The following is a 139,103-nucleotide window of genomic DNA, read 5'->3' on the forward strand; positions in this document are numbered from 1 at the left end:
TGATCACTCCCAGATCAGTCAGCACATACTCAGCTCTACAGTCACTATCCAGTCAGTACTCCTCACGGCCATCCTGCTCATCAGTCTATCATGTCCCGTACATCACCAGACCTGATCGCATCCATCAACCACTCAAACCGTTCACATCAGTTCCGCATCCTTCCTAGGATCTGACCGTCCCACGCTCAGTATCCATGATCAGATTTATGCATCCGATCCTTCCAACAGATCACCAGAACAGACCGATAACGTAAGCCATCGCATCTAGAACACACTCGCGCTCCAATGTGCGTTCAGAACCACCCACAGACACACCAACCCACCGATCAGTTCATCAACCGCCTGTCTACCCATCAATCCCACTCGATCCAGTACACAGTATGCGTTAATGATCGATAAGACCGCAGACTGCACCAACTACCGTTGTCGTTCACTCCGCCTCGATCCCATGCAGTAATAACCGCCGATCAACCACCTATCAGTCTTGATCTGTCGAGAACTCGCATCAGAACCAGACATGAACCAGAACATCATTACGGCCACAATCTCCTAGGCGAATAGGACTTCCGGCCATCTCTCTTCAGGTTCCGATCTGATCTCTCCCTCTCGGCATTTCTCTCTTTTTCTCTCCCTTTCTCTGTGTTTTCTGTCCAGACCCGTGTAAAAACGAGATCCCCTTTTCTGTTCCGCGGGATTTTTCATTAAAAGGGAGTTTGGGCGGTTACTTCTCGGCCTTAACTGTCCATAACCGTCCCATAACTGCTTATGCACCCCAAACCCATCAGTAACCGCTCTCGGACAGTTTCTTATCAGTCCGTAACCGTCTTTGACGGTTTCCCAGTAACTCCCAGCAGTTCCAACTGCTCTTTAACTGCCTTAGCGGTTCTAGAACTCAATTGTTCATAAACCGTCCCAGTCAGTTAAGCTGTCCATTAACTACCTGGAACCGTCGTGTAACTGTTCTGTTAACTACTTTGTAACCGTTCCAGTAACTGATCCCACCATTCTCCTTAGCTAATCAGTTCATGATCAGCTCAGTATATGTTCTCGTCATAATGTATACCAGTCAGTCCACATATTGACTAACTGATCTCAGATGACAAGTCCAGCTGCCTCGTCTTAATCGTTCCAGCTTAGTCCGACAAGCTTGACTGCTATGTTCGGACAGATAATATCATCTTAACCTGACCAGTACTATCCAGATGGCATGTCCAACATGTCTATCCCATCTGATCAGTCCGACATTGGACTAATCCAGTCCAGACTGCGGGATGGGGATGCTACACGTAGCTCGGGACAAGCCCTAGTTCTAGTAATAACATAATTAATTTGTATTATTTTAGTAACTTCCATCTTTTATTTATATATACATTTGTTTTTTTTTGGACATTATATATTTGTTTTTGCAGTAACGTTGGTTATATATGGTTTAGTAAACCGGTTCGGGATCCTCTCACCGACCCGCCAAACACGTCAGAAACTAAGAAGGAAATGCTTTTACCCTCTCTTCTTCTGCTTCTTCCAAATCGTCTCTGTAGATTGGATCTGCTGAGTAGGGTGGTGCAATGTCTCGCTACGAGTCTCCTTCCTTTAACGACGGCGAGGTTAATCCTTTTGCGGTAAATTGGTGATTCTGTCTCCTCATCTATCTATAGGGATACTAAAAAGTTTTAGTCGTGTGGAATCGCAATGTTAGATCTACATTGTATCATCTTTGATTTCTTAGATACAAGTGTAAGTACACCATCTTTGATCGGAATCGTAATGTTAGTGATTACTCCAATTTCTGGGATCCAATTTTGGGGGTTTATTGCACAAGGAAGGAATCCGGAACATTACATAGTCAATCGATTGTGTTTTATTGATGCATACTTCTTTTCTACTGTGTTGGTTCGGATCTTCATATGGTTTTGCTTGCTGCTAATCCTATCATTAACAAAAAAAAAAAAAAATATATATCTTCTTGTTCAATGCGTTTTGTGTGAGGTAGAATTTGGTTAAGAATTGATCTTATAATGTGGAAGAGAATCTTCTTTACTCAGTTGCGTGCGTGATTCTCTTTTTTTCTTTTTCAGTTTTCCTTGTCTTGTAACCATATTCATACATCTCCCTTCGTTTTCCTATTAAGTTATATATCTTCTTCACCCTCTCTCTCTTTTCTTGTATTCGAATTTCAGAATCCTTCAACTGTTCCTGCTGCAACGTCACAGTATGACCGTGGTGGTGCCACAATTGATATCCCTCTAGACTCTGGGAAGGTATTATGTATTTTCTACTTCCAGATTATATATATGCTCACAATTATCCCTGAGACGAACTAAACTCGTAGGATCTGAAAGCTAAGGAGAAGGAACTCCAGGCCAAAGAAACTGAATTGAAGAGACGGGAGCAGGTAATCAACCAGTGATTGGATTTGGATTTATCTATTCTGTAAACCTTGCCCAGAATGGTTTCAAGTAACGGCTTTTTTAAATCTTCTTTTGTGTTACAGGAACTTAAGCGGAAAGAGGATGCTATAGCACAGGGTATCATCATTTGTCAGTTTTATCTATCTTTTCAGGAACCTGACATTTTGTTCCACGTGAAACGCTCATGTTGTCGTCTTCTTTTTGGTAGCCGGGATTGTGATAGAAGACAAAAACTGGCCACCTTTATTCCCTCTCATCCACCATGACATCTCTAATGAGATACCCATCCATCTGCAGAGAATCCAATATGTTGCATTCACATCGTTGCTGGGTATGTGTTCTCATCATCTGCCATTGCGAAAGAGGTGTTTTTTTTTCCTTGAATTCGTAGTAAAAATATATTTTCTACCTGTTGGCAGGTCTTGTGGTGTGCCTGTTATGGAACATTGTAGCAGTCACCACCGCGTGGATTAAGGGAGAAGGTTAGTCTTGGAAAAGTTGAAAAGTTCCCAAGCAGATTGAGCTTGTATGATGCTGACTCGTTTTTCTTTTGGGTGTAGGTCCAACGATATGGTTTCTAGCTATTATCTATTTCATATCGGGGGTTCCTGGAGCATATGTTATGTGGTATCGACCTCTATATCGTGCCATGAGGTAACATGGCGTATCCATGCCACTTAAGATTATTCTTTTAGGATGCTGTACTCTATCTGCTGCTGCTGTGTGTGTGTGTGTTCCTTCATTTACAAAGAGAAAAGAGAGAAAAAACAACAACCAGATAGCACGTTAGTAAAGAGTAAATGGTAATGGATAGCAACCTTTAAAAACTTGCATTGGTTGTGTGCAGGACTGATAGTGCTCTGAAATTTGGGTGGTTTTTCTTCACTTATCTGGTGAGTTTTTCATTCGATTTAGTGATATTTTCTTGGTTAGTTCTGACACATCCAAAGGAGGAAGGGGAAATGTTAGTAAAAAGACTTGAAATGAAAATGCAGTTTCACATAGGGTTTTGTGTATTCGCCGCGGTGGCTCCTCCAATCATCTTCAAGGGGAAATCGCTGACGTAAGTAGCTAATTAGTTTCTAAACACACAGGAAAGAAAGAGGTAACAGTAAGCTGAAGTGGAACTATGATTGGTTGTGTTATGCAGGGGAATATTGCCGGCGATTGACGTGTTGAGCGGGAATATATTGGTTGGGGTAAGTTGAAAGCATTAGATTGCCAATATCTTTAAAACTGATGTGGTTGACTACTTTTGAGTTTCGGTGGCAGATATTCTATTTCATTGGGTTTGGATTCTTCTGCCTGGAGTCACTCGTGAGCATCTGGGTTATTCAGGTTCCCTCCATCCCTCCCAAATCAATCAATTAATTATGTTTGGTTTTTTTCTTTTTGGATAAGTAAAATGCAAAAACAAAATAAGGAAGGAAGAAGTAACTAAAGTTGTTTGTATCGTGGGAACAGCAAGTGTACATGTACTTCAGGGGGAGCGGTAAAGCAGCAGAGATGAAGCAGGAGGCAACAAGACGAGCAATGATGGCAGCTCTCTGACCACACACCTTTGAGTCTTAACCCTGAAGATAACATACAAACAGATCCTTTCCTTTTTCAATCTTTTTTTTAACTTTATTTAACTAAGCGGGGTTTATTGGCTTTTGTATTTTAATGGATTTGAAAATCCGAACTAAAATGTAACCAAAACTTTTGATTTCTTTTTTAACCGTATTCTGATTACTTTATTTAAAGAACCCCAAAATTCTGATTTCATAAATACGCAATGTTTGGATATATCCTCCAATGGGTAGGTAACCGTACAACGATAAAGTTATCATATCATTTCGGTGCAAAATAATAAATGAGAAAATGAGAAAAGTCAATGGGTATAGCCGTATAGGTAATGAGGGACATGGGCTTTCTCTGTCTCTGGTGTTGTGTTAAACAGTCAGGCAGTTGAGATTAAGAGTGTGGTAAGCAGAGAAGGAGATGACGAATAGATGATAATGTTGCACAAGTGTTGATTATAAATTATTCAATGCAAGTTTTGAAATGTGGGAAATAAAAAAGAGTCAGCGAGACAAGTGTATTTGTATGTGACAGGAAGCGATGGAGTCCAAGTGGTTGAGTAGACTCGCAAAAATGCTCAATTTAGCCCTGGGCATTTTAATCTAGACCCGAAGACCCGAACCGGAACCGACCCAAGAATATCCGACCCGGAACCGAACCGAAAATTTACAAGTACTTTTTGGGTATAAATATTTTTTACCCGAAAGAACCGGAACCGAAAAAAAACCCGACTCGAATAGACCCAGACCCGAAAAGAACCGATCCGAATAGACCCGACCCGATAAGAACCGATTTGTACCCGACTTAAAAACATGTATATCTAAAACTATGATGTTTTTGTGTTCTATTTTATATATATTATTTTATGATTTAGTTGAAATATCTTTTGTTAACAACATTTGTTATTATTTTTTAACATTTATTAAGTAATATAAAGCCTTAAAATGTAATATTTAGAGTTTTTAAATGTTTTATTTTAATTATTAATAGTTTTATTTAAGTTGTTTTGTAAAATTTTAGATATATATGACAAATATTCAACTAAAGTTGATGGAATTGGGTATATCATGTCATTTTCAGATCCTAATATCCGAACCCGACCCGGACCTGGATCCGAAAAATTACGGATATTTTATGGATATTTTAATTATAGATCCGAACCGACCCGGATCCGAGAAGAACCGAACCGAAAATTTCTAAGTACCTATTCGGTCTAAATATTTAGGACCCGAAAAAACTCGGATCCGAAAGAAAGTGGTCCGAACCCGACCCGAAGACCCGAACGCCCATGCCTAGCTCTATTTAAGACACTTACCCTTCCCCTTCAACTTGAAGATAACACACAAACATTTATTCATCTAAATATCTGTGGAGAGAGAGAGAGGAAAAAGAGAAGAAGAATAGGATGGCCATCTTCTGTTTCCTTGTAGACCAGAGGAAGCAGGTCCGGGGGAGGAAGCCGGCCGCCGGTTTATGCTCAAGATGCGGAGGGGAGCAGTGGTGGCTGAGATGAAAACCTCTGCTAGATTCTGTGGGGTCCCGTTTTACCGCAAAGCTTGGAAGGCCATCGTCTGTCACTTCTGTGGCGCCGTGCTCAAGTCGTACCACTAATGAGCGATGATTTATGAACCAACCAAGTCCAACGTCTTCTTGACTTCCTCATCTTGTTTTCTGTTTTTTTTTTTTTTTAATTCAAATTTGTTTGTTTTAACGAATCAAGCTCCTCCTTCAAGTTTCTTGCGTCACCAAGAACCCTCCTAGCTTTAGCGTGAAGATTTCCCCCCGCCTTGTCTAAGCTCTGGTGGTCTCTACCGCTGGAGGGAAGACGCGGTCGCAAGAGGAGTTGTCGCATCCCCGTCCCGGGATCTTGACATAGGACCTAGACGTTTCGACAGAAACCAGACTGCATTTGTTCAGATCAAGAGAATTGATCGTGAACAAGGTAGGATGAGTGAAATGATCAGAATGGATCATGGGTCTATGTCAATAAATGGATCAAAGGACTTAGACGGATTGAATAGGATGAAGAGAACAAGTTGGGAGAGTTGTACAATAGCTGGACGATGTAGACAAGTAGCTCGATCAGCTGAACAAAGCTCGATCCAGTGCAGTCTAGCTCGGTCCAAGTTATGTCAGCTCAACTAGCTGAGCTACTAGCTCACTCAGCTGGGTCAGCTGGGAGTCAGCTCCACTCAGCTGGACTGAGTGTTCGGGTCTTAGGCAGTTGGGCCAGGTCCGGACTATGGTCGGGCCATATGGTCGACCCAAGGTGGCTACGGGCCGGTGGGCTCTTGTGGTCGGGCCATGGGCTTGGGATATCAGTTTGGGCTTGGGTTTGACATGCCTAGATGTTGTTGGACGTGCCTAGATGTATCTGGAAACCTCCAAGATCCAACAGGTGCAATCTGGACCGTTGATTGTAATCGATGGCCAAGATCTGTTCCGAAAGGATGCTTGGAAGGGATGTGTTCCTTCGCACATGCCCTTTGGTTTTCTATATAAAGGGAGGACGTCCAGGGATAAATTCATTCAGTCTTATTCAGTCTTATTCAGTCTTATTCAGTCTCATTCTGTCTGAGACAAAGGACACACGTCCTAAACAAAGGGATCCCCCAATGAGAACCGAGGATCCAAGCCGGAAGGGCAGAATCCGGGATCCAAGCCATAAGGCACGATCCGGTTCATGGTGAGTATGGCTTTAGCCATATGAGGCCGTGGCTTTTATAAGTCACTGAGGCCAAGAGGAAGACCTATTCCTGGAGGGATATAGGCGCAAAGGACCAAGGGTCCAAGGGCGGTTAGCCGAGAGATGAACTGACCGATCGGTAAGGGCTATAGCAGTTGTGAGTGGTTCTATCTCTGTTTCTTTATATTATTATGTCTATATGATATATATATATATATATGGAACGTGATAGTTAACCATGTTACCACGTCATAGACCCTAGTGTCATGGTTGGTTACGTTGATCGCTAACCATAGCCGAGAGGTTGGATCAAAAGGGTACTAGTCTCCAAAGGTTGCGTGTTGCCAAGGGTCATGAGTTACCAAAGGTTGTGAGATACCAAAGGATGCAAGTAACCAAAAAGGTACGAGATACCAAGGGTTACAAGTATCAAAGGGTACGAGGACCAAAGGGTACCAATGACCAAAGGGTGCATCGTGATCCTAAGGTTACAATGTATCGTGATCCAAGATTTGCGATCATGTCGTGATCCAAGAGGTACGAACGTGTCGAGATCCAAGAGGTACGAACGTGTCGTGATCCAAGAGGTACGAACGTGTTGTGATCCAAGAGGTACGAACGTATCATGATCCATGGGATGTGAACGGGTCGTGACCGAAAGGGTACGAACGGATCAGGACCGAAAAGGGTACGAGTGATTCGATGGTTAAATGGACACCACATGCATTATGTTGGGCATGGACCACATGATGGCAATGGGTTGTCAGTTAGGTCAATACATGAGTGTAGGGAAATAGCGAAGGCCTTAAGGGCTAGTGCAATCCGTACAACATGATTGATGTATGAACCATAATCCATAGTTAATGGATGGTTCTAGCCGCAAAGGCTAAGTGGGATATCTTACAATCAACTTCGGGTTGGTGAGTGGGATAGGCGCCATATGCCTTCTGTAGGGAGTAGACCCACATGATGGCAATGGAAGGCCGGTTATGTCAATACCTGCTAAGTAGACGATGGCTTATCAAGTCTAGTGGTCGGATCATGTTTCATGACGATGTTTCGATGGCCGAGCACTAGTATGGATAGTCACGTTGCTGGAGTAAGAGTATTGATGTGATGCTTCTAGATATCAACCTTGGTGTTGATAACTTCGAGATTGGCTAAGAGTCATGACGAAGTATATGGCTAGTACTATGTGTCGTAGACCATAAGTATTGAGCCTAAGTGTGATTGTTCAAAGAAGGCCGTGTAAGATCTGATCATGGTTGAGTATGGACGACCTGACCTCTGAATGATGGTTCAAGGTGTCGGTCTTAACCTGATTAATGAATGCATCGGTTGGTATGAACAAATCATATCTGTTGTCTGGGTTAAGTCCCAAGGCCGGTCAGGCCAGATGATGACTCATCAGTTCCAAGTCATGTGAGGATGGTTGGTTGATTGACTTAGGATCTAATGAGCTTTGTCAGTCCAGAAGATGGACTTGGTACTATTGCCTATAAGGCAAAAGGATTTCGGATTGTGCATGAGCCAAGAAAGGCCAAATGTATATCCTTATCCTTTCAAAGACTTCTCAAAGGTTACTTATGTCTGTGGGGATGGTTGGTTGAATGACTAAGTACCTAGGGGAGCTGTTTGGTGCAGGAGTGAAGATAAGGACCTTAAGTAAGATCATTGAGTGATCGTGGTCCAGCTGTCAAGCAAGAGCAATTCGAGTCAATGGAGGACCGATGAGCTAATAAGCTCCGTAGATGTGGCAAAGGTATGATCTAGCATTTACTTATGTAGATCTAGATAGAATGGTTTAGGTGAATGGAACCTCAGAATCGTATGACTTGGTTTGGTTTTGGGATTGACCTTTAAGCTAATTGGTAGTTGAGTAAAATGACCAAAGCTAAGGTGATTCGACCAGACAAGTGTTAGATTGGTTTTAGACCAATGGTTAATTAGAGAATAATCCGCTGCGTATCTGCTGAAAGGATCTAGGCTATAAAGGACTAGGAAAGTCTTTAGCTAAGATCTAAGTTAGCCCTCGCCTTTAGGCGATATTATAATTAAAGGGCGAAAATTAAGAGGTTCGGCCAGGAAGTGGACCGAGCGACGTAAGGCTTCGACCGCGGCCTAGTCGGCTGGATCGGGGTGTTATAAGTTGGTATCAGAGCATGCTTGATCCTGTGTAGGACAGCGCTCAAAGATGTTGAGTTCCAAACCGAAATTATTTCTGAAAACTATGATGACTATGAAACCTTAGTTGGGGTGAGCCAAGAGGGAACTGAGGTAAGAGGTATCATGCTTCTGAACGGAGTAGTTCCAAGATGAGCCACCTTAGCCAAGATGAACTCTCAAAGGGCAAGATCCTAAAAACAGAAAGGTTGGTTGATCTAGTTATTTAGAAGTAATAGACGGGTTGGAAGGGATGGAAGCAATGTAAGACTTTTTATGGGTGACCTGAAAAAGGGAAGTAACATGGACCAGAGAGTGTCTTAGGTTGAAATAAACGTGCAGCACTCTACTGAAGTTAAATGTTATCCCTTGATAGCCGTTCATAATAAGTAAAGCATATGCAATATTAAATCTGACTCAAAGGAGACACTACATGACCAGTATACGAGTGGACTTGTGATCAGATGGATCAGCTAGGACTCGGTATCGGTCAAGGTAGGTTTCCTTAGATCTAGTTGGATGGAATGAATTAATTCCAATCTGAATCCGTCCAAGAAAGAATGAGGAAACTCAAGATGTTCGTTTCAATCAATGAAAGAACATGATGTTAAGTATCTTAGTATGATGGGGATTGAGGTATATTTTTATTGCTCTTGTGAATGGTGTCAGCATTCGCAAAAGTAATACGCTTTGGAGAATGGTATGGGACGTTTTCCAAATGTGTGATTAAACCGAAATCCTACTCATCTAGGTACCCACTGGAAGTGGAACGGGTGGCTTTGTTGGAGTCTAACTTGGCTGAAGAAGCTAAGCTTAAGGCTAAGCCACAGTCTGGCCCATCGGGCAAGACAAAGGATAAAAAGAGAAAATGGGACCAGGTGGACGGAGGTGAGACCTCTGGTTGCCAACCTGCGTGTTCCAAATATGGACGGAACCATACCGGTGAGTGCTGGAAGGCCAAGGGGGCTTGTGTTCGTTGTGGCAGCATGGACCATGGGGTTCAGAACTGTCCTCGACCGAACCAGACTGGTAGACGCGGCCAGATGACCTGTTTCCATTGTGGCCAGCAAGGACATTTCCAATCGGATTGTCCCAAGCTGCAAGGAAGTCAGGGGAAGGGCCGTGGAGATTCAGGAGAGGCGTCCCAAGGCAAACCAACCACAACACCGAGGGTGTATGGACTGTCACGAGACGACGGAGCTTCCGGATCTTTTGATTCGATCTCTGGCAATCTCTAAATTTATCTTTTTACATTCAAGTTGTAATGCTTGGTCTGGAACCTAGAATGTCTAGGGGATTCTGATGGGGGTCTCTGATAGGAACCCTCATGATTGGTGGTGTAAAAACCCACGTACTTTCCGACACAGGGGCTACACATAGGTTTTGTGAGTCCGGGAACTGGTCGGAAAGGGTCTGTTCTGTCTGGACGCTGGAGATAATTTTGGGATAGTGAGGGCAGCCGGAGGGCAAGCCATGAACTCACTAGGTCTCGTGTCAAATATCCCAGTGTCAATTCAGGGAAAGGTATTCCCTGTGAATCTGTCTGTGTCCACCTAAAGAATCACGAAGTGATCCTAGGTATGGACTGGTTGGGAAAGTATCGGGCCACTCTCGATTGCCATAAAGGTCGTGGCAATTGGAGACTGGGCTTCATCCGATCCAGTACCAATGTCTGTGTCCGGCTCAAGAGAAAGTAGTGGTTTCAGCAGTTCGAGCGATTCGGATGCTGGAACAGGGTTGTCAGTCCTTTTTGGCTACAATTACAACTACAGAGCCGGGCAGTTCTGTCTGTCTGAAAGACCTTTCAGAGGATTCGTTGGTGTCGAAGTTCCCAGATGTGTTCCAGTCGCTACAGGGTGTCCCCCCTGATAGGTCAGATCCATTTATGATTGAACTAGAGCCAGGGACAGCTCCGCTGTCCTAGAGTCCGTTTCTGTCGGCTCCCGCCGAGATGGCAGAGCCGAAGTTGACCGTGTCCGAGAGAGGACCATGGTCGCAGTACAACCAAGTCGGAGTTTGACCTAAGGTTGAGAATGATCAAGTCCAGTAAAGGACAAGGATCAGGCCACGACCTATTCGGAGATGGACCTATGGTCGGGGTGAAACGGTCGAGTCCTTGAGTGGACCAGGACCGGAATACGATCACGTCCGTAAATGGACCAGGATCGAATTATGACAAAGTCCAGTGAAGGACAGAAGTCAAGTCTGAGGCGTTTTTAGTCTGAAGGGACTAAGATCGCAATGTGGCCAAGCCTGAAAAGGTTGTGGCTGACTAAGGGGATGATCCAATACATTGTGGCTGAGGTCATGAGCCTTATTGTCCATGAAGGACAAAAGAATCATAACAATCTGGTAGGACTCGTTATAGGACGAGCAGCCTAAAGATTGGAACGAGTTCTTGAGGACTTGACTGGTACATCAATGGTCAAAGAGATTCGATCATTGGAGAGTTCATTTGGTTCTTAAAGAATCAAGTTGTTATGTTCAAAACAAGACTAAGTTCAGTTGGGACATTTTGTCATGAGACAAGGTATAACCACCACTAGATTCGAGGACGAATCCATCTCAAGTGGGGGAGACTTGTCGCATCCCCGTCCCGGGATCTTGACATAGGACCTAGACGTTTCGACAGAAACCAGACTGCATTTGTTCAGATCAAGAGAATTGATCGTGAACAAGGTAGGATGAGTGAAATGATCAGAATGGATCATGGGTCTATGTCAATAAATGGATCAAAGGACTTAGACGGATTGAATAGGATGAAGAGAACAAGTTGGGAGAGTTGTACAATAGCTGGACGATGTAGACAAGTAGCTCGATCAGCTGAACAAAGCTCGATCCAGTGCAGTCTAGCTCGGTCCAAGTTATGTCAGCTCAACTAGCTGAGCTACTAGCTCACTCAGCTGGGTCAGCTGGGAGTCAGCTCCACTCAGCTGGACTGAGTGTTCGGGTCTTAGGCAGTTGGGCCAGGTCCGGACTATGGTCGGGCCATATGGTCGACCCAAGGTGGCTACGGGCCGGTGGGCTCTTGTGGTCGGGCCATGGGCTTGGGATATCAGTTTGGGCTTGGGTTTGACATGCCTAGATGTTGTTGGACGTGCCTAGATGTATCTGGAAACCTCCAAGATCCAACAGGTGCAATCTGGACCGTTGATTGTAATCGATGGCCAAGATCTGTTCCGAAAGGATGCTTGGAAGGGATGTGTTCCTTCGCACATGCCCTTTGGTTTTCTATATAAAGGGAGGACGTCCAGGGATAAATTCATTCAGTCTTATTCAGTCTTATTCAGTCTTATTCAGTCTCATTCTGTCTGAGACAAAGGACACACGTCCTAAACAAAGGGATCCCCCAATGAGAACCGAGGATCCAAGCCGGAAGGGCAGAATCCGGGATCCAAGCCATAAGGCACGATCCGGTTCATGGTGAGTATGGCTTTAGCCATATGAGGCCGTGGCTTTTATAAGTCACTGAGGCCAAGAGGAAGACCTATTCCTGGAGGGATATAGGCGCAAAGGACCAAGGGTCCAAGGGCGGTTAGCCGAGAGATGAACTGACCGATCGGTAAGGGCTATAGCAGTTGTGAGTGGTTCTATCTCTGTTTCTTTATATTATTATGTCTATATGATATATATATATATATATGGAACGTGATAGTTAACCATGTTACCACGTCATAGACCCTAGTGTCATGGTTGGTTACGTTGATCGCTAACCATAGCCGAGAGGTTGGATCAAAAGGGTACTAGTCTCCAAAGGTTGCGTGTTGCCAAGGGTCATGAGTTACCAAAGGTTGTGAGATACCAAAGGATGCAAGTAACCAAAAAGGTACGAGATACCAAGGGTTACAAGTATCAAAGGGTACGAGGACCAAAGGGTACCAATGACCAAAGGGTGCATCGTGATCCTAAGGTTACAATGTATCGTGATCCAAGATTTGCGATCATGTCGTGATCCAAGAGGTACGAACGTGTCGAGATCCAAGAGGTACGAACGTGTCGTGATCCAAGAGGTACGAACGTGTTGTGATCCAAGAGGTACGAACGTATCATGATCCATGGGATGTGAACGGGTCGTGACCGAAAGGGTACGAACGGATCAGGACCGAAAAGGGTACGAGTGATTCGATGGTTAAATGGACACCACATGCATTATGTTGGGCATGGACCACATGATGGCAATGGGTTGTCAGTTAGGTCAATACATGAGTGTAGGGAAATAGCGAAGGCCTTAAGGGCTAGTGCAATCCGTACAACATGATTGATGTATGAACCATAATCCATAGTTAATGGATGGTTCTAGCCGCAAAGGCTAAGTGGGATATCTTACAATCAACTTCGGGTTGGTGAGTGGGATAGGCGCCATATGCCTTCTGTAGGGAGTAGACCCACATGATGGCAATGGAAGGCCGGTTATGTCAATACCTGCTAAGTAGACGATGGCTTATCAAGTCTAGTGGTCGGATCATGTTTCATGACGATGTTTCGATGGCCGAGCACTAGTATGGATAGTCACGTTGCTGGAGTAAGAGTATTGATGTGATGCTTCTAGATATCAACCTTGGTGTTGATAACTTCGAGATTGGCTAAGAGTCATGACGAAGTATATGGCTAGTACTATGTGTCGTAGACCATAAGTATTGAGCCTAAGTGTGATTGTTCAAAGAAGGCCGTGTAAGATCTGATCATGGTTGAGTATGGACGACCTGACCTCTGAATGATGGTTCAAGGTGTCGGTCTTAACCTGATTAATGAATGCATCGGTTGGTATGAACAAATCATATCTGTTGTCTGGGTTAAGTCCCAAGGCCGGTCAGGCCAGATGATGACTCATCAGTTCCAAGTCATGTGAGGATGGTTGGTTGATTGACTTAGGATCTAATGAGCTTTGTCAGTCCAGAAGATGGACTTGGTACTATTGCCTATAAGGCAAAAGGATTTCGGATTGTGCATGAGCCAAGAAAGGCCAAATGTATATCCTTATCCTTTCAAAGACTTCTCAAAGGTTACTTATGTCTGTGGGGATGGTTGGTTGAATGACTAAGTACCTAGGGGAGCTGTTTGGTGCAGGAGTGAAGATAAGGACCTTAAGTAAGATCATTGAGTGATCGTGGTCCAGCTGTCAAGCAAGAGCAATTCGAGTCAATGGAGGACCAATGAGCTAATAAGCTCCGTAGATGTGGCAAAGGTATGATCTAGCATTTACTTATGTAGATCTAGATAGAATGGTTTAGGTGAATGGAACCTCAGAATCGTATGACTTGGTTTGGTTTTGGGATTGACCTTTAAGCTAATTGGTAGTTGAGTAAAATGACCAAAGCTAAGGTGATTCGACCAGACAAGTGTTAGATTGGTTTTAGACCAATGGTTAATTAGAGAATAATCCGCTGCGTATCTGCTGAAAGGATCTAGGCTATAAAGGACTAGGAAAGTCTTTAGCTAAGATCTAAGTTAGCCCTCGCCTTTAGGCGATATTATAATTAAAGGGCGAAAATTAAGAGGTTCGGCCAGGAAGTGGACCGAGCGACGTAAGGCTTCGACCGCGGCCTAGTCGGCTGGATCGGGGTGTTATAGGAGTGGGTGTGGTGGGCCTGTCGTATGGTCAGTTGTGATTCGGTTCCCAGGAGACAGAGGCTTGCACAGATCTGTCGACGCCGGTTTTATTTCCGAGGGGTGGAGGCTTCGACAGCTCCGCCGTCGTCGGTCAAGTTTCCGGGATATGAAGGTATGTTCTTCCTTACGTCGCCGGCTGTGGTGGTCCGTTACTTTGGACTTTGGTTCCTTTATGTGTGTGAGCTGTTTGGCTCGCGGTTAAGTGGGTATAATTGGATCTTGGATCTCAATCGGATGAGGAATCGTTGACATCGGTATACTCTCTCCGAGTAGAAGAAGGAAAAGCTTCGATGATAGCTGTGCTTCTAGTCGGGAGCTCTGCATGTTTTGAGTTCCGGCGAAGCTAAGGGCAAAAGTGTGGTGTTTCTCCGCCGCCTGTCCAAAGTGTTTGGTGGTGCAAAGTCGGAGATGATCTCACGTGGTTGATGAACTCTCCGGCGTGAAGACTTGGCTGCGGAGAACAACTACGGAGGTGTGGAGGCTCTGCAGGTTAGGAGCTCCGCCGAAAAATGGTGTCGGTGGCCGTCTCGATTCGGCGCGACTAGGGCGATCTGCCCGCGTTTGTGTATTGGGCCGGTTGGGCCGTGCTTTCCCTTTTGGCTTCGGCCTGTTCGTTGTAATTGTCCGGTTTGTATTATGGGCTTTTGTTTCAGTACGCTTGCACTTGGGCTTCGGCCATGGGTTTGGCCCGTTTCCTTTTTAATAAAATTATCTACGGAAAAAAAAAACGAATCAAGCTACTTGCAATTGTATGTAGCTTGTTTGCCTAGTACTCTAGAGACCCTTATTGTTGTTATTCAGCTCTTTTCTGACTAATATTCTATTAAAGATTTCGAGATGGATGACATAAGCATTATGGTCTTGCTTGTCCTAAACTGAATACTGAAGCAAAAGAGTTTGGTAAGAAAAGTTAATAGAAGAATAAGAAAGCCACATGAAATGAAGGAATGAAGCAATGAATATAGGGATCAAAACTGACCACCGTCCAATTGCTTTACAGCTTTCACCCATTGAATGCTCTCTCTTTCTCTCTCTCTCAAAATCTCATGTTTGTAAGAGCATGTCCGTTGGCGTTCATAAGAATTTTTAATTAAATTTTGGGTGGGATCATGAATAGTATTGAACCTGTATAATTTTTGCTCTTGCATTACTGAACCTGAAAAAGGGTTCATAGGAATAAAAAAAAAATTAAAATATTTTTTAAAAGTTTTTATTTAATATAATGAGAATTCATAAAAATACAAAGATTATTCATCATGATTACCATATTTTTCCCATACATTTCAACTAAATCAGCTTTCAAACGATCATGTATCTGTGGATCCCGAATTTGATTGCGAATGTCAAGCATAGGGACATTCACACTTTTTCTCCTTTTAACCTTGGAACTTCGGCTTGACTCTCCTGCTTCGAAGTCAGATGTATCATACTGAGTGTATCCGTCGCGTTCGTTCTCTACTATCATATTGTGGAGTATGACACAAGTTTTCATAATCTTTCCTATTTTTTCCTTATCCCATAGTAGAGCTGGGTTTTTAACTACTGCAAACCTCGCTTGCAATATTCCAAAAGCACGTTCGACATCTTTTCTGACGGATTCTTGACGTCGAGCAAATAGCTCTGCTTTAGGACGTTGAGGAAGTGGGATGGATTGGATAAATGTTGACAAATTCGGATAAATTCCATCTGTAAGGTAGTACGCCATACGATATTTGTGGTTGTTGACCTTGAAATTAACTCGGGGAGCTCGACCTTGTAAAATGTTATCAAAAACTGGTGACCGATCAAGAACATTTATATCGTTGAGGGTACCTGGTAATCCAAAAAATGAGTGTCATATCCAAAGATCATGTGATGCCACAGCCTCTAAGACAATTGTCTGCTTTCATGTACCACGGGTGTACTGGCCTCTCCAAGCGGTTGGGCAGTTTTTCCACTCCCAATGCATACAGTCGATGCTGCCTATCATCCCCGGAAACCCGCGTGCCTCTCCATTGTCGAGTAATCGTCGAAGATCATCCGCTGTAGGTCTTCTTAGATACTCATCTCCAAACAATTGTATTATCCCATTAGTGAAATTTTCCAAACATAAAAGTGCAGTACTTTCACCTAGTTGGAGATATTCGTCATATGTATCTCCCGATTGACCATATGCCAGGATTCGGATAGCTGTTGTACACTTCTGAAGTGCAGATAGCCCGTACCTTCCGTGAGCATTTTTTCTTTGGTCAAAATATGGAACTTCATTATTGAGGCGATCGACAATGCGAAGGAATAAAGGCTTGTTCATTTGAAAACGCCGCCTAAACATGTCTGGTGGGTATGTAGGATGTTCCTTGAAATAGTCGTTCCATAGTTGATTGTGGCCTTGTTCCCGATCTCTTTCGATATAAGCTCGTCTCTTCGGTTTGTTGGCTTGAACATCAACTAGGGAGTCGATGATATTATCAAATTCTTGGTCGAACATTTCTTCAACAGCTTCATCTACGCCATCTGACGATGAGGATGACATTTTTTTTTTTTGGAAATTTTGTTAAGTGTTTTAAAAAAAAAAGTGATAGAAGAAGAAGATTTAGCTAAGTGTTTAAAAAAAATTAAGGGAGAGATAGACCAAGGAGGGATTGTGTTGTGGTTGTTGATTTGGCATGGGCTTGATGGGTGTTGTGGTTGTTGATTTGGCGTGGGCTTGATGGAGTGTTTTGTGGTATATGGAACTTGAGATACAAGTTTTTAGAAGAGAGGGGAAGAACTTAAAGAACATAGAGGAACAAGTTTATAGAAGGGGGAGTGTTTTGATGTCGTGGCCTTGATGGAGTGGCCTTGATGGATTGTTTTTTTTTTGCAGGTTGAGATACAAATTTAAAGAAGAGAGGAACAACTTAAACAAAGATGAGAGACAATTGATAAATGAGACATACGACATACATTTTATAGTCCTTCCTCTTACAATACCTGTGAACTGTAGAAACAAACAAAATACTACACTTTTACACCCGTGACATAAACATACATAAGCAAACGTACTTGAAAACGTGTTGTCACTACTACAACCCGTGACAACTACACCATCCTCCTACTAGAACCCGTGACCGGCCACGAAATGAAAATACATAAACTGATAACCTGTGACAGCTACTACCCGTGACAGCTAGAACCCATCAACTACAGAATAGAACGTGCTGCGCCAGTAGAGAAGTAGAACCCGTGACCTGCAGAAGTACAACCCTTGACCTGCAAAATAACACAGAAGAAGCAAGACAAGTTGTTAATCAACTAGATACAGTGATGAAGTAATCAAGTAAGCAAGTAATCAAGTAACCAATTTATGAACTACACAACCTAAACAACTACGCGAGTAATCACCTAAACAACTATCACTGACCAGATCAAAGCATCTCAGAAATGAGTTTGTCCTTCAGAGACACCTCACTATCAGTTAGAGTATCTTTTTTGGATAGGAGACGTTCTAGTAATTTCTGTTTGGATATGTTCTGTTTCAAGTCTAGAATGCTCTCCAGTCGATCAAATGCTGCTTCATTCCCATGCTTCTTGCGTTTGGCTGCTTTGCAAGCCTTAACACCAGGAGGCCTAACCTCTTCCGAGTCAGGCACCGTCTCCACAGGTTCCTTCCTTTTCTCCTTTGCACCATCTTTTGACACAGAGTTTGATCTCCATTTTTGATCAAACCGCAGCTCCCTCCACGCATGTTCAAGTGTGAACTTGACCTGGTAGTCGTTTAAGAAGATGTCATGGGCAGACTTCATGACATCGTTCTCATTTTGGCCACTAGATTGCTCCTTCAAAGCGGCCTCATAGCTTCCCACAAACTTACACACCTGCTCATTCACCATTCCCCACCTTTGCTTACACTGACTCCACTCTCTAGGAGCAAAGCCAGTGAGCTGAGGGCTTGAATTAAAATATTCTTCTATTCTTTTCTAAAACAACCCTAACTTCTGCTGGTTACTAACTATGGGATCCTTGCTGGTGTTCAACCAAGCACTGATGAGCACAATGTCTTCTTGTGTTGTCCACTTTCTCCTTTCCACCGGTTTAGGAACATCAGAAGACCCTACTTCTATGGTTTGACTGCTCTGGGAAGATAATAGGTTCATAAACCCGGGAGAATTAAGGGAAAACGGATCCATTTTGGTTTCGGGTGGTGTTTTAAACTTTCTTTGTGTTTTGAGAAGTTGGTTTGAGTTTAGGGTCGAAAGGATTTGCTATGTTTTTAAACTACTATTTTGCTTTGAGTTTCGGGTGGTGTTTCTAACTACCAAACATTGATTATACTTAATTAGACAACAAGTTGTTCACACATTGCATTTATTACACATCAAATCAGTTTTTAAAAACTCGAACAAGAAGTAGACAGAGAGCATTCATCAGAGCATTAATCACAGCAACCAACTAACATAGATTTAATGAAACCTAGTTCAGTTCCTACTCTAGAGAGCATCACATCACATTCAGAGCATTTCAAATAATACAACACGGAACCTAGCATTATGAAGATCTAGTTTAGTTCCTAGTCTACCTAGTTAAGTTCAGTTCTACTTCAGCAAGCAACCTAGACGGGAACATTTTTTTAAACTAAATACTACTTCTACTTCAGTTCAGTTTAGTTTGAGTGTTTACCTTTTGGATTTCATTCGAAGAGACCTTCTCAAGATCAGCCACCTGCACAGTGAAGTTATAAACGTCACTAGTGAGGTTATCAAGCAGCAAAGTGAGCCTTTTAACCTGTGCATGCACATGGAAACAAAGAAACGTTGTTAGTGACTTAAAAAAAACCTAACTTTACAATTATTAACTTGCTATTCGATACTCTCAAAAAAACTTCACTAACCTCAACACTCTCAATCTGTTTATTGAGATTGGGCACCCACTTGATCACCTGCTCAGCCTCCTCCACACGCTTACGCAGGCGTTCCATCTCCTCCTGGACACCTATCACCCAAGGCTGACGATAATGAAACCCATCAGCCTTGTTGATAACATAAACACAACAAACTTGCACAACTAAAATAAAATTAATACTAATTTGCCAAGTGAGAGTAATGCATGGAAGAAGCGGTTTGTATCTCTTACCTCGTAGTTTATGCAGGTGAAGAAGCGCTTCCCAGGAAGAGTGTCGTACTCCTCCTTCACCCGAACCTCGTCAATGATTCTCCCACCATAGGGACATCTTCTGGGAATCCCGTATTGTGAATCGGACACGTTTCCCAACATGTTGAAGTACTCCTGTTGCCTCTTTCTATCTCTTCTCTCTTCTGTGGGATCCATCTGAACCAGAGAAGCAAACTGATTACAACATAATCACGAAAAATATGATGAAACAAACACTAAATCAAACCCACATGACGTTTTAAAACCACTAATCGAAAACCCTCAAAATTGATTTTGAACCCTAACTCGAAAACCCCAATTCGATTTCTAATCACCGAGAAACCAACCATAAATCGATAAATCGAACCCACATGACGTTTTAAAACCACTAATCGAAAACCCCCAAAATCGATTTTGAACCCTAACTCGAAAACCCCAATTCGATTTCCAATCACCGAGAAACCAACCATAAATCGATAAATTGAACCCCGCATGAGGTTTACTGTAACACCCCGATCCGGCCGACTAGGCCGCGGTCGAAGCCTTACGTCGCTCGGTCCACTTCCTGACCGGACCTCTTAATTTTCGCCCTTTAATTATAATATCGCCTAAAGGCGAGGGCTAACTTAGACCTTAGCTAAAGACTTTCCTAGTCCTTTATAGCCTAGATCCTTTCAACAGATACGCAGCGGATTATTCTCTAATTAACCATTGGTCTAAAACCAATCTAACACTTGTCTGGTCGAAAAACCTTAGCCTTGGTCAGTTTACACAACTACCGATTAGCTTAAAGGTCAATCCTAAACCCAAACCAAGTCATACGATTCTAAGGTTCCATTCCCCTAAACCATTCTATCTAGATCTATGCAGGTATTGCAAGATCTTACCTTTGCCACATCTACGGAGCTTATTAGCTCATCGGTCCTCCATTGACTCGAATTGCTCTTGCTTGACAGCTGGACCACGATCACTCAATGATCTTACTTAAGGTCCTTATCTTCACTCCTGCACCAAACAGCTCCCCTAGGTACTTAGTCATTCAACCAACCATCCCCACAGACATAAGTAACCTTTGAGAAGTCTTTGAAAGGATAAGGATATGCATCTGGCCTTTCTCAGCTCATGCACACTCCGAAACCCTTTTGCCTTATAGGCAATAGTACCTAGTCCATCTTCTGGACTGACAAAGCTCATTAGATCCTAAGTCAATCAACCAACCATCCTCACATGACTTGGAACTGATGAGTCATCATCTGGCCTGACCGGCCTTGGGACTTAACCCAGACAACAAATATGATTGGTTCATACCAACCGATGCATTCATTAATCAGGTTAGTACCGACACCTTGGACCATCATCCAGAGGTCAGGTCGTCCATACTCAACCATGATCAGATCTTACACGGTCTTCCTTGAACAATCATGCTTAGACTCAATACTTATGGTCTACGACACATAGTACTAGCCATATACTTCGTCATGACTCTTAGCCAATCTCGAAGTTATCAACACCAAGGTTGATATCTAGAAGCATCACATCAATACTCTTACTCCAGCAACGTGACTATCCATACTAGTGCTCGGCCAACGAAACATCGTCATGAAACATGATCCAGCCACTAGACTTGATAACCATCGTCTACTTAGCAGGTATTGACATAACCGGCCTTCCATTGCCATCATGTGGGTATACGCCCTACATAAGGCATATGGCGCCTATCCTACTCACCAACCCGAAGTTGATTGTAAGATATCCCACTTAGCCTTTGCGGCTAGAACCATCCATTAACTATGGATTATGGTTCATACATCAATCATGTTGTACGGATTGCACTAGCCCTTAAGGCCTTCGCTATTTCCCTACACTCATGTATTGACCTAACTGACAACCCATTGCCATCATGTGGTCCATGCCCAACATAATGCATGTGGTGTCCATTTAACCATCGAATCACTCGTACCCTTTTCGGTCCCGTTCCGTTCGTACCCTTTCGGTCCCGACCCGTTCGTACCCTTTCGGTCACGACCCGTTCACATCCGATGGATCATGATACGTTCGTACCTCTTGGATCATGACACGTTCGTACCTCTTGGATCACGACACGTTCGTACCTCTTGGATCACGACATGATCGCAGATCTTGGATCACGATACATTGCATCCTTGGGATAACGATGCACCCTTTGGTCATTGGTACCTTTTGGTCCTCGTACCTTTTGATACTTGCAACCCTTGGTATCTCATACCTTTTGGTTACTTGCATCCTTTGGTATCTCACAACCTTTGGTAACTCATGACCCTTGGCAACACGCAACCTTTGGCGACTAGTACCCTTTTGATCCAACCTCTCGGCTATGGTTAGCGATCAACGTAACCAACCATGACACTAGGGTCTATGACGTGGTAACATGGTTAACTATCACGTTCCATATATATATATATCATATAGACATAATAATATAAAGAAACAGAGATAGAACCACTCACAACTGCTATAGCCCTTACCGATCGGTCAGTTCATCTCTCGGCTAACCGCCCTTGGACCCTTGGTCCTTTGCGCCTATATCCCTCCAGGAATAGGTCTTCCTCTTGGCCTCAGTGACTTATAAAAGCCACGGCCTCATATGGCTAAAGCCATACTCACCATGAACCGGATCGTGCCCTTACGGCTTGGATCCCGGATCCTGCCCTTCCGGCTTGGATCCTCGGTTCTCATTGGGGGATCCCTTTGTTTAGGACGTGTGTCCTTTGTCTCAGACAGAATGAGACTGAATGAGAATGAATGAATTTATCCCTGGACGTCCTCCCTTTATATAGAAAACCAAAGGGCATGTGCGAAGGAACACATCCCTTCCAAGCATCCTTTCGGAACAGATCTTGGCCATCGATTACAATCAACGGTCCAGATTGCACCTGTTGGATCTTGGAGGTTTCCAGATACATCTAGGCACGTCCAACAACATCTAGGCATGTCAAACCCAAGCCCAAACTGATATCCCAAGCCCATGGCCCGACCACAAGAGCCCACCGGCCCGTAGCCACCTTGGGTCGACCATATGGCCCGACCATAGTCCGGACCTGGCCCAACTGCCTAAGACCCGAACACTCAGTCCAGCTGAGTGGAGCTGACTCCCAGCTGACCCAGCTGAGTGAGCTAGTAGCTCAGCTAGTTGAGCTGACATAACTTGGACCGAGCTAGACTACACTGGATCGAGCTTTGTTCAGCTGATCGAGCTACTTGTCTACATCGTCCAGCTATTGTACAACTCTCCCAACTTGTTCTCTTCATCCTATTCAATCCGTCTAAGTCCTTTGATCCATTTATTGACATAGACCCATGATCCATTCTGATCATTTCACTCATCCTACCTTGTTCACGATCAATTCTCTTGATCTGAACAAATGCAGTCTGGTTTCTGTCGAAACGTCTAGGTCCTATGTCAAGATCCCGGGACGGGGATGCGACAAGTCTCCCCCACTTGAGATGGATTCGTCCTCGAATCTAGTGGTGGTTATACCTTGTCTCATGACAAAATGTCCCAACTGAACTTAGTCTTGTTTTGAACATAACAACTTGATTCTTTAAGAACCAAATGAACTCTCCAATGATCGAATCTCTTTGACCATTGATGTACCAGTCAAGTCCTCAAGAACTCGTTCCAATCTTTAGGCTGCTCGTCCTACAACGAGTCCTACCAGATTGTTATGATTCTTTTGTCTTTCATGGACAATAAGGCTCATGACCTCAGCCACAACGTATTGGATCATCCCCTTAGTCAGCCACAACCTTTTCAGGCTTGGCCACATTGCGATCTTAGTCCCTTCAGACTAAAAACGCCTCAGACTTGACTTCTGTCCTTCACTGGACTTTGTCATAATTCGATCCTGGTCCATTTACGGACGTGATCGTATTCCGGTCCTGGTCCACTCAAGGACTCGACCGTTTCACCCCGACCATAGGTCCATCTCCGAATAGGTCGTGGCCTGATCCTTGTCCTTTACTGGACTTGATCATTCTCAACCTTAGGTCAAACTCCGACTTGGTTGTACTGCGACCATGGTCCTCTCTCGGACACGGTCAACTTCGGCTCTGCCATCTCGGCGGGAGCCGACAGAAACGGACTCTAGGACAGCGGAGCTGTCCCTGGCTCTAGTTCAATCATAAATGGATCTGACCTATCAGGGGGGACACCCTGTAGCGACTGGAACACATCTGGGAACTTCGACACCAACGAATCCTCTGAAAGGTCTTTCAGACAGACAGAACTGCCCGGCTCTGTAGTTGTAATTGTAGCCAAAAAGGACTGACAACCCTGTTCCAGCATCCGAATCGCTCGAACTGCTGAAACCACTACTTTCTCTTGAGCCGGACACAGACATTGGTACTGGATCGGATGAAGCCCAGTCTCCAATTGCCACGACCTTTATGGCAATCGAGAGTGGCCCGATACTTTCCCAACCAGTCCATACCTAGGATCACTTCGTGATTCTTTAGGTGGACACAGACAGATTCACAGGGAATACCTTTCCCTGAATTGACACTGGGATATTTGAAACGAGACCTAGTGAGTTCATGGCTTGCCCTCCTGCTGCCCTCACTATCCCAAAATTATCTCCAGCGTCCAGACAGAACAGACCCTTTCCGACCAGTTCCCGGACTCACAAAACCTATGTGTAGCCCCTGTGTCGGAAAGTACGTGGGTTTTTAAACCACCAATCATGAGGGTTCCTATCAGAGACCCCCATCAGAATCCCCTAGACATTCTAGGTTCCAGACCAAGCATTACAACTTGAATGTAAAAAGATAAATTTAGAGATTGCCAGAGATCGAATCAAAAGATCCGGAAGCTCCGTCGTCTCGTGACAGTCCATACACCCAAGGTGTTGTGGTTGGTTTGCCTTGGGACGCCTCTCCTGAATCTCCACGGCCCTTCCCCTGACTTCCTTGCAGCTTGGGACAATCCGATTGGAAATGTCCTTGCTGGCCACAATGGAAACAGGTCATCTGGCCGCGTCTACCAGTCTGGTTCGGTCGAGGACAGTTCTGAACCCCATGGTCCATGCTGCCACAACGAACACAAGCCCCCTTGGCCTTCCAGCACTCACCGGTATGGTTCCGTCCATATTTGGAACACGCAGGTTGGCAACCAGAGGTCTCACCTCCGTCCACCTGGTCCCATTTTCTCTTTTTATCCTTTGTCTTGCCCGATGGGCCAGACTGTGGCTTAGCCTTAAGCTTAGCTTCTTCAGCCAAGTTAGACTCCAACAAAGCCACCCGTTCCACTTCCAGTGGGTACCTAGATGAGTAGGATTTCGGTTTAATCACACATTTGGAAAACGTCCCATACCATTCTCCAAAGCGTATTACTTTTGCGAATGCTGACACCATTCACAAGAGCAATAAAAATATACCTGAATCCCCATCATACTAAGATACTTAACATCATGTTCTTTCATTGATTGAAACGAACATCTTGAGTTTCCTCATTCTTTCATTGGACGGATTCAGATTGGAATTAATTCATTCCATCCAACTAGATCTAAGGAAACCTACCTTGACCGATACCGAGTCCTAGCTGATCCATCTGATCACAAGTCTACTCGTATACTGGTCATGTAGTGTCTCCTTTGAGTCAGATTTAATATTGCATATGCTTTACTTATTATGAACGGCTATCAAGGGATAACATTTAACTTCAGTAGAGTGCTGCACGTTTATTTCAACCTAAGACACTCTCTGGTCCATGTTACTTCCCTTTTTCAGGTCACCCATAAAAAGTCTTACATTGCTTCCATCCCTTCCAACCCGTCTATTACTTCTAAATAACTAGATCAACCAACCTTTCTGTTTTTAGGATCTTGCCCTTTGAGAGTTCATCTTGGCTAAGGTGGCTCATCTTGGAACTACTCCGTTCAGAAGCATGATACCTCTTACCTCAGTTCCCTCTTGGCTCACCCCAACTAAGGTTTCATAGTCATCATAGTTTTCAGAAATAATTTCGGTTTGGAACTCAACATCTTTGAGCGCTGTCCTACACAGGATCAAGCATGCTCTGATACCAACTTGTAACACCCCGATCCGGCCGACTAGGCCGCGGTCGAAGCCTTACGTCGCTCGGTCCACTTCCTGACCGAACCTCTTAATTTTCGCCCTTTAATTATAATATCGCCTAAAGGCGAGGGCTAACTTAGACCTTAGCTAAAGACTTTCCTAGTCCTTTATAGCCTAGATCCTTTCAACAGATACGCAGCGGATTATTCTCTAATTAACCATTGGTCTAAAACCAATCTAACACTTGTCTGGTCGAAAAACCTTAGCCTTGGTCAGTTTACACAACTACCGATTAGCTTAAAGGTCAATCCTAAACCCAAACCAAGTCATACGATTCTAAGGTTCCATTCCCCTAAACCATTCTATCTAGATCTATGCAGGTATTGCAAGATCTTACCTTTGCCACATCTACGGAGCTTATTAGCTCATCGGTCCTCCATTGACTCGAATTGCTCTTGCTTGACAGCTGGACCACGATCACTCAATGATCTTACTTAAGGTCCTTATCTTCACTCCTGCACCAAACAGCTCCCCTAGGTACTTAGTCATTCAACCAACCATCCCCACAGACATAAGTAACCTTTGAGAAGTCTTTGAAAGGATAAGGATATGCATCTGGCCTTTCTCAGCTCATGCACACTCCGAAACCCTTTTGCCTTATAGGCAATAGTACCTAGTCCATCTTCTGGACTGACAAAGCTCATTAGATCCTAAGTCAATCAACCAACCATCCTCACATGACTTGGAACTGATGAGTCATCATCTGGCCTGACCGGCCTTGGGACTTAACCCAGACAACAAATATGATTGGTTCATACCAACCGATGCATTCATTAATCAGGTTAGTACCGACACCTTGGACCATCATCCAGAGGTCAGGTCGTCCATACTCAACCATGATCAGATCTTACACGGTCTTCCTTGAACAATCATGCTTAGACTCAATACTTATGGTCTACGACACATAGTACTAGCCATATACTTCGTCATGACTCTTAGCCAATCTCGAAGTTATCAACACCAAGGTTGATATCTAGAAGCATCACATCAATACTCTTACTCCAGCAACGTGACTATCCATACTAGTGCTCGGCCAACGAAACATCGTCATGAAACATGATCCATCCACTAGACTTGATAACCATCGTCTACTTAGCAGGTATTGACATAACCGGCCTTCCATTGCCATCATGTGGGTATACGCCCTACATAAGGCATATGGTGTCCATTTAACCATCGAATCACTCGTACCCTTTTCGGTCCCGTTCCGTTCGTACCCTTTCGGTCCCGACCCGTTCGTACCCTTTCGGTCACGACCCGTTCACATCCGATGGATCATGATACGTTCGTACCTCTTGGATCATGACACGTTCGTACCTCTTGGATCACGACACGTTCGTACCTCTTGGATCACGACATGATCGCAGATCTTGGATCACGATACATTGCATCCTTGGGATAACGATGCACCCTTTGGTCATTGGTACCTTTTGGTCCTCGTACCTTTTGATACTTGCAACCCTTGGTATCTCGTACCTTTTGGTTACTTGCATCCTTTGGTATCTCACAACCTTTGGTAACTCATGACCCTTGGCAACACGCAACCTTTGGCGACTAGTACCCTTTTGATCCAACCTCTCGGCTATGGTTAGCGATCAACGTAACCAACCATGACACTAGGGTCTATGACGTGGTAACATGGTTAACTATCACGTTCCATATATATATATATATCATATAGACATAATAATATAAAGAAACAGAGATAGAACCACTCACAACTGCTATAGCCCTTACCGATCGGTCAGTTCATCTCTCGGCTAACCGCCCTTGGACCCTTGGTCCTTTGCGCCTATATCCCTCCAGGAATAGGTCTTCCTCTTGGCCTCAGTGACTTATAAAAGCCACGGCCTCATATGGCTAAAGCCATACTCACCATGAACCGGATCGTGCCCTTACGGCTTGGATCCCGGATCCTGCCCTTCCGGCTTGGATCCTCGGTTCTCATTGGGGGATCCCTTTGTTTAGGACGTGTGTCCTTTGTCTCAGACAGAATGAGACTGAATGAGAATGAATGAATTTATCCCTGGACGTCCTCCCTTTATATAGAAAACCAAAGGGCATGTGCGAAGGAACACATCCCTTCCAAGCATCCTTTCGGAACAGATCTTGGCCATCGATTACAATCAACGGTCCAGATTGCACCTGTTGGATCTTGGAGGTTTCCAGATACATCTAGGCACGTCCAACAACATCTAGGCATGTCAAACCCAAGCCCAAACTGATATCCCAAGCCCATGGCCCGACCACAAGAGCCCACCGGCCCGTAGCCACCTTGGGTCGACCATATGGCCCGACCATAGTCCGGACCTGGCCCAACTGCCTAAGACCCGAACACTCAGTCCAGCTGAGTGGAGCTGACTCCCAGCTGACCCAGCTGAGTGAGCTAGTAGCTCAGCTAGTTGAGCTGACATAACTTGGACCGAGCTAGACTACACTGGATCGAGCTTTGTTCAGCTGATCGAGCTACTTGTCTACATCGTCCAGCTATTGTACAACTCTCCCAACTTGTTCTCTTCATCCTATTCAATCCGTCTAAGTCCTTTGATCCATTTATTGACATAGACCCATGATCCATTCTGATCATTTCACTCATCCTACCTTGTTCACGATCAATTCTCTTGATCTGAACAAATGCAGTCTGGTTTCTGTCGAAACGTCTAGGTCCTATGTCAAGATCCCGGGACGGGGATGCGACATTTACAACCATAAATCCGAACCCCCGTATCGATTTTGAACCCTAACTCGAAACCACAAAATCTATTTCGAATTCCCGAGATCTATTTCAACCCCAAAAAGCTTCTATCTAACCGTGAATCCACTCGATACTCACCTGAGCTCGTGGATGAGACACTCCGTCGTCGATTCGAAGGAGAAAATTGGAGAAAGATCGGCGTCGCACGAGAAATCGCCTCTCGGACCGAAACCCTAGTTTTTTTCATAAATGAGAGAAAATGATTTCTCTCCGCTTTCCTCCTCGTGAACTCAATAACGCGTCTCCAATGGATGGCTGACACCTGGCGTGAACCCGTTTCATACGGGGTCACTCGTAAGATGCGGGTCGCGGAATTAAACCCATTTTCTTTTTCTTTTTTGCTTCCGGGCCTATGAACCCGAACCCATGAACCCCTTTACAACTTTCAATGGGGCTGCTCTAAGAGAACACATCTGAGGAGGGGGCCCAGTCATGTTGGGCCGCTAATTTACAAGCCCAAAAGGCACCTCCTTATTCATATCATCTTCCCTTCTTCTTCTCTACCCAAACTAAATTTGAAACCTCCTCTCCCATTCTGCTGCTGCGATCTATCAGCCTCTCGAGAGAGATACAGGTATCATCAATGTGTGAGTTTTGTGTTTGTCTCTCTTTCGCTCCTCCTTTGATTTACGGTATTCTTTTTTTTTTTTGCCAAAGCAACCGGAGATCATATAGGATGATGAATTCGGATGTGAAGGAAGACCTCTTCGATTGTATATTACGACTAGAGGATACACACATACAACAAGGCTTCGACGAGGGTTACGAAGCGGGTCTAGTATCGGGTCGGGAAGACGCTCGTCATCTGGGTTCGAGACAGGCGAGCTGCTCGGTTTCTACAAAGGGTGCTCTTCCATCTGGAACTCTCCTGATCTCCTTGTTCACTTGTCTCCTCAGCTCCACAAGCATCTCCATGACTTCCAAGCCTTGCTCGATAAGTTCCCGCTCTTGGATCCCTAGGACGAAACCAAGGATGATCTTAGGGTTAAATTCAACATCACTGGGAATATCCAAGAAACAATTGGTGTACAAGGGATACCCAAACCCTTCTTCCAATCTCGACTTCTAAGTAACAACACACACCACACGAGTGTATTTGTATTTGTATCCTCCTCCTCCTCCTCCTCTTTTTCTTTAGCCACAAAAGAGTATTAGATTTTTATTGGTTTGTCCTTTTTTTTTTTTTTTTGAATATATGTTAAATTTATTCAAAAGAAACTACTTTAGTACAACAAGTGTAAACTGTTTTTTGAGAAAACTAAGACTTAATTTTAAATCGAATCTCTTATCTTGTGGCAAACCACATTGTTAAAGCTCCCGAGAACTTTGAATCTCCCATTTGTCTCAGTGAAAGGCATTTGTTTTTGACTTGCCTCTCAATCATTTTCACCAAGGGACCTGGGAAGATGTTTTTGCTTCCATTTCTCCTGTTGTTTCTTTCCCGCCATAAGGACGAGAGAGTCACTTGCAGCGTGTATCGAAGGAGGAACCTCTCCAGCAGTCCTCCATTGTTATCCTTGATTAATACCATGAGTTCTGACCACGTAGTTGTAAAGGATCCCCTAAGCAAACCTCTTGCCAGTTTGGTCCATACTTCTGCCGAATAGATACACTCGAAAAAGAGATGATCTCTTGATTCAATCACATTCTGACAAAGAACACACTGTGAGTTTGCTCCTACATTCCAATTCATCATTCTATCTCCAGTTGCCAGTCTGTTTTGTATTGCTAACCAATGTAGAAAGCCATATTTCGGAGTGTGATGTTTGAACCAGACTCCTCTCCACCATTGAACCTGTTGATCCTCTCTTCGAATGAGTTCCCATGTCCTTTTTGTTTTGAAAACAGCTTTATACTGTCCTTCACTCTGTTTCCAAAGTGCGGTATCAGTAGTTGTAGAGAACTGCAGGCTTTGAGTCTCGCAGAGCTTTTCCACTTCATTAAAAACATCAACCCTGTGCCGACGTTTCCTACGGTTTCTCAACGCCCCCGCAACCGTTGATTGTAATGATATTCCCATAACCATACAACCATGCGCTCCAAACAAGTCCAATAATCTGCCCATGCTAGACCAAGAGTCAAACCAGAATGAAGTATTTTTTCCATCACCTACTTTCATCCTGTGGAATTCCTTTGCTTTATCACGAAGCTTCACCAGTTTGCGCCACATCCAAGAGCCTTTAGTAGTTGTATCTTTAATAGACCAAAACGATTGGTTTTTGAACATATTCTCCTTAGTCCACTTAGCCCACAGAGACGCTTGAGAAGAGACTGTCCTCCAGATAATCTTCAGACAACATACCTGATTAACTTCTTTCAGAGAACGGAGACCTAAACCCCCTTCACACTTTCGTCGACGCACACTCTCCCAAGCAACCTTAGCTTTCCTTGTGTTCATTGCAGGCCCCGACCATAGAAAAGCTGCACATACACTATTAATCTCCTTAATGCACGCTCCTGGCAGAACAAAACCAGCCATCCAGAAGTTCACTATGCTGAGAAGAACCGATCCAATTAGCTGTAACCTACCCGCCATTGATAGGAACCTGTTTGTCCAATGAGTTATACGGTTTCTTATCTTATTGATGAGAATACCATAATCCTCCTTCCCCATCCTCCGAGTTAACAAAGGTAGTCCTAGGTAGCGTACCGGCAACGTTCCAGAATTAAAGTTAAAGCGATGCTCCAGCTGATCAGTTTCTATAGCCGACAACCCTGCATAGTATATTGTAGTTTTCTCCCTACTTATTTTCAGTCCCGAGATCCTGCCAAAATAGTCAAGCACATCCACAATACTCTCAATGGATCTGACTCTACCATCTGTGAAAACCATTATATCATCAGCGAAACTAAGGTGAGTTATCCCCAGGTTCTTGCATTTGGGATGATACCCCATGTTGTTTTCATTTGCCGATTTATCTAGCAGCTTCGAGAGGACATTCATGCAGATTACAAAAAGATAAGGCGACAGAGCACAACCTTGTCTCAGGCCTCGGGTGCTGTGGAAATATCCGGCAAGCTCACCATTAACTTGGACAGAGAATGATGCCGTTGATATGCATAGAGATATCCAGTGTATGAACATCGGCGGGAAATCCATAGCTTCCAAGGTTCTGAAAAGAAACTTCCATTGAACCGAGTCAAAAGCTTTTGAGATATCAATCTTTAGTGCACATCTGGAGGAAATAGTATCCTTGTGATAGTCTTTCACCAGCTCCGTAGCAAGCAACAGATTCTCAATAAGAAGTCTTCCTTTCACAAAGGCGGACTGATTTAAAGCGATGAAATCGGGTAGGGTTGTCTTTAGCCTATTAGCCAGAATTTTGGAGATGACTTTGTAGATGACATTGCAGCAAGATATAGGTCTATAGTCCTTCATCTCCCTAGCCACTGATGTTTTCGGTATCAAGGCCAGAATCGTTGTATTTACTCCTTTTGGTAAGAACCCTTTCGCAAAAAAAGATTGGACCGAGATAATGAAATCTGGCCCTATAATAGGCCATGCTGATTTGAAGAACTCAACCGTGAAACCATCTGGCCCTGGTGACTTATCACTTGGCATACTGAACAATACTTTTGTGATCTCCTCCGCTGTTACCACCCGTGTAAGGTTCTGGTGATCAGTCACTGAACATCTGTATGGCAAAAGATCACTAAGCTCCGTCGCATCTATCTCCTCTAGGTCTGGCGGGACTTTCTGAAGAAAACCTTTGAAGAAACCCTCTGCTTCTTCCTTTATTTCTTCAGGTAGCTTTACGATTCTACCATCTCTGCATTTTATTTCCCTGATCGAGTTGTTGGTGTCTCTAGTAGTTGCTGCCCGATGAAATACTTTATTATTTTTGTCCCCCACCTTCAACCAGTGCAGCTTGGATTTTTGCTTAAGAAAACCCTCCTCCAAACTAGCAACGTGCTCCCAACGTTTGTAAGCACTATTTTCCCTGTCCAAGTTTCCCTGTGTTGGGTTTCTGATAATTTCCTCCTGACACAAACATAGCTTCTCATAGGCTTCATTTGCTTTCACCGAGAGATTTCCCATTTGTTCCTTTGCCAGTACTCTGATTTTTGGTTTGAGAGCTTTCAACTTCTTTGAGAAGCGATACAGAGAAGATGTTGACAAGAAAATAGGCTCTGTATGTTGCCAGTGATCCTCCACGAGCGGCTTAAAACCCTCCAGTTCTGCAATTGCGTTAACAAACTTGAAAGGTCTTTTAGGTCGAGTCAGGGCCGACCGTAGCTGGATTCGACACCGCAAGTGATCCGAACAACCTCCTCCTTCAAATACACTATACGACTGAGGAAATGAGCTAAGCCAGTGATCGTTTGTAAGAACACGATCAAGTTTCTTCGAGATAAGACCTTCTTCTCTTTTATTTGTCCACGTGAACTGAGGTCCATGTGCAGCTAGGTCCAGCAATTTGCAACGTTGAACTGCATCCTGGAACTCGTACATTCCTTGAGAGACCGTGCTTCTGACGCCATACAAAGAATGTTCTTCAGCTTCCAGAATTTCATTGAAATCCCCTGTTATTATCCAAGCCTTCTGACGGATAATCGGTGAATCTTGGTGAGCTTTGAGATCACTCCATAATTCTCTCCTCTCCAACTCTGTGTTAAGCGCATAAACGGATGTGTAGAAAAATTCTTCTGTATCTTCCTCCAAAGCAACTGAGACTGTGATCATTTGTGCTGTCTTGTATATCGGTGTAATTCGAACTTCCGGTCTCCACAGTAGCCATATTCGGCCTAGTGGATTAAATTCGTAATTTGACATCAAATTCCAGTCCTTAAATACTGTATCTGATATCCTCTGACTTCTTCCTTCTTTTACTCGTGTTTCTAATAACGCACCAAACTGAAACCCTTGATCCTGTACCCACTTCTTCACTACTGAATGTTTGATTGATTTGTTGAAACCTCTAACATTCCAGAAGAAACTCGACATATTATTTCTTCTTTTGGGAACGTTTTTTGCCTACTGCACTAGGAAGTCCTTCCTTTGTGCTTAAGGCAGCCATTTTCTTTGATGACCGGATTTGGGTTTTTGATAGCCGAGGAACAGATGGTCGAAGTGGACACTCAACTCTTTCAGACTTCCCCGCTTTCCCTATATTCTGATTGAGAAGTTCATCAGTTCCAGTTTCATCCCCTGAAACCTCTCCTGAGATCTCTTCCGATACTTCTTCTAAAGTATTTGTCAAGGCTTCTAACATTTCACCATCGTCCTTTTCGTTACCCTCTTTATCCTTCTTTTCCTCTGTTATTTCACCCTCTTCCTTTTCGTTTTCCTCTTTTTCCTTCTTTTCCCCTGTTTCATCTTGTCCCTCCCGCACATCATTTTTTCCCTCCTCTTGCAGCACTGCAAAGCGAGATGGTGAGATCACATTTGTGTGTTGTACTCCCAGCTTAACTCCTAGCCGACCATGTTTGGATGGAGATACATCCTTCCAGACCCCTTCAGTATTTTCCTCCACTACACGTGTTTGCACGGGTGCACTTGTTTCTGCAGCCGGTGATTCGCTTATGACCTCTGCTTCCATATCACGATCTGTTTTGCCTTTTGTCACATTCCTTGTTGTAAACTCTTCAGTCTCTTCTTTCTCCGTATTCTCCTTGGTACTTGCCTGAGAGTTTTCCATGTTAGCACTCTGAACCGGCACAACACTTTCCTTCGCAGAGGTATTTTGCCTCGTCAATATTTTGACCTTCGATTTGCAAGCTCTATGTGTATGTCCCCATTTGGAACAGATAGTACATTTATCAGGGAGCCAGGGGTAGATAAACTCCACCTCTGCATCAACTCCTAGCTTTGATTTGAACCGATGTGATTTAGGCAACTCCTTCGTCATATCAGCTTCCACAAACACTTTTGCTTCTTCAAAGCTTGTGCATAGTATAGTATCCGGGTGCAGTCTCTTCGGCTTGCCAACCGCACTAGCTATGAAGCCTAGTCCCTTCCATGAGAACATCCTGTGAGGAACATTTTTCATTGTAATCCACATTGGTATTACTTTGATCTCTTCTTCCTCATCTACTTCTACTACCGGAGACCACTTTGATAAGACCATTGGGATGTTAGCAATGTTCCACATACCTCTGCGTAGAACTCTCTTCCTCGTAGCCAAATCTTTAATCCGGAACTTGACTGTAACTTCATTAACTGGAAACACATCGATCTTGATAGATTGATTTCCCAGTGGCCAAATCTTATTCACGATAACGTGAATCTTAGCAACGTGTGGGGCAGGAGCTAGGAACCGCCCTTCCAGTAGATCATCCCAGAGAGGGATCGTATCTTGTATTACTGCATCTGGGACTTTTACAACTTCCTTTCCCTCCACCATCTCCATGTCGAAAGCGTGCTCAGAGAGAGATGGACCATTTGTCACCGCTTTAACATAAGACGAATGTTTTCCCTGAACGTTGGACGGATCTAACACAGGCATAACCGACGATTCCGACTCCTCCGAAGCCATGACGGCCGTTTGTAACCCTGCGGCGCTGAAGACTCTCACCAAAACCGTAATCGCCAAGAGAATCGCCCTTTTGCTGACGTGGAATCGCACTCTCGGCCTCTATTAACGATCACTTTTTATTGGTTTGTCCTTTTTTCCTGGACATGTGTGAATGAAATGCTGGCCACATATTCAAGTGTGGTGGATAATATCACAGCATCTTGGCTTCGGTGCAGACAATGGCTCTGGTGCACGGGGCAGGGGTCATAGAGGTCGCCTGTAACTTGCTGAATCCAAGCCATGTCGGAGGAGATGATGTTCAAGGACTGATCGAGAGGCTTGGCAGAGAGGAAGGTCTGCTTGTGGGAAAAGGGTATTATACTGACTATACAGCCGACCAGATCACTCAACGATACAAGGACTTGCTCATCAAAAATTCATATCATACATAAGTTGTTTGTGTTCAAAATAAGAAGTTTTAAAGTTGTTTTTGTTTTTTTGTGTTAAAAGATTAATGTCACTGGGTTTCTAATACATGGCCTTTTTAAGTAGCTTGACAAACTTGACCATAAAGTCAAAAAACAATATGATGTTGTCATTCCCACGTCCATCATATACGTATCTCTTTTTTTTTGTGCGGTTAAGTGTGTTTTATGTATTGTTATTATCATGACTCTAAACTGAAATGAGCGGAGATTAAATTAATTGAAAGGATAGAATATGAGATTAGTTCATATGGTAAGATGCAAAAATATCAATAAATCCCATCATTGGTGTTTTGTCTCAAAATGATGATTGTAAGAGGGATGCCCTGCCCTTTGCCTTATAGTTCTTAAAGCTGATCTCTTGCGATTTATACCTTTTGTGTGTTTCCACACTTGCTCAAGTGTATAGCAAATTGGCAATGCATGCAAGTCATCGAACAACTGGGTTAATAGATATCTAAAGTTACATGTGGCCTTGGGACGATGTAGTAGTAGTAGTAGTTGAGATCTCTGTCATTCAAATCCGTACTATAAGTTGTGGTGTATATCATCTTTTTTTTTGAGCAAACCAAATGAGATTACTTAAACATAAAACGGTTCTACAAGGCTCCATCCGAGTCAATGGGAAAGAGGGCTGCTTTAGCAAGCAAGTCAGCCTCCACATTTTTTAAACGCGGGACAAATATAAATGAGATAGAGGAAAAAGAGCGAGCCAACACATTGATGTCATGGAGAACGCCTTTCAACACCACATCCTGTCCTTGATTCTTCAAGAGCGAAACGAGGTTTTTAGAGTCGGAGTAGACACGAATGCTACTGACATGTGAAGAGATTGCAGCGGTGATTGCCGCTTTGACCGCCAAAGCTTCGGCCACAAGAGCCGAAGGAACATAACGCCAGTACGAGGAGGATCTTTCTGTAACAGCATTGTCGGCATCACGAAGGAGCCAGCCAATCCCGCAGTTCCATGTCGATGGGTTCCAAGCTGCATCTGAATAAGATGACCAAGTGTAAGAGTTAGCAACTGGTAACTGAGAAAGATGGACCACACACTGTGGTATAGAAGGCATTTTATCACACGATTGAGCAGCCTTCCACGCTCGAGCATCTTGGAGGGCTTTAAGCACAGTGTCTTGTTCAGAAAAGACCCTATTTTCAAACATCAGCTTGTTCCTATTTGTCCAAAGAATCCAAAGAATCCATGGATATAGTGGGGTTGTTCCTAGACCCGATGGGGGGAGAGAGAGCATTCTCCTACATTGCTGCAAGAGAGAAGATATCGAGTTTGTATTATCCACTGACGGTTTGAACATACACGGGACTAGGTCCCAGACTTTAGCCGCAAACGGGCATTTTAGCAGGACGTGAAGCTCCGTCTCCACTGCTCCACATCTCTTGCAGGCGACCTCCGACGATAAACCTCGAGCTTGTAAAACAGAGCCAACAGGGAGTGCTCTGTTATTAGCCTTCCACATGAAATGTTTGATTTTTGGGGAAGTATCCACCTGCCAAATGCACTTCTTCCACTTGAAAGTCCTGTCTTCCTGTGTTCCGTTGCAGAGTTTAGCCACCGCATAACCTGATTTTGTAGTATATTCTCCCGACGCATTGGGGAGCCAAACCAATTCATCGGGCGCTTGCAGTGCACTTGGGATCAGTCTGCGGATGAAGTTCTCATAATGTGGTAAGGTTTCCCTGATAGCCTCAACGTCCCACTCGTTGGTTCCTGGTGTTATGAGACTACTGACGCACCAGGCTTGGTTGGTAACAGTAGGGGGGCCAACTGGAGCCATCGGTTCACTGGTAGATAACCAAGGTTCCGCCCATATGTTAACGTCCTTGCCTGATCCAATAGCCCATCCTATGCCTTTCCTCAGCAGGTCCCGCCCTACAAGAATCCCTCTCCAGCCATGGGAGGCGCTCGAGGGAACTTGGGCCTCAAGGAAAGACTCATGAACACAATACTTCCCTGTGAGAGTCTTTGCCAGTAGAGAGGTTGGGTTCTTCATGATCCTCCACGAGAGTTTTGCTAACATTGCATCATTGAATTGTTCGATCTCTCTAAACCCCAGTCCTCCTGCGCTTTTAGGTTTTGTGAGCTTTTGCCACGATACCCAACACATCTTCCTAACCTCCGGGGAGATATCCCACCAGAACCTCGTTAACACTGATTGGATCTGCTTGCACAGCGACAAAGGCAATTTGAAGCAAGACATGGAGTAAATGGGCATCGCTGCTAGCACAGATTTGAGAAGAATCAGTTTTCCAGCTCCCGTGAGAAACCTAGTTGTCCAGCTATGTGAGCGTTGGCGAATACGATCGACCAGTGACGCAAAGACGTCTCGTTTCTTCCGGCCGAAGTGTTCCGGTAAACCGAGATATTTTCCAAGTCCTCCTTCATTTAGGATCTGTAGCTGATCTCTGATCCTCCTCTTAGCTTCCCCTGGCGTCTTGGCTGAGAATGTTATTGCTGATTTCTCCAAATTAATGAACTGACCGGAGGCTTCTTCATACTTCTTTAAGATAGCGATTAAGGCAGCACAACTTCTGTGATCCGTCCTGGTGAAGAACATGGTATCGTCGGCGAAAAGTAGGTGGTTGATTGCTGGATTACTGCGCGCTACTTTCACCCCGACCACCTCCCCTTTCTGCTGCGCTTTCCTACACAGGCCCGAAAGCACTTCTGTGCACAGGATGAAAAGATATGGGGAGAGGGGGTCTCCTTGCCGGATTCCTCTAGTAGGCATCACTTTCCCTTGTGCAGCACCATTTACTAGATAAGAGTACGAGACGGAGGTGACGGACGTCATTATCCAGGATATCCATAGTTCATGAAAACCAAACCGAGACAAGACGTTACGTAAGAACCCCCATTCTATACGGTCATAAGCCTTGCTCATGTCGGTCTTTATAGCCATGCTGCATCGGACCTTAGCCTCAGAGTGTTGAAGGTAGTGCAAAATCTCATGCGTAATCAGAACATTATCTGAAATCGCTCGCCCTTTAACAAAGGCCGACTGGTGATCGGAGATAAGGGCTGGGAGGAACGGCTGCAGGCGCCGGGTAAGGAGCTTCGCTATAATCTTGTAATGTGTGTTACACAGAGCAATCGGGCGATAATCTGCTACCTTCCTTGGTCCTGTGACTTTCGGAATCAGACGTACATGTGTTTCGTTTTGTCTTGGATCCAAGGTGTTTGAGATGAAGAAGGCTTGGATATCCTTAGCTACATCCTCCCCTAGAATATCCCAAAAATTCTGATAGAAGCTAGCCGAGAAGCCATCGGGGCCCGGTGCTTTGTCCGGATTAATAGAGAAAAGTGCCTCCCTTATCTCGAAAGGGCTCAGGATAGCTATCAATGTCGTGTTCATCTCTGCAGTAACTAAGGGAGTGATCCCTTCATGAACCACCTGATATGAATCTGACATTTGAGCTGAGAATATCCGAGAGTAATAGTCTGTGATGCACTGCACAATCTCCTGCTCCTTGAACCTCGCTTTACCTTCAACATCCTCTAGGACCGAGAACCTATTGACAGCTCGTCTGCCATGAGTCGCCGCATGAAAGTAAGATGTGTTCCGGTCGCCGCATTGTAGCCAGAGAATCCTGCTCCTCTGTCTCCAAAAAAGCTCTTCCTCCTTGTATGCTGATTCGAGCGTTGTAGTGAGTTCTCCAATAAGCATGGCGTCCGGTACCGGGTTAGAGAGAGCTTCTTCCAGTCTTTGCTGAGCCGATTGTATCGCTCTGTTGCTGTTAAGGTTTTGCTCCCGCGTCCACTTAATGATGCTGTGTCTGATGTTTCCAATTCTCGTCAAGACAGAGTCAAGCGGTTCCTTCTTCCATTGGGCCTCCACCAGTTGTCTCACCTTTGGTTTGTCCTTCAGTCGTCGATCAAAGTGAAACAAGCCCTTCTTCCTTCGAGTCGAGACGTCGAAGTGGACTACTATTGGACGGTGGTCAGAGCCTTCAAAGCGTAAATACTCACAGCGACCTGCCGGGAACCGTTCAAACCAGGAGCAGTTTGCCATGGCCCGATCAAGTCGTGACTGAATGAAGTAATTGTATCTTGTACCCCGCCAAGATAAATGATTACCAGAATGTTGAAAATCCCTTAAACCCATTTGGGATACAAAGCTTCTAAAGGATAGGAAGGATCCTTCCCAACGGATTGGACCGCCCACCTTCTCCGAGTTATCGAGGAGATCATTAAAATCTCCGGTGAGGAGCCAAGCTTCTTCTCTCTCAGCTCCTAGCTCTGTCAACTTACTCCAGAAGGCAGGGCGGTCTGACGGGTTTGGAGCCCCATAAATGAAGGAAACGAAGCTAGAGGTTCTGTGTGCCTCAATCTTTGTATCAATAATATTTGGGGAGGAGAAGAAAATTTCAACCTGAAGATCATCTATCCAAGATAAGGATATGCCTCCCGCTAAGCCAACAGGGGGGACAGTAAAGTGGTTGGTAAGCGCTGAATTCTTGAAGTGCTTGAAGAGAGCCTCGTCTTGATTCTTAGTTTCCATAAGAAAAATGACTGCTGGGGAAATTTTCTTTCGAAATTCCCTTATTCGCTGGCCTGTCAAGGGGCTCCCGATGCCTTGACAGTTCCAGCTCACACACGCTAAGGAAGAGACCCCTGAGGAGGACAAAAATCCTTCTCCTTGCGTACTCGCGGTGGAATGATCGTCGTCATCGTCGCTGGTGTGGTCTTTTGCTTCTTCTTTGTTTGAGTTCTTACTCCCGCCGTTATAGCATCCATCATCAGTTTCCTGCGGGGAGAGGGATGAGCCTTTGTAGTGCGTCTTCTTTTCACCGGAAAACCTTGTGGAGAGTTGCGTGCTGGCCTCTTCTTGTCTTTGGTTTGTGTAGCAACTTTCTTTCCTGCTGCCTTCGAAGACAAAGTCTGTTGGAGTTGTAAATCAAAAGTGTTATCCTCCTCATTCTCCTCATCCTCTCTAAGAGGACCTAGCCTTAAGGAGACATGAATGCGATCTTCACTTAGTGTTCTGATAGGGGATCGTTCACAAATGCCAAGCCTGCCTGTCTCAAAGATCGTTGAACTCGACGGGCGAGTAATGGCTGTAATGGTCCTTGTACTCGATGAGGGGCTTATAGGTAGTTTATTCTTATCCTGATGGGGGACAGCCTCCCCCTCTGTCCTCTCACTGCCACTTGTTCTTCGAGTGTTCACAGATAGTCTTTCCTTCGTAGAGATCCTCTCCTCAGTTGATAGGTTTCCTGATCGTGGGTCTGAGAGACGTGAATCTAGGTTCCTTCTCCTCTGTTCCAGAGTTGGGGCAGCCACTGGTGAGCGGTGTGATGAAGAGATGGCCTCTCTAGCAGGTGAGACCTGTGATTGTCGGGGTGGTGCAGGCCCTGTAGATTCCTTGACCTTGTAGTCTTGAGTCCTACGTGAAGTGGAGATTCGCTCATGTGAATCATGTTGCGACTGAGTCTCTCTAGAGGTAGAGTATCTGTATGCAAGATGACGATCATCATAACGTCTCCTGTTTTCCTCAAAGTTGAGGCTCTTCCCCATCTCACTACGAGGGGAATACTCCCTTGAGGAAATTTCGATTTCACGGTTTGCGTTCCTTGAGTTTGTCCATCGAGCTTCTTTTCGAGCGGGTAGGTTTGGGAAGCGCGAGTATCGCCTTTCTTCCTGACGCCTTCTTCCTTCTTCAATTCTCTCTAGAGTATTCTGTTGCGTAATGCCCAAGGTTCTTTTGTCTTCTGTGTGTCCTCTAGAAAGGGGGCATCTGTGTTTCTCACTGTCTTCATCTGTTAAGGACTTACAGAAGAAACAGTGTTTTCCCAGCTTCTCATACTCCACTTCCACCTCAACAACTTCACGGGAAGGGAGCTGAAGGTCTAGCTTCATAATAAGTGGTTTCAGCGCATTGATCTGTACTTTGAACCGAGCTTTATCCACTTCTCGATCTTCAATGGGGCCAAGAATAGCTCCAATAGCTTCAATGGTTTCATCTTTCCAATAATGGAGAGGAATACCATGAACTCTGACCCAAAAGGAAATCAGAGCAGGGAAGGACTCAGATACAATCGGTTCCCATCTTCTCAGTATGAACATCCAGTTTTTGAAGTGAAATGGGGCTTTAGCGAGGATTTTCTGAAGGTCTTGCTCCGATTCAAAACAAAACTGGACCAGAGAAGGTCCCAAATCCCTCCTTGTTATTCTGCCCACCACATGCCACTGTTATAGGAAGAAATCTACCAGGGCTCTTGTCTTCTGGATAGAAGGATTAGTAACCCTACCAATAAGCGTGAGTTTGTTTCGCTCTATGAGATCTGAGACGTTGGTTTCCGGAATTCTAACTAGAGGTTTCCGAAGAGGAGGGCTTTCCTCTTTCCTTTTTCCTTTCTCATCCCGTGAGTATCGACGAGACATTTTCCTCAACCTGAGTAGCAAACTAGCAAGTTCTTGGAGCAGAGACTACAACCAGTAGTAGAATGGGTGTGGAGGTGAACCAGCCGTTGAAAGGGACTACAATCTGTAGTAAGCTGAAGCAAGAACAAGGAGAGGGTTTTTAGAGCTCTCCTGTAACCCTCCAGTACAAGCTTCAGTGAGAAAGGTTTTGTAGCTTCGCAAAGGACTCCATTGAACTCAGCTTCACTAACCGCGGACTCCACCGGTAAGAATGGCCGGAGAAGGTGGTCCCTCCGACAAGGTCAGGGGAAGAACTCGGTGTGTAAAGACCAAGGGAGTTTATTAACCGTCAGATAATACCAGAAAAGGTAACCATTTTGAATCTTGCAGGACAAAAGTGGGTGGATCCAAGCCGAAAGGGAAGGTCAACTTCCGGGGTTAACTTTGTGCCCAGCGGTTAAACACAACTATTGGTAGTTGTGCCTGAGAGAGTTTTTTTTGTTTTTTTATGTTAGGATATTCTTTGCGGTGTATATCATCATTTTATGATTTTTGATAAGGAAAATACATTTTTATATAGGGAAGTTTACTAAAGTGACACAAATTTATTGGGTTATTACTAGAATAACTCATATTTTTAAAAAATTATTAGAATATTTTTCTGGTCGAAATTACCCTTCTCCATAGTTATATCAAAAAAACAGAATTACAAAAGTGCCATTAATAATTGATCGCTGGCAGATTTATTTTCAAAAAAATAAATCTGCCGGATATTAAGTCTGCTAATTAAATCAGTTTAGAAAATAAAATCTGTCAAGAGAGTGATGTCAGATTTTCTTTAAAATGGCAGATTTGTTTATACGACAGAGTTGTTTGTTCGATTTAAGTTGAAAACAGATTTTTAAGGATAAGTCTACCAAACGAGGTAGCAGATTTTTTATAAATGATAGATTCTTTTGTTAGACTTAATTTTTATGACAGATTTGCGTATCCGATTTAAATGGGATAATAGATTTATTATAAATTGTAGAGTTTTGTGTTAGACTTAAATTTCTATGTCAGATTTTTTTATTTATGAATGGGCAGATTTTTATAAGGAAATCCGGGTTTGAATAAACCAAACTTAATTTAATTTTGAATTAAATTTGGTTTTCTTTAGTGTCAAATCCGGTTTATTTCTAGTGTAACTAAAATCAGAATTATGTTTAAATTTTTGAAATTGACGTTAACTTCTTACATGCACAAGTCAATAGAAAAAAATATTGCATGCACCATTTATATAAAATCATCTTGTTACGTTACACAGAGAATGATTTACATGTATAACTTTTATAAAAAAAATACATCTTGTTACGAAGGAATGATTTTGCTTGTTGAGGTACGGAGGAAATGATTTGTTTGGGTCGGTCAAACAATACTAATGGTCAAAAGGCCAAACCGTGTTAACGTTGAAACCTAATTGTACCTATAACGTTTTGTTCTCATTCTTCAACTTGTTTACAGGTTAAAGCTGCAAATAATAGCATTGTTCATGAACAACTCAATCAAACGGTTGAGAAATTTGTTCTTTATCAATTTGTCTCATGTTTACAATTTGTCGAGAATTTAATAACCGACGAAGTATTTAATAACCGACGAAGTATTTAATAACCGACTTCCACTTTCCACCCAATACCTTAACGGTATTTCCACTTCTAAATAAACACTATACAGACACTAAAGAGTACAAACATGTAGATGTCTATTTACAGAGAACAAGAAGCAAAGTTAAAGAGTATTGGGTTGAACTCAGAGAGGCCTAAGATTGTTCTTAGGAGAACTTATCCCTGGAGTGTCTGCAATGGAAAATCTCCATAAGGCATTGACATGTTGAGGTAATGCGTGATCCATCCCGACTCAAGTACCAACCAATACTTTCTCCACACCATCCAGAACCTCTAATCCTCCTGTTTTCACACGTATTATTGCACAACAGATATTCTTGAGAAAGAGCAAACTCAGAAACACAAGCAACTGATTTGGTGTATTTGTTCGTCTAACCAGGAGAATACAGAGGATGATGAGACCACTCTGTTGAAAATCCAAGCACTTGCCCGACCAGAAAGAGGCACATATGAATGCAGAGTAAGTGAATATCCGCATAGTGTACAGAGCTTGATGCAAGGTATAATTGTATAAATTGATAAAGATAAGACTAGCCTCTCCTGGTCAATTTAGAAGAACGGGTTTGTAGGTAAACTGGCCACAACGCTCATGAATGGTCTCCATCCCTGCAAAACTGTCACACCCTATGAAGCCAACCAAAGATCTATATAATCATTTTCTAATGCAAACATCGAACAAGCAAAGCAGACACGAAACAAGTAGTAACTTCAAGTTCAAGATCTAGGAGACACATATTGAACTATACCACACTTGTTACCGACCAATTCAAATATGTAGTTTTACTCATTCAAAGCACGATACTTTCATTAACACAACACAATCCCTAAAAATCGATTGAGGGTTAAAGTTCTGAAAATCGATTGAGGGTTAAAGAAAGACACGGGATTTTACCTTGAAATCACTCTTGGTTGAAAACGAGCAATTGTTTTGTCTCTTCGATTTAAAGGCGGAGACAGAGGTGAAATCGGATTCAGGGTTCCTCTTGTCTTACAGAGACGACGGCGATTCAGGTGGAGGTGACGAAATGGAAGGAGGCTCTGGCAGAGAAGAAGTTGTCGGAGGCGGAAGTGAAAGAGAGGTGTCCGATTTGGTGTTGTCGCAAACGAAGAAGACGACTTTCTCCAGTCTCGATCAAAAGGTTTTGTTTTTCTTTATAAAAAAAATAAACATTTTCCTACTAATAATTTCCTATGGCAATCTCGTGAAAAATGAAAGAGAGACTGATTTTTTGGCATTTTCGGTTGCTCTGTGCTTTAGTCTAATAATTACAAAAGTTTATGAGTTAGTCTAGTAATTACGTGTATGATTTGAGTCATTCTAGGTAATTTCTCTTTTATATATAACCTCTTTAAATATGTAGGTTGAGTCGTAGATAAAAATGGAGGGTCAAAGGTCTATAGAAGAAAAAACGTGGATGAGGTGGAGTTTGGTGCGGCTCGTAACCAACTAACATGAATTCTTTAGTTGCCTTTGCAATAATAACTCACGTTACACAAGATGGAGCCTGTAAGGCCAACTCATGATGTAGCATAACATGCCTATACATACATAATAACATTTGACAAAGACAAATTAAAGTTGGGCCAGCTGTAAAATTCAACAGTTACAACAACTTTCATTGACATTGGAAATCATCAAACGTGGATGTCAATGTTAAGCCAGGCTAAACTTAGTAGGTTCCAAATACGGAAGAGGTCTAAAAGCATTGCACGAGATACTTAGTCCAGAAACTCTGTTTCTTAATTTTGGAAACATTACCAAATTCCTAATTCAAAATAAATGAGATTCCCTAATAAGTCTCTATGTATATATGCCAACTTGGTCCTCGTATTCAGAGCATTTAAATACACATATGTATATCATATAAAGATGGGAACGATGGAGAATAGGAACCATATATATACCTAACTGAAAGAAAGAAAAAAAAGGAAGAAAGCATGCATTTTACATAAGAGAGCTCAGAAGTCAGAAAGAAATGAGGTAGTTACTTACCCTTTTGCGTGCAAAGAGGTAATTACTTGCTATTTATATTTATCTGGGTGAAACTGCAATTAAAAAAGCGTGTAATTTATAATATAATCTGTGAGTTTAGAAAAGAGCATCCTCTGTTCTGCAGTCAGACAAATTACCTGACAATCAATAAGATTACAGAGTACAACACATTATGTACGTTACTTATGTGTATATATGTTACTTAAATCCAAAATTTGAAAGAAGATAAAATATACATAGTAATTAATTAATGAAAAAAAGGATCCACAATTTTTATGCCCCACGGCTCTCTTGTTTTACTTTGGCCACCTAATTCGCATCCGCCAACACTATCCCATCATCTGCGTCTGTCTGTATTAGAGAGTTTCTTTCTTTCAAAGCCCTCTAAAACCTAATTCAAAGGACCTTCAAAGTCTCTCTCTCTCTCCCTCTTTTTTTGTTTTACTCCAAAAGGCAAAAGCTGTATTGCATGTAACCTTTTGGAGATATTTGGATATGAAATTTCAGATCTATGCGAAAGTTCCTTTAGGCCTTTTTTTTTCAAATCTCTTCTGTTCATATGTCGAATTACCTTTTTGTCCCTAGAGAGTTATGGCTCCTATATAAATATGTACTATCATCATTCTCTTAAAACTCTCACAATACGATACTTTTAGTAGGAGATCGTAGATCGGGGATGGAGAGAGAATGCGGGTCGAAGAAGACCTTGTTCAGCGAAGAGGAGCTGCAAGAGATTAGTGGGGTCATTGTGGGAGATGATTACGTGGAGGTGATGTGTGGCTGCACGAGCCACCGTTACGGAGACGCCATTGCTAGGCTTAGGGTTTTCTCAGATGGAGACCTCCAAATCACTTGCCAATGCACTCCCGCTTGCCATGAAGGTCTCTTCTTCTTTTGATGTTTTTAGCTTAATGCACGTTACATGTGAACATTGCTTTCTTGATGATGCATATGTTTCATATATGCGCCAGGAATAATCTGCCCTAATATTTTCTTTTATACCGTATCTCCCCGCTTCAGTTCAACTTTTTTTTTGCGAAAAGTGATCATCTTGACAGATTTGATTTTATGATCATCGTAGACAAGTTATCGCCTGCTGCCTTTGAGAAGCATTCTGAGAGAGAAACCTCTAGAAACTGGAGGAACAACGTGTGGGTGTTCATTGAGGGAGACAAAGTTCCGCTTTCAAAGACAGTGCTGCTCAGATACTACAACCAAACATTGAAGAATAACTCCAACGGATCCAAAGTGACTCATCGGGATGAGTTTGTTGGATGCAGCAAATGTGGGAAGGAGAGGAGGTTCAGGTTGAGGAGCAGAGGGGAATGCCGGAAGCACCATGATGCCTTGGCTGAGCCCAATTGGAAGTGCTGCGATTACCCATACCACAAGTGGGACTTTGTTGTTTATAAGTACTTCATATGAAGTATCATAGAAAATGATTTAACTGAAATGGTGGTTGTGCAGGATTACTTGTGACGAGGAGGAAGAGAGAGTGAGCAGGAAAGTTTACAAAGGTTGCACTCGTTCCCCGTCTTGCAAAGGCTGCACTTGCTGTGTTTGCTTCGGCTGCAACCTCTGTCGTTTCGCAGATTGTAACTGCCAGACTTGCCTGGACTTCATCACCAACACCAAACCCATTTGACTTCATTTCTCTAACTTTTACTTAAAAATTATTCAGCAAAGACCTTTTTGTAATTCTTGAATGATGGCTGCTGGATGCGCCTTTTAATTATATAGCTTTGTTTTTGTGGTAACTGGAGAAACCGAGTAGGATTCCAAAAACAAACAGAAAGAGTTGTGCTTTGAAATGAAAGCAAAAAGTACATGCCTCTTAAAACCAATTTCAGAGATGGAAAACACACAAAACTAACAAGAGACAAGCAGTGAACGTTAAAGAGTATGCAAAGTCCTCTCAAAATCTCTATCTAATTACGAACTAGCAGAGCCAAGACCGAGAGAAAGGTCAGTCAAGCATGGTGGAAAGAGATGTAGTAACTAATGCTGAACAAGGAACTGATTTGTAATCTCTACTTGGAGGGACTGATTTGAACAAAAGAAACTGGCATCGAGACCATACAATTAGAATGATCCAAAGCATATCACAATGCTAAAATCTTGATATGTTTCAATTATGAAACGCAAAACAGCTACGAATCATCATCAATTGGAGACATGATTAGGAAGGATCTCAAAAGTGTTTGATGCATCATAGCAGCATGTATATATATATATATTATTTTAAAAGAAAGCAAACAAAGACTGTCAAAGAAGTAATTTTGCTGGCTTTGTTTGATACAAGACCAGCACGAGAAGGAGAGCTCTCTTTGTCTTTTCCCAGTGATAAATTCATTGCGCAGGCTTCTGCAAAAGATGAGTCAAAATTTTGTAAGGGAGTAGAGGAAGAGAGAGCCACTTTGTTTTGTTTGTTTTGTAAAGGAGGAAGAGAAAGCAATTACCTCGTCGTCACCTTTACCGCCGGTGAAGAGTTTGTATCCACTGTAGAAGAGCAATCCCCAGCCAGAGAGCGAAATAAGCACGAACTGCAGATTTGGTTTTCGTCAGAGAAGAAAGGAATCTATAAAAGTAAAAAAACACACACAAGAGGAGATATGAAAGGTACATGCTCCTCTTTCCAGTTTCCTGGATTCGTGGGCTGTTTCCAGAAGTCAACCTTGGTAGATCCATGGTGATCTGCAAACATTCTCATTCAATCAAATGGACTTGGCAAACATTTCTCCACCCTCTGATCTGATAGGTGGAGGAATATGACAAAGAAATTACGAACCCCAAACATTAGATCTAAGCTAATATTGGAAGAAGAGAAAGAAGAAAGTACCAGCGGCGCCGGCGAGACCGCGACGCTGACAAACAGAGGCGGGCACACGTGCAGATGGAATCTGAGCTAGGCTCATTGCTCGGCGAGCGAAGGACGCCATCGATTTCTGATTTAGGCTTCGAGAGAGAAGCTTCGCGAGTTTCAGGAGAGATTAGATGATTCTACAAGAGAAAAGAGGCCAGTTTGCACGACATGGATTACTTCACTCCACAAGCCCCATCTAATAACAGGACCTACTCCCAGCAAACTGGCCTAATTTATTCGGCTTGGCGAGTAGAGTCTTCAGCTCGGCTCTAGACTGCTTTTAGCCGTTGGCAAAGCCGACCAAAAACACCCGGTTTGGAAGAACTCTACCCAGACCCGTATACTCGGCTTCTCTGAACTAAGGCCCGGAGAGGATCGAAATTAGGGTATCAAAGAGAGAAAACCTATAAAGGAAAAGAAAGGAACAGAAAGAAAAGGATTGACACTTTACACACACATACACTGAACGGCTAGATCTAGGGTTTTTAGTTTCAATTCACTCCTAATCGCTATGTATCTCTCCCGATTTGCTCCTCGAGCTCCCGCTTGTTTCCTTAATCTCCTGTCACCCTTGTAACCCATTTAATCAGTCTAATAAAACGTCTTTGGTCATCCCATTTCGAATTCTTTCAATCTAGTCGACTGAATCCCGTACAAACAATTGGCGTCCACCGTGGGGCTGACTAAAGTAACGTTCTAGATCTACATGGCTCAAGACGACGCCACCTTCGGCGCTCCAGGCGGAGAACCAACACCTACGCCTGAAGCCGCGCCGCCAGATTTCATGAGCTCCGTCATGGCTCGACTCGCTCGACATGACGAAGTTCAAAAGACAACCAACGACCAGCTAGCTGCTTTGGTCGCAGCACTCACCGATCCAAACGGCCAAACGAGCCGTCCCCAGATGATACGCCGTCGTCTATTCAACACAAACCCAACGGCGACGGGTGGCGACCACATCTCAGACGACTCGGAACCTAATGAAACCCTTCTCACCGATGCTCCCCCGATAGGACCAGATCTCGCAACCATAAGAGATATCGCCGAGCTCAAACTCAGCTTTCAGCAAATGAGCTCGAAGATCCATCAGGCTACTAGTGCGGCTCCACAAATCGAGAGCATACTCGCTGCAACCTCGCGAACCCCTTTTACTAGCGCACTGACCAGTGTGCAACTCGGGAAGATAGAGAAGCTGCGCCTCCCTGAGTACAAGCCCGGAGGAGATCCGGTGGAACACATGACGGCTTTCAATATCGCGATGGCACGTGCTCGACTCTCCGATGAAGAAAGAGACGCAGGCTACTGTCAACTGTTTGTCGAGACTCTCCACGAGCAGGCCCTGACCTGGTTCTCCCAACTAGAGGAGAACTCAATCGGAAGCTTTCGTGACTTATTAGCGGCTTTCCTCAAGACATACATTATGTTCACAAAGCGCAGTGCCACTGCATCTAGCATGTAGTCTCAAGGATTGAAATCCCAGACGGCATCGCCAAAGATCAGAGCCTCCGCGACTTAGTCTCAAGGATTGAAATCCCAGACGACATCGCCATCGATGCCCTGCGGAACACGTTGTGGGTCCGCTCTAAGTTCCAAGAAGACTTATACCAAAATCCAACCACGTCGCTCCAAGATGCTATCACTCGTTCTGACAACTTTATCCGAATGGAAGAAGATACAAACGCAATCCTCAGCAAGATGAACGCACCGAAAGCACCAGTGACGAAAAATGCCAACACGAGACAAGAACCGCGCCAGCACGCTCCTAGCGACAAAAACAGCCGAAAAGACGGTTACATGTATATCGTCAACGAGAATAACGTGTCGGTCTCAACCATGGTAGTCCGCGGAGAAGGGTGGAACAAATGGGTCAGAGAGCTCGACTCGTCTGGTGAGCTAACTGATACTGTCTGCGCGACTCAACCTGCTGTAGCAGCATGTCTGACGGCAGGCCCTTCCAGAACCGTCGATCTCACCAAACATTACAAATATCACGACGTCAAAGGACATGATACGACAGAGTGCAAGTCACTCTATGCGCACTATCTCTCGTCTCTCGCCAGCGGCGACTTCAAATTCGAGCCCCTGAAAGCTAAGCCCAAAAACGGCAAAAGCTGGAGCAAGAATAAAGAAAGAAGGGCCCAGCGCAAAGCTACCGGCAAAGGCCGACAAAACGAAACGCAGCAGCAAGATGAAGATAAAACTCTGAAGGATGACGGTGAGGAAGACTCCTCAGCCGACGAAGAACAGCCAGCTAACCGCAGGTGCATAGAGGTTATACTCTCTCAGCAAACCTTGTCATCAGACGACGAGAACGACGATACACCTATACTCGGAGATCTGAGAGATGTTCTCAAACGAAAGCTCGAGTTCGAAGACGACAATAGCTCTGAATACAGTGATCTCCGACTAACGCTGAATGCACGAAAGTCTCACCGTATCTCGATCGGTGATCCTGAACCCAAAAAACATCTGAAACGCCCCAACGGTGATCTTCGAGACAAACTCAACGCCGGAGCGTGCGATCTTCGCATACTTCTCAACCGCTCGAAGCCCACTGATCTCCGAAGACGGTTGGAACAAACTAAGACGTCAGGCAACTCTACGCTGTCGCCGAACAACGATAACGCATCAGCCGATCTGCGCGCCTTTTTAAACTCCAAGCGAGTAAAAACAAGACAGCGACTAAATGTCATTATGGGTGGTTCTCCTCCCTGCGGAAATTCTGTTCGTTCTGTCAAGGATTACCGCCGGCAAGTCGCAACTTCGCAAAGGTGGCCAACTAGGTCGCCGAGTCATCCTACGATAACCGTCTCGCCTGATGACACTGCAGGGATTCATATCCCCCACAACGACCCTCTTCTTGTCGTTCTTGGAATTGGGGAGTACGATGTCACCAAAGTACTTATTGATACGGGGAGCTCCGTCGATCTCATCTTCCGAGGAACGCTGCAAAAGATGGGAGTGGACCTCGACGACATCAAAGCGTCCTCCAGAACGTTAACTGGCTTCAGTGGATCTTCTGAAACAATACTGGGGACAATCCGCCTTCCGGTGCGCGCATGCTGAGTTACTCGAACGGTCAAGTTCGCCGTTCCAAGCACGAAGGCACCTTATCACGCCATACTTGGAACCCCCTGGATACACTCGATGCAAGCAATCCCATCGACTTATCACCAGTGTATCAAGTTTCCTGGTACGGACGGCACGATAAAAACATTGCGAGGGGATCAGAAGGCCGCGAGAGAATTACAGATCGCCACCGTCAAGCTCCAGCATTCTTCTCTACCGGTTAACTCTGTCTCTCCTCCAATCTTAAAAGTCTACCCCCAGAAAGATGAAGTTCTCGAGATGCCTATAGCCGGACCGCACGAATCAGCGCATATCTATCTGAGGATATGCAGCAGTCAATTCTCGACTTCCTCAAGAAGAATGTGTCTATGTTCGCATGGTCCATGGCAGACATGAAAGGGATTGATCCAGCTATAATGACTCACGAGCTTAATGTCGACCCAACCTTCAATCCCATCCGACAAAAGAGACGAAAGCTTGGTCCCGACAGGTCAAAAGCTGTTAACGAAGAGGTCGAACGGTTACTCGGTGCCGGCTCAATCGCTGAGGTGCGCTATCCTGAGTGGTTAGCAAACCCAGTAGTAGTCAAAAAGAAGAACGGGAAGTGGCGCGTCTGCGTCGACTTCACTGACTTAAATAAAGTCTGCCCGAAGGACAACTATCCTCTCCCCAATATCGACCGTCTAGTCGAGTCTACAGTTGGGAACAAGATGCTAACGTTCATGGACGCCTTCTCCGGGTACATCCAGATCATGATGCACCCTGACGATCGTGAGAAAACGACCTTTATCATAGACAGGGGAACCTACTGCTATAAGGTCATGCCATTCGGCCTAAAGAACGTAGAAGCGACTTACCAACGGCTTGTGAAAAAAATGTTCGTAGATAAGCTGGGCGACACCATGGAAGTATACATCGACGACATGCTTGTTAAGTCGCTACACGCTGCCGACCACCTCCGCCACCTACAAGATTGCTTCGAAACTCTCAACAAGTACGGCATGAAACTAAACCCGGCGAAGTGCACGTTCGGAGTTTCCTCAGGAGAATTCCTTGGTTACATCTTAAGACAACGAGGAATCAAATCCAACCCGAAGAAGGTCTCGGCGGTCCTGAACCTCCCAAGTCCAAAAAATAGTAGAGAAGTCCAACGGCTCACGGGTCGGATTGCTACACTCAATCGGTTCATCTCTAGATCCACCGACAAGTGTCTACCATTCTACGATCTCCTGCGAGGGAATAAGAAGTTTATCGGGATGAGAAGTGCGAGGAGGCATTTGCTCAAGTCAAACAGTATCTGACTACGCCGCATGTACTCGCCAAGCCAAATGTCGGCGACGTTCTATCTCTTTACGTCGCGGTGTCCCCCGCAGCAGTCAGCAGTGTTCTGATAAAGGAAGACCGCGGCGAACAAAAACCGATCTTCTACACAAGCAGGCGTATGACAGGACCAGAAACGCGATACCCGACTCTGGAGAAGATGGCACTGGCCGTCGTCGAAGCAACAAGAAAGCTTCACCCGTATTTTCAATCACATTCGGTGGAGGTACTGACCGATCAGCCCCTCCGAACAATACTTCAGAACACCAACAGGTCCGGGAGATTAACAAAGTGGACTATCGAACTCGGTGAACTTGATATCACCTACAGGAACCGAACGGCAGCAAAGTCCCAGGTTCTTGCGGATTTTTTAGTAGAACTGGCTCTGGAACTGGAGCAAGACCTCGCGTTCCTGAACCCAAACTGGACCCTTCATGTTGACGGATCTTCGACTAACAAAGGCGCGGGGGCCGGAGTCCAACTACAGTCCCGGACCGGAGAACTGACCAGACAGTCTTTTAGCTTCGGCTTCCCGACGTCGAACAATGAAGCAGAATATAAATCTCTGATCGCCGGACTCCGCTAGCAAAAGCTGTCAAGGCTAAACAAACATCTAAGCGCCTACTGTGACTCACAGCTAGTCGCCAGTCAGTTTAGCGGCGACTACGACACCCGCAACGACCGGATGGACGCTTACCTCAAGTTAGTCCAAGGTTTAGCAGCAGAGTTCAAATTCTTCGAACTCATTAAAGTTCCCAGACGGGAAAACATCTGCAACGACGCCCTCGCGGCCCTTGGCTGCAAGCTCCGAGATCAGGTTAAACGAACCATCCCAATACACCGCATTGAGAAGACAAGTATCGATATCTCGACCGACTAAACGGTCATCGTAGCCCCAGTCACCGCACCAGATACTGACGGGTTCGATCCGGACTGGAGAACAGAGTTCATCGATTATCTCAGCAAAGGGGAACTCCCAGCCGAGAAATGGGAAGCACACCGACTAAAAGCACTCAATGCTCATTACGTCGTCTTAGACGATAAACTCCATCGATGGACCGCGAGTAAAGTACTCCTTAAATGCATTCATGGGGACGAAACCCTCAGGGTTATGGCCAAGATGCATGAAGGCGCCAGAGGCAACCACTCAGGCGGTCGCGCCTTGGCAATCAAAGTAAGAAGTCTAGGCTTCTTCTGGCTGACAATGAACGCAGATTTCGAATCCTACGCGAGAAGTTGCGACAAATGCCAAAGGCACGCACCAAGTATCCACTGCCCAACTGAAATGTTACGAACGACAACAGCACCTTATCTGTTCATGCGATGGGAAATGGACATCATAGGACCCCTTCCCAGTTCCCGACAACGACGTTTTGTTCTAGTCCTCACCGACAACTTCACGAAATGGATTGAAGCTGAGGCCTTCGCTCAAGTCACGGACAAAGAAGTCCGCGGCTTTGTATGGAAGAACGTTATCTGCCGCCATGGTCTGCCTTACGAAATTGTTACTGATAACGGATTGCAGTTCATGTCGGGCAACTTCAAGGAATTCTGCAGCAAGTGGAACATCCGATTAAGCCCTTCCACCCCTCGCTATCCGCAAGGGAATGGCCAAGTGGAATCCTCCAACAAGCTTATCATTGACGGCATCAAGAAACGCCTAGATCTGAAGAAAGGACATTGGGCCGATGAACTCGACGGAGTCCTGTGGAGTCACCGCACGACACCAAGAGGTTCGACTAAATCAACACCTTTCTTCCTTGCATACGGTGTCGAGGCTATGGCCCCCACAGAGGTTAACGTTACAAGCCTCCGACGTTCGAAGATGCCCCAGTACGTAGAACTTAACAAGGAGATGCTGCTCGACGTCCTCGACGAGATCGAAGAACGTCGGGACCAAGCTCTGCTCCGGATCCAAAACTATCAGCATCAAATAGAGAGCTACTACAAGAAAAGGGTCTGGGCCAGACCCCTCGAACTCGGCGACCTCGTCATGCGCAAGGTGTTTGAAAACACTAAGGAACTAAACGCCGGTAAACTCGGGGCTATGTGGGAAGGACCTTACAAGATCGTCAAAGTCGTCAAACCAGGAGTCTACCGACTTGAAACGTCGCACAGAGAAGCAGTGCCTCGAGCATGGAACTCAATGCACTTATGACGTTTCTACTCGTAGAAGCGTCGTCGCCTCCCAAAAAAAAAACCGAGTAGATGCACCTCCGCGGTCACTTCCACTCAACCAAGTAAATGCGCTTCTAATAGCCACTTTTACTCGGGAAAATCGAACTACGAATGGCTTGATCCTCAACCGAGGTAAGTAGGCAGCCTTAACCGGCCCAGCTGTAACAACACCAAAGTCAAAACCTTGTTCTTTGTTTCGATCTCAATCGAGTAAATGACGATCAATGAACCCCGCCCGTCGTAGGACGGTCATCGCATCAAGCGATTCCCATACCGCCAACAAGAGGTATGCGGACACTCACATTCCACTACTCTGTTATGCCCTGATCAGACACTTAGCTGAAGGACCCAACGGTCGCGAGTCACCTATGCCCCAGTAGCATTGACCGACCAAAAAGAGCGAAATCTTTACCTTTTTTCGACAATCGAGTTACGGACTAGCTACCCAAATACCCGACTGTCACTGGAAAAATGGACAAAAGAACCTTGCACTCTTAGAATCAGTCTCTTGTCTTCAAAATAGAATGGTTCACTTAGACGTTATCTCGGCCATAACGCGACAAGAACTGACCAAAGTCCCTTAGCGGCTTGTTTTGTTATCTATTTGCGAGAGTCAAAGATCAAGCACCTATCGTTTCTAAGCGAACACGCTGCGAAACTTTTAGGCGAGCTGAGATTTACTTAAAAACATCGCAGATACGGATAAGAAACAACAACACATGAATTTAAAGTTTGCTTAAAACAGCAACTCGCCGACAAGGTAAAAATGTGTCTAATCATACAACAAAAGTGTCTATCAAGACCACAAACGCATTTCAACAAAAAAAAACAAAGAGTTTAAGTGATACAACATCAGCGGAGGGTCAAGCAGCAGAATCTTGGTCGTCCCCGTTCAGCACACTCGGAGCAGGAGGATCCACAGGGTCTTCGGTAACGGAAGCAATCGGGCCCTCCACTTGAGCAGAAATAGGAACAAGAAGGTCCACATTAGAAGAGACGCTTCTTTTCTCAATTTCACTGTTCGTCTCTTCCTCGTTGGGTTTTGGCGAGGACGTCTTCTCAGCTCGATCACTGTTCTTCGGTGCCTGGGTTCTCAGTCCCTTCTTCTCGGACTAAGATACCATCTGTCTCGGGGTTGTCTTTCTCAGGGCTCTCCTCGAGGTTATCCTTCTCTGGGCACTCCTCGAAGGTATCCTTCCCTGGAACCTCAGCATGTTCTGTCGGGGCCGACGTGATATCAACCATCGGCTCTTCAGACGGCTCCTCGGTGATCTTGCGGGAGGTAATGAGTTGAGAAGCCATCTCCAGTCCAATCAGATCCGCGTTCGATCCATACGGATCAAACGGTGCTCGAAACCTGTCCTCAACAAAGCGAGAAAGAAGAACTAGCGGAGAAAGAGTAAGATCGCTGTCAGACAGCGGATCCACACGAAGTTTTGTAGCCACTGCCATATGAAGCTTCTCCTGCTCGACGAAGACATAGATCATCTCTTGCGGGATCTCCATCCCGCTGTCCTTTATCATCTCAAGGAATTTCCTCATCCCTGAGGCTTGCCCGTATAAATTCTTTGCCTTTCCAAAGGCGTCAAAGCGAGTAAAGTAGTCGCGCACGCGACCAAAGCAATGATTCGCCTTATCGGTCATAGCGGCCTGAACCCTCTCCCTTTCCTTCAGGTGTTGCCTCTCTTTGATCAGCTTTTCCACCGCAGAGTCCCTCTCTTCGAGAAGCTCAGCCTTTTCCTTCTCGAGAGTCGCGGCGGTCTACTCCAAACGAGCTTTCTCTCGGGTAAGCTCTTTCTTCGCCGCCCTATCAGATTTGAGCTTACCTTCGAGCTCTTCGAATTTTATTCGGAGAACCTCTTTCTCCTTAGCAGTTTCTTCGTTGGCTTTCTTATGCTCAGCCCTCACTCTCTCGATGGCTTTCAGCCTCGCCTGAGCAAGTTTCTCCGAAGATCCCAAATGAATCATCGTCTGCTTTAGGGTACTGTCGTACTTCTCGACGAGGAAGTTCATGCTCCCGTCTATCTGCAAAACGACAAAATGAGGATTATTCGAGGTGGCTCGACCCACTCGTTCAATAAGGAGAAAAGGATAAAAGGATAGCGCAGGTACCCGTGCTCTAGTGAAGGCGGCATCAGCATATTCATCTTTGAAGTAGAGATCTCCTATCTGTGGCATTTCCCTCGTCCCACCACGGATCTGCCGCGTCAACTCCGGGCATCGAAGGGGGTTAAAAATCAACGGAGTCTTCTCGTCGTAAGAAAACTGAACACGGTCTGGAAATTCGCCCCCCCCCCCCCCCCCTCTCCTCGTAAGGGAACCTTCGGACCGAGCGCCTCTTCTCGTTGCCTAATCAGGAGCAGACCTCTCGCTCGCTGTAGACTCGCTCCTAGTACCGCCTTCTGACGCTGTGACTTTTCTTCTCTTCTCTAGAGGAGTTCCGGGGGAAAGACTCTTTCTTCCCGCAGAGTCAACAGGAGTGGTTCCGTCAGCAATTGGCCGCGGCACCGCTTCAACCGACCTCTTCTTCGTTTTCTTTTTAGGGCGATCCTCAGGAACCGCTTCAATTGGATCTGCCCCGACGAGATCTTCTGGACTGGCTTCTCGTCCTTCTCTTGGCATATCATCGTGATCAGCGGGAGAAGTGGCCCCTTCTCGGGGCCTTTTCTTCCCTTCTTTCTTCTTCTTCGCTTTCGAGCTTTTAGAAGCCTCGCCAAGAGAAGCTACTTCTCCAAGAGGAACGTCTGCACCAGGAGCCTCATCGGTGACTCTCCTCTTCGCTTTCTTGCTCTTCTTCTGCTTTTTAGGACTTAAAGCTGAGGGCTCTGCATCGATATCCTCGTCGACTATGATGGAGTCTCTTCCCTTAGATGCCCCGGCTTCCTCAGAATTGGTTGATTCCAGAACAACATTTGAGGTAGTTTTCTTCAAAAGCAGCTGCAGTTTCCCTTTCAGCAGAGCGTTCAAATCTGGAACTCCCTCCATTTCTCTGGCTTTGTCGAGAAGCTTCTGATGCTTCCGAGTTAACAGAGAGAGATGCGATTTGCGAGGATCGAGAACACAAGGAAGCCTCGACTCCCAGTCAACTACGACGAGAAGAACAAGACAAAGACTTAATATGGAAACTATGATGTTTCGACCTAAGGTATCCGAGAGAACTAACCTCTGGCGATCCTAGCTTGTTGACGACGTATCCACTCTCGACTGAGATCCGGCCAACGAAGATAGCTGTGCGTCGCGATCGCTTGAGCACTCTCGAAAAAATTCTCTGGGTATGCGATCGTATTCGGGTGACGAACAGCGAATACAAAAAAAAAGGAGCAGTTAGAATCATCGAGTAAAGCACAACCAAAAAGAGAAATCTCTACCAAGTTCTTTATTCCACAAAATGCGGTAGTCGTCCCCGGGCGGCTCTTCGAAGGCGTGCTCGTCGGACTTGACCTAGAAGTACGCACGCTGCCAATCTTGCGTCTTGTTTGGGTGACCAGTCAAGACATTGTAGTTCGCACGCATCTTTACCGAGAAGATCCCATTTGGCTCCGCTTTCGTGAAAGTCAGCTCCTCAAATACCCTCATGCTCATCGAGATATCCATCTCCGCCGCCATAACCATCAACATGACGACTATGCGCAATGATCCATTCCGCAGTTGAGAAATAGCAATATCTCGACGAAACGCGTACGACGTTACCAACCGAGGGATTGGAAACCAGAGCTTCGTGTGTTCCCCGAAGTAGGACTCGTACACGCATTGGTAGCCAACCGGAGGCGACCAAGGACGTTTCTCGGTAGACGGGATGATGTAGGTAACGCCGGCACAACCATTCTCCCTTAACAAATTCTTCACAGTGTGGTGAGAGGAGCAGGAACCGAACACATTCCCCCACGACTGAGCCCGCAGATCACGCAGTAATTCAGGCGGGAGTGGAGAAAGCTCCTCGAAGATCCCGCCAGGATGATAAATCGTGGTACGGCAGTCTATCTGGTCAAAACGAACCCTTCAACGAACTCGTCTCAAAGGTCTCGAGGCTTGGTTAGACGCTTCAGAACCGCTACCACTCAAGTTGCTGCTCCCGACTTCGACGCGATCCGCGCCTTCTTCACGAATTTGCCTATGGGCATCAGCGACTAAAAGACGCTGGGATAGACTCATGTTCTATGTATCTCGTAGAGCATCGCGATGAATAAGGTCAAACTCATCCAGCGGACTACCATTCGCTGTCACGTCTCTAGTCGGACTCGGAGAAGTAGCGATATCCTTTCCCTTCTCCTCGCGCGATAATCGACTTCTCGGAGGCATGCTTTCTAACTCTGGGGACGACTAAACCAACGAACTAAACTAACAACTCTACTCGACGAAAGACGTATCTAGAGAGAGAAAGTAAAAGTAGAGAGAAGGGAGAGAAAGCGGAATACCTGAGTCAGCAGAGAAGAATGACGAAAGCGAAAGGGAAAGATCTACTTATAGTAAAAACGAGGACACGTTTCCCAAACGCAATCATTAGGTCTAGAAGGGCCTAGATGGGACTCAAGGGCCGCCTACATGCCCAGAAACCTACTCGCGACGGTTTGGTTTCTCGCTTAAACCGGCTTCCGATTGGATAGTCAAACCGGAATCAATCTCCGATTTTGATCTAAACCGATTCCCGGTCGAACAGCGAAACCGGCCCCATCATTTCACCCAAAGTAGTCTGTCACCCGAGTAAAACATGCCCCCATCGCAAAGACAAAAGAAAGAAGCAAGCAAGTCATGATAGTCTCTACTCGAGCGACTAAACGCGTTAAGCAACGACCAGAGAGACGAGAAAAGACACTCTCCGTCGGTTCCGAGTAAAAACAGCATGCGACCAAAAACGCTTAACGACTAACGGGGGGAGGACTGCCTCTCGCGCTAGAACCTGTTATCCGAACGAACCTGACCCACAAATTCACTGAGATCGCTACGCCGCTCACAAGTGAAATTGGGGGGGGGGGGGGACTTATTGTAGGAGATGGATTACATCCCTCCACAAGGCCCATCGAATAACAGGACCTAGCCCAGCAAGCTGGCCTAATTTATTCGGCTCGGCGAGTAGAGTCGTCAGCTCGGCCCTAGAGTGCTTTTAGCCGTTGGCAAAGCCGACCAAAAACACCCGGCTCGGAGAAACTCCACCCAGGCCCGTATACTCGGCCTCCCCGAACTAAGGCCCAGAGAGGATCGAAATTAGGGCATCAAGGAGACAAAGCCTTTAAAGGAGGAGAAGGGAACAGAAAGAAGAGGATCAACACTTTACACACACATACACTGAGCGGCTAGATCTAGGGTTTTTAGTCTTCACTCCAAATCGCTCTGTATCTCTCCCGGTTTGCTCCTCGAGCTCCAGCTTGTTTCCTTGATCTCCTGTCACCCTTGTAACCCATTTAATCGGTCTAATAAAACGTCTTTGGTCATCCCATTTCGAGTTCTTTCAACTTAGTTGACTGAATCCCGTACAAACATAGTTTATTAAAAAAAAAAAAAACTGCGTCGTTTTGGTTAGGTGAAACCCTCCTTTTTCGGCCAGAGGTTTCCACCATAAACAGAGAAGATCCTCCTTGGTTCAGTGGAAACTATGTAATTATGTTTGTAATAAGCTAGACACGTATCAATCAACTCTGACTAAACTCTGGATTATTAATTTTTTCTCCAAAAGTTTCGTAGCCGCCGAAACCTTTGCTCTTAGATCCACCACAGCTTCCTCGGTGGTTTGGTTTCCGCCACCACCGGGGAAGGCTATTCTTCCTCCGTCTCTTCTCTAAGTGGTGTATCTTTTTCTCTCTAAAATCGTCTTATTCTCTCATTGTATGGCATCTTTTGTAGCGGTCATTGATGGTGTTCGTATAGGGTTATGATGTTCTTCATGGAGGTTAGAGCCAGGATGGTGTGTGTTGGCCCTCTTCTTTCAGTCTAGACTGCTATTGGTTCCAGCCCTTGTTATTGTTTTCATGATTGGTTGAGTTGCGGTGGTTGTGGTTGTCCCGCCAGATCTGTAGAGTGTATATGGAGTTTGTCTATGGTGTTTTGTGTTCCTCTGTAGTATCCATGTGATATGGTGACAGTGGTGATCCATGGATCTGACTTCGAATTTCCTTGCGTGATGGTTTTGGTGGTGTTGGTGGACCTTTGTCGCTGATCTTTCCAATGGTTTGTTGGTCTTTACAATTAGTTGATGGGTAACTTGATTCTTTTGCAACGGAATCATGTATGGCTTGTCATGTGCGCCGGTTTTAGTTCTTTGTTGCCATTCATCTGTGTTTAGGCTTTGCTATTGGTAGTTGGTTCACTTTCTTGTTTTTAAGTTTGGTGTTGAGTCTTATGACTGCTTTGCTTCTCTGGTTTGTTGGTGTTCGATGGTGACGCTTCTTCGTACTTGTCATCCATGTTCAGTTTGTTCCTGGTTCTTGTCAGAGGAGTTATGCATTGCTCCCTGTTTCATGATGGTTTCTATTTAGGGTTTATTGGAGACACAACAATGCCCCAATGTATGTTGGACTGTCATTGATCTGAATGGATAGGGATTCATTATTTGGAGTTGGACTTTGAAGCATGTTGCGTTCTTCTCAAGCTGCTATTGTGGATAAAAGCAGAGCTTGCAGTTTTCAGGGTTCCAACTCATGGATTTTCATTATTTCCTCAAGTTCAGATTAATGTTTTGCCTGTTGTGGTCCGATTTGGTTAAATCATGTCATCACCCTCAAGGCTAAGACTCTCTCATCCGAGCTTCTACTTGCATATCTTGTGAGAGTCTTCATTCGTTTCATGCTTCTGCTCGCCCTCTATAAGATCTGCTTTATGAGGTGTTCTATATGAGCTTTTGATGGTACTTACTAGTATCTTTTGCTGTTCTTTTTTATGTTTTTGTTGTTACATTTGCTTCAGGTGTTCTACCCATAAACTGTTTTGCTATATTATCATGTGTTGGACCACTTCAAATAAATGAAATTCAGTGTTACAAAAAAAAAGCTAGACACGTATCACATAAATGTAAATGGCATCAAGCTAATTAAATCTGGAACCAGAAAAACTCTTGCCCTTATTTGTCAAAAATAATGTTCTACTAGTCTTTATTATGCTCTCAAAATAATACCAACTTTTACTAATACAAAATATAGCCTACGAAACCTAAATAAAAAGCTTTGACTCAGTAGAATGAAACCAAAGCCCTAGTCTTGAACAAGTTTTGTATACAAAGTCTTTTTGTGTTGAATCATAAGGCAGCACTTTAAGCTCCTCTCCTGCATCTGCGTGCATCCAAAACTTATGAGATCAGAGAAAGAGAAGAAAAGAAACGTGCAATATCAGTTCTGAGAGATTTTCATGCACACATAAACATTTGTACCTCGAACTCAGATATCATCCTCAGAAGATCATGGCACTGCTCCAGCATTAGCTTCTCTTGTGCCACCACTTCAGCAAGTTGAGAGGCAAGTGGAACGATATCCTCTATCTGCTAACGGAAATTCGTTAAGTTACTAAACCACCTACTTAGATGTCACCTTTTTTATTGTAACAATTGTGAGAAGAAACAGATGCGGAAACAGATGAATAAAAACGATGTAACAACGATACATAGATTTAACGTGGTTCCCCAATTTGGCTACGTCCACGGGCAAAGAGAGATCTTATTATTGGAAGCGATATTGAGCTTACAAAGTGCAAGTTCAGAGTTACTTCGAATACAAGATATATATAGTAGAATCTCGCATCTAAAACCCTAGACTAAACGGACTCATGGGCCTAAGCCCACGATCAGATGTAACATCCATAATAACTTGATGCAACGCTCTTGATGCAACCGAGTCGGTATGATGTACGTGATGTAACATCCATCGCCTAGATGTAACATCCAGATTCAAGGCATATCAACAATTCTCCACCTTGACTTGAATCCTCTCAATAACAGATGTACCAGATGTACCAGATACACTTTCAAGTGTCAAATGTACCAGATGTGCTTCTCTGCGGTAGATGTACCATCACTTTCTTTGCCTCGGATGTCCCTTTGGACCAGATGTGCTGCTTAGACGAACCAGACGCCATTTAACGGCCAAATGCTCAACTAGAGCCAGACGTTCGTTATCAGCCAGATGTCCCAATAGACCAGACGTCCGTACGGACTAGACGTCCTTACGGACCAGATGCCCCGACGGGCCAGATGCCCCAACGGGCCAGATGTCCTTGCGGACCAGATGTCTTTGCGGACCAGGTGCCCCTTCGGGCCATATGCCCCTTAGGGCCATACTAACAGTTTGAGATGTTTAGCAAGTCTAAGCAATGCTTAAACTTGCTGTGAGGAACCGGCTTTGTGAACATGTCAGTAGGATTATCTGCAGTTCCTACTTTCTTCACTTCAATTTGCTTCTCATCTCTCAAGAAGTGATACCTCACATCAATGTGCTTCGTTCTCTCATGATGAACCTGATCCTTGGCTAAGCATATAGCGCTCAAACTGTCACAATACACAGTAGCCTGATCTTGATGCAAACCAAGATCATTAACCAATCCTCTAAGCCATATTCCTTCCTTCGCAGCTTCTCTCAGCGCCATATACCCTGCCTCGGTAGTAGACAATGTCACTGTAGACTGTAAAGTCACCTTCCAGCTAACCACAAAGCCGCCCAAGGTGAACACATAACCGGTCATAGATCTTCTGCTGTCCACATCTCCAGCATAATCAGAATCAGAATAGCCTGTTACCAATCGCAGATTGTTGCATCCATAGATGAGACCAACATCAGATGTACCCTTCAGATACCGGAAAATCTGCTTCACAGCTGCCCAATGCTCCTTCCCAGGTTGTCCCATAAACCTGCTAACCACACTGACTGCATGTGCCAGATCTGGTCTTGTGCAGACCAATGCATACATCAAGCTTCCTACAGCGCTAGCATAAGGAACTCGAGACGTATACACTATCTCTTCTTCAGACTAAACCTCATACATGGTAAGATGAAGATTTGATGCACACGGAGTACTAATAGGTTTACATGAAGACATTTTGAACCTTGTCAACACCTTATTAATGTAGGCCTTCTGTGACAAGAACAAATTTTTCTTCTCCCTATCTCTGAAGATCTCCATCCCTAGAATCTTCTTTGCTACACCCAAATCCTTCATCTCAAATTCAGAACTCAGAATCTCCTTCAGCTTCTTGATGTCACACATCTTCTCTGCAGCTATCAGCATGTCATCCACGTAGAGCGCCAAATAGATGAATGTGTCATCTTTCAATTTTCTCATGTAGACACAACAATCATAAGGACTTTTGATGTAGCCCAACTTGATCATATAGCTGTCGAATCTCTTGTACCATTGTCTGGGAGACTGCTTAAGTCCATAAAGGGACTTCCGAAGCTTACACACATAGTCTTCATTTCCAGGAACTCGGAAACCATCCGGCTGAGTCATGTATATCTCCTCCTCACGCTCTCCATGAAGAAACGCAGTCTTCACATCGAGTTGCTCAAGCTCCAAGTCCTGACGTGCTACCAGCGCTAGCAACACTCTGATGGAAGTATGTCTGACCACTGGTGAAAATATCTCATTGTAGTCTACTCCCTCTCTCTGACTAAAACCTCTTGCAACAACCCGAGATTTATACTTAACTCCTTCTATCGGTGATGCTCCATCCTTAATCTTGTAGATCCACTTGCATGTAACAACTCTTCTCCCTAGTGGTAATGTGACCAAATCCCATGTATGATTCTTCTCATGAGACTCCATTTCGTCTCCCATTGCTGCATGACATTTCTCATACCCGGGACAAGAAACATCTTCCATGTAAGTGGATGGTTCATACATATCCACTTCATCTACAACCTGAAGTGCATAACCCACCATATCTTCAAAACGATATCTCTCTGGTGGCCTGACATCAACCCTTCTTGGTCGATCCTTCGCGATGCTACGCTTTGTAGCATCAGGCGGTAGAGTATCCGTAGACTCCAACTGAACTTCTTCTACACGCTCATCTTGATTTTATGTGTGTTCATGTACATTGATCACTTCATGATCATCAGTACTACCTTTCTCTGCTTCAGAACTGGACCATGAGCTTCTAACCATAGATGTCACGCCCCCAATCCTGGATAGGATTGTCGGACGGCCATGGTTCGAGGAAACGTACCAGCCAGTCTTAGGACATTAAGGCAAGCGTTCCATGGTCGAGAAAGAAGGTTAAGAACATAAGGAAACTTAGACTTAACCTTATACAAGCTAAGAGACAGTTAGGATGAGTAAGATGGTAGCTGGACAAAGTAAACGAGTAGCTCGACCAGCTCAACGAAGCTAGGTTAAGTTCACTCCAACTCAACCACTACTAAGTCAGCTCCACTAGCTGGACCACTAGCTCACTCAGCTGAAGCAGCTGGGAGTCAGCTCATCTCAGCTAGATAGAATGTTCGGGTTTCTGGCCGATGGTCCGGGCTCGGCCAGTGGCGGGCCGTGAGGTCCGGTCATGGGGCCATGGACCGTTGGGGCTTGGGACAAGGCTGTGGGATAAGTCCAGAAGGCTTGGGTAAGGCCTTGGGCTTATGACCGACCCCAAACCCAATCAGAATAGGCGATGGGATGCAAGTGACCGAGAGGGCACAACCCTTGGCCGATGGTGCCCATCCGCTAGCAAGTCATGCCTGTTCGTGGGGAAAGACTTACCCCCTCGTTTTCTATATTTATGGGGCCCTCTCTGTCAATTTCATTCATCCATTCCAGAGTAAAATAACTCAGAGAAATCGTAGAGAGAGAGAGAGTTTCCGGCCAAGAGAAAGGCCGAGAGTGGTGGTGATTGTTTCTGGCGACTCTGATCGTTTAGGAACTAACCTCCGGTCAAGATGGGAGACCAAGACAAGGAGAAGAACGTGTAGAACCTAGAGGTGGTTCAGAAGGTATGATATGGGCCGTGGCTCCATCAGACCGAACAGACGGTCCATGCGATCACACCGCGGCTCTGTAGGTTCCTAAGTCCCATCCGGCTTCTCTTACTTGTTTTCTATCCGATCTCTTTCTGTTATGTCTGATATACACGAAAGGTTGTATTGTTTCAGTCCAAGGGACACGTCCCTAGACTTGGCCGATCATAACTTAACCACTAGCCTAGACATGGGTCGGCTAAACGGATGGTTTGAATCGCACCTATGACTGGGCGGTTAGATCAAATGGTTGGGCATGTATCCAAAAGGCACGAGTTGCCAAAGGTCACGAGTTCCAAAGGTTGTGAGTTGCCAAAGGGTGCAAGTAACCAAAAGGTACGAGATACCAAGGGTTACAAACATCAAGAGGTACGAGGACCAAGAGGTACCAATGAACGAAGGGGTGCATGTTCCAAACAGTGTCTGTTGATGCAGGTTCTGTTGATGCAGGTTCTGTCCGATCCTTATGGATCAGTCCATGTCTTGTCTGTTGAGATAAGTACACGGTTTGTCTAAGCCATGGTATGAGTCGCAAGGTCTGATCGGTTGATTAGCGTACCGGATTGGGTTTGAGGCTTACTCGGCCGTTGGATCCAACCCCAAGGCCGGATCAGGTAAGGAAGCCCGTTGGGCCATCGAGCCGGACTTCATGGACCGGTCGCACCTAGATTCTATCCGGTTAGACGGATTGGTCTTTGGGACGATTCGGACCTGTTCGTGTGTTCTGTTTATCTATTCTGGACCGTCTATCTGATTCTAAGTCAAGGGGTGGTTGGTTGAATGACTTAGGATACGGTAGATGGTTTCATATCTTTTTATGATTATATTGACTGAGGTTTATCTATGTTCTAGGAACCAAGCCAAGAATTGTAGAATCAACTAGTTCTAATCTCGGTTATGATTAATGCTTATTTGGTTGCGGTTTCAGGAACTAAGGATGGTTCTGGTCAAGCCAAGGAGCCGTGAAGGCTCGGTTAGTGAGAGGCTGTGTAACGTGTGGTTAGATGATGCTAGGGATGAACTAGTGATTGTCTATGAGACTGTTAAGAAGTTATGTATTGGATCTCATGTTTCTAAGTAATACAAGTTATACACATTTATATTCCGCTGTGCAATCTGTTCGTTTGTTTATGAACCTCATATTCGAATATGACAGTAAATAAAAGACTTAGAAATGAATCAAACAAGCAAAGAAATTAATAAGTAAGCATTTGTATCCAGTTGGGTCGAGAGACCAGGATCGGGTCTTACAATAGATGCTTCATCGAAAACAACATTCCTGCTTAGAATCACTCGGTTTTCTGATTGAGACCAGGCCCTGTATCCCTTGACTCCATCGCCGTAGCCCATAAAAACTCCCTTCCTTGCTCTCGGCTCTAGTTTACCTTCACTTACATGATAGTAAACAGTGCAACCGAACACTCTTAGAAGTGAATAATCAGCAGATATACCTGACCACACTTCAGAAGGTGTCCTGCACTCGATGCCTGTGTAGGGACCGAGATTTATCAAGTAACAAGCCGTGTTGACTGCTTCAGCCCAAAACCGCTTCTCCAGACCAGCATTCGAGAGCATGTACCTTGCTCTCTCTAGCAATGTCTGGTTCATTCATTCTGCTACACCATTCTGCTGTGGTGTTTCTCTGACTGTAAGATGCCTTGTAATCCCCGCATCCTTACAAAACTGATTGAACTCTGCTGAGCAGAATTCCAGACCGTTATCAGTACGAAGTCGCTTCACCTTCTTCTCTGTTTGATTCTCCACCAATATTTTCCACTCCTTGAAGCTACTGAATGCTTCACTTTTGTGCTTCATAAAAATTATCCAAGTCTTCCTCGAATAATCATCAATCATCGACACAAAATATATGTGACCTTTCAGGGACTCTACTCTGGATGGACCCCAACAGTCTGAATGGATGTAATCGAGTGTGCCTTTTGTTCTATGAATTGCCTTGCGAAAGCTCTTTCGATGCAGCTTCCCAAATATGCATTGCTCACAGAACTCTAGACTTTTGGTCTTGTGACCACAGAGAAGACCTTGCTTCGGCAGAAGTTGCATCCCACGTTCACCCATATGTTCAAGCCTCATATGCCACAGCTTAGTCATATCTTCCTCTGAGATCTCTGGTGATGCAACATTTGCTGAACCTGTAACGGTAGTACCCTTCAGCAAATATAGAGTACCGTTCATGAAACCCTTCAGAATCACATCAGAACCCTTGCAGACATTCAAAACTCCATTGCCACCCGAATATTTGAACCCTCTACTGTCCAGAAGACTCATGTATATCAAATTCTTCGTCATTGATGGAACATGCCTAACCTCGTTCAATGTGCAGAATCTACCATCATGTGTCCTGAGCTTGATTGAGCCGATCCCAACAATCTTGCAGACAAAATCGTTTGCCATCTTAATCTTGCCGTCAAGTACCTTTGTGTACTTCGAAAACCACTCTCTCCTCGGTGTCATATGGTAGGATGCTCATGTATCCAGAACCCACACATCAGAAGAGTGTGTGTGTCTGTGCACAACAAGAGCGATGTCACTATTAGACTTGGCTTCATCCTCAGCTACTGCAGCAGATCCAGACTGTTGCTCCTTCTTCTTCTTGGGACAGTCTGACTTCCAATGTCCCTTCTCTTTGTAATACTTGCAAGTATCAGTTGGCTTAGGACCTCTTGGAAACAATTTTCTTCCTTTCGACTTCCTTTTGTTCCCATATCCCTTCACACCACTGATAAACAATCCCAAAGCTTGATTGTATGTCCCTGAGTTGGATGCCTTATGGCGTAATTCCCGACTGTGAAGCGCCGACCTAACTTCTTCCAGTCTCATTGTATCTTTGCCAACAATGAACGATTGCACGAAGTTCTCGAAAGAGTTCGGCAAAGATACCAACAGGATTAGAGCAGCGTCTTCATCCTCCACCTTAACATCGATGTTACGCAGCTCCAGTAATATCGAATTTAACTTGTCAAGATGGTCGCGAAGCTCAATATCTTCTTGCATACGCAAAGCAAAGAGGCGTTGCTTCAGAAGTAGCTTGTTCGTCAGAGATTTTTTCATGTACAAGCTCTCCAACTTCTACCACAAATTAGCAGCAGTTTTCTCATCCGACACTTCGATGATGATCTCGTCTGCTAGACACAACAAAATTGTTGTGAACGTCTTCTCTTCTAGAGTCTCCAAATCAGCTGCTTCAGATTTTTTCCCTGACAATGGTCCCCAGATGCCTTGTTGCTTCAACAACGCCTGTATCTTAATCTGCCAAAGACTGAAGCTATTTCTCCCATCAAACTTGTCGATCTTCGCTCTTATTCCAGACATCTTCTCACTAGATCACAACCCGAAGCTCTGATACCAGTTTGTTGTAACAATTGTGAGAAGGAACAGATGCGGAAACATATGAATAAAAATGATGTAACAACGACACAGAGATTTAACGTGGTTCACCAGCTTGGCTACGTCCACGGGCAAAGAGAGATCTTATTATTGGAGGCGATATTGAGTTTACAGAGTGCAAGTTCAGGGTTACTTCGAATACAAGATATATATAGTAACATCTCGCGTCTAAAACCCTAAACTAAACGGACTCATGGGCCTAAGCCCACGATCAGATGTAACATCCATAATAACTTGATGCAACGCTCTTGATGCAACCGAGTCGGTATGATGTACGTGATGTAACATACATCGCCTAGATGTAACATCCAGATTCAAGGCATATCAACATTTTTTTTTCTCTCTCTGCATCGAAATAACGTACCGTGGGAGCAAAACTATTCACAGTAGAAATGATAGCATCAGAGACTGCTTCTCCTTTCCGAAATATAGTGACAGCAGATTCTATCTTCACCTGAAAACATTTAGGTGTTAGTGCCAAAAAAAAAAAGAAGAATCTTAATTAGCAGATGAGCAAGATCTAATTTACCTTTGCACCTTCCCTTAGGGGAACCCTGGAAAGAAGAGAATGCAGGGATTGTGTGGTCATGGAAATAGATGAAAAGTGTTCTCTTCCCATGTCCTCCCATGCCTCAAGATGCTTAACCTATTTCAGATATATATATATATATATATATATATATATATATTTCTTATCAATCAGATGCTTCAAAGAGACTAGCAAGATAATCTCTGCGGGTTTGGCAATACCAGAATCGACAAATGGGTTTGGATCTGAGACGTACTTGAGAAACAAGGAGATGAGCCAGCTTCATTTCCAACTGTTTCTTTTGCAGATTAATTCTCTCTTGTAGAACCAAATTTTGTAATTTGGTAAGAGCATCACATGCACATAGTAATTGTTTCTGCAAAGGTTTCATGAGTAGAAGTGATGATAACTGTATTTTTTTGTAGAGAGTAGAAAGAGTGACATTACCTTTGCTCGGGAGGCTACATTATTGTTTGCAGCCGATGCTCTAGCATTGACAAACCTCCACTGAACCAACCGATTGTTCATAAGCTTCAGCTGATGAGAAGCCTCTGTCTTTGGTTTTAATGGGGAAGAGATGGGAGAAGACTTGTTCTTGCTCCTCCTGAAGAAATCCAAACCAAGGTTGAATAGTTTACCAACGCCTTTACCTCTTGGAGGCTTGAGGTTTGAACTTGGATATATGCTCGAGGCCTGATGAGCTTCCAATGATCTTCCTGGTGACAGCGCCCACTGAGACATTGAACTGCCATACCTAGCTGCTGAATTAGTCCTACTCTCAATACCCCTAAAGCTCTGGGAACCTTGTTGTAACCTAATATTGTTTGTGGTGCACCCTTTCCTTGCATCATGCAGATATTTAGAAGAGACTTTGATACCAGGTTTATGGCTCCTGGATAATGAACGACTTGTGCTAAGAGTTGTTGAAGCAAAGGACACATCACTCAACTCTGAATCAGATTCATCATTATAATAGAGTAGAGAGGAGCGAGAGTTTCTCCTTGATGATGATAATGATGATGATCTGTGCAATGCACATTCGTCAACGGAAAATCTGCCAGGAAGTATGACATTATCCTCATCATCGATCTGCCTACTATTTTCTTTTGTGTCAACTTCAGGACCATTACTTTGATTTGGGATCCCATCTGACATCCGATCATTCTTTCTCAGACCGAGATGGACGTTGTTGGAAGATGAATTGGAAGTGGAGTTTCTGCCGATAGGAGAAGAACATGATGACGGAGAGAGGAAACGTGAACTAACCACGCGGGACTTTCCTCTGCTTGTTGTTTTCAGGGAAACATTTTCATGCTCACAACTCTTCATTGTTACTCTGAGAGCTTCCTCTATGAGAGAGAGAGAGAGAAGTAGGGAAGATTTTAAATCTTAAGTTACAGAGAATCTTTTTTGTAACTTTCAAAAAAAATGGCGGCTCAATAGATGAGTCATAAGTTGGTTCGGTTCCACTATGGTCGCCAATATTATAGGGTTTGTTATTATTCAGTTATACTTATTCTTTGAAGCAAAGATTTTTTTCTCTCTTTTTTTGTCTTCTCGTAAGAAAAGATTATTGTATACAAACAGAGAATAATTGATGCTTCACTGAATTTGAATTATCAACATTCACAACATATAGAAAGTGATTGGTGTCTGTCTGAGCATACAAAACACTCGCAAGTGTCTCTGTAACCAAATGTGGGAGGTATGGCTGTCTAGAAGATGGAAGTAAATCTAGCCAAACACTAAAATATCAATGAAAATTGCATTGTTTCATAAAAAAGGTGAAGTGAAGAACAGCTCCATTGTCGATAAAACGAGCATCCACATTGGCATAGCCCAATCCCAGAATATCCCACAATGCCTCTAGTGCCTCTGTGTTTCTCGATTGAGGATATTTGATTGCCCTTTCTTTTTTTTTGGCAGCGCAAGTGAATCTGTATATTATTTTTCTTAATTCTTTAGAATCTAAAAGAAGATGAAGGTTTTTTCTAGCATGGAACATGTCAGACAATAAGCCTATTGTTAATAAGGTTATCTTTGTATACACGCTACTAGTCCCGGAGAGAACCGGGAAGTCGCTGGAGCCTATAGAGTTTATGTTTCAGGGTTGGCTGGAAAGGAGCGGTCAAGTTGAGCTTGGAGATTCTGAGCGTCTTGTGCTCAAGGGTCAAGAGTCTTGACTTTTGAGAACAGATTTGGACATTGTTAAACCAGAAGAGGCAGAACATAAAATATACTCTGTTCTGTTCTCTTGTTTGTTTTTTTTTTGAAACACAACTTATATTAATGCAACAGAGAGAGTTAGGTGATAGTCATAGAGACTTCACCATCTACAAGACCCTGTTTTGTTTAAAAGATCAGCAGCAGAGTTCTATCTCTAGGAATCCAGTTAAAGGAAATAAACTCAAAGTGAAATGAAAGATCAACAATGTCGGAAATGATCAGCAGCAGAGTTCTCTTGTTTTAAATTCAAAGAAAATAAGACAGATTTTGCAAATGCGATTGATGGTGTACAGGCCCATGCATATTCCAGAAAGATAAGTGCTCTGGGATTATTTTTTTCCCCTTGTAATACTCGGAGACAATACAGACCTTTGTGGTCACTTCATGTTTCACGACCTCACGCTAACATTCATACAGTTAAAAACAGTTTCCAGAGACACCTCCGCACATTTTCACTAGACATATCAACTCTGACTAATTCACTATCAAACAACACCATCATTTTGCTTTTACTAAAATAAAAACACCACATGACTACCCTTGTGTCTACTTTATTGCTTAAAAAAGTAGGATTCGAAGAGCAAAGATACTTTATCGATCTAACACTTCAAAGCTCGTAACCTGGGAACCTGGCCTGCGACGGGTCGACCATGTCAAGGAAGAGATAGGCCATCCCTCCAACGCCTTCAAACAAGGAATAAGGACTATCACCTCCGTGCATTTCTCCTTTTGAGAGTAGCTTGTGGCCTTTGTCAAGCAGAAAGCTGGCGAAGGCTTTTGCCTGGTGCAGATACTCGTTCCGTCCAGTAGCTCTGTAAAGGGAGAGAGAAACATATGCATTGCCACTGATCCCATGACAGATCCCCACCTGCTTGAGCAATCCACGGTTCCAAACCACCTCTGCTGCAGCTTCACCAGCCTCCAGAAACTCTCTCTCCCCAAAAACCTGTGTTTCATTCATATCCCAGAGATCAATAATGGTCTAGAAAGCATTAAAAGGAATCATCACCTCAGCTGCCTTCACAAGCGTCCCGGGAGCTCCATGACACCAATGCACAAGAAAATCTCTTCTCCTATCCTCTTCACTAGCAGGGTAGTTTCCATTTGGAAACCGATTGTTGATGATATACTTAAGGGTTCCCCGCACATCCTCTGCCACGTCTGGCTTCAGCTGAACATCCATCAAGACATGCATGATACCAGCAAGCCCATGTGCTGCGCCCCAGTACCTTTGGCCATACCATTGAAACATAAGGGGCGAGTTTCCATTCTTAGCCATTGATCTACCTTCCTTGATAATCTCCTCAGTAACTTGGCGCAGCACACTTATTCTTTGTCATAAAGATATTATAGTGACAAAAAAGGCGACGTATCAAAATCTTTTAACATCCTAAGCATTTCACTTACAATGGTAGTTGAAGACAAAGTTTCTGCACCAACACATTTGTTCACAAAGAGACAAGCCCATAGATAACCAACTCTTCCTGAATAAGCTGACCAGTTTAACCCCAAGTCTCCATCACAACCTGAGAAACAGATCAAATGCCCAATGGAATGGAATCTATATAATAAGAAAGAAAGACGATATCTTTTGACTCCGTAACCATAAGCTTTTGACTCTTCTCTGAAGAAGAAAAAGCTCTCATCACTCGCTCCCTTAAACCATCAATCAATTCATGGCCGATGTCTTCATGAGCGACGACAATATCTCTGAGGCCCATCCCCCGACTCAACATTCGTTGGATGGAGATGGTGATTTTGGATCTGAAAATAATCCCGCCTCCCCCAACGGCAACGACGACGACGCGTTATTCGCCTCCGACGTGAGTGGCGCCGGTCAGTCTTCTATTCATTCAATATGGTTGAAAAATCGTCATATGGGATGGGAGAGGAGAGATTTAGTATAATTAACTAATGTGTATCTTGTAAGCTTACAAATAGATATCAGCTTACTCCATCAGAGTACCACATGTCTTGTCTTCACCATACATTAAATAATCTCTCAGTGATTTTTGATACTGATGTTTTCCTTCACAGCCTAAACGCCATTCACCTTGAGGAGGAGAAGGAAAAGAAAGAGAAGGAGATGCGCAATCAGATCATAGCTGAAGCTGATGCATTCAGGTAGGTAATTAAGCAGAGCTATTAATTAAACTCACACAACTTCATGCATGCCAGTTTTGATTGCAGAGCTTATCCCGCGTGAGGCTGACAAGAAGCCTTCTGTGACTGTTATCCAGGGTCCTAAACCTGGGAAGCCCACCGATCTTGGGAGAATGAGGCAGATTTTCCTCAAGCTCAAGACAAATCCACCACCCCACATGATGCCTCCTCCTCCGCCCCCAGCCAAAGATGGAAAACCTGCAGCGGAAACAAAAGGGGCAGAAGAAAAACCTGCAAGTGCTGAAACAGCGAAACCAGAGGTTGCTGCAGTTGCCTCGGGAGAGGGGGAGAAACCTGTGGCTGAGGCTGAGGGAGCCAAGGCAGACGTTCACGTTAATCATTTTGATTCCACGTCTTATATTTGCAAGACTTGAGGATTTACAGATACTGGTTGTTTGTTGGATGAATAATATCTATCATAAGTTGTCTGTCAATAGTTTGGGTGGTGTTTGATCCAATAATGGTGTTTATGCTGAAATGTTTGTTGAATCAATACAATAAAAGAATCTAAAAATAAAAGATTAGATTCTTGAGGTTTAGGAGAAATCTTAAAGAATCAAATAGAAAATGAACATCAAAAGAGTTTATTGATTTAAGATTGTATTACATGTAGAATTACAAGTGTAAATAAATCTAACAATCCATAAACTCTTTGTAGAATGTGTTCTAGGTCTAAAATGGGAAAGAGAATCCCCTTTCTCATAAGGAGGAGCTCCTTATTTATAGAAAGATATGTCTAGGGTTTTCTAGCCAAATGGGCCTAGTACATTGTCTAATGGGCCTTGAGGAAGGATGTAAATCCACCTCCAACAGTAAGTCCCCCAAGTTCGTTGGGAGAGATGAAATCGATCTCTGCGAAGTTTACGAATAGGGTTTATTAGACAATGAACTAGACACATTCATGCCTATGACGGTTTAGGCGAGTTTATTTCGAACTTGTGCCTAGTAAGAAGCGAGTTTGCTTTAAACTCGTGCTTAGCGAAAGACGAGTTTACTTGACTCATGCTAAGACAGAGGCGAGTTTACTGAGAGCTCGTGCCTAGTGGAAGGAGAGCTTCTGTAAACTCATGCCTAGCCAAAGACGAGTTTTTGTAAACTCGTGTCTAACAATAAGCGAGTCGAATGCAAATTTGTGCCTAATAAAAAGCAAGTTCAATTTAAACTCGTGCCTAAAATACACGTTTACCGAACTATTGCCGACCCGAAGTCTCGTGTTGAGATTGTGTGTATCGAGCAAGTTGTTGGCTTGTGTGTTCGTCAGGTTATGATGATGTTGAGAAACGTGCTGCCTTGTGCCATTTGTACTGCTCCCGACAAGCTCGTAGGTGAAAGCTCATCTTTCGAAGCGTGAGAACATGATGGTGACAACTGCTTGTTGATTCTCTTTGGCCCAGAATCGCTGGCTCGCAAAAAATATGATCATGGTCAGATCAATATAAACCACAAGACATAACCAACTTTGGCATAATCAATAAACAAGCTGCTGACTTGTTTTTGCTTAGTGTTCACAAGTTGATTTGATACTAGTAATATAATAATTACTAAGCAATGTGCATGTCACGGATAATAAAGCAAGCACCACTGAGTTTATAAAATTTAAATATTCGAGAAACTTATCTTTGAGGATAAGTAGTCGCGAGTTGTTGGAGATGAGAACTTATCTCTTCCTTTTTTTTTTTTTTTTTTGAAGTAGATGACCCTGAGCTGAGGCCAGGCTGGTCATGGTCCATCATATGCTCCTCTGTTTTCTTCTCTCTCTCGTTTTGGAGCTTGAACAGAGCTTGAAGCTGCTTTGAGCTGCTCTAGAGGTCATGTCTGAGCTTGAGCTTGTTCCTCTTCTCATCTTGTGGTCGTCTCTGTTCGTCAAGCTCGTGGCGAGATGATATCGGAGATGACACGTTCAGTCCCACCACCGAAACCCGACCAAACACATGGTAGCTTTACTAGATCAGTCTCGATGATCGTATCCGTATCCGACGTTCTTGGGGTGTCACAGCAGCAGAGTAAACTCCAGTCAAAACGTCTCTGCATCTCATGAATCTTCTTCTCGAGAAAGGCCAGAACTCGAAGATGCCTCGACTGTTATCCTGTGGAGAATCTAGTCTGTATAATCAAGAACAAGGAGGAGCTGATCGTTGTTGTGATCGCCATGTGAGAACTCGTCTAGTGGTCTTGAAGCTTTAAAAACTTTCTTCACAAACTCATGAACAGAGTCTTTCTCGAGAAGATAATCAAGAGACACTGATCCAACTTTCTCTTCTACTGTTTTATCCTCCAGATGGATTCTCTCAAGGCTCTTCACGAGAATATGTTTTGTGCCGACACGTTGGTTGCGGCAAACTGGTTGTCGGGAAGAGAAGCTTGATGTAAGGAAGTTGATAAGCTTTATTCTTGGCTAGGGGTTTGAAGTCAGCGAGTTCAGTTACATGACAAGTTCAGAGCTTTATTTGTGAAGTCGAGCTCAGGCTCCTTCACTTCCAAAGAAGAACAAGAACAGATGATGGAGCTTAGAGAAGCGCATCATTTGATGAAACAAATGACGAGGTGATGAGGGGGGCGAGGTGATGAGGGGGGCGAGGTGATTGGTTCGTCATCTCCGCTCTTGCCGGAATCAGACGGTTGCAGGAAGCGACAAGTTCGTCCAACAAGAAAGTCTCGAACTTTGGAAGTTCTTTGGTAACATCAACAGCAAGGCTTCGTCAGAGAGCTTCATACCCTTCGTTCGCTGTGTCGATCGAATGTTTCCGTAGCTTCTCTCAACTTTCTCTCACTCTGTCTCTTCGTTCGCTGTGATGGTGAAGATGGTGGACTTATTGTACGAGCTCGTCGTCTCGTGGATCTCTCTTGCCTGAGCTGAGATGGTGGTGAGCTCAAAGCTGGTGACTTTACCAATTAGGTCCGAGAGCTGGTCACGGATCGAGATCGTCGAGATGAAGAGAAGCCTCTGAACAGAGATTACAACCCCGATACCGTACTTCTCCACCGCGAACAGCTTCTTTGTGAAGAGCTGAGGATGCGACCCCGTTACTCTCCGCCGCTCAGTTTCTTCGCCATTGGATTTGATGACTTGGAGCAGATCGCCACCGTCTGTGTGTTGCTCCGTCGTCGTCGGGATCTCGCCGGAGGGAATGACGAGGACGAGGTGATTATGAAGCTTGTTGGATCTAATTTGGGTTTCTCTCCTCAAAAGATCATCTTTTTCTTTGAGCCCAAACCGCCTAGGTTGTTGCAGGCGAAGATGGAGAGTCCCGGCCTAGGTATCGACGTCGACGTCTCCTGTCTCGCTAGCCGCAACGGAGGGATCAAAGACTCGTGGAAGATCGGTTACGAAGCGACCAAGAACAGTCTCGTCGCCGGCAAAAGCGATCTTTACGTCCAGGATCGTGAGACCAACGGCTTTCTTCAAGAGTTTCAGTGGACCCGTCGAGATCTGCTCCGACGGGAAGCTTTACGTGATGTTCGGAGACGACAAGCTCAGAGTCTCAGTATTGGGCTCGTTGGTGGGCCTTTAGTGACATCAACCGCAGCGCTTCATGAAATGCTTCCTCCTTTACCGAGAAGACTTGCGGTCAAGCTCGATCTAAGATTTTCTCCAGTTTGATATGATTTTAAGATAGTTCTCCTTAGTCCCCTCCTTCTAGCGCCAACTGTTTGATCCAATAATGGTGTTTATGCTGAAATGTTTGTTGAATCAATACAATAAAAGAATCTAAAAATAAAAGATTAGATTCTTGAGGTTTAGGAGAAATCTTAAAGAATCAAATAGAAAATGAACATCAAAAGAGTTTATTGATTTAAGATTGTATTACATGTAGAATTACAAGTGTAAATAAATCTAACAATCCATAAACTCTTTGTAGAATGTGTTCTAGGTCTAAAATGGGGAAGAGAATCCCCTTTCTCATAAGGAGGAGCTCTTTATTTATAGAAAGATATGTCTAGGGTTTTCTAGCCAAATGGGGCTAGTACATTGTCTAATGGGCCTTGAGGAAGGATGTAAATCCACCTCCAACAGGTGGTGAGAATGTCGTGATTGTGTGCCATGTTAACATTGTTCTCCTAGCTGACCTGACGGTCCGGAAAATAATGGCGTGGATGCACGTGGTGGTGAGGTCTAGTTGTTTCGTCTGTTTCCAGTCACTCTAAAGGTATGTAGGAGCATGTTAAAGAATTTATAATGCCTCCCCTCAGTGAGAGAAATGAAGACATTTGGGAAATTATTACATCGAAAGAGTCCCCAAGTTGTTCTCATTGGAAAAAGGCGTGGGGCTAGCAAAAGAGTTGGAAGAGAAAGCAATGAGATTTTGCACACTGTGGTAGCTATTATTTATGCATTTGTAGGCTGTCTCATTATATAATAATGTCCCACAAATGACACTAAATATGATGATAATACAGTACTTTACTCCTATCGCCTTTTACAAGGTTTAGAAGCAAATAAGAAAAAATATTAAAAAAAGGATTACATAAAGAGTAGGTCCAACATTAGTAAGTAGTAAGTACTATAGTAAGTAGTCACAGAATCAAGCTCTGATGGCTTCCTTCACCAACACACATAAACACAACCCCAAACAAAACAGAAAAAGAAAAACGAGGGAAGAGGGAGGAGAGCATCCTCTCACTCTCACTCACTCAGTATCCTCACCGATTCTCTCTCCCAACAAAAAAGAAGTGAGGACAGAGAAATGGGGGTGGGGAGCTTCAGTTTAGTTAGAGGACAGGGGAGAAGTTGAGGCGGGAGGTGTAAGTAGCTTTGGGAACCCATTTTTTGGGGATGACGTCAGCTGCGGAGAGCGTTTTGTTGTTTGACAAAGTGGTGAGCTTAACGGAGAGTGGTCCCTTTAGTGGTCCTCCGACGATGCACCAGTTTGCTCCCCATATGTGCTTCATTGCTATCCACTCCTTCGACCCCGCCTGCATTACAAAAAAAAACTAACAATAAAGAAAGAAGAAAAAGAAGGAATTATAAAAAAAAAACAAAAAAAAAAAAGAGAATGCCAATTAAAGGAATATACATACTTGACGAATGTGCATAGAGCCAATGTCACCTTCTCCGTCTTCATACTCAATGAGAAGAGATAACCAATAAGCTGTTGATCCTGCGTTCACATGGAATGCTATGTTCTTCTCTCTGTATTTGCATGCCGTCCTGTTTTTTTCACCAACTAGTTTAGCTCAGTGTTATTTATAAAATAAAAAAAAAGACAGACAACCAAGTGTAGTGTGCGTGTCAGAGCATCCAGACTTGTGTGAAGTCATGTATAGTCAACGGTCAAACTATGGGACCATCGAAAACCAGAACGCCGTTAAAGTTAAACTTATTTGTTTACTCCTTCCAATGTAATAAAATAAAATAAGATAATACATACACACACTCATTTGTTCGTTAGCATTTAGCAGTCATTGAAAAAACGAAGGAAAAGAGGTTACCGGCGATAGAGGAGGGAGATGAGGCCGCGGTTGCGGATGATGCCGGAATGGCCGGGGATAGCCAAATGGCCAAATGCGGCGCCACTAAGGTCAAAGTGAGTGTGCTTTGCTCGAGCAGATGGTCCTGACGGTGACTGGTCTGTGACAATTATTGTGACTGCTCTCTTTGAGCAGATGGTCTTGTCCAGACACCTGACCTTGTAGCAAGCACCGCAGCCTTCGCCGCTCTTGAACAGCAACGGACTCACTGCTCCAACGCGAGCCTTGAACGGCTTCACGTCCACCAGCGACCCATACCCGCATGCTCCTCCTGCAGTTTCATTATTATATTGTTTTTGGTTTCTCAATAAAAGCCTAAACTTTTAATTTGTTGGAGTCAAAAAAATCAAGAGCAAGTAAAAGAAAGAAGAGGGTGTAGGCGGTTGTTACCGCTGCTGCCATCGCCCTCAGGACTTCCGTACCAGGTGGCCGTGGCGGGGAGCCAATGTGGGGCTGATCTGTGGCGATTAGAGTGAGAGGTGGATGCGTCTCCTCTCGGCAGCAGCTGCAAGAACAAGAAGCAGAGTGTCGGTAGGAGCTGCATTTCCACCGGCTATACCACACTTCTATTGGTGAGCAAGCAGAATCTAAATGGAGTGAGAGAGAGGGTGTGTGTAGTTTGGGCGTTAAATAGAAAATGGGGGTAAAGGAAAGAGGAGGAAGCCTTTTTGCATCAAATCAAAATGCATTGTGTTTGTGCCAGTTATGACCCTGAGTCCTTCTCCTTATTTACGAAAGGTATGCCATTCATGGACCCACTGACAGTTAGGGCCTCGATTCCACACGATCCCGTAGGGTAATGCATGTTTATGCAATTATTTATAAAAAGATTCGGCCGTTGAAGTCTTCTTTTGGGAGAAAGATTCTTCTTGTGCTTCTGCTTAAGAAAAAGAATCCGTTGTTCTCTTCTTGTTACTTAAGTTCTTTATTCGAACAGGTAATAATAATATGGTCGAACTGGTTGAATATGTGCTGATATGTGCAGGGCCGGCCGAATGGTTTCATGGACCCTGGGACAAACAAAAATTTTAATTTCCAAACTATTATTTTTTAAAAAAAAATCTGATAGACATAGTTTTTTTTTAAAATACCAGAATTATTTTTAAAAATAAATTTATGGAAATAAAAAAAAATTCATATAAGAAAAATTTGGGTCCCTCTTCTTATTTTTAATATAAAAATATATGTATTTTTTTTAAAAAACGAGTCCTTATCTATTAAGAAATAGGGGGAGAATGGATTGGGTCCGGGCGATCGCACCGTTCGCCTCCTTGTCTAAGCCTGCCCTGGATATGTGCCGCTCAATAGTATGTATCATATTTCACTTGTTGGGACAACATTGAATTCACTAGCTAACGGATTTGTCTTCACATCATTGAACTCATTGCTCGCTAGTATATAAACTTAATACTACAAGTTATGTGTACTACTTACAACAACAAACAAACATCACCTTCTTCATGCATCTCTGAAGAAGAAACAAAAAATCTTTATTAAAAGATTGGTCAAGGTCACTGAAAGGAGCTATAGATCAATAACATCTTTCAATAGACACGATAAGATTGGAGAAACAAAATCTTGTTCGCCAATCTTTTTCCCACAGACACAGCGACAGCGCATCAACCATTTCTACAATATAAAAATAGTATCATTTTTCATAACTGTTTCTGAGTTTCATACTTTCTTTTAACCAAGTAACTAACAACTAATCATACCTCAATAAGGCCATTAATCACTTTGATTTCATTTTCCGTCTACATCTATTGTTAAAAAAAAAATGATATTGCAATTGTAATTCCTATTTTTACGGTTTGTTGTATTAGGCTGCACATGACAATATGACATAACTAGTGCCTACGCCACAGTCCACAGTCCTTAAGAGCACCAGCATTAATGAAATCCCGGTTGGGGTTCATAATTTGATTTTTTTATTATTTTTTTTTTCGTTTAATTTTTTTTGTTTAAAAAAAAAAAATTGACCAATAGCGGGCCGCCACGTGGCGTGGAGCCCGCTGAACAGTAATGATCTGGGTTCATCCGGAAGGAGCGTGGCGAGATAGAGTCATAACTGTAGCAGATTATAATTTTTTTTCTCGCATGTGAAATCCTCTTATGATTCCCTGGTGCGCATGGTCTTACTTTTGATTATACGGCTCTTCTTATTCTCTTTTTTTTTTTTTCTTTTGAATTTACAAAGAAAACGATTCTCTTTGGATACAACTTCAGTAGGAACTATATTCTATTGTCAATTACAATCCAACTTATAAAGTATGATGATGCCATAATATGGTAGTTGAAACCTAGTCCAAAAATTAATTACTAGTAGATATGCTTATTTTGTACGTACGGTGCTTATGTAGGAAAAGTTTGTCTAGAGAAATGCAGCATATTTTTTTTTTTTTTGGTTAACTAAAGGTAGATTTTGTTTATGATAATATATAAAATTAATTTCTTAATATAAATCATGATTGTTGGATGTATGTATGCCGTGTGTGCATTAGCAAAAGACTGATGAAAGATATTATTGACAACTTCAATAATGGAAAAATATAAAATGGAGATACGTTATGGGAATGATATACTCTTTAATCAAAGTGGAAAAGTCATATTGTATTATTGAGAATGACAACAAGATAAAGATGATTTTGTATTTTATGAGACTACAAAGTCACATGAGATGATGAAGAGGGGTATCAATAAAAACAGAAATATTTATCCTCCAAGACACTTTATGAGTTATCAATTACACATAAAGACACATTGAGTTAAGAGAACACTTTCTTATGCTCATTTGTCTGAATTGCCCTTCAACTAGAAAGAAGATGTCATAACATGTATCAAAATTATTTTCAATATAATTCCATTTAATTTTCACCTTTTACTTTCAAATTTTTTAATTCCCTAAATTTAATCATGTCTCAATCTATCGTCATCTTCATCTCTCATCTTTCATATCCTTCTAAATATTTTTTTTCTTCACAAAATTTGTAGACTTTTTTTTTTATAATTCTAAATCACTAATTTTTGTTGTCGAGTTTTTATCTTTCACCACTTTATTTTTTAAATCTCGAATTCATGGAAACCTCAAATTGGGAGGTGAGGAAAGCCGATTATGAAATCTCAGCTTGGAAGATTCCAGATCTTCACCGACGAATACATCCAAGGTTTGCTTCTAATTGAACTATGAGAATTTCATCTACAGATTTTTTTTCCTCTTTCATGCTTGTTTCTAATTGATATACAAGAAGATAAGAAATAAATAAAGTTTTGATTTTCTTCTTAAGCAGACAGCAAAGCCGATGTATCTCCTGCAACATTTGATTCACATGTCACCCATCCTTTTCATGTCCATCAATTTCCTTGTCCACAAATGAACTATCCACAAAGCTGTCTTGGATCTAAGTTTGATTCACATGTCGCCCATCCTTTACAGTGGATGAGCTCGTGATTTTCCGTGGATGAACTTGGGATTTGACGTGGATGAACTCGAGGTAGTTGCCTTAGATCTAAGTTTTTTATCTCTTCAGTCTTCATGGTGGCTTCTGTTGCAGATAGAAAGCTCTAAAAGAAGCAATGGTCAAATTACTCTATTTTACACATATGGTCCTCCTATTTTTGGATTTTTGCAATTTGACCCCAACATTCTTTAATTTACTTATAGATCCTCTTGATTTTGTCTCAAACTTTTAATTATGTACTTTAATCCGCAAGAATAATTTTCTTATCAACTCATATCCACACTTGCTATGTCCATTAGAAATTATTTAATAAAATTAAAATTTATAAAATATCAGAAATATATATATGGATACAAATATATTTTGTCCACAGAAACTTGTCCACAAAAACATTATAACATTTTTGTGTCCACATAAATTATGTCCACAAAAGCTTGTCCACAGAAACTTGTCTACAGAATATGCGTCCATTGAATTGCGTCCACACAAAAAGCTTAATCCACTTCTCTCTTTCAAAACGTCACAATACAATACGTTCTCTAGTTGGATTATCTTCAAACAAACAACACAAACCCTAGATAGATTAAACTTCAAACAAGATCTTTGTCTACAATAACATGTTCACAAACAGTCATAGTTACACAACTATAATTGTAAGAGCTTGTCCATAAGAACAGGTCCACCACAAACTTGTTTATAAGAACACATTCACATGACTCTTGTCCACAACATATATATCCACCAGAAAACTATCCACAATGTTAACACTCGTCCACAATTCGTCTATCCACATAACACTGGTCCACAATTCGTCTGTCCACAAAACAATCGAAAGAAATCAAAAAGTGAAGGACCAAATCTGAAAATTATTGAAAATCCACCATTGTTGTTTGATCTCTTATGTGACGAGACAGAGACGGCGATGATGAGAACGACGAGGCTTGAATCCGAGCATGACACCGTCGGCAGAGCAAGACGACGTAGATGGTCTGGTGGCCTGAGACAGATGCGACGAGCTGTGGCGGAGAAGAGAAAGCTCGAGACAGGTGAATCACGGAGGATATGAAGCATACGCAACAGAGGAGGATTGCGGTGGAGAATTGTTGGTCGGAGTACAGTGGCTGGAGATTGTAATGGGAGAGAAGCCGCCAAGCTTGGTTGCCACGAGTTGCAGTCGAAGGTGAGAAGATCCACGAAGAAAATGAATCAAGTGAAGCTTGCGACAGAGACAAAAGATTTTTCGGTTTGGAAAAAAAACATTAATAGCCCAACTATTTTCCTAACTTAACTAAATAGAAGAAAGTAATTAGTTCCTTTTTTTTGCTAACTACACGTGAAGCTAAAGGGCATAATGGTCAAAAAAAGATCTTGGTTTCATGAATTGTGTGCTTCAAACACAATGTGTCCTTTTATGAAAGGAAAAAGACAAATGTGTCTTTGAGAGTAACTCTCTTATGCGTATCTTACAGTTCACCATCACATTCTCAATTAATTCCTTCTTCTCATTTTTACACTACTAGAAGACTTTATTCACTTCCTCCCATGTGCCCACAAGGCAATAAGATTACTCATCGAATACCAATATTGGTGTTGGATTATTTAAAGTGTTTTTTTCCAAAAAAAAAGTGTGAACACCTAAAGAAGACTGGCTTCATAAGAATCTTTTTAACAGCGATGATCATGAGACGCTATGGTAGCTCAAACAAGGGTCACTGATGTTCATGAAGACTTGGAACAAGATAAATAAAAGTTATAGGCAGGGCCAAGAAATCCCGAGTAGTTCTGTTGTAAACCAGTTGGTACAGAACCAGTATCGACAGGACAAGTCACAAAATTCCTAGCGATGTTCATGAAGAGTGGACATTGATGCTTGTGGAAGGGCATAGCATGAGATACAGAGGGTTGGAACCAAACTGATCACACATTGTAGTTTTTAAAATGCATATGAGAGTGTGTGTATATGTGTATGCAATTTTTTTTACAAGAGTAATGGTTTGCTGGGTGAGATAGATAGATGCAACAAAAGTAAGTAATATATTGAAAGAGGTGAGTCTTGGCTATGTTGCTTGTCTTGGTCTACACCTGTTTTACCGGTTGGCTCTTTCATTAATCCTAACAGTCCCCGAATCCGGTTTGGGTCCATAATAAGGTTCTCCAACAACGTATGGATGAGGCTGGCGAGCATCCCGGAGGAGTGCAACTGTGCTCACATCGTACTCATCGTCACTGTCATAATGCCGGTGAGGCCCAAGAGCTTTGAGCAACATGGCCAATAGAACTGATGCACCCTGCGAAACGAACAAAGAGGAGCGCTGTGAAACATTGCAAACTTGAAAGGGAGAGTAAAAAGGTAAAGAAGCTAAAAAGAGACCTGGACAGAGACAATGGAGAGACCAATCCATCTGCAAATCTTATAGTTGGACTCGACGAACTTGGAGAAACGGTAGAAGGCACCAGTTGGATCCTCTGGAAAGTCCTGAAAGAAAGCTTCCAGAAGAAGATTAAGTTAAAAAAGGGAAGATTTAACAAAAAGAAGAAGAAAAAAAAAAAGAGAAGAGAGAATAATAAACCTGTTTCCAGTCAGGGTTTAGAAAGGTATCGGCGATGACAGCACCTTCAACCATAATAAGCAAGACGATGAATCCCATATACTGAAACCAACCAAAAAAACAATTCCATTAATTCACATCAAAAGAAGAAAGAATGGCTTAATAAGATGAAAGGAAAAAGAAGTAGCTTACAAAATAAAGACAGCAACCATTAATGGTTTCAGCAGCGATGTGGCCAGCGCAAGTGACAAGACAGAGAAGAGCCCCGAGACAAAGAAAAGCATAAATGAACCTGGAGAGCGAGATTGGCTGATTTTATCATGACAATTGACAACAGAAAGGATAGTTCATTTCCAGCAAGATGAGTAACTCGTTTCATCAAAGTTGAGACTTGAGAGACAAATCCTAAAAGGATGATGATATTATTTTTCATAGCCTAACAGGTATGATGAGGTCCCAGACATAACATCAAACACCTAAAGCTAACAGAATCTATATATCTCAAAAAAAAAAAAGAGAGTCAAATAAAATAGGACCACGAGTAATCATCAGATACATAAAGAAAGAAGGACAAGGAGAATTAGGTGGTACCAAGGAAGAGGGTGAGAGAAAGGGAGAGATCCAGTTTGTTGTTGCCATTGCCTGATGAGCCAAACAGCGTAGAGGATCACGGCGACCCCAACCATCCCAAGAAGGGAATTCACCAGCTTCAGCATCGACTGTAAGCAGCTTCTCACCATCCTCCCCATCTTTTTTTCAACCCCCCCCCCTGGAGACAGACGAAGAGACCTGATTAATTTAATTTTTAATTTTTAATTTTTAATTTTTCTCCGTCGGTGGGAGAAGAGAAATCGAAAAGAAAGAACCAACCTCTCTTTCTAAATCCCTAATAAAATCCAATCAAGCACGAAACTTGTTTCTTTCTTCTTCTTTTTTTTCCTAACAAAAATATAAAATAAAATTATATTATATTTATTGGAAAAAATTAAAATAAATGGACAATTATTTGGAGACCACAGAATTGAATTGAATTGAATTGAATTGAATTGATCCAGCAGGGTTGGTTGGTTACTTTGCTTGAAATGAAATGAAACGAAGGTTGACTGACTCTAAGGTCAAAGGCCTTGTCCTCCATCCATCCATGATTCTATCCCTCACGCCGGTGGTGGCTAGTTCTTCCCTCCGACCATATTCAGTGTTTCACCCTCTCTCCTCCTCTACCACTTGTCGTCGGTTGCGATCCATCCCTTTCCCATCTCTCAGATGCTCTTGTCTCAGTAGCAAACCCACTCCCCATGTAATGTTCTAACTCTGTTTTTTTCTTTCTTTCTCCATTTTAACTGAGGAGGGTTTTCTAAAATTCATGGAGAAAGAATAGGGGTTCTCGGTTTTGGCATCAGAGATTCCGTGGGAAGACAAGAACGTATGGACCACGTTCGCTCTTTACATGTTTTGCCTCCATATTCCTCTCAGTTTTGGTGGTTTATCCATCCTTGCTCGCACCCTCCACACCCCTCTTCTCCATCCTCAGACCCAAGTCACTCCCTCACTCTCTTCTTCTATATGGTATATATCCTTAAGTCATACTGAAATTCATGGTGTGGCTACAATGTGCAGGTGCTATCACTTGTGCTTCTCCAGTTGCTCGAACTTTCACTCACCCTCTTCCTTCTGAGGACCACCGCCAAGCCTCAATTCAAATCATTCAACTTTCTTAAGGGTACTAACAACAATGTCTCAACCCAAGGGAGAAACTGGGTGGTTGGTTCAGCTTTGGGTTTTGGAACTCTTGTTGCTTTTATCTTCCTCACTTCACTTGTAGCTCATCAACTCTTTCCTTCTCAGGTCTCTCTCTCCTGAATCTTTGGTATCATTTTAGCATAGCATAAGACAATGTGTGGTTTGATCTCTCAGGATGTGCACAACTCTGAATTGGATAAGATTATTGAAAGCGGGGAGGTGTCGAGAATTGGGTGTTTTGTTCTCTACTGCGTCGTAGCTCCCATACTTGAGGAGATTGTGTACAGACGATTTCTACTGAGCTCCTTAGCGTCCAGAATGGAATTGAGGAAGGCCCTTGTGATCAGCTCAGGAGTATTTGCAGCATCTCACTTCTCTGGGGAGGATTTTGTGCAGCTGTTTGGGATAGGGTGCGTTCTCGGGGGATGTTACAGCTGGTCAGGGAACTTGGCCTCGTCCGTGGTCGTCCACTCCTTGTACAATGCCTTGACACTCCTCCTTGCGCTGCCTTCTTAGCCACACCACCCAAGATGAGAAGAGGTGGGGGCCATTTCCCTTGTCAGTTACGTCATATAGGAATCTCTATCTTTCTTTCTTTGGAAGACAGCGTATAAACCGTGTGTGTGTAAAGAGACAATCTTGATCCCTTTTCAGTTTAATAAAGTGTATTGATTAATGGTAGTACAAGAAACAAAAGGTAAGATGAGCTTAGCTTAACTGAGAAGAAAAAAAAGGCTTTACCAAAAGGATGTGATAGGTTGGTTTACACAGAAGATGATATATGTATCTAATGGACATAAAATTACGTGTACAAACATTTTTTTTAAAGAAAAACAGAGTTTAAAGCATTTGTTAATCGGTGTTTAAGGCAAAAAGGAAGAAGCAAAGTGTGAAACAGAAACGAGAGAAAAGAAAGACAATCAAAACGGGTGTGTCCGTTAGTGGGTCATGTGGTGATGACGAATTCACCTAGCTGAGCTGGCTATCATATTCATCGTCCATTCAACTAGCTTTCAAAACAAATTTACTGGCTAATGGCTATACTTATTATATATTCTACTTTTTTTTTTCTTATTTTTGTTAAACCTTTAACTACCTATATATATATGTTTTACAAACAATTTAAGAAAATAAAGTCGTAAAATTAGGGAAACAAATTTAAGAGCAAAAATACAGAAGAGATTAGCTTGCCTCTTCGGTGTAAATCTCCCTGATTTAGCTATTAATAAAAGGAAAAACATATCTTTCTAATTCTCAGAATAAACTCATCACAGCTGTCATATCCCTTGTCTATAGTTATAAATACAGGGGATGTGGGCACAAGACGGACTTTAATACACAAATATTTACGGTGCTCCTCGAGAAAAGAGAGATAGAAAAGAAGGAAGAAAGAAAGAAAGATGGGAGCATTCGAGGATAAGGTGAAGCTGAGGGCGATAGAGCTGAAACATCTTCTGAAGAAAGGTATCAAAGTCGTCAGCAAATCTTGCAAGAAGGGATGGTCCAAAGTCAAGAACCTTAAGCGCTAATGATTCCTCCTTCCTTCTCCTCCGTCTCTGTCTCTGTGTGTTTCTTTCTTTCCCCTCTAGAAAAAACCTAAGTTTTGTCTTCTTCTTTTGCTGTTGTGGGTGATTATATATTCATCTAAGTCTTTTCCTTAATGGTGTCTTGTATTAATTGAAAGATTAAGCCTAAATAAAATTAAATATGAAACCAGATTCAGCTATTAAAAATTTTAAAAGATAATTTTGAAAACAGTATAGTAGAAGAAAACAAGAAAATTGTAAAAACCTAAAGAATAAGATATTTCCTTTTGAAAATGGATTTGAACTTTGAACCAATCCCCAAGTAGAAAAACAAGGGGAAGGTTACACGTCGGGTGGATAATGCTGAGTTTTATTGGGCCGACATATGGGCCTCTGCCCGATTTTGTGTCCAGCGCTAATCACCACTGTTGCAATTTGTAAGCATATAACGAAGGATTCTAGGGTTTCTGTGGAGAGGTATAAGAACAAACTCTGTTGGCTCGAATAAGCACACACACAGACACAAAAAATCAAACAAGGCAGTGAGCATTTTACATTCAGTTCCCATTTATAACAATCATAGATTCTGTGTTTGATTTTGTTCTTGGTAAACATATTGATTGTCTTTATAAGCTTGGTTGTGTTGTGTACATGGTTGGGCCAGTGATGATTGAAAAAGTTTGCGTACATTGTTTGATTTTACCACTGAAATGGAAACTTGAATATGTTATTCACTCTGAGGCTCATCATTCTTGCCTTCCGGTCTTTATTATTTGGGCAAATCTCCAAAATAGCATTTTTTTAAGTTTATATCACAAAAATAACACTCAAAAACTAAAATGATCAAAATAGCACCTTTTTAAGTTTATCCTTTGAAAATTTTAATTTTTTTATTTTTCAAAATTTGAAATCTTATCCCCAAAACCTCATTTCTCAACTCTAAACCCTAAACTTTAAACCCTAAACCCTAAACTCTAAACCCTAAACCCTAAATCGTAAACCCCACCCTTTAACTCTAAACCCTAAGTTTGTGACTTTTGATAAAACATTAAGTGCTATTTTTGTGACTTTTGACCTTGAGTGTTAGTTTGGGAACAAAAATTTGATTTAGTGTTTTTTTTGTCTTTTTCTCTTATTATTTTTCATGGAAATATCTTTTCTCTCATCAGGCAGGCACATGACGAGATTGAAATATCTTCCAAAAGACAAAAGAGTTCTTATTATGGTTGGTTGCTTTTACATGGATTTTGAATAAAAGGTGCTCTGAAATTTGTTCAGTATGTTGTAGAGCACTTTGGCCCAAATAATTACGGTGCATCGTTGAAATTGATTGATGGTTAACTTGCCAAAAAGATGTAATATCTTTTGAACGTTATTAACTAGTAAAAATGTAAGTGGAGACGCAAATCGTTATCAACATTGATTAATCAGGGCTTCTATTAACTGAATGAAATTACAAGTCTATATTATAAACAAATTCCCATTTGTTCTCTTCACCGGATCTGATGAACAACAGCACAGGACACGCCAAAGAGACTTCAACTTCTTCCAAACCGAACCGGATTCCCGTAATTTCGAAATTAATTGGAAATTTGATTGCAGCAGTCTTCCGGTTAGGAAGAAGACAAGCGTAATTTTTAAATAAATAAAAATAAAATACAAGTATATGTTGCTAGTTGTTTAGTCAAAAGCTTAACAGTTGACGCACGGACAGAAGCGAAAACCTAGGAAGAGGAGTGTGTCTGTCTCTGGACGGCTTTGAGCATATGAATCATCTACTCCGCCCACAATTTGGAAGCTTCAGGAGTAGCCTTCCTTTCAGATGTTCCTTCCTTCGTTTCCCCAAAACCGTTCCTTCCCCCGATCCCGTTCATGACTCTCTTAAGCGTCGTATCGAACGCGCCCCAGATTCGACGCCCTCCCTCACCCCTTTGCTCCACGAATGGCGACAACTTGGAAACAAACCGGGTCTTTCAGAACTCAGGAGCATCATCTCCTCCCTTCACAAATTCGACCGCTTCTCCCACGCCCTCCAGGTTTAGTTTGTTTGTTTCCAGCAATCCATCAAATCAAATATATACTTGTACAAAATCCAGTTTGATTCTTAAATGGATTTGGGTCTTAGGTTTCGGAGTGGATGAGTGACCAACAAATTTACAATCTGTCTACGGTGGATTTCGAGATCCGGCTTCTCTTGATTGCTAAACTTGGTGGTCTTGAAGAAGCCAGCAAGTTCTTGGACACCATTCCCTTGAAGAAGAGGGACTTTTACGTGCACAACGCTCTCTTGAACTCTTGCAAAACCCACGGCTCCCTGAGCATTGCCGAGACCACGTTTCAGAAGATGATAGACCTTGGCTTGGCTTCCAACAACCCTAAACCCTACAACACCATGCTCTCTCTCTACCACAGTGCTGGAAATCACGACATGGTTGTCAAGCTCCTGCTCGAGATGGACGACCATAGATTAGAACCCCAAGGAGTTCCCTTTGGCAAGCTCTTTTCCTGTTTCGCTCTCGCATCATGCGTCAAAGACTCTGTGGGAATGGAGAAGTTTCTCAACAAGTGGGGGGACCGGATGGAGCCATGGGCCACGTCCTTTTTCCCTGCATGCCTCTATATGGAACTTGGATCTGTTGATAAGGGTTTGTCTTTGTTTCGTAAGACTGAGGAGTTACTCGATGATGACTGCAGAAAAAACATGTATGGAGCTCTCATGAGAGTCTATTGTCATAACGGCGAAAGAGAGGACGTTTACCGTCTCTCCAACTTGGCTAAACTCCACGGGATATCCTTCGGCGCCACTGTAAGTTCTGAGATGATCAAGTTCTTTGCTATGAAGAACGATTTTGATGGGGCTCACGAGATCATGGAAGAGTGGGATACAGGGGCTGGCGATCTTGGTCTTTCAGATTTTGGTCACCGGAAAAGATGCATGAAAGAGGAGGCTGATAAAGCTATCAACATGCTTGGGAAGAAGTGGGAGAGCAAGTGGGAGAGTTTGACTGACATGTTACAGCAAAACTTGGCGGAGGGTGAGGACGAGGATGGTGAAAGGGAGAGGAGGAAGAGAGTGACGGAGGCCTTGGAGGGGAGGCTGCACGAACGCTGGAACCCAAAGACCACTAAGACTCTCTCCGCTTACGCCTGCGTGCAGTATGTCGAGGGTCGAAGGGACATGGAAAGTGCAGCTGAGATTCTCAAACTGCTTAACAAACAAGAGCTAGTGTCACGTGCAATGGACAAAGACAGATTGTGTTTGAAGATGGTGGAGGCTATGAGGGGTGGAGGATACGTTGGTGGACAAGACTAGCATAATATTAATCCAAAAAACAATATTTGTAACTCATGTGTTGTCATATAATTGATTGATTTAACATTATTAATCTAGTAGGCCTCAACCAACAGAAAAAAAAGAAAAAGGCTTTATAATATTTAAATCCAAATGGTGTTCAAGCAAGACTCTAATGTTTGTTCTGGCTACAATCTTACTCCAGTGTTGTACCGACTTTCTTCCACATGAACAGAACAGCAGCTTATAATAATAGTTGATTAACTGTACAATATGAACAAAGCAAGCCGCATACCAACGTATGTGCCCTCACTCGCTTACCATACGTTGGTATGAGAACCTATATGATCTTGGTGTTATGTACTCTTAAACGCTTTTAATTATATTATTCTTCCTCCATTTTATTATCATTGACACACACAGTCAAGAAGCAAGAGTAGAAAAAAAAGAGGGGTAATGAAATCCAATCATAAGCTTATTCTCCAATTGACACAAATGAATAGATCATCATTACTCGAAAAGGTTCATCTACTTTTTTCTCACAGAAGCACCTAAGTTCTGAGCAAATGCTCACGACCATCATTACAAAGAAACAGAGGTCAAGATCAATCTTACATAGACCAACAGTTGCCAAATAAGCTGCTCTTTATCCCAGCTGAGCTTCAGCCCTTCTTTGCCTGTAAAGAGAACATCAGCTAAAAGATATTCGAACAAACATATCCCTCACAAAAAGAACAAAATCACCTCAGACAAAAGAAGTCACTAAAGGAAGAAAAGCTTTGTAGTTACCTGTGGAGTGTTGTAGGCGGAAGTGGTGAGAAGAAGCCTCTCAACGTATTTGCCCATGATATCAACCTCCAAGTTCACTTTCTGCCCAACATTCTTGGTGGGAATCACCACATTCTGCTGCGTGTAAGCAACGAGCATGAAATTAAAGCAGCTCTCCTGGTCAGACACATCCACCACCGTCAGGCTCGTCCCATCCACGGCCACAAAGCCCTTGGGGACAATGTATTTGAGCAAAGCCTTGTCCGCTTTCACCTTCACCCACAGCGAATCTCCCTCAGCTTCCATCGAAACTATCACTCCCGTACCGTCCACGTGTCCCTGCACCACGTGTCCGCCCATGCGGCTCACCGGCTGCAGCGCACGCTCCAGATTCACCAGAGACCCTCTCTCCAGCTCCTCCAGCGACGTCTTTCGCAGCGTCTCCGGTGCTAGCCCCACTGTGAACTCCTCGGTGTCGAAATCGGTTACTGTAAGGCAAGTCCCGTTGACGGCGATGCTGTCGCCAAGCTTCACGTCCTCCAGCACCACTCTCGCCCCGATTTTAAGGTCGAATCCGCCGTGGTCAGCCAATCCCAGATCCTTTACGTGGCCCATTTCTTCCACGATTCCCGTGAACACGGATCGGATGCCCAGATTTTGCCTCCGACATGATGTCAGCTTTGTTGAGTCAAATCTGAGGAGATTTGGTCTGAGTGAAGCCAAGGTTGGACGAAATGATTTGGGAAGCAGATTCAACGAGTGAGTCCCCATCATCGTTCGTGCCGTGAATTATTATCCCAACCACGGCGGCGCTAAGTCCTCGTCTCTCTAGATCGTGCGTTCTTAATTACAATCTCAAAAATCAATAGGATACACAAAAGAACCCTGCCCAATAACCCAAACCGACCCGACCCAAAAATAATACTAGTAATTTGAATCTCACAAACACATCTGTTCATGGATTTTGTTTTACTGTAATTAAGATTTCAGGTTTCACACAACAGAACCCGAATATGTTACCGACACGTGAAAAAATCCAACAAAATAAATTTAGATAATTGTTTTCAAATACTTTAGATACTTTTAATAGATTTATATGTTATTTAATATTGTCTAGATAATAGATAACAATTTCATATATCAAAAAAGCCAAAAACAATCTAACCCGACAGAAAATGTGATATGACAGTTACGATTACAAAAAAAATCAATGATGAAATCCAAATCGAATATTTGTTGGATGATAACCATACATTGATATCAAACTGATCTTGTTTCACGCTTATTAACAATTGAAATGCTTTCTCGCATCACAACATGCCGCAGGCAGCACAAGAGAAAAAATTTCTAGATAAAGATATTTTTTTTTTGGTTAAAACTGTTTCGAAAGAGATTCCTTCCTTCCGAAAAGTTCTCTTGAACCCGTCGAAGAATCTGCGATAACCATTACACCTATAAAACGGAACAAAACGAGAATATCTCCGATTACAAAAACCGGCGGAAAATGAAAATATCCCCAGAAACTTAGCCAAAATAAAATCATAATATTGAATAACAAAGAAGAAAATACTATTAGAAAAGAAATTCCGGTGCCGGTGCTAGAAAGCCACCGGTGCAAGGTCACAAATTCTTTTTTTCCTCTGACTGCTGACCTTAAATTATATATATGGTTATGTTACAGAGAAATTCTATATGATAGACCTAAAAATTTTTTGTCGCAAATATATACCTTAAAAATAAAAATGACTAAAATAGACTTAAATGTTTTATCAAAAGAAATAAATATACGTTTATACCCCTAGGGTTAATTAATCTAGACATTAGAGTTTAGAGTTAAGGGGTGAGGTTTAAGGTTTAGGGTTTAAGGTTTAGGATTTAAGGTTTAGAGTTGAGGAGGGGGTTTTGGAGATAGAATTTCAAATTTTTTTAAAAAAAAATAAAATAAAATTTTCAAAATAAAAAATGCTATTTTGATCATTTTAGTTTTTGAGATATATTTTTGTGACAAAAACTTTAAAAAATCTATCTGAGAGAATTACCCTATGTTATATATATATACTAGGGGTTGGTCCGCCCTACGGGCGGGTGAGTTTACACTAAAATTATTTTATATTAAAATATATTTTAATTTTATAAAATATTTAGAAATTTACTTTATATTTAAAATAATAAATAGTGGAAATGTAATGGTTTATATTTTTCTTATTTGATTTTATTTCAATTTGACAGTGAAGAAAATCTAAAGTAAGAATAACTAATATTTTTATAGTGTTGTTAATTATTTTTCCTATTGATTGATTTGGCTTTCATGTGTGTTTTCTTTACGTAAAGTTGGTACGATATTTAGTGTACTTAATTTTATAGTATTGTCATGTTTGTTTGATTGTGATGTGTTACAAATCTTTCCGGTGATTGTAGATGTTCTATTTTAGTTTTATATAGTGTTTGTTTTATTTGAGTTTGATGCTTTCAAGCCGGTTGGTCCGAGGAGGCTTCTTCACCATGGCGTTATGTGTAGGTACGTCTAATAGCAAGCTCTGCTTCACCTTGGTAGGGTGCGTGGAGATGAGTATGTTCTCAAGTTAGGCTGATAGTTTCTTAAGAGTCAAGGAAAGAGTTAAGAGGCGAAGAGGAAAGGTAGTAACCGTTACGTAGTTATAACCTGAAAACTTAAAGTCTTTGCTATTGTTGGTTATTTACTGATTAAATATTAAAATTTAAAAGTACGTATGTGTCGTTAATGTAGGGTCGTATGTGTTTTATATAATATTAATGTTGAGACAGAGTATAATAAGAACAATTCAAAACACTCAATTCCCACTCTAAACATGGTGAAAAGAGTCATAATCTCATTATTGGGTGTAAATTTCTAAAAGTGTATTCAAATTTTTAAGTCCACATGCTACTTGTTATTTATCTGTACTACTTAGCTCTTTCTGTTATTGGAATTACTTCGTTGCAATGCGGGTAAAAGTTGTGAAAGAATTTACTTGTCTCATTTTTTTTTCCCTTTGGGTTAAATAACCACACTATAATTTAGTTCACTGTTAGTTGCAATTAACTTAATGTTATTAGTTTTTTTTAAAGGAAACGTTGGAATGCCGTCAGATGCTGAAAACATAACTGAAAGTCTTAGACGTTTCATGGCAGCTGATGGTTCAGGTTAGAAAAGTTATTCTGCATCTACTTATTGTTTTTTTTTGGAATAAATGATATTAGATTAAATTTCAGAATACAATTAGTAATATTTTTGTTTTTACTGTAATAGTTTTTATTTTGTATTAGTTTTATTTGATTTTTGTACGTTGACTCTATTATATATGTTGTATACTTTAAATTTTTTGATAATATTTTATTACAAAACAAAATAGTGAACTTTCTAATTAGTATATATTTTGGTTTTATTTGAAATTGCTCTTATATATAATCTACAATGTACGTAAGCAATGTTATATATATGTGGTTTGGGTTGAGTGCAACGTGTAAGTGGAATAGATTATTTGTTAAAGAAAACCTTAAACATCAACATGTCGTAATATATATCCCAAATCATGTCTCTAGTTCCGCAAATAAATTCTCAGAAAGGTGGTTAACAATGTAGATGAGCAATCGATCATACTCAAGAGTGGGCTTACAAAGATAAACTTTATACTTCAAAAGATATGGAACATCTTCATATTTTATAGTTGGTTCTCTCCTTCTATTCCTTGAGACCCAAACTCGTAAACGCTCTCACTTCTTTTATAACTTGGATCTTTGCAGCTGTAACTTCTCCAGCTTCACATTAGACACGTGCTTCTCCTCCATTTCCTCTGCTTTTCCGGTTCATGCCTCTTGTTTTGCTCTCTCCCTCATGTCTTGAAACGAAATTATTTGTCGTTTTGAAATCCTTAGGGTTCCCAACACCTACCGCCTATGAAACAAAAGTTATACATTCAAGCTATAACACGTAAATCATGGCAGCTGCTTATAAGGGTGCTAAGATGTAGATTCACCACCGATGGATTTAAAGATGAGCCTTGCTCGTGATTTCCGAAAATTTCTTGAGGTATCGGATTCAACGGTTATGTTATCTTGACGAAGGCAGTTGAATCGTTGAAGCTTTTACCTTTGCGTTGAAGAGGAGCATATCGGCGCACATGGTCTCGCCAGCTTTCCTAGCATTGCGAGCCTCCCAAATCGCAGGATACGCACTTCAACGGTAGAGCTGACGGCTGACGTTCAAATCACCGAGTAGCAGACTGGATTTTGCCATTCTAATCGCTGAGAGATTTTAAACGAAACTGAACAAATCAAATGAACTGATGAATTTTGCTTTTTTTGAAAGACAAACTGATAATTCATCATGGCAATCATTTTTTTACTAAGACCATCAATGAATGAGATAGTAGGCTAGTAGCGGATTATGGCGATAATTTATAGTAGCGGATTAACAGAGTTGAATGAATGAGATAATTCATTGAATGAGAGATCATGATTGTTAATAACGATGCATAAATCGAGTCAACAGACGTAACGGTGCCTCGTAGAAGCACACCAATCGACAAAAAAACAATGACGAATTCAAATAGCTTGTGATCAAAGTAAAGAGTACCCCGTTAAACACTGATCTTCTTTGACGGAAGGGTTACCAGCTGCTGCTTATCGGCGGCGCCTGTGTCAATCTTTAGTCTCACACGTTTTGGGGAAGACACCACCAGATTGGACCAGAGTCAATCTACAAATAAAACCCAATATTCAAAACCGGATTAGCACAAAATTCTAAATGAAGAAGATAGCAAATAAATAGCCCAGCCTTGTAATAATGTTTCGTCAAACTCGATGGGAGAGCGATTCAAAGCTTTAGAAGATGCCACGTGTCGGCAAATGCCCCTCACTCCGTGCTGACGTGGCGCAAGGAGGAGAGAGCATACCCTACTTTATTGTATAATATATATATATATATATAATTAATATCTTTATATATTCAAATCAGTTTTCGACTTGGTTCTGATTTAGTTTAGTTAAAATTTCGCTCCAGTTCCAGTTTTTTTGTTTGCCAAAACTACTTGTGATACTTATTAAAGATCCCAGCAAGTACCTAAACTAAAAATGTATTGTATTACATGAGAACTCAAAAACTCAGTTTGATTTATGTTTTGACATTTGGTCAAATATTGAAATTTTATGTTTTTGATAACTGCATTTGAAGTCTGATCAGAATCCTCTTATGGCTTTGCATGTTCTGAAAGTGTATTACAGATCATAAAAGGTAAGCTCAGACAATAGAAAGGTCCACTAAATTCACTACTTATAGTATATATATATGATTTGAATCCCTTTGCATATATGGCCGATTACAAGACAAGACAAAAACAAAAACTGTATTTCTCATTCTCATGGTCTGTGCGAACATATTTCTCTCCATTTCTCGTCCTGAAGATGGCGTCCTGTGACCCGAGCCAATCTGCAAGATTGCTCAGTCATTAGTCTCTGTATCGAATCTTTCTCCCAGGGGACAATCCCAAAGTCATCGTTGAAACCTTCCATGCCTTGTATCAAAAACTGCCACACCAGTGTTCCTGCCCCTGACCTCGTGCGCTTGGCTGATTTGTATACAACATCAAAGATTGTTCTGTAGAACCGATCACGCTGCGATGGCTCATAGTCTTTGTTCAGATTCGATAGCCCGAACTCGGTGAAGAGAACAGGCTTCTTCAGTTCCTTGTCCCCGTCTTCAATGTGAGATAGCATCCATTTCACCACAAACTTTACTTTGTCTTCAAACCCCTGATCGTGAAACCTGCACCCAGTGTATCAGAACTTTGTTTGTTTGAAGACTTCCACGCACACACCAATAAAAAAAAAAACATAGAGAGAGAGTGAGGCAGCTTACCAGTGGTCAGGGTAGATATGAACCGATGCAAAATCAATGTTTGGGGACTCAGAGTTTCTAACAAAATCTGACCCAAGCTCAGAGGCCCATCTTTCTGGGTTCACCGTCAGCCGTTTTGGGCTCTTGGGACCGTAGAAACCTTCCAAGCCGACGGTAAGAAGATGCTTCTTGTCAATCGATTTAATGAATGCTGTCATTTCGTTAATCCAGTCCTTTTAGAAAGAATGCCACACACACACAAAGAAAGACTAACTTGTTAACATAAACACTAATTAATCATCAATGCTATTGGACATCAAGAGAGAACTCACTTGGAGAGTATCCCCAGAGATATCAGTGAAGCAGCGAGGCTCGTTTATCAACTCCCACGCAAATATTGTAGGGTCGTTTCTGTACTCTATCCCTGTTATCGAGTTTTTGCGGGTCAGCAGCACCTGCCAAAATGAGGGTTTCAACACCACTAACAACTCCATGGCTCAGTCTCTAGGCTAGAAAGAGACATACAGTGAGATAATTCTTGAAGTATCTGCGGATAGATGGGTCAAAGAAGAAAGAATCGTTGGAGGAGCTGAGGCCAACACCTTCTTGCCATGCCCAGTTGACGTACTGAGTCTTGCCTCCGTAGGCTTGGAGGTTATTGACTAAGCTAAGAAGCAACCTAACACCATGTGTTTTTGCCTCTGCGATTACATGATCCAAGGCCTAACCACATGATCCAAGGCAAAATGCAGACAGAAGTAAGCAAGTGCAGATTCTTTCGAGCTACTGAGAGAGAGAGAGAGAGAGAGAGAGAGAGAGAGAGAGAGAGAGAGAGAGATAAATGGATGCTGCATTGCCCTGTTTTCTGTTAATTTTCATCTTCGCTAGCTGCTGGCATTGTGATTAAAAAATAAGCTCAACCATGACTAATCTCTGCTTAAATACCTTTTAAAAGAAAAAAAATAAAACTGTGGAACAATCTAAAAAACAAGATCCTTAAAGAAGCTTCCAAAGGGGAATGGACCTTGAAGACGCGTTCGTCGAATCGGCCAGGAGAGATCTGGAGAGCGTTGTAGCCTCCATCATTGAAAGCCCAGGTTCGACACACAGTGAGGCCCATTTTGGATCCAGCTTCGAGCATCGCACCCACACGGTGCCTGCTATGATCATTGACGGCGTGGTCCATGAACCAGTAGGAGTTCCACCCATTCACATACAGAGGCTTGCCATCCAACACGAACTGCGTGCCGTTCCGACTCACGAACCCTAGCTCGGGCTCCCCTCCTCCGAAACGGAACCACAAATCTCCTAAGGAGAGATAGATAAAGGCGGCACATGTAAGGAAGCCCAGAATTGGTATCAATGGGCCGTTGTTCCCCATATTGCCTCTTCTGCCTCCTATTAGCTTCAGATATTTCACGATCCCTTGTAATCTCGCCAGTTTTTTTGGTTCCGATTCCGAATCTCCCCAAGGCCAGACGGGAAACAAAAAGTTACCCACTTTTCTAGAGACGAATGCAAGCGGAAAATCTCTGCTCAGATCAAAGATGATTTCTTTTTCAAAGAATCAGAAAAACAACACGAACTAGAGGTTAGTTAAGAAGAATGTCTGTTTGTATCATTCAGAAGAATAAACGAAATGCGAATGCGCATATATTAAGAGATCCAATTAACCAGTTGAACAGTCAGACTCGATTGTTCGGTTCGGAAAAGAAGAAAGAGAAGCAACAACAACAACAGAAAAAAAAAAAAAAAAGTTAGGAGCAAAAATTAAGAAACGAATTTTCTCGCACTTTGTTTGAGGGGCCTTTTGCGGTGAAATGCTCTTTTCATTCTTTACTACTACTACAGTACTACTATTTAATCAGATCTGTACAGAATGAAAACAGATTATCATGACCACACAATCGACTTTAATCTCTCTTTTTTTTTTTGGTTTATTACATTTAATTTTCAATCGAGTAACCCATGAGATCATTTGTTAAGATTAATTTATAAAATAATCAATTCTTTTCAAAAGTTAATGATTATTAATATTAGACTTAAATTGTTTTTGATTTTGTCTTTAATATCAGCCGGTTGATGGTAAAAAAAAAAACGAATTCTTGTTCTATTTTTTCGCATATACTATAAAATCACATACAATATAGAACACCACGGTAAAGGCAAGACTCACAGAGGGACTTCTTTATTGGGGTTGATTTCAAGAATCACTACAACTAATGTTCAACGCTTAAAATGATTCAGATGTGTTTGAAAATTAAATACAACAAACTTGACCATTATACATAATATTTTTGTTTAAAGTTCTTATAGTATTAGAAAATATAAGCTATATTTATATATTTGTATTTATAATAATATTTCAATTTTAATATTTGCATATTTAAAATATTAAAAAAACAGTTTACAATATTTTTGTGATTATCTTAAAATGTCAACAGTCTTTTGGTAGTGCTATGAAATGGTTATTACTTTTTATAGACCAAAATTATGTACAGTTGAGTAAAAGTAAAACATGGCAATCATTTTTAATATTTTTGTTCTTAAAATAGCTTCTCTACAATCTTGTTGTGTGTATGTGTATGTATGGGCAGATCTTTTGTTACTTATAATAGTAAATGAAACATAATATAAAAAGGATTTAAACAAAAAAAAAAAAAGAAACATAATATAAAAAGGCCTGTTAAGATTAAGAATCAGTGAGATCTTGAAAAGAAGAAAAAGCAAACACTGTCGGTGACTTTTTTCCCCATTATTAAATAAATCATTGTACGGTTCTGTTTATTTTATTAATAGGCTTTCCCGGAGAAGAAGGTTTCCAACTTTCAACGTGTAAAAAGTGTTGTCATCAGCATTCTAATATTAGTTCCTCTAATTAATGGCTTTTTCTTCTTTTCTTCAATCAACAGAAACGCAGAAACTCCTCATTTGCTGTCCAGAGACAAAGACTATACTGTGTTAAATCCCCAATAAGTCTCTGTTAAGTTGATGACATGTTGCTCTTGTAGTTTGTTGTGTTGTTACAAACAGAGTAACTGAAACTTTTGTTTTTCAAAAGGAAATCATGAGCCATTGTTTTGTTTGGGTTCGATTCAAGACTTGTATTCTATTTTGTATTTCGTAAAAACCGGCATGCAAATGTTCAAAAAAACAAGACCGGCATGCAACAGCAAATGGATCGCGAGATACTGTGGAATGTGCATCTTTCATAAAAGGAAAAAGAAGAAATCTCTGGGATCAGCGAATAATGTCAAAACATATAAAAACGGAACTATTTATCAATCCTATCTTTCGATTTTAGTTTCCCTATGGAGATTGTCCCTTTAGCATAGGCAATTTTTGATGTGTAATAGTTCACCCAAAACGGAACTGTTTATCAATCTGATAAGATCCAAGGTGGATCTGATCTCGTAACAAAGAAAGGGTGAGAAGGATCGAGAAGAAAGGAAAGGGAGAGAGAAAAGGGGTTAAGAGATAAGATTTGTTGTTTAATTCTTTGATGATAAACTTAGGGAATGAATTCCCGTTAAGTACTTACAAACAACCTCCAAACGACATAGTATTAATAACTAATGAAACGACATAGCATTATACTCAAAATATAAATGATCTCTCCCTCTCACAAGGAGGCTTCTCTTCAACATTCCATCTTCTTCCTTTAGTCACTTTGTCTAACTCTCCTTGACCTGAGCCTTCTCTGTGTGTAAGCCAAAGGGACTGCTAGCTTATCAATATCTCCCCTGAAGGAGACTCAGCTTGTCCTCAAGCGGAAAAAGAGGAAACTGCTTTGCCAATCTCTTCACCGGCTCCCATGAACATTCAAAATCAGGAAGATCCTTCCACTTAACCAACACCTCCACTTGCTTATCAGTGCTCGACTTTCTAATATCTATCAATTCTTCTGGTTCTGCATTCCATTCCAACGACGACGAAAGGACTAAAGGGAGCTCATGTACCTTGGTGAGTGGCGCTACTGCTTTCTTCAGTTGAGAAACATGGAACACAGGATGAATCTGACTTGTAGGAGGTAAGGCTAGTTTGTATGCTACCTTCCCTACTCGCTCCACAATCAGATAAGGACCAAAGAAGCGTGGAGCTAACTTCTCTGCACGCCTCATTGCCACCGACACTTGGCGGTACGGCCTCAGCTTCAAATACACCCACTCTCCAACACTGAATTCCACATCACGTCGCTTCTTGTTAGCAGAATCATGCATGCGCCCTTGAGCTATTGCTAAATTATCTCTCAACTCCTGCAAAAGAGCATCACAGTTCTGAATTAACAACTCTACGTCTGCGTTGCTCGTTGGAATGTCTCCAAACCTCAACAGCTTCGGTGGGTCTCTCCCATACAACGCCTTAAAAGGGGTGGTGTTGGCCGACGAATGGTGGGACGTGTTGTACCAATACTCTGCCCACGGTAACCACTGACTCCAGGACGAAGGCTTTCTTCCAGCAAAACACCTTAAGTAAGCTTCAACACATCAATTTACCACTTCAGTCTGGCCATCAGACTGAGGGTGATAGGCAGTACTCTTGTGCAGGGCAGTACCTTGGCTCTTGAACAAAGCAGACCAGAAATGACTCAAAAAGACTTTGTCACGATCCGATACCATCGTCTCTGGAAATCCATGAAGTTTGATGATCTCCTTCACAAAGACTTAAGCCACTGTATTTGCTGTGAAAGGGTGCTTCAAAGGCAAGAAATGAGCATACTTAGTTAATCTGTCCACCACCACCAGTATCACATCAAAGCCCTTCGATAGAGGTAATCTTTCCACAAAGTCGAGGCTGATATCAGCCCACACTTGAGTAGGAATAGGCAATGGCGACAACAGCCCAGCTGGTGAAAGCGTATAGTACTTGTTCTTCTGACAAATCTCACAAGCCTTGATGAACTCAATGATGTCGCTTCTCATTCTCGACCAATAAACTTCTCGTGCCATTCTCTTGAAGGTTTTTAGCACCCCTTCGTGCCCTCCAATGGCGCTGGCATGAAACTGATTCAACAAGGCCGGAATAAAAACAGATTTCGCTGGAATCACTAATCTTCTTTCTTTGAACAAGCCCCCTTTTCCACTGTGTAACTCTCAAATTCCTTATCACCAACCAATACTCCTCGTATTATCCTTTGTAATGTCTCATCTTTCTCCACCTGCAGAGCTAGCTCATCCATATCTATTGACAGAGGAGCTGTCAACTGAAACTCCAAGAACTGTTGTGGCTCTTCTTTCACTTCAGTTCGACGAGATAAATCATCAGCTACTCTGTTCTCTCTTCCCGGTCTGTACTCAATAGTGTAGTTCAACCCGAGAAGCTTCGACGCCCACTTTTGCTGTTCAACCGACACTGCTCTATGCTCCAATAGATATCGCAAGCTCTTCTGGTCAGTCCTTATTGTGAATTGATGCCCAGTAAGGTAGTGTCTCCATTTAGTCACTGCAAAGACTATAGCCAACAACTCCCTTTCATAGACTGATTTTACTCTTCCCTTGCTAGAAAACCCTTTGCTTATGAAGGCTATTGGCCTATCTCCTTGAGACATAACTGCTCCAATGCCTGTCCCTGATGCATCAGTCTCGACCGTAAATGGTTTGGAGAAATCAGGAAGCACCAGCACAAGCAGACTACTCATTGCCCTTTTCAAGATCTCAAACGCTTGAGTCGCTTCCTCAGTCCATTTGAACCCATCTTTCTTCAGTAACTCCGTCAGAGGCCTCACAATCTTCCCATAAGCCTCCACAAACCGGCGGTAATAGCCTGTGAGCCCCAAGAACCCTCTCAATGCCGTAATATTCTTCGGCTGTGGCCACTGCTTCATGGCTTTGATCTTTTCAGGGTCAGCTTCTACACCCCTCTTGGAGATCACGTGTCCTAGATAAGCCACCTTGGGTTGAGCAAAGGCGCATTTCTTCTCGTTGGCGTAAAACCCCTGATCTTTGAGAACTTGCAACACGATTCTCAAGTGTTCTTGATGCTCCTTATCACTCCGACTGTAGACGAAGATGTCGTCAAAGAAGACAAGGACAAATTTTGGCAGGTAAGGTTTGAATATATCATTCATTACCGACTGAAACGTTGCGGGGGCGTTGGTGAGACCGAAAGGCATCACCAGAAACTCATAGTGCCCTTCATGCGTCTTGAATGCAGTCTTTCCCACATCACTGTCCTTCACTCGAATTTGGTGATAACCTGACTTTAAATCCAGTTTGGAGAACACTGAAGCTCCTGCTAACTCATCAAGAAGCTCCTCGATCACCGGAATAAGGTATCGATCCGGTATGGTGCTCTTGTTCACTGCCCGGTAGTCTACACAGAACCTGAACCCTCCGTCTTTCTTCTTGGCCAAGAGTACAAGGCTGGAGAACGGACTGATGCTTGGCTTGATGATCCCAGCTTGTAGCATCTCATGTACAAACTTCTCAATCTCGTTTTTCTGGTAGTGAGAGTAGCGGTATGGCCTGATATTTATGGGTGATGTCCCTGCCTGTAGCGTGATGGCATGCTCGCGAGACCGCTTAGGGGGTAACCCACTTGGCATGTTGAACACATTCTAGAACTCCTTTAAGATTTTATGAATTCCTAGGCTGACAGCCTTTCTCGTCGGCTGTTCCTCCTCACTCTCAAATAACACTTGCAACTCCAACAATATGACCTCTTCTGCATTCTCACTCAGCTTCTCCATCGTATTGAGTGACGCTTGCGCGCGAAGTAAGCCAGGATCCCCGTTGAGAGTAACCCACTTGTCTTCCACTTGAAACCTCAGCAAGTGCAACCCCCAATTGATTCTGGTTTCCCCTAACTTCTCCAACCACGTATACCCGAGCACCAAATCTGTACCTCCCATCTCAAACCTCAAATACTCTTCACTGATCTCCACTCCTTGAATATTAGCTTTACTCCTTCACACTTACCGTTTCCTGCTAGCACCCTTCCATCACCTATAGCCACTCCAAACTCCACTGTAGGTGCCACCAGTAAACCCAATTTGTCCACCAAATGCTTCGCTATGAAGCTGCAAGAGGCTCCAGAGTCTACCAGTACCACCATCTCAGTCTCCCCAATCTTCCCTCTCATTCTCATGGTGCGCTTGGTGGTGATTCCCACCATTGATTTGAGGGAAAGAACCTGCAACTCTTGCTCAGGAATACATTTCTGAGCTAACTTCTCCTCTTGTTCATCTTCTTCGTCTTCATCATCCTCTGAAACTTCTTCTACCTCCATACATTTGTACTTCTGGAAGGACTTACAACGGTGTCCAGTGAAGTATCGCTCCCCACAATACCTACACGGATTTTGTATAGGCCTCCATTGATCAGAACTCTTATTATCCCGCATTGACTCAAAGGACTTCCTAGCAGGAGTGTAGTCACTTTGCTTTGATGGACTCGAATTCGAGTTCCTCTGGCTAGAGCCCAGCGCCGGTGCAGAGTTAGTTCGTTGGAACGACCTCGCGTGATAGGCGCTCCTCTCGTGCTCTTGTTCTTCTATAACCTTCGCCATATCCACGATCTCGTCCATTTCCACGGGCCTTAGCCTCACCACTTGCTCACGTAAACTCCTCTTGATCCCGTGTAAAAACAACTCCTCCAGCACATCATCAGTAACATGGGGAACTTCAGCAGATAGCTCCTCAAACTGCTCCATGTATTCAGATATCGTCCAGTTTGTCTCAACCTTAGCAGCTGACTGAGAATCGTTCCTCCTCTCGTGGGCTTAAACCTCTTTCTGAGTTTCATCTTGAAATCTCTCCAATCAAGTAGCTCGTCACGCACATGTATCATCCTCAACCACGTCACGGCACATCCCGTCATACAAGCCATAGCAAGAGTTAGCTTCTCTTCCTCATCGGTCTGGTTAACCTTGAAACATTTCTCGACTCTGAAAATCCAATCATCAGGGTTTTTCCCTTTAAACTCCGGCAGATCAAGCTTCTTAGGGGACAAATCATTCTTTTGGTGTGGTGAGTGACCTGATGAACCAATCCCACGGTGAGGGGTGTGGATCTCAACAGACCTGAGAGGGACCGCCGTCTCAGGTAACACCAAAACTCCCTTCTCGGTTCGGGGAAGAAGACCTCTAGCGGGTGGGTTAGACCCCTCAGTAGATGAACGTTGGGTTTCATCCGAGGACACGATCTTAGATCCCGACTTTTCCGAGCTAGGGTTCGACTCCGGTTTCGCATCTAGGGGTTTCTCCTTTGTCGCCATCATTTGTTGGTGACGCTCTTCGGCTCGACGCTCACGTTCTTCTGCTCGCCTCTCCGCTTCAATAGCTCGCTGTTCACGTGCCTCCGCCGTCTTGCTCATCTCTTCGAAAGCGGTGGTAAGATCTCCAATCTGACTCTCCATAATGTTGATCCGTTCAGTGTTGGAATCCTGTTTGGGAGCCATTGCTAGCTCTGACACCAATGATAAGATCCAAGGTGGATCTGATCTCGTAACCAAGAAAGGGTGAGAAGGATCGAGAAGAAAGGAAAGAGAGAGAGAGAGAGAAGGGGATAAGAGATAAGATTTGTTGTTTAATTCTTTGATGATAAACTTAGGGAATGAATTCCCGTTAAGTACTTACAAACAACCTACAAACGACATAGTATTAATAACTAATGAAACGACATAGCATTATACTCAAAATATAAATGAACTCTCCCTCTCACAAGGAGGCTTCTCTTCAACATTTCATCTTCTTCCTTTAGCCACTTTGCCTAACTCTCCTTGACCTGAGCCTTCTCTGTGTGTAAGCCAAAGAGACTGCTAGCTTATCACAATCCTATCTTTCTCCAATCTGGATTGAACACATGGCCGGTCCTGGGCTAAAGTCCATAAAGTTAGGGTTTTAGGCGCCACAGATAATAAGTATTTTAGGGGCACCGGGATAAATAAAACTGTCTTCAGCCTAAAGGTTGGTTGTAACCTTTTCGTGGATGTATAACCTAATGCTTAAAGGTTCAAACTCCCAAGAACACTTTTCTTCTCCTGATTTTTTAGTCATCACGGAAGAATCGGTTACCTGTTCCAACTTTCCTATTTTTTTTATTTATGTGTATTTAAACAAACGAACGCTAATTGTTTCTTTTGTTTTATTAAATAATGATGATTTATCTTCCCCATCTTTCTTTTCATTTATTTATTTTTTGCCACAATAGCTGTTTTGAATTAAAAATATCATAACAATTAATTAGAATTATCAGTTGCCAGGTGAGTTCCACTGTATCGTAATTGGTGTTTTGCCAAAATAGCTCCATGGAAGTTTCATGTACATTTTTTTTTTCTTTATTTTTTTTTGTAAGTTTTTGTAATTTTGTTAAAAATCTACGAAAAAAATAAAATTTGTAAGGTTGATGTTAGCGTATTTTATTATATGTTTTGCTCTATCAATAGATTATAATTTTTTTTTTGTTTCTTTGTATCCGTAGAAAATGCTATTATAATAGTATTATAAATTAATCAACCAAGTGAACTCAAATATAAAGGAAAACAACATATAAGATGAGCTTTGATGTTTTGTACTTTTTTAAAATCTTAAATTTTAATAGTTGATATTATTTTTGATTATATACTTAAAATCTAGTAAAATCTAGTTATAGTTAAGGGGAATCATATCTTTTTATCCGCCCCTGACGAATCCGGACCGGCACTGGTTGAACATAAATAAAACTTTCGTTTAGTTCTTCTCCCTTTGTTTGATTAAGTATTCCGTTTGAATGAGAGGTTTGATTTCTCTATTTGCTAGACACGCTTAGATTTTTGATTCATAAGTGGTGTCAAGCTTTGCTTCGGTTTTGGGTGAAGTCTCCACGATGATCAAAATATGAGATTTAGATCACGCTTTGAAGATTCAAGACATAATCCAGTTAAGTTGGAGCTGCCATAAAGGTTAGTGTTCTGACAAGATTATATCCTTGGTTCTATTGAAACTTTTCCTCAGACTAAATTCTAGCAACCGGAGAAGAAGTCTTCGAGTTTGACGACGATTGAAGGCAAGAATAACATGCAAGCAGCCTTAAGCGAGTTCGAGATGAAAATTGATGGCTTTCCGGCGAGATGGTTTTGGCACCGTTTAGGGGTGGGCACTTCGGTTATTTTCTCGGTTCGGTTCGGATTCGGTTCAGTTTGATTAGTTCGGTTCTAGTATTTTTCCAACTGAAGTAAACCATAGTTAGTTTGGTTCGGTTTGTGTTTGGTTCGATTTGTGTTTGGTTCGGTTTATATTTGGTTTGGTTTGTATTCGGTTCGGTTGGTATTCGGTTCAATTTGTTTTTTTGGATCGGTTTAATTAGATTCTTAGTTTAATTTTTCTAAGAGAAATTATGTTTTACAACATAAATTATGTAAACATAACTATGTGAACTAAATTCAATATAAAACTGAAACAAAAACTTTTAAAAAGTGACAGAAAGTATATATAAGAATTAAAACAAATGAAAATTAACTAAAGTAAAAAAAACCCAATATCATTAGTAATGTCTCTTATATCATTAAAATTTAAAAGCCTGCAATGAATGAAATATTTTAAATCAAATATTTTGACTATTACAATATTAGGTTAGAAGAATATATCTTAATGAATAAAAATGGAAAATATGTGGTTTCGTATTAGAATTTTAGTATATTGGTATTACTAATTTTTTTAATTTAAATAATTACAAAAACACTTCGGTTTCTCGGTTCTGTTCGGTTTAAAACCGAACCGAACCGAACCGAACCATTCAGGTTAGGTAAATCTTCAACCGAATGGTTTGAAATAAACTTTGGTTCGGTTTGAATCGGTTTCGGTTCGGTTCGATTTTTTTGCCCACCCCTGTCTCCTTTCTCTGTTGAAGAAACGAAGCCGCTTGGTAGACCACGTGTCGTCCAAGCGTTCATGTTTATCTTTAATTTAGGTTTCGTTTTGGGCCAAAAGTTTAAAATTGAGACTGCTTGTAAATTGCCCATTGAGCTTTTGTTTAATAAAAACGAATGTTGACAAAAAAGAAAATTTATCATTTCAACTTGGTGATTCTTTGACATCTTGAAAGACAATATGAGATAAAATTAGTGAACCATTATGGTTACAAGAGATTCTTTTTAGCATGGAAATCAAGTGTGATGCACCTATTATTCTTCATTCCGACATTTTTTTTAACAATTAACCTAGCAAATAATCTTGGTTGGTCATAAAAGAATCAAACTCATTAGTTTTAACTCATTAGTTTTGATCAGAGCCGGCCCTGAGTAGAAACGGGCCAAACTCATACTTCCGGCCGCCAAATAATAACTACAAAACCAGCCGCATTTTGTCAAAAGTTTCTCTAGCTAAATTGGCTATTCAATAACCTTACACTATTAAAGGTAACGGGTTCGAAATGTTTCCTCTACTTCTTTTGACATTACCTTTTTGATTTGTAATTAATAGGCTAAAATTTTCTTTTGCTTCTAGTCTACCGCTTTCTAAGACCGGCTCTGGTTTTGATTGTTATTTCACGAGGAAAAGATATCTCGAGGCACAGTTATCATCAAATATATATCGACGAAATCACAGCAAACATACATGTCGCCTAAAACATGAGGATGCAAAGAATTCGAAACATTTCCTATGCTTTATACGTATCAAAGACTTTCATATGTTCGCTAGTCGTAGCCTCATATTGGTTGTACTAAATATCTGGGTTTTTGTGAATAAGATCTTTATTTTCGTTTGCTTGAAACTTTTTAATCTAAGTTGTGTATGAAAGTAACCTCCAAACCCCGACCTAGCATATGAAACCAAACTAACACAGACTAGTACTCGTAATATTATAGTAGCCTCCAACTAATAATGTGGAGGATTGACTCATTTTGACGTCACTCCATCTGCTTTTTTTTTTTCAGCAAGAAATTTACAGACTCATGTTGACTCTGTAAACCATATTGGTAACTCCGCATCCATGTGAACGACAAAGGACAATTGCTTGCGTGCACTACGTGCTAAGCTATCCGCCCGAAGGTTCGCCGTCCGAGGTACATGTACGATGTCTGAGTTGAGGAAGCTTCCTTTGAGAAGCTTGATATCTTCCAAATAGCTTTCAAATGCTGGCCATTCTTCTGGTTCCGAAACCATCTTCACCAATTGAGAACAATCCGTAGCAAACGTAACCTGGACCTGTCTTAAATTCTTCATACATTCCATTGCCCAAATCAAAGCCTCTATCTCCGAATGAAGGGGAGAGAGGCATGCCCGTACATTCCTTGCCCCCAGTAGACTATCAAATCCTGGTAAAGTACTATACCAGCCTTGCCCTGACATTAATTCCTTATCTTTCCATGAGCCATCAATAAAACACCATCGACCTGATGTCTCTAAAGGAGGAATGGTTTGTACCGAGAGCCCCCTCCTTGGCTCATTTCCCACCTGTGCTTCTGCCCAGAGTGATGATTCCACTTCAGCTAATTTAAGAGTGTCCCGCGGATCAATATCCAAATTACTATAAACTTTGTTATTTCGGGATTTCCAAATATACCATAAAATCCATGCAAACTGATGGTCATCCATTTTCGGTTGCACTCTCCAAAAAAGATGATCCATATTAACAAATAAAGAGCTGATAGGAAAGATATTATGCGCTGAAGGGATCTTGGATAGCGCCCACACTTGACGTGCAGGAGGACATTCAAAAAATACATGATTTATTGATTCTTCCGGATCTCCACAACGAGCACAACATATATCTCCTCTTATCCCTCGTGCCTTTAAATTTTTCATTACCGATATACATCCTGATACCATTTGCCACAAGAAATGTCTTATCTTCGGTGGACACCGCACTTTCCAGCATAAAGCTTTAAGAATATCCACTGTGGGGCCATAAAAATCTGGAGGTTTTACCCTGTCAGGATAAACACGTTCAACCTGATAACCTGATTGGACCGAATATTTTCCATTATTAGTAAAATGCCATCCATTCTTATCCTCAACATGGTTCCTACTTAAAGGGATACTTTCAATAATTCTTGCGTCCTTCGGATCCAATAGAGCCCTGATCGCCTGTACATTCCATGAGCGAGATTCCTGATTGATGAGGGAATCCACTGTGAGTTCCGGATAAAAATTGTGAGAACTTTTGTTTGCTGGTCTCGGGCGAGTGGCTGGGATCCAAGGATCATTCCATACAGAGATAGATGATCCTGTTCCCACCCTTTTAATTAGTCCTTTACAAACCAGAGATCTAGCAGAAGTAATACTCCTCCAGCCATATGACGGGGAGTAAGATCGGATCGGTTCCAGGGGTGAAGCATTCCTATAATACCGTCCTTTGAAAACTCTTGAGAAAAGAGTATTTGGCTTCTCAATTAGCCTCTATAGTTGCTTACCAAGCATTGCTGTATTAAAATCCATGAGATCCTTAAAGCCCAACCCACCATTATCTTTAGTTTTCACACAATTTATCCCATGATTTCCAATGCATACCTCTTGCACTCCATCTGTTTAGAAACGTTTTTTTAAACTAGGACGTTGTCTTTTTCTTGTAGTCGTCACTATTACTTTTTCTTTTCTGACATTGTCTTAAATATATACAGTTTTAAAGATTAAATCTAATCTATTAAAATAAGAGTACAAGATAAGAATATTCTCTAATGTCATTGATATATTTAATAAACCTATTTTTAAGTTTCTTTTGTCTTTTACGATTAATAAATGTATATCCTAAATCTATTTTAAACAGAGAAATATTTAAAGCTTAAAATTAACTCCACAAAATAATCCTAATATCAAGAACATTACAAATGTAAAGTATGTCTGCTTTATTGCTATCAAATTAACTAAAAGAAAATCAATCTTTTATATACAGTCTATATTCTTGAATAACCATATAGTAGATAAACAATTAAGTATTGGAAAACCTAAAATTAAAATGAACAACAAAATTCTTTTCGTATATATACTATCACATATAAAAAATAATGCCAATTTTTCAATTAAATCGTTAATAGAATATTTGAAACACAAAAATCCCTTTTATAAAACTATTTCATAGTAGAAGATTAAATGTTATGTTACAAAATCATAATATAAAATCTTAATTAATCAAATATGATATAATCTAAAATATTTTAAACTAATGTGGAATATTTTATTGTAAAATATTTTATAAATTAAAAATGTTTTAACTTAATGTGAAATATTTTGCCTTAAAAATAGCATCTAATACCTAACTATTTATTCTTAAGAACTAAAAATGTTTAAAACACATGTAAATAATCAATTATCATCACCAACTGGAACATTGTTATGTAAAATAAACAATTATTTATAAATACGTGTTTTACGCATATTTACATTATTGATTCATTTAGAAATACAATATAACAAGACAAATATATAAAATTGGCTAATATTATTGCTGTTGAAAACACAATAAAATTATTGTTGATCTCTTTTATCAAATTGTGTGCTTAAAAGTACATATTAAAAAAATATTTAATATTGGTAGGTTTTTAATATATATATATATATATATATATATATATATATATATATTATATTCAGTTTTATAAAATAAATTTGGACAATATAAAAACTAAAGAAAATGCTCACACGGATGCGTGGACCAAAATCTAGTATATCTTTATATTTAGCAATAGGGCTGAGTTCGCGGGTCAACCCGCCCCGCATGACCCGCCAACCCGCGGATCGACTCTATTTTTTAAACTCAAAATTCCGACCCGCATAACCCGCGAAAGAAAAATCGTAAACCCGCACCCGCCCCGCTAAGATTACGGGTAACCCGCGGGGCCCGCATATAATATTAAATTTAATAAATAATTATTTTTTTTATCAATTAATTACTTTTTATAATAAAAATTATACATTTATAATTTAAATTATATAATTTTCATTAATTTATATATTTTTTACATATTTTTATTTTTATTTTTATTTATTTTAAAAAATTTTAGAAAAAAATAATATTTTTTTTATTTTGCGGGTCGGCGGATACCCGCGACTCAAATTTGGTTGACCCGCACCCGCCCCGCTAAAAATTGACTCAATCCGCACCCGCACCCGCATGCTGAAATTTGTAAATCGATCGATCCGCACCCGCCTCGCGGCGGGTCAAACGGGGCGGGACCCGCGGGTAATGACCCAAATTCCCAGCTCTATTTAGCAACAAACATTTATACGAAGAGTAAGAGACATTAAACGGAGCGCTAAAAATGTAAAGGAAAACTTTATATAATTTCATTGTTAAATGGGAGTTTTCGCCCGATATTCTAGAATGAGTAAAACAAATCTTTTGTTTTTTGGGTGATAAAAGTCATTTTTGGTTATCCTTTTTTGCTAGAAGGGAATCTTTTTATTATTATTAGAATATATGATCAGAGTATATCCGAATATGTTGTGAAGAAGCTCACGAGATTAGTCATGCTGACATAGGAACTAGCTGTCTTGAGCAATCATTCATCCCCGAGATCTGACACATCCTCCTATCAAAGTTCGACACGTCACAACCAATCCTCTCTTTCGCGGCGCCTTGTACCTGCTTCGCTGATTTCAGACCGGTCCCATCTCCGCCCTCCCCCACTGCTATATAAACTCTCTTCTCTTTTCTCTCAAAAATAAAAACAAAAAAAACATTAATTTTTCTCCCTTTCTTTGAATTTTTAAAACCGATGGATCGTCAAAATTCTGATGACATCGTGAGATTTCTCGATGGAATGGCTAGCTCCGACGACGTTCTATTCGGTTTCCTCGACGAAGGAAACCAGTCACCGGAAGACTTCCCGGACTCCGGTAACCTCAACGGTGGTGGAGATATAGACGATGTTGACGACAATAGCAATTGCGATGCTGAAGAAAACAAAGCTTTCTGGCAGGAACAAGAAAAACTTCTTCAGGTACTTTTTTTTCTTCTTTCAAAAAGTTCAAAATCACAATTTTTAGTTAGCCGGTTTATTCGGGGGTCTAAAGTTGTATGGGATTGTGTAGGGGACACTGTATAGGACAAGTTCAATTGAGACAAAGATTAGACAAGCGACAAAGGAAGCACTGAAAGAAGTTAAATCAAAGGGTCTTTATTGTTTCTGCCGACGACCCGTTGCTGGCGGTTGCCGGAGCTGCTTACGTGGTGAAATCTCTAGACACCTTCGAGATGTGGCCGGCTACGACTGCGTCATCTCCAAATCCAAGTGGAGAAGCTCTCAAGACATCCCTGCAGGTTGGTTAGGACACATTATCTTTTTACTCATTATTATAATCAAATTACCTAGTGCGTGGCTCTGAACTGTTCAACCATCTTTATCATCACTCCTCAAAGATCACGTCAATGCAAATATCTAAAATAAAATATTTTTGTTTGTTTTTTCTTCTGTTAGAAAAATTGACAAATATCATGTCCACAAGAACACGAATAGATATTTTTCCAGACCTATTCGTTGACTTGTTACTTTAGTATCGGATTTTGTCGATCAACAGATTATATTTTATTATATGAATTTATCTTTGAGTGACTTAACAACATTAATTAAGACTGACTCGTGTTTTTATATTTTTATCTAAAAATCAGGGGAACACGAATACATAGAGATCTTGGACAGATCTGATTCGAAGAAAGGCGAGATGCGAGTGGTGATTGAGTTATCATTCAGGGCAGAGTTCGAGATTGCAAAAGGCGGTGAAGAGTACAAAAGGCTTATCAGCCGATTGCCGGAGGTTTACGTCGGAAAAACCGAGAGGCTCAGATCCCTGATCAAGATATTGTGCATCGCCGGGAAGAAATGCTTGAGAGACAAGAAAATGCATATGGGACCCTGGAGAAAACATAAGTACATGCAAGCCAAGTGGCTTGGCACGTGCGATAGATCGAGCTCCTTGGAAGCGGCCGTGGTCTCCGAGACGACTGAACCGGAGAATTGGGTGCCGCTGGTGAAGCCTAGGGTTTCCATGCTGAACTACGATGGTCTGACTACCGGGATGGGCCGTTCTGCCGCTGTAACAGTCGTGTGATATGTGTGTGACGCAAGTACTATTGACGACTTGTAATTATTAATTTATTTGATTAGAGGAAGTGAGAGGAGAGTTACATTAGTTCTGCGTTCCCGATTTGGAGTTAACCGGAATATGTCTCAATGACGTTGGCTCTTGCGTGATGAAAAAAACTTTCAAGTCATCGTGCAACATGCATGAAGCATTGAGATTTCTTTCATAGATAGGAATGATTAAGATTTTACGGGAATACTATAGATTTTTTTTGAACCCCGGAATGTATAAAAGTTATATTCATTATTTTCTAGAAAAAAAGTTAATGATATGTAACCAATAGATTAATTATATTCAAATTTTAAATCTCTTATTCATTAAAAGCAATCTCATAAGTACCATAACATTTTATCAGTTGTATGTTATGACAATAGAAATTGACCGTGAAACTACCAATATTTTTTATTCATCAATCCATTACAATTGTAGGTGAAAAGGATAACCGTTTCTTTATGAGATTTACTCTTCTCTCTGGGATATGTTGCCGGTTTACGAATCCCCGGTAACAAGTTAAAGGGACGTCAGTCCATCACAGCGTTCTCGGCATGGGTGGCACATTTTTTTAATGAATGATAAATTTATTTATAAAGAGAAACCATTGTTACTTTTCTACAACTTTTGTCGAACAGATATTTTTTTTAAAGTTCACCTTCATAAGCACATTTCCTATGCTATATTACTAAATATATAAGTTATAAGTTACAAAACCAAGTGTAAAGTGATGGTAGCTTCTTGTGGTGAACCACTTCTGAAAGCTCCTGTTTTCTTATGAACACATTTTACCTGTTTTTTTTTTTTTTTTTGATTAACCTGGAGGGACTTCCACCCCCAGGGGCCAACCCCTCGGCGCGAGGCGGACCATTTGGTACTATGGAGAATTAGATACCCCAATTGCTTGGTCAGCTGTTCGAACCCGGGTGCGTATTGAGGCCGAAGCTCTCTCAACACCACCAGGCCAACCCCGCTGGTTAACACATTTTTTCTGTTGACATGAGATAGTATCAACACGGGAAAAAGGCCGGTGAGATTGTCACGATATGATCAAGAGAATCAATAGTTAAGGTTTTGGTTCTAAAGAGAAGCTTGTGATTTCTATTTTGTTCTTGTAAGGTTACTCATTGATAATGAATAAAGAGGAAGAGCTTTTGATATTGATTTCAATCTAAGTTTAAAGCACTAGGCAAAGGTTTAAATCCTAACATATATATATATATATATTAATATATATATATGGAATATTTGACTCAGTAATTTCAAATTCTTGAGTAAAAATCTAATAATATTGATTGTTAGAGTAACTGTGGCAGATATAAAATATTGATCTAGTTGTTGTGAAATTAGAGAATATAATCTATGTTTCTGTATTATTCATAAACATAAGGAGCCCTTTATATATAGAGAATTACACCGTCGTAGAATAATGGAAAGACTAAATAAAGGAAATACAAATATGGAAAGAGTACAAATTATAATCTAATAAGGAAAATGCAAGATGCCGATTCTCTCTCTCTCTCTCTCTCCTCACGGTCGACTCTCTCTCTCTCTAGCATTGGGTCGGTTATGAACCGGGCCGGTTATGGACATCCACAATATGATTTATAACACTTCCCCTTGGATGCCATAACCATACATGGATTGTAATACGCGTTATATGTTGCCTCATTAAAACCTTACTAGGAAAAACCAGTGGGACAAAACCATGGTGAAGGAAAAAGAGTACAACGCGTATTACTCCCCCTGTTCTGAACAACTCGCGGCTGGCCTCATGAACAGCCAAGATCTCTGAATGGTTTGAAGATGTGGCCGCGATCGTCTGCTTCATGGAACGCCATGATATGGTCGTTCCACCATGTGTCAAAACATAGCCTGTCTGTGATCGAGCATTGTGTGGATCCGAAAGATAACCTGTATCAGCAAAATCAACTAAACCTTCTTTGTTTTGGTTACTATAAAATAAACCCAAGTCTTTCGTTCCTTGCAGGTAACGAAGAACATGTTTAATCCCGTTCCAGTGCCTTTGGGTTGGACAAGAGCTTAATCTAGACAATAGATTCACGGCAAAACATATATCTGGTCGTGTGACTAGCCAGATACATCAAAGCTCCTATGGCACTGAGATATGGCACTTCGGGACCAAGGACATCTTTATCGTCCATCTTAGGACGGAACAGATCAGTGTCCAGACCGAGGGACCTCACGACCATGGGGCTAGATAATGGGTGAGACTCGGCCATGTTGAATCTCTTGAGTACTTTTCTGTATATGCCATTTTATGCACAAGGATTCCATCTCTTATGTACTCAAGCTGTAATCCCAAATTTTTTTTTTTTTTCAAGATCTTTCATCTCGAATTCTTTCTTAAGATACTCAACTGTTTGAAAAATCTCTCTAGAGGTTCCTAGGATATTTAAATCATCAACATACACTGCTATAATCACAAAGCTCTGGCCGAATTTCTTTATAAAGATACAAGGGCTGATCGGATCATTCTTGTATCCTTCTCTCTCTAGGTACTCACTTAACCTATTGTACCACATTCGGCCTGATTGTTTCAATCCATAAAGTGACTTATTCAACTTTATACAGTGTTGTTCTCGAGTACTCGATTTGTTTTTCAATTCTATACCCTCTGGTACTTTCATATAAATCTCATTATCCAGTGGCCCATATAAGTATGCAGTTACAACATCCATTAATCGCAAGTCTAATTTCTCTCTTATAGCCAGACTTATCAGGAATCTAAAAGTAGTAGCATCCACCACAGGGGAGTATGTCTCCTCATAATCGATTCCTGGTCTCTGTGAGAATCCTTGTGCAACAAGCCGTGCTTTATATCTCACGACCTTGCCGTGTTCATTTCTTTTCCTCACAAAGACCCACTTATAGCCGACTGGTTTAACATCATATGGTGTCCGGACTATTGGTCCAAAGACATCTCTTTTCTTTAAAGAGTTTAACTCCACGTTTATAGCTTCTTTCCATTTGATCCAATCTGATCGTTGAGTGCACTCATAAATAGACGTGGGTTCATGATCCTCATTCAAATCCATAAGTTCAAGTGCTACCTTGTATGCAAATATATCATCAATGTCGACATTCTTTATATTCCATTGTATCCCAGACAAGACATAGTTTATTGAGATCTCATTATTATTAGGACCTTCAGTACCTTGAATCTTGGCGTCCCAAGAATCAGTATTAGATACATCAGGGCCGGCCGCATCTAAGCATTCATGATCGGCCGCGATCGCTATTAGGGTTTTGGGATCGGCCGCAATTAAGTCCCAGGATTTAGGAACGGCCGCGGTCGTGTCTAGCGTTTCAACAACCTCGGTTTCATTCTCTGCACCTTTTTTAGTTTTCCGAGGGTTCTTATCTTTGGAACCTATTGGTCTACCACGTTTCAAACGTTGTCTAGACTCTGTAGCAACTTGATTGGTGCATTAGCAGCTGGTATATATGACTTAGTCACTCTTTTCGGGTCAGCAAATGAATCTGGCAATTGATTAGCTAGCTTTTGTAAATGTATAATCTTCTGGACTTCTAAATCACATTCCTGAGTCCGAGGATCTTGCCAAGATAAGGATGTTTGATTCCATGTAATCTTTTTTTACCAGCTTATTGCTATCTCCCCCTAATGTTGGATGTTCGGATTCATCAAAGTGACAATCCGCATACCTGGCCTTAAATATATCACCCGTAGTTGGCTCAAGGTATTTTATAATCGTGGGAGAATCATATCCAACATATATCTCCATCCTCCTTTGAGGTCTCATATTTGTTCTCTGTGGTGGAGCAATTGGTACATAGATGGCACAACCAAATGTCTTAAGATGGGATATGTCTGGCTCATGACCCGTAAGCAATTGTGATGGGAAATATTTATGTTCACTAGACGGTCTGATACGAATCAGTTCGGCCGCGTGCAAGACCGCATTTCCCCAAGCTGTGGCCGGAAGCTTAGACCTCATAAGCAATGGTCTAGCTATTAACTGAATTCGTTTTATGAATGATTCGACCAAGCCGTTCTGTGTATGTACATGTGCCACAGAGTGTTCCACACTTACCCACGTGGACATACAATAATCATTAAACACTTGGGACGTGAACTCACCAGCATTGGTCTCTATCATTCCGACCTTAGCATAGTAAAAGGCCAGTAGAGAGCGCATGTATAGAGTCTAGGACTTTCTTATAGCCTTGGCCGATCTCTATGATCTGAAGGAACTCTTTGTTTCCTTCGCCCTTAGTCTCAATATGAAAGCCATTAATTTGATTGTCTTTAAAGCTCAATAGGCTTCTCTTAGAGCTGGGTGAATACAATGCATCAGATATCTCTAGATGCGTACCCTTAGGCAACAGGATGTTAGCCTGGCCGTAGCCCTCTATGAGACTGGCTATACCCGGAATGATACTTTAGAGACTTCATATAAAAACTTTCATTCATTAATAAAATAAGTTCAAAGCAATCAAAACATAGAAAACATAAAGAAAAGAACACGAAAACATAGATGTCGAATTGAACTTCATTCTTTTAAACAATCTGAAGTTTCATAATCCATAAGATCGTCTTGTTCATGATTGAAATCATTTTCACCATCTTGATAAGTCATATGAGCTTCATGATTCTTCCCTTTCAAACTCTCTTGGTAGAGGTCAATGAGATGTTTGGGAGTCCTACATGTCTTAGCCCAATGATTATCCATACCACATCTATGGCACACGGATTTGGTCGAGTTTTGTGGCTTGAAAGATGTACCACGGCTTGGCCATGTCCACGACCTCCATAGGAGCAACGGCCATATGAGTTGCCTTGGCCTCGACCAAACGAGTTTCGATCTCGACCACCACGTCCATGCCATTTTCCATGACCACGATTGTGTTGGCTATCACTCTGGACATGGTTCTATTCTTTCTTATCCTCTACGGTCGCATGTGCCTCAGGTAATGGGTTTGTTCCAGGAGGTATCAATTCACTGTTTCTCATCAACAGTTCATTGTTCTGCTCAGCGAGCAAGAGACAAGAGATCAAATTAGCATAAGTTGTGAAGCCCTTCTCACGGTACTGTTATTGTAACAACACATTGCTTGTGTGGAAGGTGGAAAAGGTTTTCTCAAGCATATCCTTATCCGTTATATCCTCACCACACAGTTTCAATTTTGAAACTGGGCCGAGTTATACTCGTCCACAGACTTGAAGTCCTGGATTCTGAGATTCCTCCAATCATACATAGCCTTTGGTAATAACACCGTTCTCTGGTGATCATATCTCGTTTTCAACTCTGTCCAAAGGTCTAGAGGATTCTCAATAGTCAAATACTGATCTTTGAGACTTTCAATAAGATGATGACGTATAATTAATATCGCATTGTATCTATCTTTCTCACTTGCATTATTGCCCACCGAGTCCCTTGGATTTTAAGATGATCTTAGCATCAAGTGCCCATTGCAAGTAATTATCTCCAGAGAGACTTACGGCAGCAAAATCCAAATTGTTGATTTTCGACATCTGAAATCATATGTTTCATAATTTAGATTTAAAAATATTTAAGCGAATGCAATCAATATGCTCAAGCAATCCAGATTCTAGGTATGATGCAAATAGGCCATTCGTATATGATGCATACATGTTCAATCTTAGCATTCAGATTCTATATGCAATCAGTTCGTACTATTATGCATGCATGATGCAAACAAGCCGCACGGCTACAATCTTAGCAAACGGTTTCAATGCAATCAATACAATGGTTATTCGTTTTCAATCTTAGCAAACGATTTTCTAAGAGTTCAATGTGTAATTGCAATCAAACAGTCGAGCAATGCAACAATTAGGGTTCATTCGAGAATGTATGAAAACTATCAATACTAGCCGGATCATTATCAAGACGAGAATGCATAAATCATTTAACGTAGCAAGCGATTTCTATTTCAATTCAAGCATTCAGTTTTAATCAATCAAACAAGATAGTATTCGATTTTAATTTCAAGACTTTAGGTTTTCGATCAAACAATTAATACGACTTCAATTTGAAAATCATTCAATCGGTTTTATCAATTCAAACAACCAAATTCAAGAATGAGATTATCAATCCTAGCAATCGATTTATATGTGATCAAATTCAATACAATTTTAATTAATCAAGGCTAGCATACTATATCCAAACATACAATCATTCAAACAATCAATTTCGATTCAAAGCATTAGATTAGGGTTTCGATTTGAATTCATTCAATCAATCAATTTGATTTTGAATTAGGGTTTATAAAATCGAATGTGTTTTAGTATTAGGGTTTTAAATAAAATCGATTTCATGCATTCATGCAATAAGCATGTATGCGGCTAGGATCATGGATATTAGGGTTTCGATTTTGATCTTAGATCATTGGGGTTTTGAGATTCAAAACCATTAATGTTTTGATTTTAATTGATCAAACAATCAATCTCGATTAGGGTTTGGGGTATCGAACTTATGATTATGAGCTTCGATTTACTCATTGGGGTTTTGATCTATTATCCTATGGTTTTGATTTCAACATTAGATCATACTATTAGGGTTTGTAGTTTTTATGGTTTCGATTCTTATCAAACAATCAAATTCGATTAGGGGTTCTGTTTAAGGTTTCGAATTACCGTAACCTCAAGTAGGGTTGAATGGACCACCAAAGAGATGAACCGCGAGCTGGAACTGATCGGAACGCGAGATGATGTTGTCGCAAGCTGTCTGATTGCTGAGATCGGGAACACGAGCTGTCCAACGTGCTGATCGGGTCGCGAGCTGTCCGCGAGCTGTCTGAGATCGTCTTGTTTGTGAGCTGAGGTTGAACAAGCCGAGATCGTCTGAGCTAGGGTCAGGAATGCCTAAGCTGAAGCTGATCGGGAACAGATTGCAGACAAGGATCGGGATGTAAGGTTTCGCAATCGGGATTAGGATGGTTCGCCGGTAAGGATGTTCGCCGATTAGTGTTAGGGTTTTAGGCGGTTTGTTTTAGCTTAGGGATTTAGATTCTATCGTGCTGATAACGTGTTGTGAAACTAGAGAATATAATCTATGTTTCTGTATTATTCATAAACATAAGGAGCCCTTTATATATAGGGAATTACACCGTCATAGAATAATTGAAAGACTAAAGAAAGGAAATACAAATATGGAAAGAGTACAAATCATAATCTAATAAGGAAAATGCAAGATACCGATTCTCTCCCTCTCTCTCTCCTCACGGTCGACTATCTCTCTCTCTAGCATTGAGCCGGTTATGAACCAAGCCAGTTATGAACATCCACAATATGATTTATTACACCAGTGGACTAAACCAGTCAAATGGCTTTAATTAGCTAGCCGGTCAAAAATACAGACTAATGATTTCCATATCTATATAAATAAAGGAGGCTTTGATCTCTCTTCATAAAGCCACATCAGCTGATAGGGGTGGGCTTTTTCGGACATGTGGCATAAAAAAATCGCCGGAATTGCATTTTATTTACGTTTGGTGGGCTTTAAAATGGATTCGATTGGTACTTAATTTCGTGTGGGCTTTATGCCCAAATTGCTATAAACTTCATCTTCTTCTCGCCTTCTATATTCTCAGTTTAACTGCCGTAAATTATCTGGAACTTGCACCAACTAGGTCACCATAACGTCTTGATCACGTGGCGGAATCCCCCAGCAAAACGCTGAAACATGGAGAGACTTTCAAGGAACCTCCGATGTTTACAGAGCAAAAGCAAGCTCCAGCGTTGTTGGTACACAAAAGATCGAGGTACATATCGTTCTTATACTCTAACCTATACTTAGAATCTAAATAGATAAGTTTTGCAATCGAAAATACAGCCTTGCATTTTGCTATATTTCTACACACAAAACGCAACCTTCTAACAAGAATCTCACAAATGATCATGTCACTTTTTTTTGGTGCAGTCACTTATACAGAAACGGAAGCCCAAGTTTGACACTAACAAGGTTACATATCTCTCCCACTCAATTGGCATGCTTTTGATTGGAAGCTCGTCAGTTTGAATCTTTTTTTGTTATCTTATAAGTTATGACTGTTGAGGTTACAAGATGTCTGTTTTGTTGTATTCTTTTTGTACTTATCAGTTGCAGCAAGTAGCAACGGATGATAAAGGATTGTGGATTGCTGTCGTGGGGTTGGTGCTGATGTCATCATGACTTCAGAGTCTTGCAGAAATGGTATGTATATTTCTGTAATCCCCTAATTTTGTTTTGTTCTCTTGGCTTAAGCTATGTATCATTTGGTGGATCTGTAGGTACTGAGCTGTGCAGCGAAGCAATAGAAAATCTGGAGAAGAAGTATGATGTGGTCCTTAACATTCAAGGAGATGAACAACTCATTGAGCCTGTGATTATAGACAGTATTGTCAAAGCACTTCAGGTTCTGCTTTAGTTGGAATTACATGTTTCATCTTAATATAATACAATTGGACTGTCTTGAAACTTTAGAAGCAGTTGAATAGTGTTCCAATGGTTGTGAATTTTAGGTAGCACCTGATGCAGTATTTAGCACAGCGGTGACGTCATTAAAACCAGAAGACGGAGATGATCCTAACCGAGTCAAATGTGTGGTGGACAACCGTGGCTATACTGTCTATATCTCCAGTGGTTTGGTTCCGTATAACACGTAATATTTTTTTTTGTCTTCTGTGTGTTGGTATTATAAATAATCTTATTATATACTTGCCTATATGCTCAAGTTGTAATCACTTATGTTTTCTGTGCTTTAGGAGTGGTAACGTCAATCCAGATTTCCTTACATGCTTCATCTTGAAATACAGGTGCTGAGCAGTCACCTTCTCTTCTTATATATTTAGTTTCACTTATTTATTATGATCTAATCTATAGGGTTTGGGTTCAATGTGCTCACCATCTGTCAGCTTCTCCTTTCAGCTACGACATCTAATTGGACGGAGCTTTTTGTTTCACATTTTCTCTATCTCAGGCCATTCGTGAAGGTGAATTGCTTTACTTATTGTTTGTCTGTTTTAGATTTAAGCCGTATTTTTCTTACTCAATCCCTATTATACCATGTGGCACTGCAAGGAGTAGATGGCATGTATAATCTTCCCCGGAAGATGTGTTCAGTCAGGTCACGCTTCCCATAAGCTTCTGAGACTGCTTACTGGAATTTTTGGAGAAAACAAGGAGGTTAAAATGGATTTTAATCCCAAACTATCTCATCTTTCTTTCACCCTGGCTTGGTTACTTAGGCTCAGAGGGTGGTCCCCCTTTCTCGCGTAAAAGCGATCCTGGACCATTCAGCCTCTCTCAACCAAGTATCCCCTTCCCTTATTAAATAAAGTAGCTAATGAAATGAGGCAGGTTGTGCTAGAAGTCTGTTCCAAAGAGCTTGGCTCTTAGTAGGCAAGACGGTCTTTGTTTTTTGTTACTATATCCATGAGAATACTAATGTTTAATGGATCAGGAAGTTTACTCTTTTGTGTTTGTTGATAGGATGGTAGCACATGCGATGGAGTTATGGACAGCTGTAAGCGATGAAGGAGAAGTTCTTGCACATGTTCTTGCACATGAGGGAGCAGCGACATTTGGGTGGAGTCAACATGGAAGATCTACATAGACTTGACTATGCTCAAGTCTTTCTTCTTATGCTCTGACTCTGAAGGTACCTTTTCTTTTATAACTTGTCATGTACCTTTCCTGTAGAAGTAACAAGCTAAGCATGCAGAGAACCTAATCATATTAGTACCTTATGTGTATGCTTTATGTTTAGGTTTTTACGGATAGCTCCTTTTATCTATCATCTTGCACAAAACATAGATTAGGCTTCTTATAAATGTTGTTCTGTTGGCAGCCACCTCAAGAAAATCGGTTGCTTATTAAGGTTTCGTTTATTCTCTTGCACCTGTACATATATTTATATTCTCTGTTGATGGGATCATGTTAGAAGGCTTCTCCAGATGCAAAGTCTTTAGGTTTCCCGTCTATGTGAACTTAGTAATGCCAGCGCTAAACTTATGACTGTATCGATCTGTTGAAAATCTATTTTACACTTGTGTTTTCTTATCCTTAAAGAGCTGGAAAGCAGAAAAACAAATTTCATTTGAAATGAGTTATGTTGCTTAGATCTCAGGAATACATAACTGGAAACATGGAGGAAAGGTTCGGGGATTTTTTGGCTTCAGCAAGTCTGGGATTAGCGCTGTCTCAAAGTGACTGCTTAACAGCTGCTTGATTCTGTTGGAAAGCCATTGTCTGATAAAAATCTTACGGTCCTCCAGGCCATATTTGAAACATATTTCATTATGTGCATCCTTCTTCATACTTTGACATTGTCTAACGGGAAGGCCTGGTGGAGCTGTTGGGTTCCGAATTGCAGATCTTTGGCTGTCTTGATTTTCTTCACAAATATTAATCATTTATATCTTCTGTTTTCTTTGCTAATGACTTTGGTTCTATAAATATATGTCCTGAAATTAGAGCCCAAAACTATTACCCAAAACAAATGCATAATATGCAAATGTTAATTTCTCAACTCTATTACAAAGACGTCTAATAATTATTGTCTCAGAAGGTAAATATAGAAAGTTTCCGAATTACATAAGTGATGATAGTAACACTATAATGAAATGAGTATTAATAAATATAATAATATAATTAAGAGAAAATTCCATAAAAATACCCCACTAAATTTTGTTAAGTTTTTTAATACTCAAATTTTTTCGCTACCCACTTTAATTCTCCAACTATTTATTTTACCCATTTTAATATACAAATTTCATTTTAATATACAAAATTTTAAACTTTGCCTATTTTAGTACCCAATTTTTATTTATTTTAATTAAAATATTAATAAGTTTAAAACGAAACCTTGAAAATATCCAAAATTTAAGAATTGTTTTTTAAAATTCCCACATTTATTTTAACGTTTATCAATCAATTGATAGGGTAACGTTTGAGCAGATCTTGGATAGGAGAACATCCAAGATCATCTGGGAGTCAATGAAAAAGAAGTTTGGTGGAAATGATCGTGTGAAGAGGTCGTTGCTTCAAAAGCTCAGAAGAGATTTTGAGTTGCTTGAGATGAAAGATGCCGAGAAGGTGGAAGAGTATTTCACAAGAGTTCTGGCTATCACAAACCAGATGAGAAGTAATGGAGAGGAGATGCCAGATGTAAAGGTGGTGGAGAAAATACTCAGAACCTTAAGCGAGAAGTTTATGTATGTAGTAGTCTCCATAGAAGAGTCTAAGGAGATCGAAAACATTACACTGGAGGAACTGCAAAGTTCATTGGTAGTACATGAACAGAAGTTCAGAAAACCAGAAAAGGAAGATGATAAGTTGTTGATTGTGACTCAAGGCAGAGGAACAGGAAGCAGAGGAAGAGGCTTCAATGGAAGAGGTAGGGGAAGAGGACGAGGTCGAGGCTTCACAAATAGAAGCACCATCGAATGCTACAAGTGCCATAAGCTTGGACACTTCCAATATGAGTGCCCAAAGTGGGAAGAAGAAGCGAACTATGCTGAGGAGAGTGAAGACATGTTACTGATGGCTTATGTTGAAGAAGAAGAGGACGAAGTCACTACTGATCTGACACTAATGACTCAATCAGAAGGACGAAAGCCTACAAAGAAGACAACATGGTTTCTCGACTCAGGGTGCTCTAACCACATGAGTGGAAACCGAGAGCTATTTTCAACAACGGATGAGAAGTTCAGGCACTCAGTCAAACTGGGAAACGATAAGAAGATGGAGGTTGTTGGAAAAGGAAGTGTGAAGATATTGCTAAGAAACACAACCTACACAATCAGTGATGTTTTCCATATCCCAGAACTCAAAAACAATTTAATGAGTCTGGGACAGCTGCAAGAAAAGAACATCTCTATCGTGATTCAGAAGGGCATATGAAAGATCTACCATGATGAAAGAGGACTACTGATTGAAAGCAAGATGAGTGCAAACAGGCTGTTCATGTTGATAGATCAGACCAATGATGCAGAGAGATCAAAACAGCATTGCTTTCAGACAATAGCAGAGGACGTGCCAAAGCTGTGGCATGAACGCTACGGTCATCTTAGCCATCGTAGAATGAAGACGTTGCAGAGTAGAGAAATGGTACGGGGACTACCTGCATTTGATACGCAGAGCTTCACATGCCCTGATTGCTTAGTGGGAAAACAACCAAGGAATCCTATTCCTAAGAAAAGTATATGGAGAGCTAAAGAAAATCTGGAGCTGCTTCATTCCGACATCTGTTGACCTATAAGCCCTACATCTCCTAGTGGAAAGAGGTATATTCTTTGCTTCATCGACGACTACAGTAGAAAGGCCTGGGCATACTTCTTGAATGAAAAGTCAGAAGCATTCACACAGTTCAAGATGTTTAAGAGAAAAGTGGAGATCGAAACTAGTAAAAACATCAAGTGTCTGCGAACAAATAGAGGAGGAGAATATACATCACGGGAGTTCTCTGACTTCTGTAATAAGGAAGGGATCAGAAGGCAACTGACAGCAGCCTACACACCGCAGCAGAACGGTATTGCAGAGAGGAAGAATCGAACAGTAATGAACATGGTTAGGTCATTACTCTCAGCAAAGAAAGCACCAAAGTATCTGTGGCCTGAAGCTGCGAACTGGACATTCAATGTCCTGAATCGGTGCCCAACAAGTGCTGTAAAGAACATCACACCTCAAGAAGCTTGGAATGGAATCAAACCAAGTGTCGAACACTTCCGTGTGTGGGGAAGCATTGGACATGTACATGTGCCAGATGTAAAACGGAGCAAGCTTGATGACAAAAGCATAGCGTGTGTTCTGGTTGGGTTCTCTGAAGAATCAAAGGCATATAGATTATACAACCCTAGAATGAAGAAGATGATGGTAAGCAGGGATGTGGTATTTCAGGAGAACAAGGGCTGGAACTGGGAAGAAGAGACAGACCATCAAGCAGAGTCTGTTCTCACTTGGAACGATGATGATGTGAGTTGGGAAGATAGTGAAGAAGAAGGAAGTGACAATGAGACTCCAGTAGCTGCGCCAGAACAAAACATCGAACCAGAACCACCTGTAGAAGCAACAGCAGAGCCTCACACCGAGCCAGTTGTACAAACCAGGGAGGGACGAAACACAAGACGTCCTCGTTACTTAAACGATTATGTCACTGAAGGTGCAGATCTAGACGACGATGATGAAGTCCATATGGCTAACATGGTAGAGTTTAACTCCACAGACCCAACCACTTTTGAAGAAGCAGAGAAAAGTGTGAAGTGGAGAGAAGCTATGGATGTAGAGATGAATTCGATTGTGAGAAATCAAACTTGGGAATTGGTGAAGCTACCAAACGAAGCTAAGTGCATTGGTGTGAAGTGGTTATACAAAACCAAACTCAACGAGAATGGAGAAGTAAGCAAATACAAGGCACGACTGGTGGCTAAAGGATACTCACAAGAACATGGAATAGACTACACAGAGGTATATGCACCAGTTGCTAGAATGGACACCATCAGGACTATTCTTGCAACAGCTGCACACAGATCTTGGGAAGTGCATCAGCTAGACGTAAAGTCTGCTTTTCTCCATGGAGTTCTTTCAGAAGAAGTATATGTTCAGCAGCCAAAAGGGTACGAAGTGTTGGGAGAGGAGGACAAGGTGTACAAACTCCACAAGGCATTGTATGGCTTGAAACAAGCGCCAAGGGCTTGGTTTAGTCGTATTGAAGAATATTTTGTCAAGAACGGGTTTGAGAAGTCACAGAATGAGGAGACTCTGTTCCTGAAAACAGAAAACGGTGATACATTGATTGTGAGTGTTTATGTTGATGATCTTATCTACACAGGGAGCAGCCTCAAGATGATGGACGAGTTCAAGAAATCAATGCAAAGAGAATTTGATATGACCGAACTAGGTAAGATGAGATACTTTTTGGGTTTCGAAGTTCTGCAAACATCAAGCGGCATTCATATTTGTCAATCAAAGTATGCTCTTGAGATACTGAGACGGTTTGACATGGAGAATTGCAACTCCGTTAGAAATCCAATGGTTCCAGGGAGTAAGATCGATGCTGATGATGGAGGAGAACGAGTTGATGAGACTTTCTATAAGCAAATCATTGGTAGTCTCATGTATATTACCAATACCAGACCAGACTTGCAATTCTCAGTAAGTCTTCTGAGTCGGTTCATGTCAAAACCCACGCAACTTCATGTTCAAGCTGCAAAGAAAGTCTTAAGGTACTTAAGAGGGACTCTGGATTACGGAATCTGGTACAAGAGAGGAGGAAGTGGAGAGCTGCAGGTTTACACTGATAGTGATTTCGCTGGAGACGTTGAAAGCCGAAAGAGTACTTCAGGTTATGCCTTTCTTATGGACGATGCAGCAGTCGCTTGGCTTTCTAAAAAACAACCAATTGTTACTCTCTCAACTACAGAAGCTGAATATGTTGCAGCATCAGTTTGCGCGTGTCAAGTAGTCTGGTTCAAAAGGGTGTTGGAGGAACTGGGACATCGTGTGAAAGAAGGCACTGTGATATGGTGTGACAATACTTCGACGATTAAACTATCTAAGAACCCAGTGTTTCATGGGAGGCGTAAACACATTGGAGTACGTTTTCACTTCCTGAGAGAGTTGGTTAATAATGGAGAGATATGTTTGGAGCACTGTGAGTCACATGAGCAAGTGGCAGACATTTTAACAAAACCATTGCGACGAGAAGTATTTGAGGACTTGAGAGACAAACTTGAAATTTGCTCTGCAGCGAGTAAGCTAAGTCTTGTGAACCAAGCTTAGTTTAGGGAGGGTTTGTTGGAGCAAATGGAAGTACGAGAATCATGGAGATGATAGAGTTTGAGTTGGTCATTATCGGTTTTGTTTTGGTGTTTATCTTGTCGAGTCTTGAGGCTCAAGTCTTGTTAGTAGTTATCCTATTTTAATAGCTTAAGGTTTCGGAGTTATCTATTGAGTTGTAAGGATATATAAAGCCATGTGTTTTCTATGAATAATAGAGAGGTTTTCATATTTCGTAGCAGAGCTTTATACTTTACAAAGACTTGTCTCTCTTCGGGTCTCGTCAAACCCCTTATAAACCCCAAGCTCGCTTCCCCAAAGCTCAAGAAACTCAAACAGCCACGATTCCGTCTCGAGATCCCAATACTCGACAACGACTCACCTTCCTCTCTCTCTCGCAGCTCGCGTTTCCATCTTTAGCGACATGCCCACCTCGAGACGAGGCTCCAACGTCGTCAAGTTTCTCTTCCTCTGGCCAGACCCTTCTTTCGTGGAACCTGCAGTCAAAGCTGTCCGCTCTCCGACAACGCCAACCACATCGCAATGTCTCCAGTTTCAGACTCCGTCAACAGAGCTCTGAGATCTGCTGACGTGGCGGTTTTCATGGCTCCCGAGAGATCGCAGCTGAAGGATGTGAGGATATCTACAGAAGGTTTCGCCATGAAGCCTGTGGTGATGATCAATCCGAGATGGTTGTTCGAGGAAGACAAGAGTGACTTCATTGGTTCCTTCGATGTGATTTGATTTAAGCGTTTACTGGTTTAGAAGTGAGAGGGATACTGAGCAAGAGAAAAGGAGTTATCTTTAAGTGTGTGAGAGACAGTTTTGTGACTTGTGAGTGAGGAGAAATGAAACGTTCTCATTGAAGAAGAAGAAGGGGATGGGGCTTTGAAAGTTGTCTCGCAGTTCAAAGCTAGGCCGTCAATGGAGGAAGTTGAGCTTGTTTTGTATAACTTGATGGCTATGAACTCACCTATCACCAAAATCAGCTAAGTTTCGTAAGGATTTGGTTTCTAATATCGCTGGGAAGAAGTAGTTGATTAGTGAGAATTTTGTAGTGTATTCTTGTTCTGTTTTCACTTTCCATGGAATTAAGAGATAATCATGTTGGTGTTTTTGATAAAGAAAACGTAAACTTATTGAAGTTATTTAACCATCCTAGAACAGGCCTTGAGAGAATGTTGATGTGTATTGAATGCTATCTGATGTTGCTCAATCCTCCTTAGCTTATATTTCCACATATGACTTGTTTCTTCCAATCATAAAACATTTGCTTTCGTCCTTTGTTGCATTCTTGCTACGCCTTTTGACGTACTTATATGCTTAGGATGCAAAAAAAAAAAAAAACATAAAATTACTCAACAAATCTTTGTTTCTTGCAGGAAATCAAATCAAAGATCTAAATGTTATCTAGCGAAAACCATCGAGTGAACAGTCATTTTTAAACATTTCAGTTGCGGTGAGTCAGCTATGTTTTGCAATTTGCAAAGTGGAGAGATGAAGAGAATTCTCTGCGGCGTGAATGTGTGCAAAGATTGATGAAGTTCTCTGCTAACTTTGAGATATAGACTATCTCTTCATCTGTTAACTTCCTCATAAACTTTGCTGGATTCCCTCCCCAGACATGCCACATGAATTGATAACTTGTACATATGTCTCCTTGGAAATAATATATTCTCAAGTTGAATGTTGAATAAAGTCCTAACAACACTATGAATCCGTTTAATTCTTAATCGAACAGGTTGAAAACAAAAGAACCATCTATTACTCCAGTCACCTTAGTTTTAGATACAAAAGTGGTTTCCAGATTTAGACAAGTGAAATACGAATAGTAGGCATAGCATTTCAGTGAGGAACAGTGTATCAACTGAAATGTTAATCAAAGACACAGGGAGTCTACTTTACAAAAAATTCAAAAGTACGTTCTTCATTGGTCAGCCAAAGTATTACTGTCTAAAAAAACATTTGACAAAAAATAATAAAAAACGTACTCAGGTAAAATGCATAACACATGTAAAAAGTGCGCATATCACATGTTAAAATAATAATTTTAAAAATATTTATGTAAATTGTGCAGCCGTTATATACATAGATTTAATATGATGATTACACTTAGTAATTCTTGGTAATTTTCAAGGTAGTAGTAATACTAGCTTACACATAGTAATATTTTGGAAAATTTTAGATTTTATTAGTAAAACCATGTCTAAATGAAATATTTTGTAGTAAAACAAATGATTTTATACAATTAATATCATTAACGAAGAATATTACATAAACAATTTACGAAAAATAAGTATTTTTATAGATTTGTTTTACTATAGTCTTACGATTCACACAACAACCATGAAAGTTAAGAAATTATTTTGGGAAAATGATAAGTATTCTTAAAACTATAGAAAATAATCATCTAAATAATTTTAATAGTCTTATTTACTATATATATAGTCTACTAATAGATAATATATGAGTTATATATGTTAAAAATATACGTACTACTTGCAATATATAATAAAACCAAGTAATAAAACCAAGTAATCCTAGTAGTCCGAATCACACATAATAAACTCTATAATCCTAGTAGTCCGAATTACACACAATAAACCTAGTATTCCCAGTAGTCCGATTACACACTTAAACCCAATAATTCTAGCAGTCCGAGTACACACAATACGACCTATCATATTCAACGACCATATTAAAAGTTCTGCAAAAAAGAACATAATAAACCTATACCCCAGTAAACACAATTTTAAAACTCATTTTAAATCTTCCGAATTTCTCAATAAATCTTACATTATTTACATTACCCAAGATTTACAGCTCATTTTAATGATATTCATGATAGTTCTTTTTTTTAAAACGGATATAATAAATATAAAACCCAGAAAAACATCTTTAAAACTCGTTTCCAATCTTTCGAAATTCTTAATAAATCTTACATTATTTACATTACCCAAGATGTACAGTTCATTTTAATGATATTCTAGTATTTGTTTTGAAAAAAAATGGATATAATAAATCTAAACCAAGAAAAAACATTTTTAAAAATCGTATTCAATCTTCTGAAATTCTCAGTAAATCTTATATTATTTACATCACCCAAGATGTTCAGTTCATTTAATGATATTCTAGATATTTTTTTTAAACGGATATAAAAAAAAATTAAAACCCAGAAAAACAGTTTTAAAACTCGTTTTAAATTTTCCAAAATTCTCAGCAAATCTTACATTATTTACATTACCCAAGATATACAATTCAGTTTAATGATATTTTAGATTTTTTTTAAATGGATATAAAAAATCTAAAACCCAGAATTTTTTTTTTTAAAAGTGTTTTTCAATCTTCTGAAATTATCAATAAATGTTACATTATTTACATCACCCAAGATGTACAGTTCATTTAATGATATTATAGATATTTTTTTAAACGGATATAATAAATCTAAAACCCAAAAAAAAGTTTAAAACTCGTTTTAAATTTTCCAAAATTCTCAGCAAATCTTACATTATTTACATTACCCAAAATGTACAGTTCATTTTAATGATATTCTAGATTTTTTTTTAAAACGGACATAATAAATCTAAAACCGAGAGAAAAACAGTTTTAAAAGTTGTTTTCAGTCTTCCAAAATTCTCAATAAATCTTGCATTATTTACATTACCCAAGATGTACAGTTCATTTAATGATATTCTAGATATTTTTTTAAACGGATATAATAAATCATCCATAAAAATAGTTTTAAAACTCATTTTCAATCTTCCGAAATTCACAGTAAGTCTCCATTATTTACATTACCCAAGATATACAGTACATTTTAATGATATTCTAGATAATATTTTCTTAAAATAGATATAATAAATCTAAAACCCAAAAACAGTTTTAAACTTGTTTTCGATCTCTCAAATTCTTAGCAAATATTTTATTTTTTACATTATTTTAATATACGTAGAATTTTAAAGCTATTTTACAATAAATTTCATAAAAATGACATATATTATATGTTTTATGAAGTTTCAGTTATTTTAATAGAGAAAAAAGAGGTAACAAAACAAAAAAAAGAAATGGAAGAGTTTTCATTGGTTAAAATTTGCTGTATGACCTAGTTGATTTTTGATATATTAATATAAATTTAATTCATGGTTAATGAGGTGATATATTTATTATATAAAAATAGAAGGCTATTTTGGAGATTACAAGGAGAGAAGGGTAGTGAGAAAAGAGGAGGGACAAGGAGAATGATTTTTTTTCTAATAAGGGCATATTGAGTTACTCTCCTATATTTGAACATATTTTCTTTATTAAGACCATAAAATAAATAGTAAATTCATTTAAAAATAAAATATACGAACCCGACGCTAGACCACTAGTATATATATATACTAGGGCCGGCCCGCCCTACGGGCGGGATGATAATTTGAAAATAATGTAAGCCAGATTTTGATCCGCGTTTTGCAAGCGCTGAATATTTTATGATGACAAATTCTACATCTTAATAAATATTTTATTAATTTTTAAGAATTTTTGTATTTAAAATATTTTTGCATTTAAATCAGTGTTTTTAAATTTGATCCGAACCCACAGTCAAACCGATTAATCCGGTGGTTCGATAATTCAATTTAGGTTATTAAAAATATCCATATTTAAAAAATCACGAAAACCCGAAACTAAATCGATTGAACCGATAGATGGCCAATATGAAATATAATTTGATTTAAATTGTTATAGTTTCATAATTTGTCATCTTTTAATCCAAAAGATTATATGTATTTTCGTTTTTTTATAAATTATTTGAATTTTTCCATTATTTAATTTATCTAAATAATTTGAGAGAAAATTGTTAAAAATTATAAAAAAAGCTGAAATATTAGTTAAACATAAATATTAACATCTAATTAACACACTAAATACATATTAGAGACTCTGTATTTGAAACCAATTATTAAATAACAGAGTAAAGGGTCTCAAACTATTAGTATTTGTATTTCTGAAAACGATGTCTTCGTATAAAGCTCAGAAGGGCTGGACATCAGATTGGTTGTTGTTCCTGCGATGAAAGTGATTTGGTCAATGTATTTTTTTTTTAAATCGGACCAGAGATAGCAGAAGAACGTATCCAAATTGATACTAACCCTATGTGTCTCCGCGGCCCTGTATATACACTGGTTGCTGTCACTGTGAGTCATGAGGTGTTCTAAGTCAGCAGTGCAGAGCAATGGTGTGGTTAGTTTCTGTAAACGAAATCAGAATGATATTTAGTGAATTTATGACTGATATCTAACTCTGAAACTTCGCATGAAGCATTAGCAGATGCTGCATATCCTAACTTCCTCCAGAACTATCGAAGCAAGTAGTACTTAAAAGAGAGAGTTGTCTTGACACCTACAAATAATACTGTTCATGAGGTGAACGCCTATCTCCTCTCCAAAGTCCCATCAAATGCTAAAGTGTATTTAAGCTCTGATTCCATTGAGTTAGAAGTTACACAAGATGATGACAAAACACTAAAGATGATGAATCTTGAAATCTCAGTTAAAAATATAACTTAACTCACTAATCAGTGTCATGTTGCTCATATATCCTATAAAACTGGTATCCGAAGCAAAAGCCTTGGGTAACCAAATAAAAAACTGTTAAAAATAAATTAATTCGTAAATTACATTTAAAATGTTTAGTTTATTATATCTATAATGAAAGTTAGACTACATTGACTACTTTGTTACTCTATTACGTCTTTTCTTTTGTTTTTGAATGAATTGAGATTTTTAGTTTCTCGTATAGATTTTCTTTTAAACATATTGATTCAAAACTAACCAATCCCAATGTGCTAAACTTTAAACAAACCATTTAATCTATAATATATTTTTTGTCATATAAACATATAGTATACATGCAAACTTTGTATTATACGTATATATTAAATAGCACAACAAATTTCTTCCTGCTTACATTTTTTTTTTGTTAAAGTACTTTTTATTCCTTTTGTGTTTTTAATAACTCGTTAGATTTCGGTATGCCACATACTTTAGCGAATGGTGAGTTTCCTACAAACTAAAATAAAATGAATTGGTTTTCAAAATATTTGGTATTAGTATAGATTATATTATTACATTTCATTATTTAGATGTGATAAAATCATAATGAAAACATTTATAAATTTATAGATCTTATGTTTTACTGCTATATAAAAATTTATAACGGTTATAAGATATATTATGTGTTATACTACTAATTCATTTTAAAAGTTAATATTATTCTCTTAGCAAAGATTACTATTTGTGTGTATTAGTTAGAGACTTTTTTTTGGGCCACTGAGACAATATTCACTGAGACGATATTTGTTCACCAATCCCTCGACATACAAGACCTATGAAAGATAACACGTAGTTCGTTTCATAAAATACTCGATTTAATATTTTCTTATAAAATATTATTAGTTTTATAAAATATTTGTTATAAAGTGGTTTTATTGTATGATAGATTTATTCCAGTTACCAAAAAAGAATAGGAAAAAATATAGATTTATTCATCAAATCGTTCTTCTTCCTTAATTTGTTTTTATTTTCTTCTTCGCTTTCTTTTCGACTTCTGCAATTTTCTTTTTTCAATTTCTTCAGATCTTTTCTTAACTTCTTCATATATTTTTTTTTTTTTTGAAAAAATTCAGATTTTTCTTTATGCTTTGACGTTTACTTTAATTTCTTTTAATATATTGTTTCTTTTCTTTCATTGATCATACATCCTTTGCTTTTAAATCCAATAGTTGCATTAACTTCTGGGATCTTTGACTTTTTTTCTTCCCAACACACTCATTTTCTCGTCTTCGCCTTTTTTCTATCCTTGACTTATTTTTTCCTTTTCATTTGCATGTTTCAGATCTGACTTCTTGGAGAAGAACGTGGAGAACCATTTACACATCACCACCGACACTGTTTACATTTACCATATTTGCAACTGAGCACTGTCAATTGTTCCGGCCACCACCGTTGTCATTTCTTCCACCATCGCCATTATTGTCATATCTTCTTCTACCGACATAAGTATTCTATATTTAGATTTATTATAATTTCTGTTTATTTTCGTCTGTAATATTTTAATGATTTAAAATTGGTTTATATTTTCTACTTTATTATTTTGTTAAGATTAGAATTTGGCCCAATTTAACAAAGTAGCCCAATATGTATAAGTCTCGAATATAAATTTGGAGTTAATTCTTAGTGGACTGGACTTTATAAACTAAAATAATGACAACAAAAAAAACGAAAACCCAGACGGAACACAAACAAAAATAAATGAAACGCATCGTTTTTGTGAAAGGGGACAGGTGTCGCTTCTAGGATGCACGATTTTCCACGTGGCATCATAGGAGGATCACCAACATCTTTATATATATATAGATATGTCATCATCAGTTTTGAAAATCCAGTATTAAACGAAACTGATGAGATTCATGAATTTGTAATTAATTTGGCAAATTAGATTGAAATTTATGTGGTATTACCATCACCATTACTTGATGTTTTTCGTAAATGTAAGAGAGAAGTAAAAAAGTTGGTTATATATATATTTTTGGTCAACGTATGAATGTTATAAAGTTGACATAGATTTGAATGTGCTATCATATGCATTATGCATAGATCTCGGTTTAATTAACAACTGATTATATATTTTCTTGGATGTTTGATCGGAAAACGGTAATAATGTGGGTTTAACAAAAACGTCTTATTTATGGTCGGAGAAAACGTTCAGTCGGTTACAAGAGAAATGAAGAGAATGCGACAAAGAGGAAGCCGGTGGCTCGATGAGCTACCGGAAAAGTATAACTAACGGCGAGATGAAGCAAAGGTGAAAACCCTAATCTAGCCACCAAGTGTTAGTCAATGATTTCGGATCCTTCTCTCGTTGTTTCCTCTTTCCCTTATATAGTCGTCCTGATGTTTCGTCCTTGACCTAATTTACGCCATCTTGGTGGGCCTCCTCTGCTGGGCCGAAAAGCCCGTAGGCGTCCGAGCAGCCGCTGAGCCGAATATACTTCAGTCGACGATGATCGACTAAAAGTACTCAAGAGTCAAGCCGAGAGACCTGACTCTTGAGCCGACCGATCGAGCCATCGCTCTACCTAGTCCGGGCCAGGCCTTTCTATTCTTCGGACCTTGTGGGGTGGTCAAATCCATCCTCTACAGTAAGTCCCCCCAGTCCATTAGTGAGCGAAGTGCTTTCTGGCTCGTGATGGATTCTAAGGTTTGAAGGTTTGAGGGAATAGAAGGCCTGTCGGAAGGTTGGAGCGGTTGGTCGATGAGTCGCACAGCGTCGTTCTCTCGGAGGCGAGCAGTAGAGGCTTTATCGCTCCTTTTGGTCGTTGTGTCGCAGGGAAGGTTCTGGAATATTTCCACTTGAGGCCGATTAGTCGCGGATATTCAGGTCCCGACTGACATGTCTAGATTAACCGTTGGTTTATTCTGATTTTAAGATGACCGACGTCCGATTTAGACGAGAAGCTGAACCATCGTGAGGGTTCGCTGGACATTTGGGAGAGTTTCGAGGCCCAAATGGGCCCGTTTGAATTTAATGATGATGCCTCGAGTTTCCCCCTTTCTCTTCCTTTCATAACATGTCGAGAAGCGGAATGGTCGCGAG

At 41.4% G+C, this 139,103-nt stretch overlaps 17 protein-coding genes, 1 long non-coding RNA gene and 2 pseudogenes across 33 annotated transcripts; 9 read left to right on the forward strand and 11 right to left on the reverse strand.

Moving 5' to 3' along the window:
- Nucleotides 1–1,426: 1,426 nt before the first annotated feature.
- LOC106415991 (secretory carrier-associated membrane protein 1) lies at nt 1,427–4,147 on the forward strand. Of its 2 annotated transcripts, XM_013856814.3 has the most exons (12): nt 1,428–1,619; nt 2,178–2,258; nt 2,330–2,392; nt 2,492–2,525; nt 2,617–2,739; nt 2,828–2,890; nt 2,969–3,062; nt 3,256–3,301; nt 3,404–3,471; nt 3,559–3,607; nt 3,681–3,746; nt 3,873–4,147. In XM_013856814.3, exons 1-12 carry the CDS (start codon nt 1,566–1,568, stop codon nt 3,957–3,959), a joined length of 828 nt encoding a protein of 275 aa, XP_013712268.1. In that variant the 5' UTR covers nt 1,428–1,565; the 3' UTR covers nt 3,960–4,147. The 2 variants fall into 2 exon arrangements, with proteins under 2 accessions (XP_048618708.1, XP_013712268.1); XM_048762751.1 differs by having other exon boundaries at nt 1,427–1,619; nt 3,256–3,471.
- A 231-nt stretch (nt 4,148–4,378) lies between these two features.
- Nucleotides 4,379–6,268, forward strand: LOC125589984 (annotated as a pseudogene).
- A 9,309-nt stretch (nt 6,269–15,577) lies between these two features.
- Nucleotides 15,578–16,135, reverse strand: LOC111207766. Its single transcript, XM_013794939.1, has 2 exons — nt 15,695–16,135; nt 15,578–15,586 (listed from the first exon to the last, which is right to left on the reverse strand). Exons 1-2 carry the CDS (start codon nt 16,133–16,135, stop codon nt 15,578–15,580), a joined length of 450 nt encoding a protein of 149 aa, XP_013650393.1.
- Nucleotides 16,136–16,315: 180 nt separating this feature from the next.
- On the reverse strand, nt 16,316–16,942 carry LOC125589899. The gene has a single exon (XM_048762565.1). The coding sequence runs from the start codon at nt 16,940–16,942 to the stop codon at nt 16,316–16,318; it is 627 nt and encodes a 208-aa protein (XP_048618522.1).
- Nucleotides 16,943–33,351: 16,409 nt separating this feature from the next.
- LOC106354899 lies at nt 33,352–34,881 on the reverse strand. Its single transcript, XM_013794941.3, has one exon. It carries the CDS (start codon nt 34,879–34,881, stop codon nt 33,352–33,354), a length of 1,530 nt encoding a protein of 509 aa, XP_013650395.3.
- An 8,360-nt stretch (nt 34,882–43,241) lies between these two features.
- On the reverse strand, nt 43,242–45,021 carry LOC111207690. Its single transcript, XR_002659926.2, has 3 exons — nt 44,281–45,021; nt 43,765–43,994; nt 43,242–43,670 (listed from the first exon to the last, which is right to left on the reverse strand). It is a non-coding gene; the product is annotated as an uncharacterized LOC111207690 (long non-coding RNA).
- A 233-nt stretch (nt 45,022–45,254) lies between these two features.
- On the forward strand, nt 45,255–47,138 carry LOC106357527 (protein ULTRAPETALA 2). Of its 5 annotated transcripts, none has more exons than XM_022705460.2 (4): nt 45,255–45,369; nt 46,041–46,262; nt 46,463–46,772; nt 46,849–47,138. In XM_022705460.2, the coding sequence occupies exons 2-4, from the start codon at nt 46,058–46,060 to the stop codon at nt 47,024–47,026; spliced, it is 693 nt and encodes a 230-aa protein (XP_022561181.1). In that variant the 5' UTR covers nt 45,255–45,369; nt 46,041–46,057; the 3' UTR covers nt 47,027–47,138. The 5 variants fall into 5 exon arrangements, with proteins under 5 accessions (XP_022561181.1, XP_022561180.1, XP_013652647.2 ...); XM_022705459.2 differs by having other exon boundaries at nt 45,260–45,369; nt 46,038–46,262; XM_013797193.3 differs by having other exon boundaries at nt 45,263–45,399.
- A 290-nt stretch (nt 47,139–47,428) lies between these two features.
- On the reverse strand, nt 47,429–48,482 carry BNAC07G00090D. Its single transcript, XM_013797195.3, has 4 exons — nt 48,221–48,482; nt 48,005–48,075; nt 47,841–47,924; nt 47,429–47,745 (listed from the first exon to the last, which is right to left on the reverse strand). Exons 1-4 carry the CDS (start codon nt 48,318–48,320, stop codon nt 47,731–47,733), a joined length of 270 nt encoding a protein of 89 aa, XP_013652649.1. The 5' UTR covers nt 48,321–48,482; the 3' UTR covers nt 47,429–47,730.
- Nucleotides 48,483–48,950: 468 nt separating this feature from the next.
- LOC106354900 lies at nt 48,951–49,703 on the forward strand. The gene has a single exon (XM_013794942.2). The coding sequence runs from the start codon at nt 48,951–48,953 to the stop codon at nt 49,701–49,703; it is 753 nt and encodes a 250-aa protein (XP_013650396.1).
- A 7,457-nt stretch (nt 49,704–57,160) lies between these two features.
- On the reverse strand, nt 57,161–57,796 carry LOC106354901 (enolase-phosphatase E1-like). Its single transcript, XM_013794944.1, has one exon. It carries the CDS (start codon nt 57,794–57,796, stop codon nt 57,161–57,163), a length of 636 nt encoding a protein of 211 aa, XP_013650398.1.
- Nucleotides 57,797–66,803: 9,007 nt separating this feature from the next.
- On the reverse strand, nt 66,804–74,269 carry LOC106357530 (lanC-like protein GCL2). 5 transcript variants are annotated; one of them, XM_013797197.3, is made up of 5 exons: nt 74,056–74,269; nt 73,832–73,949; nt 73,304–73,741; nt 72,906–73,125; nt 72,201–72,842 (listed from the first exon to the last, which is right to left on the reverse strand). In XM_013797197.3, the coding sequence occupies exons 4-5, from the start codon at nt 73,089–73,091 to the stop codon at nt 72,504–72,506; spliced, it is 525 nt and encodes a 174-aa protein (XP_013652651.2). In that variant the 5' UTR covers nt 73,092–73,125; nt 73,304–73,741; nt 73,832–73,949; nt 74,056–74,269; the 3' UTR covers nt 72,201–72,503. The 5 variants fall into 5 exon arrangements, with proteins under 5 accessions (XP_048619754.1, XP_048619753.1, XP_048619752.1 ...); XM_048763797.1 differs by having other exon boundaries at nt 66,804–73,125; XM_048763796.1 differs by having other exon boundaries at nt 66,804–72,842; nt 72,906–73,741.
- Nucleotides 74,270–78,361: 4,092 nt separating this feature from the next.
- Nucleotides 78,362–80,175, reverse strand: LOC111207419 (expansin-B1). The gene is made up of 4 exons (XM_022705426.2): nt 79,919–80,175; nt 79,490–79,799; nt 79,079–79,208; nt 78,362–78,973 (listed from the first exon to the last, which is right to left on the reverse strand). The coding sequence occupies exons 1-4, from the start codon at nt 80,070–80,072 to the stop codon at nt 78,770–78,772; spliced, it is 798 nt and encodes a 265-aa protein (XP_022561147.1). The 5' UTR covers nt 80,073–80,175; the 3' UTR covers nt 78,362–78,769.
- Nucleotides 80,176–84,888: 4,713 nt separating this feature from the next.
- LOC106357535 (tetraspanin-19) lies at nt 84,889–86,474 on the reverse strand. Of its 4 annotated transcripts, none has more exons than XM_013797205.3 (6): nt 86,406–86,474; nt 86,127–86,304; nt 85,728–85,827; nt 85,557–85,637; nt 85,358–85,473; nt 84,889–85,274 (listed from the first exon to the last, which is right to left on the reverse strand). In XM_013797205.3, the coding sequence occupies exons 2-6, from the start codon at nt 86,282–86,284 to the stop codon at nt 85,193–85,195; spliced, it is 537 nt and encodes a 178-aa protein (XP_013652659.2). In that variant the 5' UTR covers nt 86,285–86,304; nt 86,406–86,474; the 3' UTR covers nt 84,889–85,192. The 4 variants fall into 4 exon arrangements, with proteins under 4 accessions (XP_013652659.2, XP_013652658.2, XP_048619757.1 ...); XM_013797204.3 differs by having other exon boundaries at nt 85,358–85,462; nt 86,406–86,471; XM_048763800.1 differs by lacking the exon at nt 86,406–86,474 and having other exon boundaries at nt 85,358–85,462; nt 86,127–86,394.
- Nucleotides 86,017–88,991, forward strand: BNAC07G00160D (membrane-embedded CAAX protease MroQ). Of its 3 annotated transcripts, none has more exons than XM_013820479.3 (5): nt 86,017–86,256; nt 86,594–86,832; nt 86,914–87,072; nt 87,153–87,380; nt 87,450–88,991. In XM_013820479.3, exons 2-5 carry the CDS (start codon nt 86,623–86,625, stop codon nt 87,789–87,791), a joined length of 939 nt encoding a protein of 312 aa, XP_013675933.1. In that variant the 5' UTR covers nt 86,017–86,256; nt 86,594–86,622; the 3' UTR covers nt 87,792–88,991. The 3 variants fall into 3 exon arrangements, with proteins under 3 accessions (XP_013675933.1, XP_013675934.1, XP_022561915.1); XM_013820480.3 differs by having other exon boundaries at nt 86,034–86,256; nt 86,591–86,832; XM_022706194.2 differs by lacking the exon at nt 86,914–87,072 and having other exon boundaries at nt 86,034–86,256; nt 86,591–86,832.
- Nucleotides 88,992–90,466: 1,475 nt separating this feature from the next.
- Nucleotides 90,467–92,183, forward strand: LOC106380679 (pentatricopeptide repeat-containing protein At2g20710, mitochondrial). Its single transcript, XM_013820486.3, has 2 exons — nt 90,467–90,837; nt 90,927–92,183. Exons 1-2 carry the CDS (start codon nt 90,568–90,570, stop codon nt 92,112–92,114), a joined length of 1,458 nt encoding a protein of 485 aa, XP_013675940.2. The 5' UTR covers nt 90,467–90,567; the 3' UTR covers nt 92,115–92,183.
- A 347-nt stretch (nt 92,184–92,530) lies between these two features.
- LOC106380680 (riboflavin synthase) lies at nt 92,531–93,902 on the reverse strand. The gene is made up of 2 exons (XM_013820487.3): nt 92,883–93,902; nt 92,531–92,770 (listed from the first exon to the last, which is right to left on the reverse strand). Exons 1-2 carry the CDS (start codon nt 93,633–93,635, stop codon nt 92,756–92,758), a joined length of 768 nt encoding a protein of 255 aa, XP_013675941.1. The 5' UTR covers nt 93,636–93,902; the 3' UTR covers nt 92,531–92,755.
- A 4,230-nt stretch (nt 93,903–98,132) lies between these two features.
- LOC106380681 (mannan endo-1,4-beta-mannosidase 2) lies at nt 98,133–100,541 on the reverse strand. Its single transcript, XM_013820488.3, has 5 exons — nt 99,740–100,541; nt 99,241–99,438; nt 99,048–99,170; nt 98,737–98,948; nt 98,133–98,643 (listed from the first exon to the last, which is right to left on the reverse strand). The coding sequence occupies exons 1-5, from the start codon at nt 100,094–100,096 to the stop codon at nt 98,238–98,240; spliced, it is 1,296 nt and encodes a 431-aa protein (XP_013675942.1). The 5' UTR covers nt 100,097–100,541; the 3' UTR covers nt 98,133–98,237.
- Nucleotides 100,542–114,281: 13,740 nt separating this feature from the next.
- BNAC07G00210D lies at nt 114,282–116,036 on the forward strand. The gene is made up of 3 exons (XM_013820490.3): nt 114,282–114,572; nt 114,664–114,892; nt 115,241–116,036. Exons 1-3 carry the CDS (start codon nt 114,348–114,350, stop codon nt 115,678–115,680), a joined length of 894 nt encoding a protein of 297 aa, XP_013675944.1. The 5' UTR covers nt 114,282–114,347; the 3' UTR covers nt 115,681–116,036.
- A 6,409-nt stretch (nt 116,037–122,445) lies between these two features.
- On the forward strand, nt 122,446–126,437 carry LOC111207473 (3-deoxy-manno-octulosonate cytidylyltransferase, mitochondrial-like). 2 transcript variants are annotated; one of them, XR_007326642.1, is made up of 8 exons: nt 122,446–123,471; nt 123,630–123,671; nt 123,810–123,902; nt 123,980–124,104; nt 124,211–124,350; nt 124,454–124,504; nt 124,617–125,349; nt 125,811–126,437. XR_007326642.1 is itself a non-coding variant. In XM_048763802.1 (7 exons), exons 3-7 carry the CDS (start codon nt 123,878–123,880, stop codon nt 124,627–124,629), a joined length of 354 nt encoding a protein of 117 aa, XP_048619759.1. In that variant the 5' UTR covers nt 122,446–123,471; nt 123,630–123,671; nt 123,810–123,877; the 3' UTR covers nt 124,630–125,790. The 2 variants fall into 2 exon arrangements, 1 of the variants encoding a protein (XP_048619759.1); XM_048763802.1 differs by lacking the exon at nt 125,811–126,437 and having other exon boundaries at nt 124,617–125,790.
- Nucleotides 126,438–130,510: 4,073 nt separating this feature from the next.
- LOC125589902 lies at nt 130,511–136,777 on the forward strand (annotated as a pseudogene).
- The last annotated feature ends 2,326 nt before the right edge of the window (nt 136,778–139,103 follow it).

Source organism: Brassica napus, chromosome C7 (genome assembly GCF_020379485.1).
Source record: "Brassica napus cultivar Da-Ae chromosome C7, Da-Ae, whole genome shotgun sequence".
In the NCBI taxonomy this organism is placed as follows: Eukaryota; Viridiplantae; Streptophyta; class Magnoliopsida; order Brassicales; family Brassicaceae; genus Brassica; species Brassica napus.

Bases quoted from the DNA above. Each gene is read 5' to 3' on its own strand.
- LOC111207473 (XM_048763802.1), top strand. From the start codon at position 123,878: ATGACTTCAGAGTCTTGCAGAAATG. The intron at 124,105-124,210 runs GTTCTGCTTTAG...TGTGAATTTTAG, and splicing joins GTATTGTCAAAGCACTTCAG to GTAGCACCTGATGCAGTATT. The intron at 124,351-124,453 runs GTAATATTTTTT...TCTGTGCTTTAG, and splicing joins GGTTTGGTTCCGTATAACAC to GAGTGGTAACGTCAATCCAG.
- LOC106380679 (XM_013820486.3), top strand. From the start codon at position 90,568: ATGAATCATCTACTCCGCCCACAATTTGGAAGCTTCAGGAGTAGCCTT. The intron at 90,838-90,926 runs GTTTAGTTTGTT...TTTGGGTCTTAG, and splicing joins GCTTCTCCCACGCCCTCCAG to GTTTCGGAGTGGATGAGTGA.
- BNAC07G00090D (XM_013797195.3), bottom strand. From the start codon at position 48,320: ATGGCGTCCTTCGCTCGCCGAGCAATGAGCCTAGCTCAGATTCCATCT. The intron at 48,076-48,220 runs GTACTTTCTTCT...GAATGTTTGCAG, and splicing joins CGGTCTCGCCGGCGCCGCTG to ATCACCATGGATCTACCAAG. The intron at 47,925-48,004 runs GTACCTTTCATA...CCAAATCTGCAG, and splicing joins GAAACTGGAAAGAGGAGCAT to TTCGTGCTTATTTCGCTCTC.
- LOC106357530 (XM_048763797.1), bottom strand. From the start codon at position 70,999: ATGAAGAGTTGTGAGCATGAAAATGTTTCCCTGAAAACAACAAGCAGA.
- LOC106354899 (XM_013794941.3), bottom strand. From the start codon at position 34,881: ATGGCTTCGGAGGAGTCGGAATCGTCGGTTATGCCTGTGTTAGATCCG.
- LOC106354901 (XM_013794944.1), bottom strand. From the start codon at position 57,796: ATGGAGGGAGTTCCAGATTTGAACGCTCTGCTGAAAGGGAAACTGCAG.
- BNAC07G00210D (XM_013820490.3), top strand. From the start codon at position 114,348: ATGGATCGTCAAAATTCTGATGACATCGTGAGATTTCTCGATGGAATG. The intron at 114,573-114,663 runs GTACTTTTTTTT...GGGATTGTGTAG, and splicing joins AACAAGAAAAACTTCTTCAG to GGGACACTGTATAGGACAAG. The intron at 114,893-115,240 runs GTTGGTTAGGAC...TCTAAAAATCAG, and splicing joins CTCTCAAGACATCCCTGCAG to GGGAACACGAATACATAGAG.
- LOC106357535 (XM_013797204.3), bottom strand. From the start codon at position 86,284: ATGGGGAGGATGGTGAGAAGCTGCTTACAGTCGATGCTGAAGCTGGTG. The intron at 85,638-85,727 runs GTAAGCTACTTC...GGTTGGTTTCAG, and splicing joins ATGGTTGCTGTCTTTATTTT to TATATGGGATTCATCGTCTT. The intron at 85,275-85,357 runs GTCTCTTTTTAG...TTCGTTTCGCAG, and splicing joins TCTCCATTGTCTCTGTCCAG to GGTGCATCAGTTCTATTGGC.
- LOC125589899 (XM_048762565.1), bottom strand. From the start codon at position 16,942: ATGTCATCCTCATCGTCAGATGGCGTAGATGAAGCTGTTGAAGAAATG.
- LOC106380680 (XM_013820487.3), bottom strand. From the start codon at position 93,635: ATGATGGGGACTCACTCGTTGAATCTGCTTCCCAAATCATTTCGTCCA.
- LOC106415991 (XM_048762751.1), top strand. From the start codon at position 1,566: ATGTCTCGCTACGAGTCTCCTTCCTTTAACGACGGCGAGGTTAATCCT. The intron at 2,393-2,491 runs GTAATCAACCAG...TTTGTGTTACAG, and splicing joins AATTGAAGAGACGGGAGCAG to GAACTTAAGCGGAAAGAGGA. The intron at 3,608-3,680 runs GTAAGTTGAAAG...TTTCGGTGGCAG, and splicing joins GCGGGAATATATTGGTTGGG to ATATTCTATTTCATTGGGTT.
- LOC111207766 (XM_013794939.1), bottom strand. From the start codon at position 16,135: ATGGCGTACTACCTTACAGATGGAATTTATCCGAATTTGTCAACATTT.
- LOC106354900 (XM_013794942.2), top strand. From the start codon at position 48,951: ATGGCTCAAGACGACGCCACCTTCGGCGCTCCAGGCGGAGAACCAACA.
- LOC111207419 (XM_022705426.2), bottom strand. From the start codon at position 80,072: ATGCAGCTCCTACCGACACTCTGCTTCTTGTTCTTGCAGCTGCTGCCG. The intron at 79,800-79,918 runs GTAACAACCGCC...ATGAAACTGCAG, and splicing joins TGAGGGCGATGGCAGCAGCG to GAGGAGCATGCGGGTATGGG. The intron at 79,209-79,489 runs GTAACCTCTTTT...TGAAAAAAACAG, and splicing joins ATCTCCCTCCTCTATCGCCG to GACGGCATGCAAATACAGAG.
- LOC106380681 (XM_013820488.3), bottom strand. From the start codon at position 100,096: ATGGGGAACAACGGCCCATTGATACCAATTCTGGGCTTCCTTACATGT. The intron at 98,949-99,047 runs GTGAGTTCTCTC...TCTTTCTAAAAG, and splicing joins TCTCTGGGGATACTCTCCAA to GACTGGATTAACGAAATGAC. The intron at 98,644-98,736 runs GTAAGCTGCCTC...CACTGGGTGCAG, and splicing joins CATATCTACCCTGACCACTG to GTTTCACGATCAGGGGTTTG.
- BNAC07G00160D (XM_013820479.3), top strand. From the start codon at position 86,623: ATGAAACGAAGGTTGACTGACTCTAAGGTCAAAGGCCTTGTCCTCCAT. The intron at 87,073-87,152 runs GTCACTCCCTCA...TACAATGTGCAG, and splicing joins TTCTCCATCCTCAGACCCAA to GTGCTATCACTTGTGCTTCT. The intron at 87,381-87,449 runs GTCTCTCTCTCC...TTGATCTCTCAG, and splicing joins ATCAACTCTTTCCTTCTCAG to GATGTGCACAACTCTGAATT.
- LOC106357527 (XM_022705460.2), top strand. From the start codon at position 46,058: ATGGAGAGAGAATGCGGGTCGAAGAAGACCTTGTTCAGCGAAGAGGAG. The intron at 46,263-46,462 runs GTCTCTTCTTCT...TGATCATCGTAG, and splicing joins CACTCCCGCTTGCCATGAAG to ACAAGTTATCGCCTGCTGCC. The intron at 46,773-46,848 runs GTGGGACTTTGT...GTGGTTGTGCAG, and splicing joins TGCGATTACCCATACCACAA to GATTACTTGTGACGAGGAGG.